A 144179-nucleotide genomic window follows, 5' to 3' on the forward strand; every position below is an offset into this window, starting at 1 on the left:
AGTGGTCTGGCCAAACGAGAACTTTGAGTTATTGGGTTGGCCCAGCTCCTTCCTGCCCAAGGTAGCTTTGTTGACCAAGAACTGGTCACCAGCAGGCACAAAGTTCACCCCTCAGCAACTGTCTTCACATCCTCCCTTCTAATTTCATTCCCTAACTCCTGGCCTCTCCATCCCTCAATAATGTGTGGATTGTCAAGCCTACTAGTGTATGATATTAGAGAGCTGGTAATACATTATTTATGCTGCTTTAAAAAAAAAAAAACTCTTTCCAAGCAAAGTGTGAATGAGAGATAACAGTTTTGCCTTTCTGGGGGCATATTTGCATTTTCACAGGAAATCAAAGCAAGGAAAAAAGTAGACAGCCTAAGATGCAAATGAAAGGCTCTGGATCAGTAGATGAAAGCTTGGCTGCACTTTAGAAGCACTTGAGGGAACATCATAAAATACTGATGCCTGGGCTCCTTCTGCTGAGATTCTGATTTAATCATCTGGGGTGAGGCCTCAGCACCTGGATTTTTCAAAGCTCCCCAAATAATTTTAATGTGCAATCAAAATTGGGAAGTATATTGTGGAGTAAGAGAGTAGAGTTCTGAAGCTAGAAGATGAGGGCTGATGGGCACCTGGGGGTAACTGGGAGGAAGGCACTTCAGACAGGATTTCTACATCAGTGGGGAGGCTGGTCTGGAGCAGCACTTCCCAAACTTTCATGTGCACACTCAACTCTTGGAATCTTGCTAAAATGAAGAATCTGATTCAGCAGCTCTGGGAGGCTCCTGAGATTCCACATTTCTAACAAGGTCCCAGGTGTTGCCTGGACTGCTGACCTGAAGGCCACATTTGAATGGCAAGGGTCTAGATGATCTCAGAGATCTCATCTCATATTCTGAGATGCTGTGATTCTCTCAATTGAGAGAAAACATATTGAACGTATTAACATATTGACTTCAAGCTAGTATGATTTTCTTTTATATGCACCTACCATATTTGTCTTTAAAGTTTTTGTTCACTATTCAGTAAATGGTGCTGGGAAAACTGGTTGACCACACGCAGAAGATTGAAACAGGACCCCTACCTATCACCATACACAAAAATTAACTCTAAATGGATCAAAGATCTAAACATAAAACCGCAAACTATAAGAATCTTAGAAAGCGCAGCAGGCACCCTTATGGAAATTAGAACTGAGAACCAATTCCTATTCAGAACCCTAAAGGCTAATACCTTAAGAAATCAAGCCGGGCTCGGTGGCTCAGCCTGTAATCCCGCGCCTTTGGGAGGCTGAGGTGAGTAGATTGCCTGTGCCCGCAGGTTCGAGACCCGCCTGGGCAGCGAGACCTCATCTCTACAGTGAATCAAAAAAAATCAGCCGGCTGTGGTAGCACATGCCTGTAGTTCCGGCTACTCGGAAGGCTAAGGTGGAAGGATCGCCAGAGCCCAGCAGGTCGAGGCTGCGGTGGCTGGAAGCGGCCACTGCACTCCAGTCTGGGTGACAGAGTGAGACTCCAACTCAAAAAAAAAAAAAAAGAAATCAGAAAGACAAGTGGGACTTCATCAAATTAATGAGCTTCTGCAAAGCAAAAGAAACCATCAAGAGAGCAGGGAGACAGCCCACAGAATGGGAAAAAATATTTGCCAACTGTATATCTGACAAAGGCCTAACATCTAGGATCTATAAGGAACTCAAATGCGCCAAAAGGAAAAAAACAAACAGCCCCTTTTTAAAAAGTGGACGAAAGGCATGAATAGACACTTCTCAAAAGAAGATATATGGGCAGCCAACAGACACATGAAAAAGTGCTCAGCCTCACTCATCATCAGAGAAATGCAAATCAAAACCACATTGAGATACCGCCTAACCCCTGTAAGAATGGCCATCATTAATAAAACAAACAACAACAGATGCTGGTGAGGATGCGGAGAAAAAGGAACACTTCTACACTGCCTGTGGGAATGCTGACTAGTACAACCTCTTTGGAAGACAGTGTGGAGATTTCTGAAAGAGCTAGAAATCGACCTTCCATATGACCCAGCAATTCCCTTATTGGGAATATACCCAGAGGAACTCAAATTATTCTACGAAAAAGATACCTGCACACGTATGTTTGTTGCAGCTCTATTCACAATAGCAAAAACATGGAACCAACCATGTTGCCCATCGAAGCTGGACTGGATAAAAAAAAATGTGGTACATATACACAATGGAATATTATGCAGCCATAAAGGACAAATATATGGACTTTGCAGCAAATTGGATGGATTTGGAGTCTATCATACTCAGTGATTTATCACAGAAACAAAGAACTGAGTTCCATATGTTCTCACTCATAAGGTGACCTTGAACAATTATAATACTATAAGAAAGTGATTGGCAGTAGTGGAAAACTGTCAGGGGAGAGGGGGTGGGATTGGCAGTTGAGAGAAACTGCTAGGGGAGGGAAGGGCATACCTCATTAACAAGGGTACCTGCATGATCAATGTTTGTATACCTAACCCTGAATTGTATGCCACATCTTTATAATAAATAAATAAATTTTTTAAAAAATAAAGTTTTTGTTCAAACATGGTTCTACAACTTTTAAAATATAAAATGTAAACTGTTAAACATCTTTTGACATATCTAAATATTATACATTCACTTTTCTTGCCTATTTTTTTAATACCTTACTCTTATGACTGAATTTCTAAGCATATGCCTGGTCTACTCAGGCGATGTGTTTTCAGAGAAGGAACCTGGAGGCTTGAATTTACACAGCGATATCTGCTGAGCCCTGAAATGACAACAAACAAGTTTGTCAAGGAGCATACAGCTCCTCATGTACAGTAGAAAGAATCAACTTATACAGACTCAGTGGAGAAGCAAATATTCTAAGGAAACATTTGGGATCTCAAAGGGAAGTTCAGATCAAGCAACCAATGAACCTACTAAATGTTTTCCTGAGTAGACCAGGCATAAACACAACAACTTTTAGATTACTCTAGAATTCTTAAGAGTGGTGGTTCTCAAAGTGTGGTATAGGTGAAGCCTCTAAGATCTTTTCAAGGAGTCTGTAGGGTGAAAACTGTTCTTACAATAATATTAAGATGTCATCCATCTTTTTGGCTAAACTTCCCTCCTAGGTATATAGTGAAGTTTTCCAGAGACTTCATGTCATGTCAGATCACAACAGACTGAATGAAGAAGCAGATATGAGACTGAACTTACCTTCTACTAAACCAGATGTTTAAGAAACGTGAAACAATGCCATTCTTCTCACGAGTTTTTTTTTAATTTGAAAAATGGTTGGGTGTGGTGGCTCAGCATGTAATCCCGGCACTTTGGGAGACTGAGGCGAGTAGATTGCCTGAGCCCACGTGTTCAAGACCGCCCTGGGCAGCTTGGCGAGACTTGTCTCTACAATAAATAAAAAATTAGCCAGGTGTGGTAGCACACGCCTGTAGTTCCAGCTACTTGGAAGGCTGAGGCAAGAGGTTTGCCAGAGCTCAGCAGCTCAACGCAGGGGTGGCTGTGAGCGTGCCACTGCACTCCAGTCTGGGTGACAAAGTGAGACGCTGACTCAAAAAAAAAAAAAGAAAAACATTTTTCATTAACTATGTTATTTATATTAACATGTAATGGGCTCAGTTAAGTATTTAAAATATTTTTATAATTTTTTTTGAGTCAAGGTCTCTGTTGCTCAGGCTGGAGTACAGTGATGCAATCACAGCTCACTGCAGCCTCAACCTCCTGGGCTTAGGTAATCCTTTGCCTCAGTCACTCGACTAGCTGGGACTATAGGCACAAGCTACCATGCTCAGCTAAAATTTTTATTTATTTACTTATTTTTTTTATTTTTTAATTGTATGTATGTATGTATGTATTCTGAGACAAGGTCTTGCTGGGTTGCCTAGGCTGGTCTCAAACTCCTCTACTCAAGCAATTCTCTTACCTCAGCCTCCCAAAGTGCTGGGATTACAAATGTGGGTTACTGCACCAGGCCTGTAATTTCTTAGTTTTAATTTTTGTTATGTAAATATTGGCAGATATAACCCATGTAAACAAAAGCTCTTTGGTGTCCTCAATAATAATAACTGAGTCCTCAGTAAATAATATTTAAGGGTGTAAAAGGTACTGAAATCAAAACAAACAACAACAACAAAAAAAAAACCCAGAACTTTGAACCACTAATCTGGGGCCTTGCTTCTCAAAGTGTGGTCCATAGACCAGCAGTATTGGCTGGAAGCTTGTTAGAAAGTCAGAATCTTAGCGCCACTTCAGAGCTACTGACTCAGAATCTGCATTTTTACAAGATCCTTAGGTGATTCATAGGCCCAATTAGGTTGAGAAGCCTTGGCCTATTTAGTTAATTATACTCCAGATACAGCATAATGATTAAAAACATGAATGCGGCCAGGCTCAGTGGCTCAACCTATAATCCCAGCACTTTGGAAGGCTGAGGCGAGTGGATTGCCTGAAACTGCGGGTTCGAGACCAGCCCGGGCAGCTTGGCAAGACCTCTTCTATACAATAAATCAAAAATTAGCTGGGTATGGTAGTGCACATCTTTAGTTCTGGTTACTTGGAAGGTTGAGGTGGAAAGATCACGGAGCCCAGCAGATCGACGCTTGGGTGGCCATTAGTGTGTCACTGCACTCCAGCCTGGGTGACAGAGTGAGACTCCAACTCAAACATAACAAAACAAAGCAAAACAAAACAAAACAAAAGCCATGAATGCTGGAGCTAGAGTCCTTAGGTTTGAATTTTATCATATCCACTTGCTAGCTGGGTGAATTAAGGCAAATTTCATAGAATTCTGTGGCTCAGTCTTCTCATCTGTAAAGTAGGAAAAATAATAGTATCAGCTTGAGTTATTATGGAGATAAAAAAACTAATATATGAAAAAGCATAGAATGATGCCTTGCTCGTAATAAGCAGTCAACAAGTACTTGTTGCATGTTAGATGCTATTCCCACTTCAGGGAGCTTATAGATTAGTGGAAAGACAGGGATTCCAGAAACTTCCATACAACAAAACCGCTAACTAGATTCCTTGTCTGTTCAAAAAGGCAGAGGGAGCCCAGACATTACCCAAGGAAGTCAAAGATTTGATTCTAAAATTCCAAGGATAACGGAAGATTCCAGATGGAAAGTAAGGAGAAGTCATGTTCATTCGCAGAAACAGCAAGTGCAAAGGCAGAGAAGCCTGGGAGAGTGTCATATAATGGAGGAAGGACAGTTTTCCTCACCAAAGCCTTTGAGCTTCACAAATGAGGAAACTGAGACAAAGAAGTTAAGGTCACAGAGCTAGAAAGAAGAGTGGCCATCATTCAAACAAAGGCAGGTGGGCTCCTAAGTCCAAGAACGTCTCCACTATGTGATGCAGCCTCTGTCTGTGATACCAACAATTTGATATTTGTTGAAATTTATTTTATAGCTAATTAGTGATGTATGTTTCAGAAGTTCCAGGTTCTTTACTTAGATACTGGGATCTATTTGCAGCAAATAAACCAAACTTATGAATGGTGGTGTTCAAATCTGGATGGGATCAGATGATGAAGGGCTTATTGGCAAGGCAATAAAGATCCAGATTTCACTGAGGAAAACTGTCCTTCCTCCATAGAGGAGCACTGGAGACTTGTAACAGAGAGTGACAATTGGATTTCAGGATTATAAAGGTCAGGACCTAGTGTGATGGTTTACACCCATAATCCCAGCATTTTGGGAGACCTAGGCAAGAGGATTACTTGAAGCCAAGAGTTCGAGACCAGCCTGGACAACATAGTGAAACTCAGTCTTTACAAAAAAATTTGAAAATTAGACAGACATGATGGTGTGTACCTGCAGTCCCAGCTACTTGGAAGGCTGAGGCAGGAGGATTCCTTGAATCCAGGAGTTTGAGGCTGCAGTAAGCTATGGTCGTACCATTGCACTCCAGCATGGGTGACAGAGTAAAAACTTGTCTGAAAAAAATGAGATATAGTGGTAAGTTATATTCATGCGAAATAATACCATAATGAAGAGGTGTCAAGGAGACAAGAAAAATGTACCTCAAAGAACATGCAGCACAAACTAGATCCTGCTAAAAGTGCCTTGGCCCTTAAGAAAAGCAGGCTTCACCTACAATGCACGACTTGAGCATGTAGAGGGATCTTTATTAAACACTACTGGGAGATCTAGAATTTAAATTGGTCCTTAGCTAATGAGACCTCTGACAAGCAAGTGTATATGTTTTAACCAACAGCAAAATTATAGAGTTCAAAACTCTGTATTATCCTGGGAAAAGGAGCCAAAATGGCAACCGAAGCACATTCTGCCCCAGTTCACATGGAGCTGTGAACTCCAAATGGAATAAAGCCACAGCAAATGCCAGCCGCTGCCCACTACACACCCTGGAACCTTGCATCCTTCATCCTCCAGAGCTAGGGGCTTTCCCTGAAGTAACTGAATAGTGGTCAGCCAGAGGAAGGAAGTTTCCCATCTACCTCTGGAGGGGTAGGTGTCTGTCCACACAGGAAATAGATAAATGCATGCATCTGGATAATTAAAGTAAGAGGGGAATCATATTAAAGGCAATACTATAGGGACAGAGAAAAGATCAGTGGTTACCTGGTACTGTGGGTTAGGGGAGGAGGTGACCACAAGGGGGCACAGTGGCTTTTTAGGGGGGTGATAGGACTGTTCTACATCTTGACTGTGGTTACCCAGTTAGATGTGTTTGTCAAAATGTATAGAACTGTGTACTGCATGTAAATTATACCTCAATAAACCTGACTTTCAAAATTCACATATTATGCCTTTTCTATTTGTGAATTAGTCCTCTCTTTATTTCCTTAGCATTCTTTTATACTTAATATTTCCAGCGTGCTTAGTATTTGTCCGGCACAATGCTAAATGTTTATTTAATATTATGTTGAGCCATTTCAAATTGCCATTTTTATAGGTCAAAAGATGATCAAATATCAGCCATTTCAGGTGACTCAACCTGATATTTACCATAATTCTTTGAGATAGATACTATTACCATCTTCATTTTGAGATAGTAGAATGAACTCAGGATGGTTATGTAATTTTCCTAAGAACACAGTGAGGAATGAAATCTAGATGCTAAAGAATATATGCCTGGCCAGACTCGGTGGCTCAGCCTGTAATCCCAGCACTTTGGCCCTCTACATGCCCAAGTCGTGCATTGAAGGTGAATGCCCCTCAGCCTGTAATCCCAGCACTTTGGGAGGCCGAGGTGAGTGGATTGCATGAGCCCGCAGGTTTGAGACCAGCCCGGGCAAAGCCCTCGCTTCTACAATAAATTTTTAAAAATTAGCCAGGCATGGTAGCATGCTCCTGTAGTTCTGGCTACTTGGAAGGCTGAGGTAGAAGGATCACTGGAGCCCAGCACATCGATGCTGGAGTGGCCGTGAGTGTGCCATTGCACTCCAGCCAGGGTGACAGAGTGAGACTCCAACACACGCGCACTCGCATGCACACACACACACACACACACACACACACACACACACACACACACGAATATGTGCTCAACAGAGAAAACTGATAAAACACAGAAAATTCCAAAGAAGAAAAAAGACCCAAGTACAACACCATCACCTAGTGATAACATTTTGGTGTGTGATCATCAGATATTTTTCTGAGCATTCAGTAAGCATTATTTTGATGCTGTTTTCCAATAATTGAAGAAGAGAGTTATAGATATTGAATAAATACTGTTCAGTGGGGCTACAAAGATTTTTATTTTATTTCAGCTTGCCAGACATTTCGATAATTGAACAACAGCATAATGCTATTTTATGCACTAAAAACTTTAATTTTTACAATTCATCTTCTTTTCTCCTTACTTCTGCCTCTTAATACTGGAGTCAACTTCAAATATTTAAAAGACTATTGATAATTATCATGAATTTCCAGTGCAACAGCAGAAAAAAAAATGTCCTCACTTCAAAATAGCCTAAAAATACAGGTGTCCATGTAACTAATTACCACATTAATTTATCTCAAGGGTCCTCTTATCTTTCCCCTCTTGTGAGTCATTGATAACTTGCCGGCTTCAGATGAATTCACTGTCTCAGAAATAGAGAAAGAGCATTGTAGAGTTAATTCCAGCTGCCAGAGAAGCTCAATAAGCCCCCAAGAAGCTTTTGAAAAATCAAAAAATCCTTAAAAAGGTCTTTAAAAGTAGTTTTTCATGTTTGGCCCAACAGAGTAATAATGCTTCTTTAAAGATAGTGGGAGTGTGAGCCAATCAATATGCTATTAAGACACTGACAGCACTGAGATAGGATTACACGGTGAAGAAATTGTGAAACCTTTAACTTTTTCATTTTCAGCAAGAAGAATTGAGGGAAGTGGCTTTTTAAAATTTATTTTTATCTGAATGGTCTTAGGTAATACAATTTTTTCATTTTAGGCCAGGAAGTTCACCCTCCGTCCACATACAACTAGGAGAGCAAGTTAACTTTTTATCTTTTTTGTTACTATGTTTTTGTGACTTTTCCCCCCAAGTCAGCCAGGCTGGCTGGTTTAAGGGGAAAAAAACACAACTACTTACCTGATGAAGGCTATTTCCAATTATTACTTTTATTTCATTATTGATAATATAAGTGTTTGACCAGATTAACTTACAAAGTAATTTGGCTGCATTTACACATTAACCTGAGCTCTGAAACATTTTTCTAAATAGAAGTCAGTGGTCTATGAAGATTTTTAAGGCTAAAAGGATCTGTAGAAGACATATGTGCCACTTAATCTTACAAATAATAAAATTGAGGCCCAGAGAGGTTAACTGACTTGTTTAAGACCACATAGATGAGAAGATAATATTGGAGTTGAAAAATCACCCTAAAACTCTGACCCTCAGAATAGACTACAACGTTCTGCTCTGAATGTACATTAGCATCACTCCAGAGAGCTTTAAAAAAACAATCCCAAAGCCTAAACTGTACCACAGACTAATTAAATTAGAATCCCAAGAGTAGGTATCTAGGCATCAGTGATTTTTAAACTTTCCAGGAGATTCCAATGGTCACTCTCCAAGTTCACAGAACTAATGGGTAGAGGCTTTTTGCTATTTTGAGTGTTCACTTTTAAAAAGTCAACTTACTGGGCAGGGCAACCCCCTCAGTTCCCCTGCCACTATGGAAGCTTTTCTGTCCTCTCAATAAATCCTGCTTTCTAAAAAAAAAAAAAAAAAAAGTTAACTTACCATCATTATCAGAAGCATAGGTCATGCCTGATTTTGAACATACACCAGATCGAATTTTGTCCATTCAAACTTAATGTTATGTGGAAGATTTTAGTCCTATTTTCCAAATATATCCAGCTGTCTGCCTTCCATTTACTTGTGACTGAGTGCAGGCACTTGACTGGGGTTGGTCAAATGAGTTGTGAACAAACAGCACTTTGGAGCTGGAGCCTTCGGTTGCTAGTTCCAGCCCTTCCAAAACTCTTGTTCTCTCTGCCACAGTGATCAACAATGTTCCAAAGAGTGGCACTTCGGCAGTCCTCCCAGAGTGAGGACAATATTCACAATTAATATGTAATATGAATTTTAAAAAAGTAGATTTGGGTTGTTTCAAGCCTATGAGATTTTGAGGCTGTGTGTTACTATAGGATAAACCAATCCATCCTAAATTACTCACTATATAATCCTAACATTGTATTGCTGTGAAAAGTGAATTATCTTTAAAAGAAGAATTTATCTCTCTCAAAATCCCATACTTGAGACTCCATTGATTTTTTTTACTCTTTTCTACTGAGGCTAGATCATAAATATTTAATCTCAATCTCAAACTTCTGAAAGCTTGTTTTGCTACCCAAATTAGTGTTATTTCCATGCCTCATAAAATGTCAACTAGAAGATTCACATGGAAGAATTCCAGATGTTCAGAAATGAGAAGGTATCTTTAACAGATTCAGGTCTTCTCAGTACATACAGTGGGACTTCTGCTAGCATGACAGTTGTTGTAAATAGCTACCACTGGATTTGAGAAAGGTGTTCATTTGTCAGGACTAGTTTTCTAGGATCAGCAAGGCTAATTTCTCAAGACAGGTGGCTGAGACAGTTTCTCCAAACAGGCGAATAGTCTGGTTTTCTGAGCTACCACATAGAAAAATAGGTTGTGGTTGAGAACCAGTTAGAGCCAGTCAGAACCAAGGCAACTAATTTGCGTGCTACCTGACCTCGGCCCTCATTATACATTCATTATACAACATTATCATGGTAAATAACACTCCCTCCAGTGCTGTGACAGTTCCAACTCTGCCCATTTATGGTAACAAACTGAATGGAACCACAGTTCTTAGAAATCTCCACCTTTTTCCCAGGAAATTCATGAATATTCCACCCCTTACTTAGCATATAATCAAGAGATAATGATAAAAATAAAACCCCAGCAATTTACAACTGCTATTCTTCCTGTAGACCAACCCAGGCTGCTCTGCCTATGAAGTCGCCTGCTCTCTGTCATTTCAATAAACTTGCTTTCATTTTTCAACTGAAACATCAGCAAGGTACAGGGGTTGCTCTGCCTACAGAGTAACTTTCTTTCTGTTCCTCTTTTCTTTTAATAAACTTACCTTCAAGCCGGGCTTGGTGGCTCAGCCCGTAATCCCGCGCCTTTGGGAGGCTGAGGAGAGTGGATTGCCTGAGCCTGCGGGTTCGAGACCCGCCTGGGCAACTTGGCGAGACCTCATCTCTACAATAAGTCAAAAAATTAGCTGGGCGTGTTAGTGCGCGCCTGTAGTTCCAGCAACTGGGAAGGCTGAGACGGAAAGATCGCCAGAGCCCAACAGGCAAGGCTGCCGTGGCCGGGAGCGGCCACTGCACTCCAGTCTGAGCGACAGAGTGAGACTCCAACTCAAAAAATAAAAAAAATAATAAATAAATAAACTTACCTTCACTTTACTTTGTTGGTGTGCTCTTGAAATCTTTCCTATACCCAGCCAGGAACCCACTTGACCTCTCAGGCTGGAGCCCAACTTTGAGGCTCCTCCTCCTATGTCAGACTCATACTTGAACTCATTTTTAAGTTGTTTCTTTATACTGTTGCCTTAAAATTGTTTCGAATTTTTTAAAGTCTCCAACAGTGGACATAATTATTATGGTTATTGTATTACTCTATGACTTGTGATCCAGTTCACTGAAAGGCAATAACTCTGGGGTCTGGAAAGATGACTTCCAACTTCTTTTCCAACATTTGTATCCTAACGTTCTTTTTTCTTGAATATAATGCCTTCCCCTTTCCTTTCTTTTCCAGAGCCCATTGGAGCCCCTGCCATAATGAAGGGACTGACTGTCTTGGAGGAAGAGCTCTCTCATCTCTGACTCAGCACCTGTGGGTAGAAGCAGCAAAATGCACCAGCCCCCCAATTGTGGGCTTAGATTTGGCCATGATAATATTATGGGATGGGGAAAAAATAGATTCTGGGAAGCTGAGAGTCAGAATCACTGGGAAAAGCGGCAGAGAAAAGGCTAAGGAGACACCACAAACTCCAATAACACTTGACCAATTCATAACAAATGAATTCCTCATGTGGTAAGAGACAGAGATGAAAGAACAACCCTGCATTGTAAGGATGAACTTGTTGACCTAATAATGAGCTTCTTCCTCTTCTACATGTATGATACTATGACTAGTGCTGGAGCATAATATTGTGCTCCAGTTAGAGACATCTAAGTCAGTTGGTCCTCTAAACACTCCTTTTAAACTGAGAGTCTCATTTTCTGTAGTTGATGAAATAATCCATTTTTTATTTTTATAGAGATGTGGGGTACAAGTGCCCCTAGTAGTACACTGTGATAGTTCACTTAGTATTATGGTCTTCCAGCTCTGTCCAATGTGCTGTGAAGTTCATGATTTTTTCTTCTTTGTGGCTGTGTAATACTCCATTATGTATATGTATCACATTTTCTTTATCCAGTCCGCTTTTGATGGGCAGTAAGGTTGGTTCTGTGTGAAACAACCCATTTTTAAGCATTTACCTTTGTTCCTTTTTTTTTCCTATGGGAAATTTCCCCACAACTCTAATAATCAATTCCACAACTTAGTGGTGACCCTACAAGTTCAAGAATAAAAAATTTGAGGATAGGAGGTAAAGTTAGTTTGCAAAATTGTAAAGAAAGCTGCAAGAATGCTATTTGTTTTCTGAAGAGAGAACATATTTCTATTGACTAAAGTTAAACTCGGCTAAGTTTTCTCAAAAAAACCTGATCAATGAGTCATTGTGACTAGAAGATTACCATGGTGTAGAAGAGAGACTCCAAGACCTGGAAAACGAGAAGCTTCAGTTTCAAGCATCATTCTATCATCTGCCAGTTCTGCAACTGTAAATATTAGGTACAATTTCAAGCATTCACTTTTTGTATCTTATAAAATAGGTAAAATAATAAATCTGCTCTATCTTGGAATCCAACTGGACATTTTATGCCTCAAATTCTGGGCTTGATATTGTTATCGATATGAGAGTATCTGAAAGTTTAATCCTAACTATTAGGGAATTTTTTTTCAGCATATGAAAAAATTTTTAAATAGATTTGGGGGTACAGGTGCAGTTTTGTACATGGTTGAGAAACAATAAAAGGAAGCATTGTAATGCCTCTAATTTACTCTTAAAATTTCAAGTTGACAATATTCTATAAATGTGTGTTCATTTTAAGAAATACTCCAGGGCTATTATTATCTTAGTAGTATATGCATATTTAGTGGTATCATCTGGTATTTAATCAGAAAACGACACTCTAGAGGCAGCTACTGTAAGCACTTCAGCTATTTTTATCTCTAATACACACCAGAGGTTTTTCTAATGAGCATAATTGATGTTAGAAATGGGTTTTCATTGGTGAAAATAATTGTGCTTAATATATGTGAATTGGTTAGTGCAGGAGTCAGCAAACTTTTTCTGTAAAAGACTAGATAGTATTTTTGGCTGTGTGGGCCATATACCCTCTGTCACAATGATTCACCTTTGTCACTATAGTCTTAAACCAGTCATAGATAATGTGTAAATAAACTGGCATGGCTGTGTTCCAGTAAAACTTTATTTACAAAAATGGATACAGCCTATATTTGGCCTGGGCACCGTAGTTGGCCTGGACTAGCACAGAAACACTGCCTGACTTCAAATGAATAAAGTTTAAGAATATACATCTCTTCATACATTAAGATGGCTCCCAAGGTGGGATTCCAAAGCAGTACTAAGTCTACTGGTTGGTGGATATTATTACACTTACGTCTACTGCCTTTAGGATATTATTGCACTTGTGCCAAATGCACCATTCAAACAGGAAGTGATTGGAGTATCTAAAAGGGCAAATACTTGAAACAATTGAGCTGCATACCTTTAAACCTCCTTGTCAATAAATGTATGGTAGCAGAGTTTGTCTGAATCTTGCTATTATTATTATTATTTTGAGTTGGAATCTCACTCCATTGCCTAGGCTGGACGGCAGTGGCATGCTCACAGCCATCTCAGTGTCGACCTACTGGCCTCAGGTGATCCTTTCACCTCAGCCTTCCAAGTAGCCAGAACCACAGGCACATGCCACCACACCTGACTAATTTTTGATTTATTGTAGAGATGAAGTCTCGTCAAGTTGCCCAGGCTGTTCTCAAACCTGTGGACTCAGGCAATCCCCTCACCTCAACTTCCCAAAGTGCTGGGATTACAGGCTTGAGCCACTGCTCCCAGCCAAGTCTTGCTATTATTACCTTTAGTGTGGCCATGGACTTGGAAAACTGTATTCCTCACCTACCACTGACTTATTAGTGTATACCTTATATTAACAAGAAGTACCTAGGAACTCTTAGGCCAGGCCACAATAGGAGAAAATAGAAAGGGAAAGAATGTCACCAATTAAGGAAATAAAAATGGATTCCAGAGGGGGAAAGTCAAGCAAAGAAGCCCTATTCCATGAAGTCATAACCACTCAGGCTTCTGTGTCATGCAGAACCTTTCCTTCAGAGTCAAAGATGACATTATCTCTGCATGTCTCTGTGGCTGAAAGACCACCCCTAGATTAATAGCCTTTTCAACTCAGTGGAAGACTGTTCTTTGATTTGGGGCAGCAGTTACTTTTACAAAGCCCGCTATTGTTGGCAACTTTGCTGCTTTGAATCATGGTATGTGCTTAGAGCGAGCTCCTCCTTTCCAACTGCTGGACACCAGACAGAATTTCCAACAATTCTTTTACAGGGACTGTAAAGATTAAATGAAACAGGTATGCAAATCCTCGCCATTAGTAAACACTCTGTAAATGTGAGGTGTTTATTGTAATCTCCCAAGTGTAACGTGGCTTCTGTCCCACAGGAATCCTGGGTTCTTTTTTAAAAAAATTAACTCCTGTTCTTCCCATTGTGCTTTTATTCACAAAATTCTGCAATTTTAGAGCAGAAGAGGGCATTCAAGATAATCTAACCCAATTGTCTCATTTAATTTTGAAAGCCTGATGCCTGATCAGTGAGAATGCTTGAGGAGGTATCTTCTTGCCCATTTCTATTTCCAGAGACAGAAACTACATTGACATTTAAAGCAGGCTTTAGAATCATGTAGCCAACAACAGACAACTAGAATGTTTTAATCTATGCTAACCAAAACACGGATAAAACAATCATTTAAAAGGACAGAAAAATAAGATATGCAATAACTTTTGTCAACAACTCATGTCGCTGTAATACAAATATGTCAAATAAAAATACTCTTTTCTTTCCCTCCTCTAGGGTTTGGGGAGCTCATCCACTTTATGAAATAATTTCTGAAAGCACTTTGAAGTACATTCACTCATTTGTTTATTCAAATACCTGCACTGTTAGGGTTACTCTAATAATGTTTAGTACTATGATTATAAACACATAATTCCCAAAACTATATCTACAGATTTAACCAGCCTCTTTCCTTACATTTCCATTTTTTCTCCTGCTTTTTTAGAGGTGACTCCAATTTCATTCATTCAATAAATATTCATTGGGCATCTATTCAGTGTCAGTCACAACTCTATGCACAGAGGATATAGCAGTGAACAAACCAGACACAATCCTAGCTCTCATGTAGTTGATGTTCTAGTGAACTATTAGTAGTAAACTATTAGTAGTGAGTATTCCTTTGTGCCTAAACATGTTGAAATCTAAATTTATTTACATTCTACATTATTAAGTTCATATTATTTACTTGACATTTTCACATGCATTGTCTCTTTATCCTTTATAATGACATTGTGAAGTAAGTGTTGCTCTCCTAATTCATCTAAGATCACACAGCTTTAGTGGGTGGTGGAGGCAGAATTCAAAGCTAGGTCATCTAACTTCAGGTCCTATGTTTTCTCTCTCTCGCCACAAGTGCACAATGACCTTTTCCAGGCAGTCCCCTTTCCCTAACTTGTGCATTTCCAAGCTAGTCTTAAATCTAAATGTCATTATCCCACTGCTTCCCATCCCTCTCTCACCTCCCCACCCCTAGTCCAAACACCTTTGTGTCTCACAAAAGTATTTTGTTCACCATCTTTAGGTCTAGGTTGTTGTATCTACTTAGCCCTTTGGCTAGTACCAGGGAGGCCAAGCAAGTTGCTGGGTCCTTGCATGACTAGAATTCTTGGGGGGGAGTTTCTCCTTAGTGGAGGAGTTAATGGTAGTCCTTGCAAAGACATTACTCTATAATCATACTCCTTTATGATATCTATCACATTAAAAATCCTCATGTTTTCTGCTTCTTGGTATTTAGTTACTAAATATGCATGCCCACTTGTGCAAAATGATGTTATTGGGCAAAGATACTAATTGAAATGCCATAATAGCAAGAGGTTGGAAGCAAACTAAATATCTATTAGTAAGGACTAGTTAAACAGAGAATGACACATCTATAAAATTAAATACTTTACAGAAAAGGGAGAAATTTCTTTATGTATTGATAAAGAAAGATCTTATAGATGTTATTTGGGTACTATATGCATTGCATTATCTACTTATACAATAAATTAAATTATTTTAAAAATTAAAAGAGATAATGACCAGATGTGGTGGCTCAACCTGTAATCCCTGCACTTTGGGAGGCCGAGGCTAGAGAATTGCCAGAGCCCATGGGTTTGAGACCAGCCCAGGCAACTTGGCGAGACTGCACTTCTATAGTAAATAAAAAAATTAGCCAGGCATGGTAGTGCCTGCTGTAGTTCCGGCTACTTGGAAGGCTGAGGTGGAAGGATTGTCGGAGCCCAGCAGTTCGACGCTGGAATGGCCATAAGTGTGCCACTGCACACTGGCCTGGGCGACAGAATGAGACTCCAACTCCAAAATAAAAAGAGATGATACCCTTAAGATATTCAGGTCACTCAAGAACAAACACATTTAAGAGTGTTAGATGATTCCTTGAAGCTTAAGTGTTAGGAACCTAGGAATGCTAGTTACGGTATTTTGTTTGCTCATATGCCTATGTAAAATGCTAAAAGTCCTCGATGCATTAGCTACTGACAGATACATTGATATTAAAACCAAATTGCATATGTTATGACTGTGATTTTGGTTTGAATTGTTGTAATCATCAACCCGATTAGGCTGACACACCAGTTGTATAATAATTTCCAAGCAAATACTTAGAAGATAATTAGGAGCCCATTAAAATAGAACAACAGGAAAATGTTCTGCTAAACAAATTAGGAAAAAGAAAAGGAAAGAGAAAGCAATTTCCAGCTAAACTTCTAACAAGAAGCATATGCTCAGTCACGGTAATCACACTCTCCTAACTTATTGAATTACCAAATTTGATCACCACACTGGAATATTTTTCCAGTTTTTAAGACCAATTTAAAACACAAATTGGTATTTTGATGTCATGGCTTCTGCGTTGAAACAATGATTTTTAAAAGAAAATGCTAGAATGCTATTTAGTGCTCTCTGGCAGAGCTGGTTAGCTGTCATTTTACACAACTGTGGTGTATGTGGGCAGATACTACTGCATGCCAGTTTTATGAACAATTAAACATCTTATCCTTGAACCACACCAGCTTGATTGTTTATGTCCCTTCACAAGCTGAACTTTGATATAGCTGTAGGAGTACTCCATCTAAGGCTGATGGGGAATAAGTTGCTTTCATTCTTCTGAACCATAAGGGAGTCCTCACTGAGGAAAAAAAGGTGAAAGTCCAGCAGTTAAATGATTGCCACTTGGAGTGAGAAAGTTGGTGTCAGGGCCAGTCGCAGTGTCTCACGCCTGCAATCCCAGCACTTTGGGAGGCCAAGGTGAAAGGATTGCTTGAGCCCAGGAGTTTGAGACCAGCCTGGGCAACATAGTGAGACTTTGTCTCCACCAAAAAATTAAAAATTAACTGGACATGAAGGTGTGCGCCTGCAGTGCCAGCTACCCAGGAGGATGAAATGGAGGGATTGCTTGAACCCAGGAGGTAAGTTGAATGTCAAAATGTTAACATCAACGTTCACAATGTTAACTTCCTCCCTACTTACCTCCTTATAGAATTGTGTCAGTCATTGCTGAAACAAGCCATCCCAACACTCTGTTTATTTCTCATTCAGTTTAGTGCAGGTTGGTGGGGGAGTGAAAGAAGAAGGAGAGGGAAGGAAAGGGGTCTGCTCCAAGCAGTCATTCAGAGATCCAAGATTTCTCCGTCTTGTGGATGCACCACCCCCAAGACAGGGCATCAAACTATTTTGTACTATGGACCTATTTGGCAGCCTGATGAAACTTAAGGACCCCCTCAGAATAATATATTTAAATGCATAAAATGAACTACTTGGCACTGCAAAATGAATAATACTGAAATATAGTTATCTAAATATTTAAGAAATTGTGATATCAGAGCTTGCCTATTAGATTAAAATCCAGAGGCAGGTGTAATAACTACCACAATGTCACAGTGAGATGACCACACAGCATCTTATGATCCCATCAACAAATGTAACATTATATGATGATGTTGTTTCTATTGGTGACAAAGTCACAGGTACTGTTAACTGTGCTATGGTTTGTTGTTTTAAGTTATAATGGAAGAAAACACTAAATTTCATTTTACCAGGGAGCATAAAGATGTACTTCTTTCCCCATTTAAGGTCTCAGATCCTCTGAATTCTAGCCATAGACTGAGGTCTATAGACCCAAGTTAAAGCCTGTACTCACCTCCCCAACAACTCCTGACTTCTCTATTTCCAGCCATCAACAAGGAAAAGAGGGAATCTGGAGGACTGCAAAAGAGGTTTTATGGGCCAGGCCTGGTGTTGGTGATAGTGGTGGTGGTGGCTTTGAACATCATTTCTGTCCACATTCCATTGACAAGAACTCAGGTTTATAGCTGCTCTTTCCTCCAAGACAGCCTGGGAAATGCCACCTAGCTGTGTGTCCAGGAGAAAAAGAGAAATGTTTTGGTAAGCAATTACCCAGTCTTTGTCCCTGGGAACTTCATGTTAAAGAAAGTAGTACAATAATACTTATTGTACATTCAGGAAGAAAACATTCTTCTATAAACAAGCCTCTTTCCTAGAGACTTTGATTTTATAGAAACAATTTTATAGGAATGAACTTCAAAAAAAGAAAAAATTTACCCCCAATGCAATAATTTAGATAGCAAGAAACTATTTTTAAAAATCTGAGCTCAGGACAAAGGTTATGCCTTTTGCTGCTTCGTCAGGGCTGTCCTTGATGCACTCATGCTGTCAAAGTCTTCCTTTGATGTTCTTGTCCCTGTCTTGCACTTTGGTAGAAACTGATGGTTTAAAAGAAATAATCTGTGATAGGTCACAGGACAGAGCAGGTCAGGGTGTTGAGCTGTTTTGAAGATGGAATCTGAAAGTTTTTCCTTCACAGTGAGAGAGAAAAAAAATGTATTCTTTTGGTCATTGACTCTTTTACCTTCTGAAAAGTGGTTCCCTATAGGCTGATTCATGGACAGAGCATGAGTTTGATCTCAGGAATATTTGTGGAGATGGCAAGGCTAATACCCTAAGAACAGGCTCTGCTCCAGACATTAGGCTTTCAGTTCCCAATTAGCCCTGCATCAAAATATCAGAGGCCTCGTTCCACAGCAAACACACTTGCTGTATTTCAAATAGCCAGACCCGGCTGGGTGCAGCGGCTCAAGCTGTAAGCCCCCAGCACTTTGGGTGGCCAAGGTGAGAGGATTTCCTGAGCCCATGGGTTCCAGAATAGCCTGGGCAACGGAACGAGACCTCATCTCTACAATAAATTAAAAAATTAGCCAGGGCGTGTGCTGCAGGTTGATGCTAGGTGGCTGTGAGTGTGCCACTGCACTCCAGCCTCGGCAATGGAGTGAGACTCCAACTCAAAAAACCAAAAAAACAAAAAATCAAATAGCCAAACCCTGTACCCTGCCCCATTCTTAGCCCCCTGGCAATCCTCCCTGCACTCCTGTTTGCCTGAAGACAGACAGACTTCAGTAAATTGATACAAACATTCATCTTGCTGTTTCCAGAGGTGGTGCCTCTCCAATAACCTGACAAATCATAAAAGGAAATAATTAACCAGGTGATGGTGCCCAGAAAGGGACGTGGGTTGAGTTCATTAGAAATCTTCAGCTTTCAGCCTCACACCAATATTTGGACCAATTCGGGTGCCCACTCTTAACCTTCACTCCTGGCTGAGAGTTGAATCTCACCTCCTTTGCAGTGAAGGTGACAGGGTGGCCTCTGGGAAAACCACCTCATTTCATTCCCCAACTAAGGAGAAAGGCCAAGGATTTGTAAATGTATGTGATGGCTGCTGACCCCATTTATTCCCATAAAGCATTTAATTCACCATTGCCACACTCTTTTCAAATGGTATCGGCATCTGTCCTATACTAATGAGCCCCTAGGCATGTGGTTTCTGATGGAGAGTAAAAGAAATTAGAGCCTTTATATCACAAGCATTGATTGATAGGATTAGTTATTCCACTGCAGTAGCATCCAGAACAATACAAAAATGAAAGCCCTTTTTATTATTATTATTATTTTATTAATTCTTATGGGAGTTCAAATGCAAGTTTATTTAGAACTCATAGGGGCAAAACAAGCTCCAGTAAAAATTAAGATTTCACTTAATAATGATAATATTGCTTGCTTCTAAACTCATAGCCTAAACATCATCCCACTGACACTTTTGCAGAAATTCTAGTGGAAATATTTTATTAATTCTGCTTCAAGTAAATGATGTTTGCAGACAGGTGGCCCCATTTTCCCTTCATTCATTAGAAAGTGTGACAGACCTATAACTTAAACATGTGTGAGGTTTACCCAATGAGTATATACACAGTATACTGCATTGAATGCAGAGCAGATTAGCCTGGACCTCGTGAAGCTTGGGTATTAAGAAGTCATGGTCAAACACCAGTACCTGTGTTTGGGGTCGGGCAAAGGAGCTGGGAGCACCATGCCAGCCTGTATGTCCATTCCACTGGCCCACTCACTGACAAGCATGAAACAATGCTGCAGAAACTGCGAACTCTCTCAATTATTCAGAGCCTGATTATCCAAAATCAGGTAGGTTTTTTTTCCTCCTCACTAATATTTTCCCCAAGAAGGTGATGATGAAATCTGCAATAACAAATTCATCATTATAACATGTGTTTCCATGTCTTTTTTCTTCTTCCCCTTCTCCTTTTCCTTCTCTCTCCCTCCTCTTCCTCCACTACCCTCTCCCCTTCCTCCTTTGTCTCTCCCCTCTTTGTCCTCCCCCCTTCGTCTCTCTCCCCCTCATCATCTCTGCCTCCCTCCCCTTCTGTCTCTCTCTTTCCTGGCCCACTTCTTCCAAAACCTAGAAGTACTTTCCAAAGCCAAGAAATTCCATGTCTCTTTCTTAGTTAAAAAGTATGAGTGCTCATATTTTCTGATTTGATCCTCACAAGAAGGTCAGAATTCCCTTACTTTACTAATAAGGAAGTTGAACATAAGAAAGGCTAAGGAACTTGCCCAATGCTACACAGATAATAAATGGAGATGAGAGCCAAACACTAGTGTTTCGACTCAGATGCTGTCCGCTGCTGTGCATCAGAGCTGCTGAAATATAATATTCTTGGTGCGAGTTGCTGGCTAACAGTAAGAGGCCACCTGCAGGTTTATGTTGAGTGGGCACACTCAGTCATAAAGGGAGTTTGACCTACACATTATTTTCATTATATAGCATTCACCATCAATGAAGTCTAGATACAATTCAAAGCTGTAGAACTGAGATCAAAAGGCAAACACAACTGGTGTGTTGCTTCATTTGGTTTGAGTGGAGAAGGGACACTTGTTGCAGAAATCAACATAGCACACGCACTCTGCACTTGGCCAATCCCATTGTTAAAGACCACAGACACTCGGCCTTTCTGAGTTTGAAGGGTCACATTATTTCCAACCTTCCAATATCTGCAACCTCTATGGATATTTATTTTATGAAATCATAGACACTTAAAAAAAATCTATAAGTGAAATGAGAATAATTATATAGGATAATGTTAATTAACTAACTCTGCTGGGCACACAGTAGGTGCTCAATATGATAGCTGTTACTATTGTCTTTATTTTTACTGCTATTACTGTTAGACTTATTCAGCTTTTCTCCCTATTATGAAATTGCCAAGTTATATTTTGCCTCTGATACAACACACATAAATGCTTTATCTGAAATTTTAAACCTTATTATTCAAGACAAGTGCAATAACTAATGGTGACAACCAAACCAACTCCATTCTGATCTAGAATACATTATAATTACAATGCTTGAACACTCCATCCAGAGTTGCCACTAAATATATAAATTGACGATTAGAGAAGTATTATGACATAGCCTGCTGGAATCAATAAATGATGTGAAAGAATACATTTTCTCTCTTCCCCTTTCCTCCTCCTTCCTCCCTCTGTCTCTTACACTGGTCACAGCACGTCAAAGCTAAATCCTTGAAAGAGAAAACAGAAGGCATCTGTGCATAGTAATCAGATTTGTGTACAGTGGATTGGTTGATGTTTTGTTTTCAAGCCTGTAAGTCTTTGATGATTGTTGTCCCTGCTACAATTTGAGTTTGGAAAGTCATCCCCCACAAATCTTCCCCCTGACTGAATTTTCTTCACTGAGGGTTTGTATTAAGAACTGTATTCTCTTTTTCCAGAACTCTCTTTAAAAAGGTAAATAGACCTGAGAAGGGTGACAATTAGCCTTTCCAGCTTGGAATAGCCTTTCCAGCTTGGATAAGCTTATCGAATGCTTTCTTTTTTTTTTTTTTTTTGACCTGAGTCATCAAAAGACTTTGAGAACATTAAACGAAGAGACCAGGAGGTAGAAGAAGAGTGTGGGGGAGATATTTCTAAAGATAAGCATTACGTACCAGCCATTTACTCAGAACCAGTCTTAGCTCTGAGTTTGTGAACTCTTCTCAATAAGGATACTTTCAAATAATGCCAAATTGAACTCCTGATTCTCCAAGGAGCAGGTGAGTTTTACAAACTCATAAGGTTTTCCATAAGGTTATAAAGACAAGCAAGAGGCTTTAGAGCAAGGGACTGAAGTCAAACTCTCTCATCTTTCGACATCAAATCTACCAATCTGCAGCCTCTGCACAGGTATGGTCTATCCTCTCCTCTGGTTATGAAGATAGTTTCCCTGCTCCTCTGAAAGACCAACCCTCCATTTGTGCCCTGACTCTCTCCTCTTTCACATTATTTTTTTAAATTTTTGATTTATTTTATTTTTGTAGATATGAGGTCTTGCTGTGTTGCCCAGTCTGGTCTTGAACTCTAGAGCTCAGGTACTTCTTTCGCCTTGGCCTCCAAAAGTGTTAGGATTGCAGGCGTGAGCCACCGTGCCTGGCTTTCACCTTCTGTGGTTCTTTCTTTCCACTCCTCCATTTCTTCTCCATATTCATTTATTGCCATCAGTGTACAAGCAGGCTAACTCTCCAAAATCTCCTGCATTAGTGGCATCTTTCTCAGCCTCCTTTGCTGGTGTTGGGACTCAGAACACACTACCTCAAAGTACTGTACTTTGGAAACTGAAAAAACAACAGAAGCAGAAAAATCACTTTCCAACTTTTCCCTGCCTTTCTGTGTAAGAGCTAGCCATAAAAGAATTCTCTAACCTACCACCCCTAAAAAATAGGTCACAAAACCCTCCTAGGACAAGTGTCTGTCATGTCCTATACCTGGAAGCCAAAGAAAAATCTGAACAGATGGGCCATGCCAACCCCATCCCCAGTTTATTACCATTAAGTCATTCCCCTTTTGTTCAATCATACTTCTACATGACTGTCTATTCACCATCAAACCTAAGCATAAAAATACATAATTTTCCCTGGGTTTTGAGGTTTTCATTTCTGAAGGCTCTCGTGTCATATAAAACTTTGGTTAAATAAATTTGTTATACTTATCTCTTGCTGATCTGTCTTTTGTTATAGGAGTACTAGTCAAGACCCTAGCAATGGGTAAGGAAAAGATATTACTCTTTCTCCTTTATGCTAGCTTCACTTTCTCCACTAATTCCCCAAACAGGGGTTGTCCAGGGCTTTGCTTCTTATTCACTTCACCTTCCTAACCACCATTCTCTCTGAGCTCATTTAATCCATGTCTTTAAATAGCATCAATATGCCAACAATGCTTGTATTTACGTATCTAGCCTTGACTTCTCTTCTCAACTCCAGATGTGTATATCCTTCTTTGGATTTGAATATCTGCTTGGATGGCCAGGTTAGAACTAATGACTCCTGTGTCTACCCAGACCAAAGTGACTCCTCCCTCTACCTTAGCCATCTCAGTAAATGCTTCTGTTTTCCAACCAGGTAATCAAGTCAAAAAGCTAAGAGAATTCTTTTGATCACCACCTCCCATAAAAAATTCCACTGGCAGCAGAAGTAGAAAGATCTTGTCAACTTTTACTCCAAAGCATCTCCCAAATTTATCCACTTATCTTTATCTCCAATATTACTAGTTTTGTCCAAAACATCACAAATTCTTTCCTAAAATAATTCCTGCAGGTCTCCCAGATTCCATGTTTGGCTATACAAGCCATTTCCATGAACTTGTCAAAGCTATCTTTTTAAAACCTAATGTCACACCTTTCCTCTTAAAGCCCCCCAACAGTGACCCACTGGAGCAGGAGGAAGTGGTAGTGGGACTGATGGAACCAGTATTCTTTCTATGCCCTAGCCTTGGAGGTCATAAAATGTCATTTCCACTATACTCTATAGATAACGGCAGTCACAAATTCCTCTTCAGAGTCAAGGGAAGGGAACATAGGTTTACCTTTCAATAAAAGGAGTGTCAGTCACAGTATAAGAAGGCTAGGGAGTGAGACATCTAAATGGGTATGGTTATCTTTGGGAAAGTCAGTCTGCCACTCATGTAGTCATGGCTGTGATGTTGCCTTGCGTGGCCAAACTTACTTTTGGTAAAATTGATCCTGATTCATATCCTGAAAATATAAATAGTTCTATATTCTATAGCATTCCACAAAGACTTCTTCTTTTTCTTTTTTTTTTTTTTTTTTGAGTTGGAGTCTCACTCCTTTGCCCAGACTGGAGTGCAGTGACCGCTCCCAGCCACTGCAGCCTTGACCTGCTGGGCTCCGGTGATCCTTCCACCTCAGCCTTCCGAGTAGCCGGAATTACAGGCACATACTACCACACCCGGCTGATTTTTTGATTTATTGTAGAGATGAGGTCTCGCTGCCCAGGCGGGTCTCGAACCCACGGGCTCAGGCAATCCACTCACCTCAGCCTCCCAAAGGCGCAGGATTACAGACTGAGCCACCGAGCCCGGCCACAAAGACTTCTAAGTGCTCTATCTCTCAAACAAATTTGAGAAACACTGATCTTGTTCATCTGCCTCATTTTGTAGTTGATGAACCGAAGAGCTAAAGAGGTGATTGAAACTTGCCTAAGAAAAGCTATTGCCAAGCTCTCTCTCACTTTTCCTGATCTGGAAGACATACTACAGCAGGGGGAATGAGAGACTGATTCTAAAAGATGAAAGAATTGGAGTTGGAGTCATTGGGCCTGTAGTTGGATGGGTGCTGTCAACATATACAATGGCCTTTGAGAAAGTTTGGGGCACTTGAGTTTCCCATGTGGACCTTGAAGAGTTCTGCCTGGCAATGGGAATCGAAGGGAGTGCAGGATGAGCAGAGGGAACAGTAATTAGAAGGGGATGAAGTCAGGTAGCATTTCTCAAAGTGTCACTGGTGGTCAACTGCATCAGAATCACCTACAGTGTTGGTCACAAGTGCAGGTTCCTGGGTCCCACATCTTCTGAATCACAATTTAACAGACTTTCAGTGAGTGCCTATGCATGTCAATTTTGAAAATTACCAAAAGAAACAGTGCAACTAACCCTGGTTTAGAAAGTTAGGCTTGGGTTAGAAATATAAAATCATAAGAAGGGTCATGAATATCTGCGAGTCACCTGCACAAGCTTCATCAAATACATTGGAAAGATACCCTAACAATGAGTTAAAAAATGAAGATCTGATTTCCCATCAAAGAAGAGCATCATTTGGGAGTGACTAATTAAATCTCAAAGACTTCAATTTTCACCATTGAAACACTATTCAGCAATATATTACAGCCTAAGGTCATTGTCATTTTCAATAAATGAATCTTACCAAATAAAAAGTCATAGTTTCACTTCAAAACATCCCTCCGTCTAGTACTTTATAGAACTCAATAGAAAAGTGAACACATCTCTTTCTGTGACATTCAACTGATTTGCACATGCGAGAGCCGGGAAGCATACATTTCTATAGAAGCCTAAAGATGAAAAGCCAGAACACTGTTTGTATTGGGGGCACTTGATCTGATTTCATTCTGCTTTGCCTCAAATCCATCCATGAATTCCATTAATATCTTCTCTGCCTCATCTCTGAAATTCTTCATCATCAATGGCTTATTGTTAAAAACTCTCTTCCTTAGCTTCAGGCCATTTTTACCAGACAGCTCCATATTCCCCTGCCCCCAACCAAGATTCTTTTTTTTTTTTTCCTGACTACCAAAGAATTAACCTCCTAATGATGAATGATTATTTTAAGGATGTTAAGACTCTGGGGCCACACCAATGAGAATCCTCGAGTCTCACTGGACTGGTAAGATGCTCTCACCTGTTTAATGGGCACTCCTCTATCATGGAGACTCCCAGAGAGCTTCTCTGTGGGCAGCTAATAGCAACAGTCACCATAGCAACAGTCATCCACCTACCTAACTTTTTCTACCTAACTTTTCTAGATAAGACAGTTTTCTCTCCCTGAGGAGTGCTGATGCTGGAGCCTGTATTATTAGATCACACTTATACCAAGTAGCCTTTTTAAAAAGGAGTTTTTCTTTAACTTTGCTTCTAAAGTCAAAATTGTTGCTTTTTATCTGGATGTCTATGCCCTCCACCGCCTCCCCTTTCCCTCTGGCCCCCCTTATTGGTGGGCTACTCAATGGCGGGCTATTAAACAACTTTAACACAGTTGCACTTTGTTTGCTCCATATCTATGTTTTTGGCTTTCTGAGAGGAGGTATTGTGCTACGCAGAACTATTTGATTGGATAATTATTTAGGCTATGGCAAGTAGAACAGTTAAATATGGTGTTTTATGGAGTTAAAACTTCAAGGGGAAAAAAGGAGACATCATTAATGTACAAAAAAGAAAAAAGTTGGCATGGATAGGAAACTTAGGTCATCATAAAACAAGAGTCAGTTCAGTTCTTCATCTCAACTTCACCAAATTGAAATTTTAACTTTGAAATGAAATCCAACTGGTGAACATTTCAGTTTCTGAAGAGTTAGAGTTGGAAAAATGAAAAATTTGCTTGGAAATGCTCATGAAAATGAATCAAAGTTTTCATGTCAGTGCTTTTTAAAATCCAATATCTTCATACTTTAATACTTGTTGGTCTTTTTTTTTTTATCATGTGGATTTAGCCAGAAAAATAGTGTTTCATTTTCAGGGGCTTTTTATACCACTTATCCTGATCAGAAGGAAGCCTATGTCTGTTAAGGTTTAGGTCAAGATGCCACCCAAATCCTGAGGCTACCATGAAGCACATGTTAGTAGAAAAGAGAGGTCATCTGAAATCAAACCCTGGCTGGAGATAGAGCAAGGCAATCTAGTCTACAGAAACAAATACTTGGCTGAGAACTAACAGACCAGGGTTCTAAGCTTGGCTCTTCCACTGCCTGGGTGATCTTCCACAAGCCTTTAGTTTGTCTAGATATCAATTTTTTCACCCATAAATAAGTTTAATAACATATAATTCAAGTTTCCTTCTAGGTCCAAATTTAGAAATTACTACCATTTTAGGTCTAATATTTCTTTTTGCATTTCTGATTATCTTGTAGAGGAAACTAAATGTGATTAGTTTATGGGTACTGTGGAAAATCACTTTTCAATTAGTAAAAAATGAGTTGTTCATTTTGTTTTTATTTGCTATTGATAACTCTGTGCTACTTATGCCCCAAATGCTTCACATTAGCTGTGTGCATGACACCTTTGTCTTATATGACATCTTTGCTATATGACATGCTTTAGCATGCCTTCAAGCATTTCACAGAACTTCTGTAAGTGACACAATCATGGAATCATAGAAACGTTGAAGAAAGAATGTTGAGGAACATACAAGGAAATAAAACATGAATGTGAATTGTTTTCACATTTTTTCATGTGTATACTGATATAAAAAAAACCCTGCCACCACCAGAAAATAACATACGCTAAAAAAAAAATCCCATCTTGCTCAGCCTGTAATCCAAGGCTAAGGCGAGTGGGTTGCCTGCACCCGCGGGTTCAAAACCAGCCCAGGCAACTTGGGGAGACCTCGTTTCTACAATAAATCACAAATTAGCCAGGTGTGGTAAGCAGGCGCCTGTAGTGCCTGTGCCACTGCACTCTAGCCTGGGTGACAGAGTGAGATCCCAACTCAAAAAAAAAAAAAAATCCTACCTGCCCAGGACTTCTAACATGATGGGATGTCTTCTCTTTGCTATTGGATGTATTATGAGTTCAAACAATTAAGTCAAAAACTGATTAATTTGAAAGTCCACATTTTCAAATGGGTATTCCAGAGATTTTAAGCTTAGAAAACTGGGTAGCATTTAGGTCTCTAAATCTCAAACCAGAACACATCAAAGTAATGCTGGTGGGCCAGGGAAATGAATTTCTGTAATAAAAACTTTGCCTCAAACCAGAGGTGTATTGGACATCAAAACATTCAATTCAGTCAGTAATTACTAAGGGATTGGATATACCAAGCACAGATGTGAAGATGGCACGCCAAACTCTTAAACACAAGAAGGCTGTGTGTCCTGATGGGCTGGATGCCAGCGATATCATCTACCCTTAGACACACGTCAGGAGAGAGATGATGATGCCCATGCTATGGCTGATGCTCAAAAATCCTTAGGACCATGAATAAGTAGCGTAAATAAATTATAATATAATTATATATGTATGATTATCATTATTGTAACATAATAGAGATCATTTATAGTATATTCATGATCTATTTTTATGTTGCCATCTCTTTTTTCTTTTTTTACATATATTTTATTTTAAAGATGTGGGGTACAATTCAGGATTAGGTATACAAGTGAACATCATACAGGTAAAGTTTGGGCCTCCCTTTGGTCCCCACTTTGCCTGGTTTGAGATCAGGTGCCTTTATTGATGTTGTGTTCCCCCTCCCCTCACCCTGGCAGAATCCTCCTGGCAAGACCTCATCTCCAAAATAAATCAAAAATTAGCTGGACATGGTAGTGTGCACCTGTAGTTCTCAGGAAGGCTGAGGCAGAAGGATTGCCAGAGATGAGGTCTCACTATATTGCTCAGGCTGGTCTTGAACCCTCAGGCTCAGGCAATCCTCTTGCCTTGGCCTCCCAAATTGCTGAGATTGCAGGTTTGAGCCACCACGCCCAGCCCTATGGTAATGTGTAATAGCATTCTGAACTAACACAGTGACTATAAAAGAAATATATGCTCAAAGTAAAAGAAAGTTGGGTTTTTTTAGAAAAAAGAAAGAAAGCACATTGGGAGAAATCTCATCATTTAACCCACAAAACCCTCTTATCTCTCTAAATTCCTGTGATGTGTCAACCATATGTCCTATTCCTTTGTGAACCTTAAAATATGTCACTCTAACCGTCGGGACTTTTCCCAGGAAGATTCTTTATTCATCTGACTCTGCAACAGGGGAAGGAGTGCTGACACTTTTCAAAGCCCCTCGTCCCGTTCTTGCCCCAAAGCCTTCTTTGTCTCCTACACATAATATGAGTTCAAAGTGCACTCTATCTCCCAACACTGGCTCAGCTTCTTGTGAACTCCCACTCGCTCCTGGCTTGACCTCAGAAGATTTAGCCTTGGAAACTCGGCCTATGCCTTGTAAAAATTCGTCCATCTCCATGGCCCTCGAGGTGAGGCGCTCCTAAGATGTTAGGGCCCACTTTGTACAACCCCCTGGAGCACACTTCTGCTGTACCCACATGAAGAGAGCCTCTGCAGCCTGTAGCAGAAGTGAATGTTATCTCAGAAGCTGTGCAGCATGGCGGCCTTGTGGCCGACAATCTCGAGGGAGGGTCGTGGACCTGGAGGAGAGGAGGCGCCTCACTCAGTGCAGGCTTGCTGTTGCTATTGGCCATAGGGGCAGCGCCTCACATAGTCACGTGGTTCATACACTTTTCAGGTGCCAGCCACTCTCCTGTGGCTGCCACTTGGCTTTGTCTTGCTGGTTACACAAAAGGCCTCTCACACCTTTCAATGACCTGTGGCTCATCTCAAAACAGACACTAGCTGCCCATTCTAGAACAATGCAAAATAGCTTCTGACTTGCAAAATAATTCCATACAATGCCTATATGTAGTAAAAGTTTTTCAATATGAGCAGGAGGACCACATTACACCTAAGATGTCCTGTACTATCAGTGGAAGCATGCAATCTGAAAGTTTTCTTATAAAAAAACTTGGAAAGGGAAAAAATGTAAATGACTTATGAAGACCATCCATCTTGTTTATTAGGCAAATGATTTCTATTGCCATCTGTTATTTGTGCCCAGTTAAATTTTTTCATTGAATGGACAAAAATGATGGTATGCCAAACTTTCTTTTACTTTTTAAATGTGAAAACCATGTCATTCTAGGTATAACTGACATTTAAATTATGTTTTAGGACATTAAATTACATTTATTGTCATATGTTAATCTGATGCAAAATTGACCAACATGTCTCTGTTCTCTCCTCCTCCTTATTCTCCTCTTTTCAGCCCCCTGCAACCCCAGGCACCTTGAACCCTGACGGCTTTGGGTTCTCCACTTCCAGGGAATGTCTGTGTATGAAACTTTTTCTCCACCTCTTTCCAGAATAGACCTCTCTTAGGCCCGTTCACTTATTTTCCAAATATACAACTTGATGCACTGAGTTTTGTTTTTTTGTTTAGCTTGATTGCTAGTAACTTTTTTTTTTTTTTAGTTGGCGTCTCACTCCATCACCCAGGCTGGAGTGCAATGGCACACTCACGGCCACTCCAGCATCGACCTGCTGGGCTCTGGCAATCCTTCTGCCTTAGACTTCCAAGTAGCCGGAACCACAGGCGTGAGCTACCATGCCAGGCTAATTTTTCGATTTATTGTAGAGATGAAGTCTCACCAAGTTGCCCAGGCTCTTCTCGAACCTGTGGATTCAGGCAATCCACTCACCTTGGCTGCCCAAAGAATTGCTAGTAAGTTAATGTTCTATCCTTCCTTAAGCCATGCATCTGTATGCATGTGCATGCACAGACATTTAAATAAGAGCCTTTAGAACCTTAGACCAAAGGAATAAACAGGAATAAGATTTTAAAGTGGCCACAAGAGCAGCTGTTTGGAAATAAGATTGCCTATACTATAACTGAAATAACAACAGGGCTAACTGAATTGTTACCATCTTCATTTGAAAAGAGCTTGTCCATTTCCTGTATCCTAACCAAATACCCTAGATATAGATAACACCTGTCACTTCCTCCTCTCTACATCACAGGTAATATCCTCCCATGGCAAAAACAAAGACTCTGCTCCTGAGAAGAAAAGGATTAAGGCTATGGAATTCTTAAACCTCTAGAATTGGACTGGATAGAAGTTCAGTGGATGTCTTATTAGTCAGGAGAGTCTAGCTGATGCTTCAATAACAAACAGCCACAAATCTCAGTGTCTTTTTTTTTTTTTTTTGAGTTGGAGTCTCACTCTGTCGCCCAGGCTGCAGTGCAGTGGGACACTCACAGCCATCCCGGCGTCGACCTGCTGGGCTTCAGTGATCCTTCTGCCTCAGCCTTCCAAGTAGCTGGAACTATACGAGCATGCTACCACATCGGGCTAATTTTTGATTTATTGTAGACACGAAGTCTTGCCAAGTTGCCTGGGCTGGTCTCAAACCCTCAGACTCAGGTAATCCACTCGCCTGGGCCTCCCAAGGATGCACACCACCACGCCCAGCTAATCTTTTTTTTAAAAAGATAATCTTTAGGCCGGGCTCAGCAGCTCAGCCTTTAGTCCCAGCACTTTGGGAGACAGAGGCCAGTGAATTGCCTGAGCCTGTGGGTTTGAGACCAGCCCAGACAACTTGACGAAACCTCGTCTCCACAATAAATAAAAAATTTACTGGGCATGGTAGCGTGCACCCGTGGCTCCACTTAGTTGGAAAGCTGAGTCAGAAGGATCACCAGTGCCCAGCAGGTTGATGGTGGGATGGCTGTGAGTGTCCCACTACACTCCAGGCTGGGCGACAGAGTGAGACTCCAACTCAAAAAAAAACTTAATGTTATGTTTATGAGGTTTCAACAAGGGGTTCTGTTCTAGCACAGTCCACATTTCAAGACTCAGCTGACAGGGCATCCACTTTCTGGAATATTTCTAGTTGCCATGGTAGAGGGGAAGACAAAGAGAATGGGGGGGTGCACAGGCTATCAGAACTTGGTCAGAAGTTCCATGTGTCACTTTCTCTAACACTTCATTCCCCAAAGCAAGTCCCATGGCCACGTTTACCTACAAGTGGATTTGAACACACAATTCTACCATGTGCCTGGAAGGACAGAGTCAGAATATTTATGAAAAGTCCAAGATATTAACTCAGAGTATCAAACTGTATCATTTTACAGTAAAATGCCAAGAACAGAGGCTGGTATTTAGCAAAAGCTCTTATTACTATTATCATTATTACATGTAGGGGCATGAAATGATTCCCTAGGATCACACTGCAATTAGGAACATAACAAAAGTGAGAACACATATTTACAGCATCCAAGATTAGAATTCTTTTCTCTCAATTTATCCTAATGCATAGAAAAGACCTAATCTCACCCACTGGATTAGAAAGACATAATCAAACCACCACCTTCAACTAGATGACCACAAAGAGTTTTGTTTTGTATTTCATTTTATTTTGTATTTTATTTTATTTTATTTTTTGAGTTGGAGTCTCACTCTGTCGCCCAGACTGGAGTGCAGTGGCCGCTCCCGGGCTCCGCAGCCTCGACCTGCTGGGCTCTGGCGATCCTTCCGGCCTCAGTCTTCCGGGTAGCCGGAATTACAGGCGCGCGCTACCACGCCCGGCTGATTTTTTGATTTATTGTAGAGATGAGGTCTCGCCAAGTTGCCCAGGTGGGTCTCAACCCCGTGGGCTCAGGCAATCCACTCACCTCAGCCTCCCAAAGGCGCGGGATTACAGGCTGAACCACCGAACCTGGCTTGTTGTATATTTTAAATTGGGTTACCTTCTAGATCAGGGATCAGCACACTTCTTTTGTAATGGGCCAGATTGTAAATTTTTTAGGCTTTTCAGACCTTATGATTCCTGCACAACTACTCAACACTGCTATTGTCCACAAATGCAGTTACAAATGTTATATGCAGCTATAAACAAATGGGCACAACTGTGTTGCACTAAGACTGTCTTTACAAAAACAGACAGCAGAACGGATTTGGCCAGTGAGCCGTAGTTTGCCACCCCCTGTTCTGGAACATCCTTTGGTGGAGAAACACTGGTTACAGGAAGTCTGAGAAGAAAGGAAACAAGGAAACCTTAAGCAAGTTACCTCTCCCTCTGTGCCTCGGTTTCCTCTTCATAAAAAAGCCTACCCTTCGGTGTGAGAGTGAGGCTTAAACAGGCTGATATTCATGCCACACTTGGAAGAGTGTCTGACACCCAGAAAGCCCTCTCTTCACAACCACAAACGGTTATTGCCCCTTACCAGACATCGGTCCCTGTCCTCGGTGCTGGAGGCTCAATCGCAAACAAAACAAAGCCCCTGCTCTCTTGAAACTGATACCCGGATCCAGCACGTCAGACAAAAAAAGAAATAAGCACGCATGAGGAAACGATAGGTGCTGAGAAGGAAAATGAAACATGGTTAAAGAGTGGGTCGGGGAGGAGAGTTTAGAAAGTTTTTTTGGAGAGTGTGTCAGGGTGAGAGGTTGAGCAGAAGTCTTTGTGAAGGGAAGGAGAAGGTCATGTGGACACCATGGAAGCATGTGGCTGTGCAAGCAACAGCAAGTGCGAAGTCCCTGAGGCCAGAGCCCACTCGCGGTGGTCACCGCAGTGAGATGGGTATGGCCATGGCAGTGGAAGGAGCGACTCCTGAGGGCTGATGGGAGATAAACCGAGAGTCTGGGGAATCTGAAGGCGCAGGCATGGACCTTGGCAAGAACTTTGGATTTAATTCTGGTTGAGATGAGGAGTATTGTTATTATTTATTTTAACAATTGCGATTATTCTGTGTGTTCCTTTTATCTTTTGTTCACCTTTATTCACTCCTTCTCTGTACCCCTTTCTCCCTATCCCTACCCTGTCTTTCCTCCTCTCTTTCCCCAACTATTCCTCTTTCTGTCTGCTCCTCCAGATTTGTTTTTACCCTGCTGTCATCCTTCTTTTGAGTGACATGTAGCTCTGTGCTGGTGGCACCTGAAACCAAGGAGGTCATCGTCCCTGGGAGTAACCGAAGTGGGCGAGCTTGGCCCAGCTCAGAGCTTTCTAGAAGGATTTAACCTAATTCCTCAGACGCTGGGCATCAGACAGAAAAGGCTTAGGGAGAACAAGATGAGAATTAAAGCCGAGACCATTCAGAATATTTGGTGGTTATTTTTAAAACAAGATCTCGAAGCATCTAAAGAAATATGCAAGTTGTATTGGAGGGTGTGAAAGTGGTGGGAGAGAGATGGATGCATAATCGATTCTTTTCATCCTTTTTGCAGTGAGTTTGTGAGTGGGTGTGTGTTTATCCCAGGATTCAGAATATAACCCATCTGAGATGACCAGGGCAAATGGATGTGACATAAATATTCCAAGTAGCTGAAAATCAAAAAGTGATTCTGCAGACGTTTTTGCAAGATAAGCGGTTGTGTTCTGCTTAAACAAATATTACGCATATATGTATATATACATTATGAATCTGTGGGTATCCATACCATAGAGAGGAGAATGGAAGGTGAACGAAAGAGAAGGGGAAAAGGAGGAGGGAGGGAGAAAAAGAGAGAGTGTGAGCAAGAGAGAGATTGTGCACAACAGGACCAGCAATAATCACGGCCCTGTGTAATATGCAGATTAAACCCCAGCACAAGAGTCCTTGGCCAGTAGTGCTAGCGGGGGCTGAAATCCTGCTGTGCTCAGAAGTTTGTGGCTGCATCTTTTTTTTTTTTTTCCCTGAGTTGCAGTTCCAGTCTGTCGCCCAGGCTGGAGTGCAGTGGCACACTCACGGCCACCCCAGCGTTGACCTGCTGGGCTCAGGCGATCCTTCCGCCTCAACCCTCCAAATAGCGAGAACTACAGGCACACGCTACCACGTCTGGCTAATTTTTGATTTATTGTAGAGACGAGGTCTCGACAAGTTGCTAGGACTGGTCTTGAACCGGCAGACTCGGGCAATCCACTCACCTCAGCCTCCCAAAGTGCTGGGATTACAGGCTGAGCCACCGAGCTCGGCCGAAAATCTTATTTTAAAGCAGATTCTGGGAATCTTGCTTTAAAGCTGTGGGTCAAGAGCAGATCCTGAAATTCTGCAGGTTTTGACCACAATAAATACTGTTCCATGGGCCCTGCTTGAGTCGCATAGTGAGATTTTTAAAATGTGATAATAAAAGTAAACGCTTTAGTTACAGTAAATATCAACGGTATTGTATTATGTAACAACTTTTATAAAAATATATCTTGACTGGGCTTGAGAGCTCAGTGTGTAATCCCAACACTTTGGGAGGCTGAGGCCAGTGGATTGCCTGAGCCCGCAGGTTCGAGACCAGCCCGGGCAACTTGACGAGACCACACCTTTACAATAAAAAATAAAAATAAAAATTAGCCGGGCGTGGTAGCGTGCGTCTGTAGTTCCGCTACTTGGGAGGCTGAGGTGGAAGGATCGCTGGAACCCAATAGGTTGACACTGGGGTGGCCGTGAGCATGCGTGCCACTGCACTCCTGCCTGGGCGACGGAGTGAGTCAGGCACTTCTGGGGTGGGAAAACTCTGGAATGTCTAAAAAGAAGAGAGTTTGTTCAATTTCCAAGTACATTTACTTGATTTGGAAAAATGATAAATCTATGAAAACATTCCAAATATCATACCAGTATTGGCCTAGGTGTCCAGATGCTTGGAGCCTAAAGGGACAGTGATCCATTCTGCCAGCTTGGGTCCCCCAGTCTGAGCAAGGTGAGACGAGTAGCGGGAACTACAGGCGCCGGCTACCACGCCCCGGCTATTTTTGCAAGTGTATCTGGTCAAATTGTGCTGCCTTTGAGCAGGGCAGATAGCTTGTTAGAGTTTGTTGGCCTTGGGCGCCACCTCGTGGCAAAAAGCAAGATTTTTTTGAAATCCAGAAACAATGAAATACAGTTCTCATCCATGGGTAATGTTGTTGTGTTAGGTATTCTAATTAAGAACAGTAAAAATGTTAAATGTATAAGCTGTTTTGACTCGAGTTTGCTATATATTTGTATTTCCATTTCTTTTCTAATTGTATAGCTGAGACCCTTGCTAAATTCAATACACCTTGCCTCAACAAACATCTGGTGTCTACTTTTGTTTGCTGTGTGACCATGGGCAGAGTGTCTGATGTTGCAAGACCTTGAGTTCCAAATCCATAAAATGAGGATCATTAACCTACCTCATGAGGTTGCTATGAAGGTTCAATCCATGGAAGATGTTTAGCCCTAGTGCCTAGTAAAAGCTCAATAGTAAGAAACAAAGCAAAATGTGTTGGCAATGATTAATAATAGTTATAGTATAACAATAGCAACAATGATCAGAAAAATACATGATATTTTATTATTTTCAATTTAAAAACAAGGAAAATGAGATCTATAAGTCAAGTGATTTAAACAAGGTCCAATGTCAGATCTAGAGGTCAAATGTAGGCTTTTCCACTCCAGATCATGGACCTTTTTAGTTACAAAGGTGCTGTCACTGAGTGTATTCATCTGAATTGCACTTGCACAATTTGTTGGATTTTTATCCTCTTTTTTTGAGAAGAAGATGCTCCAAGAATCCCACTAATCCAAGGATGGGGAGAGACTCATAGAACAAAACTAGAAGCAATCTGCAGCTTGGAGACTAGTCCAGTGTAGCCTGGATCAGCCACCCATTCTGTGAACAAAAATTAATGTTTATTTATACCAGTGAGTTTTGAAGTTATTTATCAAACAGTGTTTTATGGCAATAGCTTACAATTCAGGGGTATCCTTTCAAAACTCATTATGCTTGCTCTCTTGTCATTTAACTTTCTCCTAAAAATAGAGCACCACAAAATTTGCAGATAATTGAGGAACTCAGTTAATAGCTTCTACTTATCAAAGCTTTGCTATGGCACATCACGATTTCCAACTAAAGTATACACAAGCTTTTTAAGAAAGGAGAAAATGGCATACATATTAGAACTCTCTGGGGAAATGTTAGAAGGGAGAGATCGACCTTTAGCTGGAATTTTGGTTTGTCATCTTCATTTTGCATCATATCGTGGCTTCAAAAAAGGAATAAGACAATAAGAACAGAAAAGTGAGAATGTAAGGAGAGGGAGGGAACCTAAGGAGGAGAGAAGAGAGGAGATGGGGAGGTGAGTGGGTGATAGAGGCAGGGAAAATGGGAAGAGTAAAGGAAGGCCAGGCAGGCACAGAAGGAAGCAGAGATTTCTCATTAGAAAATCCAGAGAGTCAGAAGTAAGGAGGATAATCTGATAAGGGGTACAAGCCTCTCTTCATAGATCTCTCTCCCTCTCTCTCTCTCTCACACACACACACACACATTTATTTAGGCAAGCAAAATGCATGTCATAGCATAGCAACTAAATTTCTGAACTCTGTTTCATAATTTATGTGACTGATTTCATGAACTGTTGTGCAGAGACTTCATGGAAAATGGCATGAAAGATAAAAATTTTTAAAATAAACTTTATTTTACAACGTAAGTTCCATTAAGCTCAAGACACTTTGTATGCGATGATGCCAGCCATTTAGTCCATCCCAAAAGAACTGAGGGTGCTGGGTTTTAAACACATTCATGTAGTCTTTTTCACATTATTAACTGAAGAAAAATGGGTGCCCTTTAAAGATTTTTTAAGGGAAGGAAACAAAACGAAGTCAGAATGAACCAAATTAAAACTGTAAGGTGGATGCCTAGTGATTTCTCATAAAAGTTCTCACAAAATTGCCCTTGTTTGTTGAGTGGAATGAACAGGAACATTGTCATAATGGAGAAGGACCCTCTGGTGAAACTTTCTTGGGCATTGTTTTGCTAAGACTTTGGCTAACTTTCTCAAAACACTCTCATAATAAACAGATTGTATTGTTCTTTGACCCTCCAGAAAGTCAACAAGCAAAATGCCTTGAGCATCCACAAAGAACTGTTGCCATGACCTTTGCTTTTGGCTGGTCCACTTTTGCTTTGACTGGGACACTTCTTTCTCTTGGTAGCCATTGCTTTGGTTGTGCTTTGTCTTCAGAATCATACTGGTAAAGCCATGTTTCATTTCCTGTTAGAATTCTTTGAAGAAATGCTTCAGGATCTTAATGGCACTTGTTTAAAATTTTCATTGAAATCACTGCTCTTGTCTGCTGCTAATCTGGGTACAATGGTTTTGGCACCATTGACTAGAAAGTTTACTCAGCTTTACTTTTTCAGTCACAATTGCGTAAGCTGAAGCAATTGAGATGTCTATGGTGTTGATTATTGTTTGTGCTGTTAATCATCAGTCCTCTTCAATTACAGCACAAACAAGATGAATTTTTTTCCTTTTGAAGTGAGTTGAATGGCCTGTTGCTGCAGGCTTCATCTTCAACATTGTCTTGCTCCTTCTTAAAATTATCCATTTGTAAACTGCTAATTTCTTTATAGGGCATTGTCCCTAGACTCTTTTCATAAAGCATCAATGGGTTCACTATTTTTCTACCCAACTGCTGGTTGTTGTTTCGACTGTAGCAGAATCCATGTTGCTCTGAAAGGGGATCTTTTCAAACTGATGTTTTACCCTTCTTAGTGCCTCAAACTAGATCTTATTTTATTTTTATTTTTTTTTAATTTTGGAGTTATGGGGTACAAGGGAGGATTGATTACATAAGTTGCATGTGGGTGAAGTTTGGGCCTCTAGCTGGCCTTCTCTCCCCCTGGTGGTACCCAGGTACCCAGCATGTTGTCATGTGCTCCCCTTGCTCCTCTCTCCCCTCGCAGTGTCCAGTGTCTGCCGATCCCACCCTTGTGCTAGTGTGGCTAGTGATCAAACTAGATCTTCTTTAAGACATGTTACAACAAGTTATTGTGAGTTCATTTGGGGGCAAAAAAATTTGGAATTCATGCATAGTTTAAAAATAATACACATTTCCATGAACCTTTGAAGACTCCTTGTATTTCATGTTGTGGTACATTTTGGTCATAATTACCCACCTTGGGACATTTGGTTGGAACTTGACAGGTTATAATGTGGGGAGTGTGGGCTCCCGCTCACCGCTTCTCCACTACTAACACTGCTGATACTGGAAAGTGGTGACTGAAAAAAGTAGGGAGAAAAGAAAAGGTAGGATGGGAGTATAGAGAAAGAGGAAAACAGGAACTAGAAGGGCCAGGGCAGTCTCAAGAGAGATGGGAAGGGATGCTGCTCCAACAGTGCCTTGAGCTTGCTGGGCCAGGCTCAGCCCCCACCCAGAACAATGGTCGGACTGGATTCCCTTCCACAGGCCGAGTCTGGGAGCTCAGCACAACTTTGCAGAGAGCAGGCTACATGATATGACCACCATTTTCCTCACCATGTCTGAATTATGTTTGCAAGATTTCAGTTTCCTAGTCCTACCTCTGTCCTTTTCCTCATTCCTATTTTTCTCTCAAGAAGTCTCCCAACTCCCAAGATGGAGCCATAGGCATGACAGCACCCACAGGTATTCTGCAGAGGACATGGGAAGGTCAAGGTAAAAGGTTGTCTTGAAGCCCTCCCCAATGGCTTACCTTTGGAGATAGCCCATTTGGGACACCAGAATAATGCTCTCCAAAATTGTGTACTCCAGAGATGTTACTTAATTTCCAGAATGCTTTCTTGAGTGGAGGAGCAAAGGGGAGACGTACAGGTCAAGGCTAGGATTTGTGTACAAACAAACCTAAGCATACCCCATAGGAATCATCTACCATATAAATCTGATGTGAATAACAAAAGGTTGAGAACCGTATTTCTAATGTATCTTCTTCCTCCAGGTACACTATGTTCAGCTCTGCCAGGTATTATGTACCCCACTCTAAAAGTTCTTAGGAGAAAGAGGGTTCATGCTGTTCCTTGGTGGTACAGGTCTTTGAATTTTTTCTTTTGTCTAGACAAATTCGGTTGAATGTTTTTGAGGTGAGTCCTGTCTTCAAGGCTGCATTGTTTCATTTTGTTGAAATCATCCTTCTTCCTTCTCCCTTCGATTCCTCACTACTAGAGATGCTCAGTGTTGAATATTGGTTTTACCACTGTCTCTCTCTTTTGTGTTGCTTTACCTTTCTGCTTCCATTTCCTCATTCTTATTTATTTATTTATTTTTGAGTTGGAGTCTCACTCTGTCGCCCAGACTGGAGTGCAGTGGCTGCTCCCGGCCACCGCAGCCTTTACCTGCTGGGCTCCGGTGATCCTTTCGCCTCAGCCTTCCAAGTAGCTGGAATTACAGGCATGCGCTACCACGCTCAGCTGATTTTTTTATTTATTGTAGAGATGAGGTCTTGCTGCCCAGGCGGGTCTTGAACCCGCAGGCTCAGACAATCCACTCACTTCAACCTCCCAAAGGCGCAGGATTACAGGCTGAGCCACCACCGAACCCGGCTCATTTCCTCATTCTTAAAGTGAGGCAGATGATAGCACTTACTTCATAGGGAGGTTGCAATGATTAAATAGAAAACCAAAGTCCTAGAACAATCTCTGGCATAGCACATGCTTGACAAATATTAGTCATTATTATTAACTCAATTGGCCAGGAAAAAAATGATAATAAAGCCACACTACTAACTACCAATGATTAAGGACTTATTCTACACCAGGCTGCAGTGTAAGTACTTTGCCCCCCAGTTAAGAGGCAAAATAGTGGTTAAGGTTCTGGAGACAAAACTGATCAGAAACTTAGATTGGATAAGATCAGATGAGTAGAATCCATGTATTCAATTTCTCAGAAATATGTGATTTAATAACCAGATGGAAAGGAAAATATGACTTATTGTTGGTGGAATTTAGACATCAGCTGCACTCCAAGATAAGGGGCATGGTACAGGGAATGACATTTATGCCTGGACCTTTCCAGTACCCTTCAAATCACACTTCATATAGCTGGCTATGGAGCAATTCTTTTGTTAGCCAAACGTAAAAGACGAGCTTACTGGGGCTGTATTTTCAGGTGTTTGGGGTCCAATGCAGAAAAGTGATGGATTGAGACTCTCCTCCAAACCAGGGTACGCATGTTGCTGTTAATCTCCTAGCCTGGAACGGTGATCTGTTTCTCTAACATCAGCCCCTGAGACAAGAAGTGATACCAATGAAAAACCGAATAATAATCAGGTGGAGAAAAGTAATAACTTGAGCTTTGCCGGGGTTGGATTCAATTTATGCCTGGAGCATTTAGTTTGAAGTCACTAAACCTTGGTCAGAGTCTTGGGAGAACAAGACAGTACAATTCCGAAAAGCAATCAGAAAGTGACTGCCAAGTTATTGGGAGGCTCCACGGTGCGTTTCTAAACCAGCACTAATCTAATAAATGTCCATGCAATGAACTGTGAAATTGAGAACATGACTGTCCACATTCTCTAAGCCAAAGGAATAAAATGGTCGTTTTCCCTTTTATTTCATATGAAAAAGGAATCACAGATAATCTGTTAGTTTGTGCTTTTATACAAAACATGGAAGTCTGCATGTCTAATGGCATTTGTTAGCAATGAGAAAAGAATTAGAGAATCATAATTCTTGGCTGGCCAGAGCCCCAGCTTCAAGCAAAAGATAAAAAAGAAGGTTGGACTTTTGAGTTAGAAGGCCTTGGACCCAACTCTGCCATTTAATACTGTGTGGAGTGAGAGCATTCATTTTCTATTCTATCTCAGTATGAGGTTTAAGTGAGACAATGCTTGTGAAAATGCATTATTAAATTGGGAAGCACCATTTTAAGTGGATAAATGAGTGTGGGAAATGCATGTGCAAATATTTTCATTGAAGTTTTGGAAATCGCTGAACAAAATGTTTTTGTAATTCACTCACAGCTTTTTTTTAAACTTCAAATTTAATCATGAGAATTATTACAGCATAGCAACAGCAATAGAATTGTTGAAAACCTAAGATACTGCTAAGACCATAGTGTTGCCATTTGAAACATCGATTCAGATCAACCAACATTTTCTCAGAGTATCAGCTGAATTCATGGGATTGAACTAGTTGCGGTAGGAAACTCAACTGTGACTAAGATTCAGTGATCGTTTCCATTAGATGTGCTTACCATCTCATGGGAGTTGGACAGGATAAAATAAGCAAATTTCATAGAAAATGAAGCTGCAAATGCCAAATAATGTTTACAATTGTTAAATAGTTGCAAATATTTTTAAAATTACCCCTGGGTGGGAGATCAGCTAGGACTTTATGGAAGAAAGGGCATTAGGGATGTACTTCAAAGAATGAGCCATTCAGAGTCCAATCAGGAAAACAGATACCAAACTAAATACTTCTAATATGGAAGATTTAATTCATGGATTTAGTTACAATAATATTGAATGGGCTGAGAGAGAAAAATTAGAAGGGCCAGGCAACCCAGAGATGCAGAAACAAAGAGATCCCAGGAGCTCTTTCTGTGGTACTTCCAGGAATGCCACCCAGATATCTGGGATTACCAAAAAAGGGCTGCTACCTGGGACAGTCCTGGAACCATGGAGGAGGGGTCAGCACTGGGACATCCCTGGTGGGTGGCACTACATGATAGTACTGGCCTGCCCAAGGGGCACTGTGTGGTTAGTGTTGGGACCACTGAGAAGTCACTGAGCTTTGGTGCTAGGACCAAGAAAAAACCTTCATGCTGTGCCTACCAAAGTCCCAGAGCACAGAGTTGTCTATCAGTGTCTGCCAGGGAGATGCCTCCAGCACTTGGAATCAGTATGAATGCCCTTCCTGCCACACTTTCCAATATCTAATATCTGGTCAGTGCCTCCATTGAGAGATCCTGACCAGAAGTCAGCTGGCAAGGGAACCTAGGAATGGAGATTGGAGTCCGAGCTCCCTACCACATGTAGCAGAGTGGGAATGGGAGTTGGAAGAAAACAGGCAAGCATAACCAGCATGGGAAGGATGGTGAGAAGCAGAAAGGAAGAAGTACGTTTCAAGGCAAATGTTAAGCATGGGCACATGCTGGAAATGTGCAATCTTGATTGACGTACCAGACAGCCTCCTGATAGCTAACAAGAGAAACCAGTGCTTTTTGAAGAAGGACTTTGTGGAAAGGTTATGAGGTAGCTCATAGAATCAAAGAAAAGTCTGGACTACCAGGCTCAAAATAGTTGTGAATCAAGAGAGGATAGTCAGCCGAATATATACCCAAGATCTCACCACGCGAGCAGTATGGTTAGTGTGATACCGTTGGGGTCTTCATGAGAGACCATGGGCTTCCACTGCTGCTGGAGTCCAGATGGAGCTTCTCCCACTTTGAATGACATCAAACTATCCTTGCGACTTTGTGGTTTAAAATTCTTTAAGATTCAAAATCCTGGGCAGAAGTTTCTTATGAGCTGATCCGAGGATAAGTGTACTCCAGTTTCCAGTAAGTGGAGAAAAGAACCATCAGCCCCCACATTGGCTTCTGCGGTCAGAATCAAATCTCTGCCTCCACTAAGACACACACCATGGAAAATCCCCCCAGATCAGATGGCCTTTCCTCTGTCGTATAACTAAAGAAGACCAAAACAGAGTGTAGTCCTTTCTTCCCACAGTTTTCTTCTTTTTTTTTTTTTCTTGAGTTCGAGTCACCCAGACTGGAGTGCACCGCAGCCTCGACCTACTGGGCTCTGGCGATCCTTCCGCCTCAGCCTTCCAAGTAGCTGGAACTACAGGCGCGTGCTACCACACCCGGCTAATTTTTGATTTATTGTAGAGATGAGGTCTCGCCAAGTTGCCCAGGTGGGTCTCGAACCCGCGGGCTCAGGCAATCCACTCACCTCAGCCTCCCAAAGGCGCGGGATTACAGGCTGATCCACTGAGCCCGGCTTCCACAGTTTTCATACGTCCTCTTTCCTATGATTATGCTAATCTCCTCGCCCCTCAAATCTCCTATAGAATACCTAATTGATAAAACACCCCCCTCCAAAGGGACACAGTTTTTGTGAGTTACTACATGCATCTCCATGTCTAGGATATCTGGGTCATGTTCATTTCTAATCAACCTATTTTGTGGTCAAAATTCCACCTTGGTTCCAGTCATAATAGAATGAGACTCCAGTGGATGCTTCCGCCATAGCAAACAACGATCATATTTTCTTACATAATAGTAAGAAAAAAGCAGCCACCTGAAGACCGTGAACAGAAGCAGACAGACTCCTGTGGGGAGGAGACTGGGGAGCTGGGAGAAGGGAGCTGAGTGAAGGAAGTTCCGAGCTGTGTGTATCAGCCTGGAGCAAGGTGTGGTGGTGCATGAGGCATCCGTGGGAACATTGTCATCCTTCTGGACAGAATGAGAAAGCTGAAGCTTGGAAAATGGAAGCCACTGAAGAGATTCGGAGAGTCCTGGAAGGCAAGTGCCAGGAATGGAATCCCCAATTTTAACTACTTCCACTGTATATCGGCAAACCTATTTTTGGGGCAGCTGAGTCAATCATTGTAGCCAATTCTAACTCCTCTTTTGCCTGTTCACTCACTGGTTATGGAACTAAAATTATCCAGGCAACATATTTTTCTTCCAGTTCAGTGTGGCTGCTGTCGGCTTCCTGGAAAAAGTACTGTTCCCTTGCTTGTAAAAATTCTCTGAAGCCACAAAGGCTCGAGCTGCAGAAATGGGAAGCAAACTTGTGTGGTTAGGTTTTACCCCCTCACATTCCCTCCTCAGTTCTGTAATCATGTTGTGGGGGAAAGGGTATAATATACTCATGGCCATTGGTTTTGAGCATATTCTTCACCTGAAGGGCAGCATCCCACCTGGCACATATTGCCCGAGCCATCTTACTGTTCTCTAGAGCACACTGCTACTGGGTGATGGGGCACATGGTAAGGAGAAAGCATCAGTCTGCACAGGCTGAGTGAAGCTGCAGCAACAAGCAGCAAAACCTTCTTTTCACTCATTGTACATGGGACTGTTGCAGCTCTGCTTCACAGCATCTTTACTCTGGGACTAGGCGATGGAGCAGTCTCTTTCTGCAACCTTGTTGGTCTCATGATGGGAAGCCATATGCTGGCTCAAAAGCTCCTGTGTGAAAGTGGCACACCTTACTTGCACTCACACCCATATTTTATTGGCCAGAGCAAGTCACACGACCTTACATGGGCTTAGCAGGGTGTGTATGTGTCATTCTGAGGTAAAGAAGGACACTGACAATGGGTAGAGAGTCATCCAATCTACCACAACTAGGCACTCTCTTGAGCATCTGACATTATTCTTTCCACTGTTAAGTGAGTTGCTTTTGGTCAATAGCACTGTGCTGTGGGACATCATGAGTCATTCAGTATGTCCATTGATGGTGGCACTGACAGATGCAAGATTGTTTAGAAGCTACCAAGAAGAACACATGCAAGTTCAGAAAAGCATATATTCCAGTGACAATAAATCACTAGCTTCTCCATCTTAGAAAGGGTTTGGTGTAATCTACCTGGGCTGATCCCTTCATAGTATACATGTTCAGCCTCCATACCCACTGCTATGGTTACTAAGCTCAGGAGCTGGGCAGACAAGTGTAAAGTGGCAGTCGAAAAATCCACCTTGACAGGAGGTCCTTTTGGTGAGCATTGACATGAGAGACAAGATTGTTACCAATCTTCCAGTCTCGCACATTAAGAGTCTCAAAGCATCTGGACAAATTACTGATTGCTGCTGATAAGTTGGTTTAGCATCTGCTTATGTATTGGTTCCTCATCATAATTCAAGGTGTCTTTTCTTCCAGGCAGAATGAGCCTTAAGTTTTGCTTCCAGAAAGCGTTTCCCTTTTCTGTTGTCCTATTTTCTATCAGCACATCACATGAGGCTTTGAAGTCACAGCAATCCACATATAGCCAGGGCCCACACATCACGTGCACCAGCTGTAGACTAATCTGTTTCCCTTCAGTGACCTGGTGTTAGTGGACTCCCTGTGACATCAGAGTTGAGGGTGGTATAGATTCCAGCAAGCTAGAAGTGTGAACCACCTCTTTCTGCAACGTCCTTTTGTCTTCAGAACCTACGCAGGCTGAGTCCCAAGTCTATCCCCTGTGTCTGATGGTAGAACACTGCAGGGCACACCTGACTTTATGGTTAGTTGGATCAAATGACAGTTAGTTCATGATAGGCAGCCCAGTTGAACAGCCACCTGATGTTTCGTGGTCAGGAGTTCACTTTCTACCAAGGCTCTATAGCAGGTCCTCAAAAGAGAATAATCATTTGTTGAAAAAAGAGTATAGCTTTATCAAAGACTCTCGGGGCATTTGCTGTGATCTCCTATCAGGTATTGCCGTGGGCTCCTCACAGAAACTCAAGCTGCTAAGAATACTTCGAGACCCATTGATCTCCTGAATCAGAAAGTTGAGTGGTATTGCTAGACCAGATGGAGAACTCTCTCTTACTGGGTAGTCTTATACTCAATTAAATTAGCTGAAAAGTGATTCAGAGTAGCACAATGCAAACATAACTTACAACCCATTTAAAATCGAAGGAGGCTTGTAGACATAAGGTACACCTTGGAGGGGATATACTGACATGCCCCAGACCATCAAATCCCTGAGGGAATTGAGGTGGAAAGTCTTGCATTTGGGGAAGGTTATTTTTCATTCTCCTACCTGAGTCCCAAACTGCCTGTTAATTTCAACTCTCTAGGGACTGTGATCGTATCATTATCTGATTAAGCTTAAAATAACCAATAATTTCTGCAGATCAGTGTATCTTCTGCACGTCTCCCTGAAGGGTGAAAAAGGATTTATAATAATAATTGTGAAAATAGTAGCTAACATTTGTTAAGTGATTACCATTTGCAATGTGCATGTATTAACCCAATCATTGCAATATCTCTGTCAGGTAAGTATTACAATTCTCATTTTGCAGGATCATCACCCCTGCATCATCCGAGTAGCACTAATCTACTAACTTGTCTGAGTGCCTTCCTTTTTCTTTCCCCTTCCAGTAATGCTGTACTGCTTTTATTTATTTATTTTTTTTTTGGCATTGTGACGGAGTCCTCCAGGTTTTTTATTCGAATTCTTCCTGCCATTAATGATCTCACTCCACAGGTGGGGATACTTCTAGTTGTTAAATATGGATTTAAACTATATACCTAGGGATGGGTGAAATAACCGGGATGTGCTTGGGACCTCACTAGGTTGTATTTGAGGTGGATTCGGACAAAATACTCTCACCATGGTCTTCATATCCTTCTCCAATCTCGAAGAATGTGTTAGCTTAGCGTCAGTGTCAAAATAATCTTTCTCTGGCACTCAGCATGATAAATGTTCTTCACTTACCTTTGGAAAACTAGGAGGAAGAGCCATGTCTTGTCCTTGAGGTATTATGGTAGTCCCACCTCAGTGGCACCCGACTTGTCACTTTCTGCCATAGTGGCTTAGCTTGAGTCAGACATGTGGTCATATGATCAGGAAGTTATTTACTTATTTAATATCACATTGGATGAGCTTATGGACAATTTTCAAATTAGCCTCGGGGCCTGAGAGAGAAGTTTTCAATTTAGCTTATTGAAGTCCTTTAGTCTGTTGCTGAGATGGGAGATTTTGGTTTTACCACCAGGTTCTCAACAGGGCAGACTTTTCCATACTTGTCAGTGTGCTGGAATACTTAAACCCAGCACAGCATTTATTTCACTTCTCTGCTAACAGGAGGGTCATCTATCACAAACTGCCTTTGGATTCCTCTTTCATCAGCAGTGAAGAAGCTTAAGACTGTGTCCTCAGTTCTCCAGATATATCACCATAATTCTTTGAGATCTGATGGATAAAATCTGAAATCTGCCCAGGCCCAAGTCCTCTGTTGGTGAAGAGCACTACTCCATACAATTTGCACACAGGGGCAAATTGTAAACCAACAGGTCATGCTGTCACTTTAGTGTTTATAGGTCCAAATTCTCAATTCTGTCACTAAAATTGGTTATTTCAGTTAGACACACAAATGTGCAACTGAGAAAAAAAATGGTATTTCCACATTAATCAGTTCAATTGACCTCTTTAATATTCTATTTATTCTAGCTGTTCCTCCCCAATAATTTGCACATTTTGGCTTTGCTGAAACACAGGCAGTTTCAAGTATGGACACATGCTTCTCTGGTGTTTAATCGTCTGCCCATGGGCAAGTGACACTCCTTTTCAGAGTCCTCGCAACTCTAATTTCCTAATGGGAATCAGGGATTGAGAGGGCAGTAGGTGTTCCTCCTCCTTGGCCACGTGTTTGTACTCTACAGATGTTGGCACACCCACAGCCTTTTACCCTGAGTTATTTTTAGCTATACAAATCAAGCAGGTCCTTGATGAATTAGTCATATACTCATGGAACTTCAGAATCAATTAGCTCCTGCCAGAGATCCTGGCTAACTAAAAAAATTCCCAGGGCCAAGTCAACTCTGCTGCCTGTTTATCCCAGTAAACATATCCCCTTTGTCTTTGCTGGATAAGTGCTTCTCCTCTGCTCCCCTCCTCCTTCATAACCCTCACTGGTTCTCTCAACCCCACTGGAAACAGAGAACACATTTTGGCTGTGGCACCCTCCATTAGCATACCCAACACTAAACAGCCGTGAAAGCACTGTTCAAAGATGGCGGGTCTCCTTGCTAGTGTTATCCCCAAAGGCCTTGGTGAAGGCCCTTCTGGGCCTTCTCCAGAAACTCAGAGGATAGGTGATGGTCAAACAGACTAAATCCACTCCAGCATTCCCATCTCTCAAGGTCTTCTAATTTCTTTGTCTACCTCATGCTAAGAAATTTACCTCAGTCAATGTCATTTTGCGGCTTTAGTCAATTCACCAAGTCTGCAACTGGGACAACTTTTGGATACCTGAACTAAAGTCACCATTAGGTGTGCCTGTATTGATAAGTCCAGTCCAGGCTAAAATCATGTCCTTCCTTCTTTGGCCAGGCAGCCTGAGGATACATTCTTATGTGACTCCCTAGATTTTTGCAGATAAAACTAGAAAATACCATTTTTTTCCTTTTGTTTTGGTATATAAGTCTTTATCCACATTTGTTTTTACAGGTGAACTCCAAGGATATAACTAGTCATGGGACAAAGTGTCTTCACCTTACCTTGTTGATTTCCTTGACTCTGACCATATCTCTCTGTAAGCAGCCTCTTCATTAAGGGTCTCTTGAGTTACATACTTTGAGTGTTTTACTGGATACTGTGTCACTCTCCCAAAACTCAGAATCTTGAAGTTTTTTGATTGGCTGAGTCTGGATCATTTGACTACGTCCTCATATCCACAGGGTGAGGAGAAGGACTGTGTATACCTGCTTCTGTAGGAAGTGGGCTCTACCTCTCACCAAGTCCCATCACTCATGGAGATTTCTCCAAAACAGAAAGGACATTACAACGATCAGTCATTTTTAAGAAGACAAATGTCCACCATGTTGGGATTGACAAGTTGGGACAGAATGGGAGGTATGTGGAGAGGGGCGGAAATCAAGCTACTAAAGCAGACAGGGCCTTGTTAACTTAAAAGAACTCGAATGCCAACTGAAAGAATATATATCTCATGAGATGGGAAATCGGCTGCCATCGACAGTCTTGAGCAGAGAAATGACATACCAGCTGTGCTTAAGCAAAAGTCATCAGTCAGAAGAGTGGAAATAGGGCAACCCCCTTGAGTCCCCTCTCACTGTGGGAGCTTTTCCGTCTTCTCAAGAAATCCAACTTTCTCAACAACAACAACGAAAGAATGAAAATAAATCACCAGAAGGAGAGACTTTTACTTTCTCCACTGAATTGTACATTTCACAGGGGCACGTCCTTATAGACTTGTTTAATGTTTCTGTTTCTAGTGAATAGCTCAGTGTCTGGCAAATAGTGAGAATGCCAGCAACGCTGGTGATGGACAGCACAGAAGCAAAGCGGCTATTAAGTTAGCCCTGGTGACAAATAATGAGGCCTGAATGAGAGGAAAGAAAAATAACATCTATTGAACATACACATGTATCAGACATTTTCACCTCTATTATCTTTTTTTATACTTTTAAAAAAATTTTTTGCCACCTGTATTATCTTATTGATATCGTAATCGCCTTATGAGGTACATATTAACGTGTTATTTGTTTTGATTTTACAAAGGAGGCTTGAATACATTAAGGAAAAAGTCCACATTCATACATACAATCAATAATAAAGCTGGGATTTGAACCTATGTCTGACTCTGAAACTCATCCTGATCCTCTCCATCATGCCGTCTGGGAGTGAGGATGAGGACCGGTCAGGAGAGCACCGAGGGAGGAGACCCTGGCAGCTGGCCAGGTCCAGTGGGCGGGACAGAGCCTGAGGCAAAGTTGAAGAGTTTGAGGTTTGGGGGCGAGAATCACAAGGAGAAGGATGATGGCATGAAAAGAAATAGGGAGGCCAAGAGAAGGCACTTTCAGGAACGGGACTCATGGGTCAGCTCTGAACATGCTGGCTGGGGATCCTGTGGGGACTTCCAGATGGAGCAGTTGGAAATACCAGTGTGGACCCTGGGATGGGGAGACAGTGCGAAAGCAGCTCTATAAGTGGCCCATACTGAGGTGATGATTTGAAGCAGCGAGCATGGATGAGAAAAAGCTACCCAAGGACGGGAGGTACATGTACCTGGTCCAAGCATGATGTGCAGGATATCTGAATATATGCAGATCCTAAGGTCCATCCTGAAGGTAAGTCTGCCTCACTAAAGCTTCTGATCAGCAGTTGTCTGGTCATTTCCACATTTACTTAAGTAGGGTATATTGGCAGGAAGTGAAAAACACACAGGAGTTCTGGTCAAAGAAGGTCTTGCTGTTGGTGCAACTGGTGTCCTATACACACGTGACTTGCTCAAACTTGTCAGGGAGGGAAACTTTAAACACCCAAGTTTAAAACTGCAAATGCTGAGCACTGTGGCACATGCCTATAATCCTAGCCCTTTGGGAGGCCGAGGTGGGAGGATTGCTTGAGTCCAGGAGTTCGAGATCAGTCTGGGTGACACAGAGAGAACCTATCTCTAAAAAACTTTAAAAATTAGCTAGGCATGCTTGTAGTCCCAGCTACTTGGGAGGCTGAAGTGAGAGGATCACTTAAACCCAGGAGGTCGAGGCTATGGTGAGCTGTGATTGTGGCACTGCACTCCAGCCTGGGCAGCAGAGTGAGACCCCAACTCAAATACAAAACAAAACAAAACAAAACTGCAGATGCTGACAATTCTCTGTCTAGGAGCTGAAAACCCACCCCCCAGAGGCCATGACTCCTCAGGTCACCTGCCTGTTACAGAGGGCTTCAGCTGGGTAATCCCCAGGTACAGTTTCCAGAATTGGATTTTTGAGGCAGTGTTTCCTCTCCCTTCCACTCCCCCTCCTCGTAAAGACTTAAAAAACAAACTCAACCTTGCCCAAAGGGGTCCTCTTAGCTTGGGACTTTCACAGAAGCCGGGTTGTCTTCTCATGAGTAGTCACTACCCTGAGCCCAGAAACCTCAGGTCCCTGAAACCCTATGTCTCAGGCCAAACTGCCTTAGAGCCTAGCCAGAGACAGCCACCTTCGTCTTTCTACATCAAACCAATAAAAAACCCCAAAAAACCTCAGCCTGTCTGTTTGAATATAGATAACTCAAAACATCTGATCTTCAAAAATAGGAATCTTTTTGCATGCAATGTTCTATACTGGAAGAAAACCCTGATTAATTTAGGAAAACATTTTTACCCTAACTTAGTTATGAACAACAGAAAATGCGACCTTGCGTCTGTTCAGGATAACATTTCACGGGCATCTAGTCCTATGTAACAATCTCCGTGACAATAAACACATAGACTTGTTATTTGATAGTTGCATAATTGTGGTTTTCTCCTGCTTGTTGTCAGAGGTGGAGAGCTGCCTGTGTGTTTTTTGTTTCCTTCTCTTTTTTTTTCCAGGAGAAAAAAAAAATAAGCAAATAAACCAGAGGAAAAGAAATAGTCAATACGCCATTGCCACATATAAGCTGTACTTTTTTTTTCTTCTTCTTCTTTTGCCAGTTTACTCTCTTTGAATTATCTGTGAAGCGCTTTGCCGGTGGGTTGCGCTCAACGTACTTTGTGTGGCGATGCTCACATATGACCAGCAGAGGGCAGGCGCAGCCTCCGAATACACCGGCAAGGCTATTTTGCCACCATCCGCAAAACGAGCACCGGAGAGCAAAGGCTTCCACGCAGTCTGTGACTTCAACCTCCTCTCTCCACCACCGTGTAAATAATTGCCACGATGGAAACAGATTGTATGAGCTCTGCAGTCAGACGGTCTGGGTTAAATCTCAGCTCTGCCACTTACTAGCTGTGTGACTTCAGACAACTTACTTAATCTCTCTGGACCTGTTTCCTTCGCATTTCTAAAATGGGGCTCTTAATAATAACCCTTCATAGGCTTGATTTGAACATTTCATGTGTTAATATATGTAAAGCACTCAGAACAGAGCCCAGCACATGTTTACCTATATTTATCATTGTTACTTACAGTATTACAGTAAACCCTTTTTCTTTTCTCTCTCAGGGCCTCAACTGAAGTGTCCAAGAAGGGACACAACAACTCTGGAGGAAGGAAGGAAAAGACTTTGGTGGGCCTCACTCAGGCCATGCCAGGAATCTCTGGACAATGGAGAAGGGGACTTTAGAGATATCTGAGCTCTGGCAGAACAGAAAAAATGTTTCTGATCTAGGGTTGGAGATGCAAAACCCGACCTGAGCTTGCCTCTGTCTTCCCTTCCCTAAAAGCAGAATGGCAGAGCTGACCTTGGCCCATGGGAGGTCAGCAGGTGTCCTGTACCAGACAAAATGGGCTCCAGGCAATGGCAGAGCTGTTCTTCCCGGCTGCATTCAAGCATGGTGCAATTAGTGGCCGCCTGGAGGGTCGTCTTGAGCCCAGTCACCTGGGCACTTCCCCTTGATGTCTGGGTGAAGGACTAAGGAAAACCACCAGCTCTGAAAGAGAAGCCTGGGGGTTATTCCACAGCCAGTGTGGCAGAGGCCAAGGAAGCAGGTGGGTGTTCTAGCCACCATCAGCAAAGCATTCAAGGGACGGGAGTGAGTGCCTGGGGGTGGAGGAAGGGGCTGCAGGAGTCCACAGCAGAAAGAAGGGGGTGCAAGATGTTGCAGAAACCCTGGGCAGTGATCTTGTGTTGAGCTCTGGTAAGCTTCTGGAGGACAGGGATGTCTCACCCCTGCCGGGTAGGGTAGCAACCATGCTGGTTGTGGGACATGAACCCATATTCCAGCCCTCTCATCTTCTGACCCATGTAGAATGGCACTTCCCTGCCCACTTGACGTCATCATGGCCGTGTGACTCTCTCTCTGGCTAATGAACCACACACAGAAGCTTGAAGAGCCAATGTAGTCTTGTCTTCTTTCCCTGACCCCACAGCTGGCAGCTGTTCCATCAGCCCATGTCCCTGTGTGACCACAATGAGCACAGCGCCTCCTATGCGAGGCGCCCTTGAAATGTCAGGTTCTTTGTTATTTGTTACCGCAGCATACCCCAGCCTGTCCTGACTGAGACAACAGCCCACATCTGGATAGCCCTCTGTCAGATCCAGCATGACTTTTCCATATTGTGCCACCTCTTGTGATCCGACAGAAAGCACGTGTGGTGGGTTTGATATCCCAGTTTACCAAATGATACCAGGTCCCAGAAAGCTTACGAAGTCAAGGCTCCAGAACAAAGTGACAGAGCTGGGAATCCAACCCAAGCCCAGAATGCCAAATCCTGTGCTGCTGCTTGCCATCACCCCCATCTAGTGTGATGGCACCCAACAAACAGCTATTGACTTAAATGGCCAGCATAGGACAGTCATCAGCATCATGCCAGGTGCTCTCACGAAGGCGATGCTTTTTCTTGGTGCCATGAATATATATATGTATAGCATAGTGGGTTTCATGAAGAGCAAAGGTCAGACAGAAGTGATGCCTACGGTGTCTCCCAGGGAAGACAGACGCCAGACCACATTGCCTCGCGAAGGCTCTCCTGCTGTGATTAATGACCTCACATTTATTGTAGTACTTTTAAAACCAGCTTCTGTAATTAACATTCTCCGTGGCTCTAGCCCTCTTCTGATCCCACTCGCCTCCCCGCCAAGGCCCTAACCTCAGTCTGAGTTCTTACATTCTCTGTATCTAAACTCTCCCTGTCCTAGTGCCTAAATCACTCAGGGCCCCTTTTTTTCCTCCTGAAAAACTGGCAAACTATTCCAGTGAACTCATGTGAAGGCCGCATGGGTGTGTGGTTGCTCCGACCTGTCACGCTTGTGTTTTAACCTGGCTGTCTCTGGTCCAGGAGCAGGATTTCAGAGCAGCTCACCGGCTGATCAGGGCGGTATCTCAGCGCCGGCCGACTTCTGATTACACCTCAAATCACATCCTGTCGTTGGCAGCCAATTCGACTGGGCCTAAGACCGCTTTCTGCATCCATCTATCCTCCCCTGCTGACTTTGAAGGGATCAAAAGAGCCCTGTGTATTTTTCTAATCTCCCTAATCCTTGTAACTATTCCTGTGAGGATGCAGGTATCATCACTGCCATTTTTCAGATGAGACGAAGGCCCAGAAAGTTTTAGTGACAGACCCAAGGTCACCCCCGTGAGCCAGTGGCAGAGATGGGAATGGAACTCAGACCGGCTGGTCTCCCAGGTCATCAGTCTCCATTAGACCCTGCTGTCTCGCTGAATTCCCCCTGCAGTTTTAATTGAATATCATGTTCTTCTTCACTTCCTGCCCTAAACAGGGCAACAGCTGCCACTTACCCTCCCGAGCCGGCTGGCGGTACTTCAGTGGTGGGTGAAGTTATGCTAGGATATAAAGCGGGTGAAGCGCTTCAGGATAAAAGGGCCCCTCAAAACGGAAGATATTCATGAAGGTATAAAAGGGATGCCCTGACTTGACTGCTTTCCCTGACTTTCAAATGACATCGTGTCGGGGACCAGGCTTAGAGGGAAAACTGCCTGGGAGGGTGAGTATGGGAGTTGGAAGGAGGGGGCTCCATGGAGAAAAAGAGAGAGAGATGTGCGTGTAATTGGATGAAGACTTCTTGGCAAAAAAATAAAACCATGGAGCCTGTTCTTGGTGAGAGTCCTGATACGCGGCAATGTTGGACTTGTCCTGGGTTCGCGTTCTTCTCTTGGGTACGATGCGATCGTGTGTCAGGGGCATTAAAAGGCAAGGGACAAAGATTTCCTTCACCTCACTCCATCTACTACACAGTGTCTACAATAGTGGTTCTAAAGGTTGGGACATAGCAAGAGGACATGGGGCCCTTGGAATCGTATGGGTTTCTGATCCTTTCCAGGGAGACTGCGACCCAGGAGAATTTGACTGACATGTAGGGCACACTTAGGGGAAGGCAATCCATGGTTGTCCAGTTTCAAGATCTCGTGCCTTTGCCCCCACACAGACATTTTGGAAAGGTCTTTTCCTGTGTGAATTAGAGGAGAAGGCCTGCAGGGGAGTGGCTTGTGTCTCTGGCTGCTCCACAAATGTGAGGTTGGGGTGACAGCAGGACAGCCTTGTCCCCGCCACCACCATCAAAGCATTTATTTGCAGAGGCCCATCTGCAGATGGAGTGAGGCACCTAACTACACTCCAGGGCACAGAGGACCCAGGAAGAGAGGAGACTCTCGCCCTTGGAAATATGAGCGTTTTGGTCCAGGCCAGGAGGAAATTGAAAAACTTCCCAACCAAAACGTTTACTTTCCGAAGAAATAAAAAGAAGCTCAGGGTCATAAATCCGAGCCAACAACCCGGCCCCAGAGGTCAGGCTGAGGGGGGCAGATCCACACACATCCGAGGGCAAGGAATGCCGTGGGGAGTTCCTGGCCTTTCAGGACTCACAGCTTCCCACAAATGCTTGGGTCCAGGGACCAAACAGGCCCCGGCCACTTGCACGTGGCTAGGAAGAGGGGTCCTGGAGAAACCTTTAACCCCAGAATCCCTGTGCTAGCTCTCTGCCCACTCTGTGTTTTAGCAGAGTGGCATTTTTCCTGGAACCCAGCTCAGGCAAGTTCACTGAAAGGAAACGAATCATCAGGGAAGACGGGACAGAGAACTGGCAGCCTCTGTTTTCTGAACTCAGAACCTGAGCCGAACCGGGAGGTCACCTGAACAGGTGCCAGCTCCAAGACCCAGAGGGCAAATGGTTGCCTGAGGTGGCAGCCATAATTTCCCTCAGGAACTTATGAGGTGTTCAGGAAATCATGAATTGTGATGGCCACAGCAAGAACTGAATTATGACTCAGGACGCCTTTTGCTGTTAACTCCCATTTGCAGGGTCTTTTCAGCGTGCTGAAATTCCTCCTCTGGGTAGCATTTCCCTTGCTCCCACTCATCTCAAAGTCTTAGTAGCCTCAGAGTTATGAAAATATGCAGAAAGATATCCTTAGAACCAGAGAAATGCAATCCAAGTCAGACTGAGGCTAGCGGGGAAGAAGTCCTTTCCAAGAGCAAAAAATTGGGCCTGCCAGTATTACAACCTCTGTGCCTGCATTTTAACCACGTCCTACTGCTAGAGTATGAAGCAGATAATCGTCTTGTGATGTGAGGGAAGGGTGGAGAAGCTTTAAATAATTTGAACTTAAAATAAAACTTGCTCCCCTCAAAAATGGCATCGTCATGTTAGATAAGTCCTTTAAACTTTCTAGGCTTCAAACTTTTCTCTCCATAATATAGCTGCCATTTCATCCTGTAAGCAAGTCCTGAACTTTAACTACCTCAGAAGAACCTTGAGCTCTGTGTTGGAAAGACAACAAAAGCTGGGTACAGTATTAATGTATAATTACTTCCAATACGATCACAAACTCAATTTAAAAGCATGTTGAAGTGTAATGAGCAAACCACAAAGATATAGGTAAACATTTAAGGAGAGACATCTCTATTCAACAAAGAATCAATTCTCTTCAATCATTATTAAAAGTCATCTCATATTTCTCAAATGCCATTATGGATAAAACAAATTAGGACAAGAAAAGGTGGCAAAGGATAGGAAAAAGACCAATGACCTGGATTTTGGCCGGACCAGATTCTAATCCCAGCACCTGATCTCAGGCAAGTCATCCCATCAATCTGGCCCTTGCTTTGCATCATATTTTCTTATTGTTAGTTTTTCTTTTAAGTTATGATCAGAAAACACATAAATTTTACCCTTTTAGCAATTTTTCAGTGTACAGCATTGCTAACTATATACTATGCACATTGTTGTACAACAGAACTTTGGAATTTTTGTTACCAGGGAAGAGTTTTCTTTAAGCATGGGGTGGGAGGAGAAACCTTAACTCTTGTCTGGATTCTTGACTTTGCTGCAGGAAAGAATTCCAGAGCAAGTCACCACATTGGTGAGCAAAGTAAAGAGTTTATTAAGGCAAAGTTACACACTTAAGGAGAAGAAGAGTGGGGCTTAGGAAGTCTCAGGAGGAGAGTTGCCTCAAGCAAAGAGAGTATACACTCCAAAGGAGGGGAGTTCAGACAGTCGTAGAATGAGAACTGCCTTGAGGGGTCTGAGTGACTGGCTTTTATCTCCTCTGCCTTCAGGAATGTAGTTGGGAGGAGATGAAGGTCACGAGGGCCATGGATTTGTCTTCATTTGGGCATCTGGGCTGCGTGATGAGCTTGTGTTCCATTTATAACTGTCAGATGATCAAGGAGGTGAAGGACCTGCTTTGCTCTGCTGACTCCAACCATAAACAGCCCAGAGGTGTTTTCCCAATTTTTAGCAACTTGCTTCCTGCTTCTTGTAGGATGTAACAGGTCACATCTTCCTGCACTTGCTAGCCTGACTCATTTTCATCTTGTATGACTGAAACCCGACAACTAATGAACTCCCCATTTCCTGCTTTCCTGAACCCTTGGCAACTACCATTCAACTTCTGTTTCTATGAATTTGATTACTTTAGATACCGCATATAAGTGGAACCAGGCAATATTTATCTTTTTTTTGTCATTGTCTTATTTCACTTAACATAATGTCTTCAAGGTTAATCCATGTTGTAGCATATGCCAGGATTTTCCTCTTTGTGAAGAGTGAATAATATTCCAAGAATTTACCACATTTTATTTATCCATTCAGCCATCGATGACATTTAGGTTGCTTCTACATCTTGGCTTTAATAAATAATATGAGCCAGACTCGGTGGCTCAGCCTGTAATCCCAGTGCTTTGGGAGGCAGAGGTGAGTGGATTGCCTGAGCCGGTGGGTCCGAGACCCACCTGGGCAACTTGGCGAAACCTCATCTCTACAATAAATCAAAAAATTATTAGCTGGGCATGGTAGTGCGTGCCTGTAGTTCCAGCTACTTGGAAGGCTGAGGCAGAAGGATTGCCGGAGCCCAGCAAGTCGAGGCTGCGGTGGCCGGGAGCGGCCATTGCACTCACTCTGGGTGACAGAGTGAAACTCCAACTCAATAAATATATAAATAAATAAATAATATGGCAATAAATGTGGGTGTGCAAATATCTCTTTGAGATCCAGTTTTAAATTCTTCTGGATAAATACACAGAAGTGAGATTGCTGGGTCATACGGTAATTCTATTTTTAATTTTTTAGCAACTCTCTATACTCATCATGTGCTATCACTTTACAATCCCACCAACAGTGCTTTGTCTTCAGCATCATACTGGTAATGCCATGTTTCATCTCCTGTTACAAGTGGAACAAGAGTTCCAATTATTCCACCTCCTCATCAATATTTGTTTTCTTCTTCTTCTTCTTCTTTTCTTTCTTTCTTTTTTTTTTTTTTTTTTTTGAGAGAGGTCATCCTAACAGATATGAGATAATATCTCACTGTGGTTTTGAATTGCATTTTCCTGATGATTAGTGATTCGAGCAGTTTTTCATATGCTTCTTGACCATTTGTATATCTTATTTAGATAAATGTTTATTCAAACCTTTTGATTATTTTTAAGTTGGGTTATTTGGCTTTTTGTTATTGAATTTATATATTCCGGATATTAACTCCCTTATTTGATACATGGATTATAGATATTTTCTCCCATTCTGTAGATTGCTTTTTGCTTTTTCACTCTGTTGATTATTTCCTTTGCTGAACAGGAATTTTTAAGTTTGATATAGTCCCATTTGATTATTTTTGCTTTTGTTGCCCATGATTTTGGTATCATATCTAAGAAACCAATTGCTCATTCCAATTTTGTGAAGCTTTTTCCCTAAGTTTTTTTTTCTAGGAGTTTTATACTTTCAGGTCTCATGTTTAGGTTTTTTTTTTTTTTAATCTATTTTGAGTTAATTTTTGCATGTAGTATTGGATAGAGGTTCACTTTTCTTCTTTTGCATGTGCATATCCAGTTTTCACAACCCCATTAGTTGGAGAGACTATCCTTTCCCTTTTGTGTACTATTTGCACCTTTGTTGAAGAGCATTTGACCATACATATGAGAGTTTGTTTCTGACCTACCTTTTAAGCTCCATTTATCTCTATGTCTATTCTGATACTATGAGAGGACTTCAAAAAGTTCATGCAAAAAGATGAAATTATGAGATAAAAATATAAATTTTATTTCTCAACATAAACTCTATCAAGTTTAAGACACTTTTATAAGTGATAATACCAGTCATTTAGTCCAACCTCACAGAACTTAGGGTCCCAAGACTTTAGCCATATCAATGCAGTCTTTTTTTTTTTTTAACATTATTAACTAAAAAAAAAAATGGATGTCTTTTAAATATTCTTTAAGATTAGGGAGAAAAGAAGTCAAAAGGAGTCAAATCAGCAATGTAAGGTAAATGCTTAATGACTTTCTATGGAAACTCTTACAAAATTGTCCTTGTTTGATGAAAAGAATGAGAAGAACATTTTTGTAGTGAAGAAGGATTCTCTGGTGAAGCTTTCCCAAATGTTTTTCTGCCAAAGCTTTGGTTAACTTTCTCAAAACACTCTTATAATAAGCAGATGTTATTGTTCTTTGGTCCTCCAGAAAATCAACAAGCAAAATGTCTTGGGCATCCCAAAAACTGTTGCCATGAGCTTTGCTCTTGACTGCTCCAATTTTACTTTGACTGAATTACTTTGACCTCTTGGTAGCCATTGCTTTGACTGAGCTTTGTCTTCAGAATCATGCTGAAGACTAAAGCCACATTTCACCTCTTGTTTCAAGTCTTCAAAGAAATGCTTCAGAATCTTGATTAAAATTTCCTTTGAAAGCTCTGCTCTTGTCTGTATCTCATCTTCAACATTGTCTTGTCCTTTCTCAAAATGAGTTATCCACACATTTGGATAATTTCTTTAGGGCCTTATAGCCACAAACTTTTCCTAAAGCATCAGTGGTTTCACCATTCTTCCACTCAGATTTCACCATAAATGTGATGTTTGTTCTTGCTTCAATTTTAGCATAATTCATATGGCTCTGGTAGGGCCTCTTTGCAAACTGATGTCTTATCCTTCTTAGTGTCTCAAACTAAATCCTTTTTAGACAGGTTAAAACAAGTTAGTACAAGTTTATTTTGATACAAAAAAAATTTTGAGATCCATGCACAGTGTTTTCATAATATGCATTTTCCATGAACTTTTTAAAGATCCCTCATATACTGCTTTGATTACTGTAGCTTTGTAATATGTATTGAAAATCAGAAAGTATGAGGCCTCCATCTTTGCTCTTTTTCAAAACTGATTTGGTTATTTGAGGTCCTTTGTGATTGCACATGAATTTTAGGACGGTTTTTTTTCTATTTCTACCAAAAAAAAATGCCACTGGGATTTTGATAAGGATTGTATTGAATCAGTGAATTGCTTCAATTAATATGGTATTTTAACAATATTAAGTCTTTCAACCCATGAGCATGGAATGTCTTTATATATGTTTTTAAAAATGTCTTTCATCATCGTCTTAGAGTTTTTAGTATACAAATCTTTTGCTTCCTTGGTTAAGCTTATTCTTAAATATTTTATTCTTTTTTATGTTATTATAAATGGAATTGTTTCTTTAATTTTCTTTTGAGATTGCTCATTTTTAGTGTATAGAAATGTAACTAATTTGTCAGTATTTAATTCTTATCCTGCAACGTTGCTGAATTTATTAGTTCAAACAAGCGTGTGTGTGTGTTTGTGTGTGTTTGTGTGTGTGTGTGTAAAATTTTTAGGGTTTTCTACATATAAGATGATGTCATCTGTGAAAAGAGATAATTTTACTTATTTATTTCCAATTTGAATGTCTTTTGTTTCTTTTTCTTGCCTAATTTATCTCTGGAACTTTCAGTATTGCATTGAATAGAAGCAGCAAGTGAGAGAGTGGATGTCCTTGTTTCTGATCTTAGAGGAAAAACTTTCAGTTTTTCACCATTAAGTGTGATGTTAACTGTGAACTTTTCACACATGATTTTTTAATTATATTAAAGTGATTTCATTTTATTACTAGTTTATTGAATTTCTAAAATCATAAAATTGTGTTAACTTTTGTTAAATACTTCTTCTGGATCAATTGAGATAGTCATGCAATTTTTGTCCATTATTATGTTAATGTGGTGTATAATATTTACTCATTTTCTTATATTGAACTATCCTTGCATCCAAGAGATAAATCTCACTTGAGCAGGGTGTCTAATCCTTTGAATATGTTGTTGAATTCGGTGTTCTGGCATTTTGTTGAGGATTTTTGCAACATTTGCCAGACATATTGGCCTGTAGTTTTCTTTTTTATTATTGTATCCTTGTCTGACTTTGGTATGAGGGTAAAGCAGGCCTCATAAAATCAGTTTGGAAGTGTTCCCTTCTCTTTAATATTTTGGAAGAGTTTGAAAAGAATTGGCATTAAATCTTCTTTGAATGTTTGGTGGAATACTCTGGTAAAGACATCTGGTCATGGAATTTTCTTTTTGGGGAGATTTTTTTTCTTACTGATTCAATTACCTTATCAACTATAGGTCAGTTTAGATTTGCTGTTTCCTCGTGATTGAGTCTTGGTAGGTTAGATGATTCTAGGAATTTATCTATTTTTTTCTAAGTTACCCAATTTACTGGTATGTAATTGTTTATAGTAGTCTTTTATAATCTTTTGTGCTTCTGTGGTATCAGTTATAATATCTCCTCTTGTATTTCAGATGCTAGTTATTTGCCATAAAGTAACTAAAAGGAGGTTTGGGATTAGATGATTTCTAGGCCTATCTAGCTCTAAAATTATTTGACATCTCAAAAGAACATTTTAAAGTGTATTATAAAATATTTAAGACACACAAAATGATATAAAGAAGAATACAATGAATACCTGCCCAGCTTAAGAAATAAAAATTATCAGCACAATAGATAACCTTCTGTGTATCCTTTTCCAAGTATGTTCTCTACTCCAGAAGAACCTACCATTCTGATTTTTGTACTTTTTTATTTTCATACATTTCTTTATGCCTATTATTTTATATGTGTGTTATATATGTGTGTGTGTTATATAATTTATGTATATGGATCACTCTTAAATATATATTTTGTCTGCTTTTAAACTTTATACTAATAGTATCACATTGTATCTATTAGTCTGCAAGTAACTTTTTTCTGACATTTTGGGAGCTTCATCCTTGTTTATGCATGTAGCATGTGTTCATTTTTGCTCCTGTATAATACTTGATTATAAGAAGGTGCCACAATTTACACATGCATTGTCGACAGATATCAGGTTGCTTCTGGTGTTTTGTTTTAACAATCTTACTCCAAATATCCACTCACATATCTCCTTGTACACTTGTGTGTGACTAGCTCTAATAGAAAACTACTTAGAGCATAGGGAATACACATCTTCACCTTGACTAAAAACGTAAGATTTTTCTCTAAAGTGGTTTAACCAATGTGTACTCCCACCAGCAGGGCATAAGATTCCCTGTCATTCAACATATGCACATTGCCTGGTAGTATCAGACATTTAATGCTCGCTCACACATTTTGGAGTAAAGTGGCAGCATGCTGTAGTTTCCACTTTCATTTTCCACTATGATGGTTAGTTTGTGTTTCCTCCTCTGTGATTTGCTTCTTCAATAGTTTTTTTTCAGTCTCTGGTTTTTAACACAGGTGGACTGTATTTCCTCTCTATCCCAGGAAACGCATAGATTTCCTGACCAGATCTTACCATGGTGAATTGCAGAAATTATAGATCCCACTTGTGCCACAAGATTGTGTGGGTGTGGATCACCTTTCCTTAGCACATTCAGTGTATCCATGTTTTCTTTCTATCAGCCAGAGAATAATGTACTGTTTGAAAATGAGAGTCTCCCATCAGAGAATTGAAACTCAAGATCCTCACAGCAGTTGTTGCTAAGCTGATGCTGCTTCTATTCAGATGACGATGTGTACCACTTGATATGCAGGGGGCTAAGATTACACTGGAAAGAAGCTGTGCACACTAATTCTCCACATAAAGGGTCATAGAGTCACAGCTCATGTTCTAACACTTACAATTTTCTTGGTTTTATGGAGAAATGTACATTTCTGAAATTTTTCAAAGTTACAAGATGCTAATAACTGAAGCCAAAGGAAATATGCCTAAGGTTGAAGTTGAGATTTCTCTAACTGCAACTTGGAGCCACGTGTTCACCAGATAAGGTCAGCAATGATGAGGTGAAGAGCCTATTGTGTTGATTCTTGTTTATCTTTTTAAATTAAAAACTAAAGGGTTTGTCCACAAGGGGCTTGATTAAGCCAGGATACAAGAGATGGTGGGCATAGGATAAATGGACATAGTTTGGCAAATCTCTCTGGCTCTAATGTGTGTGAGTCATTGATGCTGTCACTGCAGATTGTTGTCCCAGCTACAGTCAGGTTGTGTTGGTTTACAGAGTGTAATGCTAGGGAAGAAGGGCACATCCAAAGTGGATGCATCTCCACTGGAGGAGACAAAACTCTCATCAGATCCCAAAGTAAAATGAAAATTGTGGCTTTGGAAATGAGTTACAGTTCATGGGATATCCAAGAGGCAGAAGGGAAAGGCATTTTCATTCAGCTCTCTAGTTCCCTCAAAAATATGTATGTATGTATATACACACACACACAAACAAACACACAGGCAGATTGGTTCAGAAAAGTGGGTCTACCTGTATAAGCCCTCATTCTGCTGATTTTAGTTTCTTGTATTTCTACTTTTAGGTAGCAGAAAAAGCCAAAAGTTAGGGGATTAAAATAAACACAGAGAAAAAAACTATCAGACCTGAAATTCACAAAAGAATGAACAAATATGTTTATCAGTAAATTGTGAACAAACCAACACTCCATCAATATGTGAGTCAATTAGTGCATTATTATTGCATGCAAGGTATTGTGTCTATTCTGGATTGAGAGGCTCCTCCTGCGAGGGCCTATAAGGACAGGTATATAGGAATCGCCCACATCTCTATGTCTGTTTCAGTTTTCAATGTGTCTTAGACACAGTCTGTAAAGGAAATATAGAGAAGACTAAACTAAACAGAATAAATAGAAGACTATGAATGTACCTGGGCAAAGGGAATCTTTGAAATAAATGAATCTTGACTCAAACAATCCACTTGCAAATATTTATGGAAGACCTAGTATATGCTATCAATGTCATTACCCTATGAGTAGTATACTAGTATGTTTCTCTCCGTAACTCAGTTTTCTCAACTGTAAACTGGGAATAATAATAGAACCTACTTTGAAAGATTATTGTATTAAGTGAAATAGCATATTTAAAGCATATCATATGCACATAATAAATATGCAACCAATATTCACGGAGAAAAACAATAAGCACATAGAAAATGAACAACAATAAAGACATCAATACAAGAGATGTCACAGGCAGTGCATTATTAATTGCCAAACAAATGCTTCTCATCCTTGAATGTCAAAGCCTAGGGCACAGAGCTAAGAGAGAGCCAAGAGTTTGGTTTCTCACACTTGCCAAGCACCTGCCTTTTGCACATATCTGAGAAGCTGCAAACTGGGTTTCTTCAAAAACACCATGGATCATGATGGGCTCTTGAGAAAGGACCCAGGACTGTCCCTTAGCATGAAGTGGTGCTGTGTAGTGCTGGAGAGTGCAGCTGTGGAGCCCGACAGCCCATATTCAAAGCCTAGTACTGGCACTTATTATTTGTAGGCTCCTGGACTTCTTACTTGACTCTCCTGAACCTCAGTTTTTTTGTCTGTAAAATAGGAATGATAATACTGTCTATTTCATAGGTTGGCATAAGGAGGAAATGAGATAGTGCACATGTGTTCATAATAGAGTACCTGACATACATAAATTAAATTCTTCATCTAAACTGGATTCTAAACCAGCTACTTCTTCCAGATCTCCAAGGAAAAAATTTCCACAATCTGCTCCAGTGTTCAACCTCATCTGGTGCTCAAAACTTCCTCCTGTTAGGAAATTTTTCCTTTTTAAAAGTTTATGTAATTTGAGAGGGTCCTTAGAGATTTTTATAAACTAACACACTGTACAGATGAGGAAGTTGAAGCTTGGAAAGTTTAACTGACTTGCCCAAAGTCATTTAGATAGTTAGTGGCAGAGCTAGGACTGGCTCCCAGTTCTCCTGACACCCACTTCTGACCTCTTTCTACAAAGGGTACAGGTATTCTTTCCTTTTGCAGTCCTCTCAGCCTGTGCTCATCATAGGGAAACCTTTTGCACCATATGAGTCTGAACTCCTGAGCAGAGCATTCTAAGCCCTCCATGTTCCAGCCCTGGTCTGCCTGGAGAGCACCCAACACATGAAGGTTCTGGAAAAAGAGCAAAATAAAACAAAGGGTGAAAACAGGGTCAGAACATCAACTGATAAGGGTAAAATTAGAGAACACAGCTTTGCATGAAAGCCAAATGGGCCTGCTATCTGACCCCTTAAATTAGGTGGGGTCATCCGCTGTCCTGGGCATGTGAACTGGGCCATAGAGGAGCACAGGCTTCTGTGTGGCAGACATTCCCAAGCCCCGAGACAGAAGGAGGGCAGGGCTGGGGCAGAACATGCCTAACTCTTCTTCCTCAAATCCACAATCAGAAAAGTCACTGCACCTCTCCACGTTTAAACAGATTAAAAGGGAAGGATGTCAGGAGTGTGAGCAGGAAAAATCTCCTCTTTGGAACTGATAGTGGGGAGCGGCTTTCTTTTCCAGTGTTACTTCTTTCTGACCACATCTTATTCATCCTGTTTTCAAAGCCTTGCACCAAACTTTTAACATGGTAGGTCTTCAGTAACTTTTTGTTGAATAAGTGATGTTGAACACTTTCCTAAACAAACGAGGGGGACCCCCCCCCAAAACAAACAAACTAGAATTGTCTTTTGGAGGTTGGGTACTTTGTAGGACACTCAGAATTAGTTTCTCCAGATCAACGGTCAATCAGAGTTTTTAATCTGTACGTTTTGAGAAAGTTGTGTCATGATTTGCAGAAGAAATATCCCAAGTTGTTGCAAACAGGTGACTGGTTCTTGCACCATGATAATACATCCCAACAGGCATTCATTGTTTAAAATTTGCCTATAGATGAGGCCCAAGGTTTTTCTGCTAAACTAACAGGGAAAAGTTAGAGGAAATTTAGAGGCTGAGAAAGGTAATTACCTGAGATGGAATGCTAGCTAACCAGATGCACTGAACAAACTGGAATTTGAAAGAGATGCAGATATAGGTGTATAATTTTATTGTCTTTATAGGTTCCTGCTATCTTAGCTCTGAAGTTTCAATTTTATTTTGAAATTCTTTATATTGGAAATGTCTCTTGAAGACTGAGTGGGATGGCGGTGGAAAGAGCAAATTCAAGCAGGAACTGAGTCATTTTCTGGCCAAAAAAAAAAAGGAATTATAACAAACAAGCCATGAGATGAAAATCATCCAGATCTCAGAGAGTTCTGTTTTTTCCCCTGTCTAAATAAGTGACTGCATTTAGTTTTAGATTTTACAGTCTTCTCTGCCTTTCTTGTTATGGTGCCTTTATATCGAAACACTTAAATGTAGATAGCATGATGCGTGTGTGATTGCAAGTTAAAATACTTCAGTGTAGATAACATGATGCAAGTGTGTGAGTGTAAGTTAACTGTAATCTACATTGATGAACACCAGAGCACCCCTACTCAGCACTATACTTCATAGAGGAAGAAATAGAAAATGCTTCAGTTCTTCCAATCTAAGAGTTGGTTAATTAGCATAAAGGATGGTACAACATTTTTTCATTAGTGAAATAAGTGATGTTCAAGATAAAGGATTGGCTAGAAAATTTGTAAAGACACATCTGCCCTTGCATGAAAGCAGTATAAGAATTTTATGAGCCCAGGAGCCCATGATCTTCAGAAAGGTGCTTCAGGCCTGGAACTTCACTTATTCTCTCTACCCCACACTTGGTGAAGAATGCACATGCTGATTCTGCTGTCAGAATGTTTGATGCATATGCTACAGGGTAAAGTTTTCATGCAACATACATTTCAGATTGCCTAAAATGACCAAGAGTGTAGACGTTCTGAGCTTATGGGACCAGCTTGTATGGCTGATTGAGAACCTGACATCTGTTCAATGTCAGAATGGGGTAGGATGAGATAGAATGGGGTAGAATTAAGTCTGAGATTTGATTTCATTTTTGCTTACCATCAAGTAGCCAGGTTGTGGAGGGAGTAGTTCAAAATAATCAAATTAAGCAAATCCATCTGGGTCTCAGGTGCTTCTTGACACCATATTGATCATCTCCATCATGTCTATGAACTGATACGCCATCATGATCTAATTATAGGTGAGGTTAGTTAGAGAGCAATTGGAGAGAGGAAAGAAGCTTCTCTACCCACACACCTAGCTTATCCACCCCTAATTTTGGGGAGCAACTGTTATTTATCACTAGATTCCCTCAACTGCTAATGGCCAAAGTATCTTCAGATACTTTCACAGCAGTCTTTAACAATTCCTTTCATTCTTAAACCAATCTCTCTGGTTTTTCATCTTCTTCCTTCCTTCTCATTGCCAGTTCTGGCAAATGCCACTGATCAAAAGAAAGCACACAAATGTTTACTGTATATGTAGTTTATGCCCATGTATGCATTGTTTCATTTACTCCTTATTTATAATAAGCTGGGTATCATTTAGTAAAAGTTGAATGTCAGAGGGGCTACAACAGCACCCTAACATCACACAGATTGTCAATAATAAAACTGAGATTCTAAGCATGAAATTAAGAGCTCACATAGTCTCTTTAGCAAACAACTCCATACACAATTTTGAAAGGGGCTAATAATTGTTGGCACTTTATGCTGTCATCCCAAATGACTTCACCTGGGATGTTTTGACAAGCTGAAAAACAATCATAATGATCTGTGATCACCTTTTACTTTCAAGCTCATCATTCTGCTATAAACGGAGAGAACTCTTGCACTATGTGAGTAGAGAAGCTTCCTTCCTCTCTCCAATTGCTTTCAAGGAACCTCACTTATAATTAGACCATGATAGAGAAGCAGTTAGTAGACATGATGGAGGTGATCAATACAGTGTCAAGAAGCACCTGAGGACCCAAATGGGTATACTTCATTTGATTATTTTGAACTACTCTCCCTCTAAAGCCAAAGCATGGGTGGCCTCCCTATTTCTACAGATTCCCCCAGACTGGCCTTTGATGACTTATTTTCCCCTTTGAGGCTTCTTTTTGCCTGGACTTTGACCTGATTTCACCTGGATCAAGAGGGAGTGCTTACCAGAGGATGTTTACTACAGCCTTTACTGACAGCCCAAGCCCTACACAATTCAGGCCTGTTCATTAAGCACCTCAAAAAAAACTTCTTTGGCATTTTCCTTTTATCCTCTTATAGATGCTTCTATTTTTAGAAAGTGTTTTTAGAAGTCCTGATTGCTCAGTGTATTCCGTCTCTAAAACTTACCTTCAGAGTACTCACTAGAGTACTACGCTGCATTCAGTTCTGAGCAACATGACAGCAGTCCTGCTAAGGACAGCTCAGGAGATCAGGCACATGAAGTCAGTTCAAGGACTACAGGAGAAAGTCAAGACAGAGTTAAGTTTCGATTTTGAGGCCCTTATTGTTCCAAAAACATAACCATAATAATTAAACCATAAACAGAAGGTTAAAGGAAAAGCTGTACTCCAAATTAAGACAGACATTTCTGTGTAGTAGAAATTTAAGTCTGGGCATGATGGCTCACACATGTACTTTGGGAGGCCAAGGCAGGAGACCTGCTTGAGCCCAGGAGTTCAAGACCAGTTTAGTTTAGCAACATAGCAAGACATCATCTTTACGAAAAATAAAAACACTTAGGTGTGGTGGTATGTGTCTGTTGTGCCAGCTACACAGGAGGCTGAGGCCAAAGGGTCCCTTGAGCCCAAATGGTCAAAGTTGTGCTGAGCCATGAACTGTGCCACTGCACTCCAGCCTGGATGTCAGAGTGAGACATTGACTCAAAACAAAAACAAATAAACAAAAATAAATTTAATAAAAATGTAAAGTAATCCATGACTATAAGCCAAATCCTGGAGCAGAAAGAGGTAAACTAGAGTTCAGCATCATGGAGTAATAAGGAATTAAAATATATAAAAAGAATTAAATAAAACAGTATTGGGTAAACACTATAGTGGTCATAGTCAAAGAGAGAGTTTGTGAATTGGAAGACAGTACCAATAAATTCATTAGAACACAACTCAGAGAAATAAAGAGATAAAGACAAAAGCACTACTAAGAGACATGAAAAGTAGATTGACACTTAAAGAGAAAATGATTAAGAATTTTTACTAACTGAAGAAGATCATGAGTCCTATGATTGAAAAGAAAGCATATGTAATGATCAGAGGATTAAAAAGCAACATAAAACAGAACAACAATAACAACAAAAACCCTAGATATTTTATGGCAAAGTTGAATAACACCAAAGATAAGGAGAAAATCTTAAATCTGAATGTGTTGGGGTTAGAGCAATTGGATAAGGATCTTCAGATATCTGAAAGGTTGTATCTTGGAAGAGGAGAGTGCCTCTGTGGACCTCAGAGAGTGGACCAGGACTTCGGAGTAGAAATCACAGAAGGCAGATTTTTAGTGACTTTAAGGAAGAACTTTCAAATAACAAGGGCTTCCCAGAATTTACAATAAGGAAGTGAGTTCTCTGTCACTAAAAATGTCCTTCCTATACAGAGTCTCCCATCCTAAAGACCACTGGAGGGAAGGCAGGCAGGCTTGGGAGGGATTAGATACCTGGGGCCAGAGTGGTTGTACTTAGGATATTTAGGCAGGTCAACCACTGTGGAAAATGGGCCCTGAGGGATGCAGAGAAATAACAAGAACAGTGCCCAAAAGAGAAATGTGATTTTACCTGTATGGTCTGTGTGGGTCTGTCCTCTAGCTTGTCAACTTTTAAATGAATTATATACCTTGTCTCAAATTCTACTCCACCACCTCCCCTAGAGTCAGAGTTTTCTACTTCATCGATCTGTTTCTTCTCCCGTCTGGATCTTTTCACTGAGCTATTCACCATCTTGAAACTGCCTGGCTCCATCACCTTTTCCATAAGAGATTAGACAGCTAACATCAAACTTACCAGCAATTTCCATATGTGAAGGAATCACAGGAGATGTCTATTTCTGAGTTTTTATCCTTAATTCCCCGATGTAGAAAATAGAGAGAATAGTTCACATAAAATCATGTCAACTCAGCTGGGCTCGGTGGCTCAGCCTGTAATCCCGCACCTTTGGGAGGCTGAGGTGAGTGGATTGCCTGAGCCCGCGGGTTCGAGACCCGCCTGGGCAGCAAGACCTCATCACTACAATAAATCAAAAAATCAGCCGGGCGTGGTAGCGCATGCCTGTAATTCCGGCTACTTGGAAGGCTGAGGCGGAAGGATCGCCGGAGCCCAGCAGGTCGAGGCTGTGGTGGCCGGAAGCGGACACTGCACTCCAGTCTGGGCAACCGAATGAGACTCCAACTCAAAAACAAACAAACAAAAAACAAACAAAAAAACCCCCCAAAAACAAAAAAACAAACAAACAAAAAAATCATGTCAACTCAGATCAGAAGTCTGTTTTATGTTTTACAAAGCTCTTTCATATACACTAACCTCATTTAATTTTCACACACCAAAAAAAAAAAAAAAAAAAAAGGTAAAACAGTCATTATCATCTCCAGGAAATCAAAAACTGGGAAGGTTATGCAACTTGTCCAAGGATAAAAAGATAACACTCAGTAACAAATCAAATGCCTCAGGCTCTAAATCAAGAGATAGTTCTAAAGTCTCCAATTGCCTATGGAGCATTGCATCTTATCTGCCTGTCCCCCACACTGCCCTGAGTGAGCTCTGTATGTCCCTAGCACTCCCTAGCTGACACACAGAAGGGATATTCCCATAGAACTATGGTTAAGGTAGTTAAAAGAATTCATACCAACGCGTAGCACTAAGCCCTGGCATAGAGTAGGCACTCAGGAAATGTTTATTATTGAATTAGAATTACCATTCAGACTTCTTATGGGCTAAGTAGACTACTGGTAGGCCGACGAAGGCAATCAACCAGCACTTTTCTCACTCTGTTGCTTTCTCTGCTCAAGCTACTCTGACCTTCTCACTGTTCTTGAACACACCAAGTTCACTCTTGCCTTGAGCCAGGAATGCTGCTCCTGCTCTCTCTCCCAACTTCAGGTCTCTTTCAAATAAGGTCTTCCCAGATCATCCTATTTACAATCCTGCCCCAATCCTAGCACTCTATTCCCCCCTCCTGTCATATACATATCATAAATTTTGCTTGCTTCTTTGTGGGTTGTCCATCTCCCCTGACCAGGATATATGCTACTTGAGGACAAGGGTTTTTAATATGCTTTCTTTGTTCCCTGCAGATTTCCCAACATCTAAAATAGTGCCTGCCTTGTAGCAGTGCTTAAGATACATCTGTTGAATGAAAGAAGGATCAAATTCATGCATAATGTTGTTTCTATGGTCTTCCGGATTCCAACAACTAAGATACGGGTTGTTTTTGGAACAAAGGTCAGTTCATAAACAGGGACCTGATGGACTTTTGTTAAAGTGCTAATAATGAAATATGGAAACTTTTTTGCGAAGTCATTTAAGCCTAGTCTCACCCAAGGTGGTAAGATGAGCCATCCATACCTTGAGATAGGTACAGGGAGATTCACAGAGCCATTACTCAGCTTAAAGGAGACAGACCAGTTTAAAACTTCCTTTACTTGGAAGTTGAGGCGGAGGCGGTGTAGGGTCGAAAAAGACATCCAGAGGGAGAAAGCCAGTCTATCAGCTGTGGATCTACTCGAAGTCTAGAACAACAGCTGGCCCTATGGGCCAGAAAGAGTCTCTAATATGATCCCAAGAAGCTAAAAATTAGGGATGTGGAGGCAATAGCAGGGGAGGAACACCAGACACCCACAAGAATGGAGAAGTACTAGATTGCAAATTACACTATGGGTTACAGAAGGAAGAGATCGGCCATCTGGAGCTTCAGGGAAGGCTCTTTGGAGGAGGTGGCCATGAGTCTTTAAAGGTGGGGGGGATTGCTAGTCCCAGGAGGGAAGGGGACATGGAGTTCGTATTTCAGTGTGGGCCAGTAGAACTGGTGTAGCAGAAACAGGGACCAGGGTACTGCAAACACAAGCCTCTGTGCTAGCAAATCTAAAAATACCCACCCTCTCTCTTTTTTTCTTTCCCTCTTGGTCTCTTACTTTTCTTATAACCCTCCTTCCTAGCTTCTTCCTTCTCTGATGATCCTTTCTGGCAACACTGGGACTCGTGTATTCACCTCTCTTCCCCCACCCAGGGAATCTCTGACCAGCTAGGGGGCCAAAATCTTGCAAGACACCCCGCTGTTGAGGTACAGGTTGGCAGCAACTCCCAAGGCCTCCACCCCCTCGACTCAGCTCTTTCAAATGCCAATTAACAGGTGTCAGAAGTGCTGGTCCTGACTGAGAGACCCACATCTGCATGACAACCCAACTGTTTTGGCTTCCCACCCGCGAGCATAAATATCGTGGTGTTTGAGCCCTTGGGGCCTGTGGAGTTTACAAGTATGCTGTCAAGAGCTCTTCATTGGGCTAGCGCTTGAAGTCCTGCCAGAAAGCCAGGGGACTCCTGTGCTTTTATGTGTTCCCAAGCACAGGCCGCCCTGGCTCCGGGAGGAGCCCTCTGGGGACCGAGTGTCGGTGTGAATCTCAAACAGCAAGCTGACATTCCGGTTGGGAGTGTGACAGTGCATGCCTGGGTGATGATGCCAGGGCGGCAGGTGACACGGGTCCACTGCAGAGGGGGAGCGTAACTGGAGTGGCTTCCAGTTACATGTCCTCAGAGCTCTGAAGGATGGCATCAGGGTCGGGGGAACGGTTATAAAACGATGTTACAAAATCCGGATGTCCCGATCCAATTGAGACCACCGAGATGGGGCATTCACAGCACAGCCGATACCGGTGTTCCCCAAAAAAGTGTCCAGTGTGGGCTAATCTAGGATTAATGACATTGCAAGCTAGAGATATGGACCACTGTCAACCGGTGAAAACACACATATGGGTGCACAAACACACATACAGAGTAGCATCATTGTGATGTGCCCTAGAAGCCGGAGGAACCCCTCTTTCGGAGTGCTCCCCTCCCCCAGGCCTCACCACAACCACTGAGGCTCGACCCTGGGTAAACATCTGAAAACAGAGTGGCTGCCAGGGAGGAGAAAAAAGAGGCAAGGGTGGAATGAGACGGGGCGGGGCATGGCGACAGGAAGAGCTCAAAAGCTTCTCAAGTTGGGCGACTACCAAGGTCAGCTTGTCCCAGAGGACAGTGGGGCCACGGCCTGGCGGGCGATGGGGGAGCAGGCGTCGTCTGGCTTCTGCCCTGGGGGGCAGCATTTCTCCACCTTTTATCACCATCCCTTAGGCCCTACTCAGGTTTCAGGTCTAGGAGAGATTGCTGGACCTTTTGTAAAATTGGTTCCACCCCAGTGTATGAACCATATCAAAGGGCTTAAACACATTTTGCCTCATTGGCTTTGGGATCTACCCAGCAAGTTGAAAAAAATCCACAGTCAGAGGCCTGACCAAGGGACTGCTGTGATGTTCCCTTCAGGATCAGCCTGGTTATGCGTTTGTGATCATTGTTCTAGAAACATCAGAGGAAAGCAGGAAAGCTCCCTGACTTTTCCTGGCTCTTTTCCCATTTATCATAGGAGTCCAGAATATTCTAGATTTTACATTTAGGGAGACCATAATGAGAGAGGCAGTGAAGTAAACGAGATCAGTACTTCATTGGTGGCAAAATGCAACCTCTTGGTCCCTAATACTCTTTCTGCTAAGTTACTCCTCGTTGTCTTGTTCATATCTAGTAAACTTATCGAGATGATAACTTAACATAAGTAGATGTGTCCTTGGCAGTATTTCCTCTCTCCTGAATTAGACTGTAAACTCTTTGAGCGCATGGATGGTCTTTATTACTTTGCTCCGTGGCTTGGTTTAACTTAATGAGTCTGTGCAGTGCCTACAACATGTGCTACTAGCCCTGCCAATTTGAGGGAAAAATAGAGTCCATACAGACTTGAGCTGTCCTGAGAAACACCTTGATGAGCCTAATGAGAATCCCAAAGAAGTAGCAGAGGCCTCCACCACAAATGTCAGGATTTGGAAGAAGTCACTTGCCTCTAAGCGAAAGCCAGATGCCTGTAGAGGTGAAATAGGAAGCTTTCAAAAGGATGAGATCAGATCTCTTGAAAAGAAATCTTGTTGGATGAAGATAGAAAACAAGTAATTTCCATCGACACAAGAAAACAATTTATTTTTCTGCTCCATTGTGACCAGAGACCACTGATCTGTAAAATCCGAAGGCAGTGTAGGTTTAGAAAGCTGTTGATAGGGTCATTTTTATTGTACAGTGCATGGCCCCAAGAAGGCCAAAAGAGAGTGTCAGAGCCTCAAATCTTTGCCCTTTTTAGGGAGGCCACTCTGGGCAGACATTTCGCTGATCATAATCACTTTTATATGTAACTGGACCTTAATTCATTTGGTAGTATGAGCTACGGAAGGGCGGCACAGATTAGAGAGCTATGTCTGTAACTGACGAAATCTGCGCCTGGCGGGCATTTGTGGGGAAATTAAAAATAAAATGAAGCTCATCTGAAAAATGCGTGGACTGGAATTAGCCGTCTCCTGACCGGTCACGCAGGGAACTTGTCGGAGATGACCAGGACAGAAAAGTGAGACCTGGGCAGCACATTGGGCTGTGCTGCCCGCCAGGCTCTGGGGAGCCTGTCATAATTTATAATGGATTATCTTAGGAAATAGACGAGGACAGCTTGTGTTCGGGAGCCAGGAAAGACTATGTTGGTTTAAAAAAAAAAGGCCAGAAAACACGTCTCAAAATTGCACGACCCATTGTTGTTTACTTCACAAGATGTTTAATGCCTTGACTTGGTTTGAATTAACTCATCAAATTCTCCACTATGAACATGACATTTGACGGGAGTTGACATTGCCAAGCCAGGTACATGGCACCTCTTGCTGTTGCTTGTAATTGAGGCTTACATGTGCAACCTCCACTGTAAGGTACATATCCACATGTCCTGGAACTTTTTATAGTTTATACTTTGGGTTTCAAAGACTGGGGATAACACACACACACACACACACACACACACACAGGAGGGTATTTTTCCTCTATGACTTCCCTTTTCTTCTAACACAGTTCTTTAATCTGATTTTATCAAATGTAATTGCTCTGGGTTAATATATTTTATTGCATAGAGAAGAAAGGGAAGTAGCATTTGTTGACTCTTCTCTGGTCAGTGTGATAGTGATAGTTACATTAATTCAGTGGTTTACCTTCATAGAAATCCTGCCGATTTCACTGATGAGGCCATTGGGACATAGAGAGATTACAGGCTTTGCCAAGGTCTACTGTCCAGTAAGTGGCCTAGCTAGGCTTTGAACCCAGATTACTGGGGCTTTAATCCTGACCCATGTACCCAGTCAAGGTAAAGTCAGAACCCTACTGTAACTGGGCAGGAACTACAGTGTCAGAAGAATCTTAATGCAGCACTAGGCTTTATCTCAATCTTTAGCTCACTCAACCTAGTTCCCAAACCCAAGCTTCCTTTTCTGAAATAACTATAAAATCCTGCACTTCAAACTTTAAAAGGTAATAGCAATTAAACAACTTTGTTTCCGTTGGCAGCCTGGTTTCTTTGCGTTAGTAGAAAGTCTAATAGGATGTTTTATAAGGATGGCAAAGACAGATAATGAAAGTCAAACCTGTGCACAAAGCTTCCTTGATAGCTTGATAATTAATAGCTTTGCATTGTTCTTTAATAACAGTTACCTTTTTTACTGCGTTAGGATAAAGCACGGGCTCTAAAATATATTTGTATTTCAGTCACACTCTGTGGGAGCACAGCCTCTAGTTTTTCATTTAGAGGAAATTCATTTCAGCCCCTGTAGATAGAAAGACCAAAAATCAGTTATTTCCCCCCCCCAAAAAAAATGTGGTATTCGAATATTTAGTGCACTGGAGATTAGATACCTTCACTCCTGCATTTTGGAGAAGGTTTCAGGCTTATAAAGAAGGACTGGCTGAAAAGAAGCCTGGATGGAAAATATAGTCATGACTCTTCTGCATGAAATGTCTATATTGTATGTATATGTGTGTGTGTGTTAACGTGATTTGCTGGGGGGAAAAGATCAACATGTTTCTCATCAATACCTGTGTAGTCTATGGAGTAGAGGAAGTAGGAGATCATGTGCCATTGAGAGATTTTTGAAACACTATGTCTCAAGGAAATTTGCTCCCGATGCATGAATTCTGCCTTTGAAGTGAAGGGAAAAGGAGGTATACATTCAACACGTACCTACTATGTGCCAGGCACTGTGCTAGGAACAGTCTCTAATCTTTTTAATCCTCATCACAACCCTCTGAAGTATTATTCTCTTTTTAGAGATGAGGAAATTGAATCTAAGAGAGGTTAGGTTACTTGCCAAGCATTACATAACCAGCAGGCAGTCTAAAATCCAAATCCAAATGTGTTGGACTCCCAAATTGAACTCTTTTGTCCCCTGTTAAAAATGTGACTGTCCCTGGGAAAAGTGGCACGTGAAACTTTGTCAGCCATTCACACTGTAGTGGAATGAATTTATTCTATCTTTTCTGAGAAAGTTTCTAAGAAAGTTTTCTGATTAAACAGCCTAAAAGTCTAGATTCCACAAAGGGAAAAAGAGTACAGGAGAGAGAGGAATGATGGACAAAAACACATATCAATCACTTGCCAATTTTGCCTAGCTCTAAATACCTCTGGCAGTTCTAACAGAGGAGGTCAAAGGGGGGAAAGAAGATGTGGAAAAAGTCTTCAACTCTCATTTCTGAAAAGATAGTTAAGAATGAAGATGCTGCTCTGTTCCAAGAGCGAGGATATTGAGAAGGGAGGATATTAATTTGCCAGGCCCAATTCAAGATGCAAGAGCAGCTGACCTTAGTTGGTCTGCAGCATGGACATGGGTCTGCAAAGCCGCTATGGCCTGAGCGGGTCTGGGAATGAGGTATTCCTCCTGGCCCCCTTCCCCAAACCAATCTGTTCAGCCCCACTCTTGACTCCTGGGATATAGCATCGTGGATAAGAGCAGATTACTGACACTGGTTGTCTCATTTTCTAGCTATGTGACTGGCGGCATACTGCTTACCCTCTCTGAGACTTCATCTATAAAATGACACTTATGATGCCTACCTCACAGGATCATTGTGAGAATTAAGTAGGATAATGTGCAGGCAGCTCTTAGTAAATGGCAAGTAATGCTACCACATAATTTGTAGGCAGGATACACAAGGAATTTGATGAGAAAGTTTTGGGTTCAAGTTGACCTTAGCCATTGACAGAGCTTTCAGTGGCTACACAATGTGAACTGAGGGGTGCTGGGAAGGACTTTCAGCTTCAAAGGATCTCTTTTATCTAAAAACCCTAGTATCTGAAATTTCACATTTGGGATATATTCCTTTGGCAAATGTCCCACACATCCTTTATTAATTCATTTGATGGGTAACACATTAAATTGGTGGCTACCAACCTTGGCTGCCCATTGGAATTGTCTGGGGCAGATTTTAAAGAATGCTGATGCCCAGGCCTCACCTCAGAACCAAGAAATTAGAACCTCTAGGAAGAGCACAGGCATTAACAAACAAACTTGCCAAGTGTTTCTATCTTGCAGCCAGGGTTGAGAACCTCTGCTTTAAACTACTTTATTCTACTAGAATGTAAGCACCAGGAGGCCAAGGAATACAGTGTGGTATCCTCAAGCTACCACAGAACTTGGCACAAGAAATAGTTAACCTACAAATGTGTGGTTGCTGTTGTTGTTGAATAAAAATAAAAGTGTTAGTGACTCTAAATTCCACTTTAGTAAGAGCCAAAGATGGAATGAAAGACAAGGGGCTGGAAGGCACAGAGGGGGAAATAAGCTCTAGGTTATTACAGAGGAGCAAGTCCCACTTCTTAGGAAACTCAGCTGCTCATTGCTTTCATGGTGTTTCTAACCAGAAAGGACACAACTCTTGGAATATGGCAGATGTGATACTAGAACTGGAAGAAAGACAAGCTTTTTCAACTTTCTAGAAGTAATTGAATACAAAGAGAGAAATCTTTCAGTTAAATATTTCAAAACATCTTTCTGGTAGTTGGAAGTAACAGAAAACCACATGCCCAGAAATCAGACAACTCTGGCTTCAAAAATCACACCTACTGTCTATTAACTTCATGACCTCACAGAAGGAGGGAGCTTGTTTCTGCACTTTTTAAAGCATCTCTGATCCTCTGTTTCTACATCTATAAAAAGGGTGAGTAATATTACCACTCTCCCAGGAGTGGTAAAGAATATTCAGTGAATTTGCCAGCACATAGTAGTAGGTGATTGGTGTCTATTAATTCCCTCCTTCTGTCTTCCCTCCGTTCCTCCCTTCCTTCCTGGCAAACGAGGTTATTTGGTACCCTAGAGAGAAATAATCCTTCACAAATGAGGTGTCAGGTTAGTGAGTCCCATATTTCTGAATGCTACTTATTGTGAGAATGTTAGGGACAGATGAGGTATGTACATGAATCCTCAGAGTAGCAAGAAAGAACAGGGCTACACAAGAAAGATTAGCTCCACTAAAACTCAGCCCTATAAGATTGGTGGCCGAACCCCGAAATCAACTGTGTGGAAACTGTGTTGACTTTACAGGGAGATTTGCTTCTTTTTCTGACATCTAGAAGAATGTAAATAACATTGCAATTGTCTCCTTTTTTATATGCTTTTTAGAAATCAACTGTTAAATCATTTTGCTCTGGTAACATTTTAATGGGAAATTTTAAACACTTTCCTAAACTCTCTACAGTGAACTTTCTATACAAGTTTTTGATCTAGTCTTAGGTTATTTTGAATATTTATATTTTTCTAGAATTCTATTTTAATTTCTCCATAGGCTTGTTTTTAGCTGTACCTCTTTGCATTATTATAGTTTTTTAATGGTTGCTCTAGGAATTAAGATGTATACTCTTAATATTTCAGTCTCCTTCATGTTAATATTGTACATTACAAGTGTGTAAGACAATTTTTCCCTACTCTGTACTTTATGCTATAGATATCATATGCATTTCATCTACATATGTTATATATCTCACACAACAATGTTTAAATGTTGTAATTTTGACTTTAAACAGTCATATGTCTTTTAAAGAAATTCAGATCAAACAACTTTTTATTTGTACTCTGACATTTACCCTTTCTGATGTTCCTTATTCATTCTTAAAGATTCGTGTTCACCTCTGGTATCATTTCTCTTCAGTCTAATGACCTTCCTTTTGTTCGTGTTTAGTATATCTGCTGATGACAAACTTCTTAGTTTTCTTTGATCAGAAATTATCTTTATTTTATTTTTATTCCCCAAGAATATTTTCACTGGATTTAAATTTCTGACTTGATAGGTCTTGGTTGTAGCTGGATTTTTTTTTTTCACACTAAAAATGTTGTTTCCTTGTGTTCTTAACCTCCATAGTTTTTTGAAGAGAGGGCAGAGACATTGTTCATTTGAAACATTATTCTCCTATATATAAAGTGTCATTTTCCTCAGACTGTCTCCAGGATATTCTCTTTATCTTTAGTTTCCAGAAGTTTGGTAGGCAATGGTCTCCAACCTTTTTGGCATCAGAACCAGTTTCGTGGAAGACAATTTTTCCACAGACTGGGGGTGGTAATGGGGAGGGAGGATGGTTCCGGCATGATTCAAGTGCACTATATTTATAATTCATTTAATTTCTGTTATTATTACATTGTAATATGTAATGAAATATAGCATCACTGCCTCAGCTCCACCTCAGATCAACAGGCATTAGATTCTTATAAGGAGTGCACAACCGAGATCCCTTGCATGAGCAGTTCACAATAGAGTCAGTGCCGGGCTCGGTGGTTCAACCTGTAATCCCACGCCTTTGGGAGGCTGAGGTGAGTGGATTGCCTGAGCCCGCGGGTTCGAGACCCGCCTGGGCAGCAAGACTTCATCTCTACAATAAATCAAAAATCAGCCGGGCTTGGTAGCACGCTCCTGTAATTCCAGCTACTTGGAAGGCTGAGGTGGAAGGATCGCCAGAGCCCAGTGGGTCGAGGCTGCGGTGGCCGGGAGCGGCCCACTGCACTCCCATCTGGCTACGGAGTGAAACTCCAACTAAAAAAAAAAAAAAAAAAAAAGAATATGGCCACTGATTTGACAGAAGGTGGAGTTCAGGCAGTAATGTGAGTGACGGGGTGTGGTTGTAAACACTGATGAAGCCAGTGAAGTCATTCACCTTCTGCAGCTCACCTCCTGCTGTGTGGCCTGCTTCCTAAAGGGTCAGTCTCTTGGCCTGGGGGTTGGGGACCTCTATGTCTAGGCATGCTTTTCTTTGTATTTATTCTACTTGAGGTTAGCTAAGTTTTTATGAATCTAGACATTTTCTACCTCTGTCAAAGTTGGGAACTCTTCAACCATTTTCTCTCTAGTCTCTTTCTGAGACTCCAATTACCCATATATTAAATCATTTTATATTGTCCCCAAAACTCTTGAGGCTCTTCAATTTCTTCTCTGTTTTTTCTCTTCTTTCTTCAGATTGGATAGTTTTTATTGATCTAACTTTAAATTCATTGATTCACTGTCATCTCCATTTGACTCTGAACCCCATTCAATAAGTATTTTTATATCAGATAGCATAGCTTTTTATCCTTTTTTTATAGTTTTATTTATCTGCTGAGATGTCGTATCTTTTCATTACTTTTGAACATGTTTTTTCTTCACATCTCTGAACATATTTGAAGTCACTGCTTTAAATTTTTGTCTGCTAATTTCAACATGTGAGCCATCTTAGGACCCCTTTTTCTCTTAAGAATAGGTTACATGTTCCTGTTTCTTTATATATCAAGTAATTTTGTTTGCATCTTGAACATTGTAGTGTTGTGGATATTCTGCATTCTGTTACATTCCCCCAAAGACTGTTAATATTTTTTTTTGGATTTGTTTAAATTCTAAATGCAAACTCTATTACTTGGGTATCACCATAAATCTCAGTTCCATTCTTTTTGTTTTTGAAGGGACTCTTAGAGTCTGTTCTGTGTATTTACAACTCAGAGGTCAGCCAGAAAACTGAGCAGAGTATATACACAGAATCTGTAGCTCTCTCTTTCTGGCTCTTTCCAAGGATCTTTGTATTTTCTTGAGGCTCTGGTTACCTTGAATCTTCCAGCTCTATAAAGTCACTAAGATTGAAGCTTTCTTTCAGTTTTTGACACCCTGTATGGCATAGATTGAAACCTGTAGAAAAAGAGAGGGAAGTCATCCCATGCTATTTCCTTCTTCTAAGTGTCATTCCAAAATCTGCTTTCAGGATGTATTTTCCCAGTGCTTTCAAGTTGTATGTTTATTTTGCCTATAGTTCATGGTTGGTCTAGTAAGATCTTACTTGTTCAAACTGTAAGCAAAACCATCTATATATTTGCTTTAGGTTTTCAGCCTTGTTACTATAGTGATATTATCTTATAATTACTTCAGCTTTATTGGCATCTATATTATGTCTCCATTCTCATTCCTACCTTTTGCTCTAACTTTTTACTTTACCTAGGTTTATGATATGTGTATGTGTTTTGTCTTTTTTTAATTATGAAAATAATTTCAGAGAACTGCTTTTAGAATTTATTTATACTTTTTTCTAATTGTTTTCTTATATTACAGCTTGCATTTTTATAATTCTGGGAGAAAAATATAAGAAATAATTATGTATTACTATTTGAACTGGAACAAGGAAACTTGAAAGGTAACTTTTTCATCATAATTCATCTATGACTATGGAAGTAGAAGGGTACTTAGGCATATAGAAAGGCAGTAGGAAAGAAAGAACCCTTCTATTTACTGCCAATCTCTTACTGATCATGGACTACGTTATTTGTATCTTAGAACAATGTCCTGTTTTTTTAAAGTCTGTACACATCTTGTTCTAAAAGGCCTACTTAAAGACCTTGTTTGAAACATTGATGACAAAAAACTGGAATAACACAGTTTAACTCTGACATCAAAGGGGAATGAGGATACAATCATGAGACTAGAAGAATGGAACAGTTTCTCCAAGATAACATAAATGGGCTGGAACTAAAACATTTCCAAATGGAACCATGCTCAAGGAATTGACATTGCAGTCACACATGTTGCAAAGATCTCTGCTTATGGTGGAGCCTTCCTCTAAGCTAATATAATACTGGTATTTTATGTGACCACTTACAAAATCTGGATATTGTTAGGTGGTAGCAATGAAATGTCAAAAACAAAACTTTGCTGTAGGCATTAGGACTGGCTAGTTCTTGAGTATTCCAACTCACCAAAGAAGTGAGGACAGTTGGAGAGGCCAATACCACAGGAGGAATAAGAGATCACAGGATAGAGGGCCAACTGTTTCTGATTACAACAAACATTTGGGTCTCCTACTCATCACGTTTTAAGAAAGATATGCTCCCTCAGCTCCAGTCAAACTAACTTACTCACTGTTCCTGGGACACGCCTGAGGGTTCAGGACGCACCATGAGCAAAGCCCAGAAAAGATGCCAAGACATGCTTGAGGCTCTGAGCAAAGCAATTTATTTGGAGGGCACAAGAAAGTCTAGTCTTTAAAGTAAATGATGAGCAAGTGAACAAATATTAATTATTTGTGTATGTTCATTGCGTCCAAGGCTTAAAGCTCTTTGGAATAAGGCTTGTGCTTTCTTCTTCTTCTTTTTTTTTTTTGCTGCCTATACAGCTTAACATAAAGCATATTTGATAAATATTTCTTGATTGATTTCCATCTTCCATATTTTTCATTTCTTTTCTTTTCTTTTCTTTTCTTTTTTGAGAAAGCAGGATTTATTAAGAGTACAGAAAAGCTCCCACAGTGGAGCCTGAGCAACTTGACGAGACCTCGTCTCTACACTATATCAAAAATTAGCCGGGCATGGTAGAGTGTGCCTGTAGTTCTGGCTATTTGGAAGGCTGAGGGGGAAGGATCACTGGAGCCCAGCAGGTCTAGGCTGAGGTAGCTGGGAGTGTGTCACTGCACTCCAGTCTGGGCGACAGAGTGAGACTCCAACTTAAAAAAAAAGAACAACACAACCACTGCTGATCTTAAGTATGGAAAGAGACCATGAGCCAAGAAATATAGGCAAAATCTAGAAGCTGAGAATGGAAGAAAACAGATTCTTCTCTAAAGTCCTAGAAAACAGCCTACCAGCATCTTGACTTAAACCCATTAGAACCCATTTAAGACTTCTGACCTCCAAAACTGTAAGAGAATAAATTTATGTTGTTTTAAAATGCAAACTTTGTGGTAATTTGTTACAGAAGCAAAGGGAAACTAATACTTCTATCTAGATGTTAGGTTTTTTTTTCTGAAAAATTTTGGAAGGTACTGAATTGTCAACTCTTGATGAGAGAATGTCTCACTAAGTCAAAGAAGCCTGTAGATATGCCAATTAGTTTTCAAAACTATGTAAATTTCCTCCTTGGTCTTTATATTAGTACCTAATAACCTGTAAAATCGCCAGTAGGCAAAGTATCTGAAACAAGATGCATCAGCTTAAAAGCATTTAAGTTAGAGGTATCAGGTATCCTAAGCAAGCTACTTTCTCTACTTTTATAATTATTTATATTTATAATTCAGCAATTTGAGCAAGGATAATAGTCCAACAACTTATTAACCGATATAATATGGACCACACCACCAGTAAAGAGAATGGATGCTGGCAAATATTCTCTACCAGTGCACACCAGATGAAAGTCAGACCTGATATTGATGTCCTAATAATTACAGATATTTCTTTTTACATATGGACAGGGATAAGGTCTGATGAACTCATCTTTGCTGATCAGGATAAGTACAGGCCGGCTAGGGTGGAACAATCCAATTTGATTGTGCAATTGTAAGAATATTGATCAAAATGAAAAAAGTTAATTTGTACTTTATTAATCCTATTTCTTTGGGTTCTTTGTGTTATTTAATAAATATGTTTTCTAATGGCTTCTTGGTGTAACTTTTCCCTGTAACTGTGAAATGCTATTTGGTAGATAGATAGATAGATAGATAGATAGATAGATAGATAGATAGATAGACAATTCAACTTAATAAAGTTGAGTCTATCTAGCAGGCTTTTGCAATATCATCCACTTTTCACTCTTCAATTAGAATCAATCATATACAGCATAGCTTTGTATAAGTCTCTGCTAAAACTTCTGTTTAAAAGTAGAAAATAGCTGGGGAAGTGAATTCCAGAACTCTGGACTTGATGCCAAGAATCTTTAAAGTACAAAATAAAGAACTAATTATTGTTAACAAGAATGTACATGTAGTTGCAGCTGCCATAATAGAAAACTACCTAGAGAAATAAAAACCCCCAAGGAAATTAGGTCTCATCTGTCACATTAGGGTTTCATAAATCAACTCCAACAACATATATAATGATCTGTTGAGTAATTTGGAAAGTGAAGAACACAGAGGACGTTTGGGCAAATGTCGGTGCCAGTTGAGGGAACTCCAATGTCAGCCATATCTCTATGGCATCACTGTCTATTTTGGTCTTTGCGTGTGTAGCTCACTTAAATTGATAGATAGTCAGGATGGAGGGCTGTTTGTGATGTACTCTTGCATCTTTCATGATACCTAGCATAGTGCCTTGCTCTGAGGTGATTAAAAACAGTTGCTGGGTTGGGAACCCAGTCCCTATGGATGAGAAAGCTTGTCAATGCTTGGGAGAAATCTCTGCATTGGACCAAGTGCTGAGCTTGACAAAAATTATTATAGGGCTTAATCCCAACCCCTGCACCCACCATGAACTTTTGGGGGGCCCTAGTGCCCTTATATTATCTCTTGGGTGTCCAATAAAGTAAAGTGAGTCGTGTAAACCTACACTTCTCTAACTATGCTACTTGTTCTGAAATATTTCATCTTTTCTTCTGTAAGTCATTGCAAATATCAAGATGTACAGTTATTATAGGATTGACTAGGTCCTGATAAATAATTAAGAGACACATAACTACCTTTACCATCACCAGGTCTATCAATTCCCCTTGTTCAATTTATTCCCCCATCATCAAAACTAGAATATTTCCCTAATAACAATTCTGATTAAGGGTCACTCTCTTCTTCCAGTACCTTGAAAGGATTGTCTCCATATTTGTAGTACATTCCAAACTCCTTAACTTGGCATCAAGTGCCTCCAGGAGTTTTTTCTCATCTTATCAACCATGGGATGCCATCATTTTGCTTCAGGTAAGGGGGTCTCCTTGTTTTCCCTGTCTGCTTTCTGTGCTTCCCCGCCTCTCCAGTGGAAGCCTGATGCCTCCAAATGTCCCTTCCTGTGTCTCCATTTTAGAGTCCTTCAGGGCCACTTTAATACACCTTCTCTACCATTCTCCATTCTTCCTCTATACCATTCAGAAGTTATGGTTCCTCCCTCTGAACACCAATGTCAACCATATCTTTGTGGCTTCATGTCTTACCATGGCCTTTGTGCACATAGCTCACTCATATGGTTAGATTGTCAGGATAGAAGGCTTTTTATGATGTTTTCTTGCATTTCCCATGAAACCTAGCATAGAACCTTGCTCTTAGGTGCTTAAAAAAGAGTCACTGAATAAAATATCCTAAGGTGTCTCTATGCTTTCCTGCTCTAAAATTATACATACATTTTACTTTCATTCTGGATAAGATAACTTAACCCAAAGAGATAAGGTTGGACTTTTCAAAAGATTCATTGATGAGTTATTTTAAGGAGGATGAGAATGTTCATCCATCAGTCATACATTATGGCCCCTGTATCTTCACTTAGAAGCACTAGCCACCTTACAAAAAGTCACCTCACACCCCCTCAACACATTTCTCACCATTGTAGAAGCAGCTGGTTCCTAGATAAGTAGCTGAAACAGACACAGATTTTTTTGGCCATCGGCCCTTCCTCCCTTCCTTCACTTTTTTTCAGGTCTTCACCCCTCCTTTACATGACTCAGGAGTAAATCTTGATGAATCTTGAGTAGCAATTGTAATGTCATTTCCCTTGTCAGAGATTGGTTTAGAAAGAAGCATGGATCCAAGTGTAGCCATTGATACATAAGGCAAGTCTGCTTGGGGGTTTCTGCTGAAAATACTCTTCACAGACTAAGAAATGCAGGAAAGGCAGCCTGTCTTCTGTTGAACATACTAAAAAGTCCTGTAAAGTCCAGATTGTCTATTATGTAGATGTCAACTACTATAAAATGCTCAATACTTAAAAAGTTAGAGTTTACTAATTTGGTAAGCAAGACAGTGGCTGAACTGAATCTCATCTTTGATTTAAAAGAATCTTGTAAAACCAATTCACAGTGTAAATAGCATTTTTGGAGGCATTATTGAAAAGAGCGATACTAAATAAGATGATGAGTAAATGGATAGATTGATGACATGATGAGCCCTTTTCATGTAATCAGCTGTGATTACAAAGTCCTATTAGTCATCTTGAGTAATTGTGAAGAATCACTAAGAACCAATTATGTCAAAATAACCTTGTTTATTTTAATATGCTTTCTCCTAGAATGGTGGATAAGGGCAAAGCTAAACATGATACATCTTAGTTTTATAAAGGTGTTTGATAGATCTTTTAGGATGGCATTTCTTTCAATAATACTTTCTGTAAAAAGTCTGTCATTCAGTTCTCATTAACTAATAAGAATAACGAGAATAATCATTATTCTCAATAAGTCAAATTCATGATATATAAACTTATTTATCTTATTGTATAAGTGTATTGTAAATAACTGGACAATGTGACAATGACTAATTCTTATTTCTTAAGGGACTATAAGGGGACAAAGGAGGTAAAATTCAACTGATCAATAAATATGAATGTTTCAGATGAATCCTCAAATTTGGTCCATATGTCACAGTAATTCCCTTCCTCATCCCAGAAATGCTCTTGGTATTAATTTTGGGACTTTATAAAGCAGTTGAACTTTGGAAAGTCTGTACATCATTAGTTTCAGTGGATGCACAATACAGTAATCATCACATGAGTGTGGCATATCACAGATTGGCACTGCTGAAAACATCAAAGAGAAGAAGGAAGAGAGTCACAGTGATGGTTTCATCCCTTGGATATCTTTCCTGATGGGCAACCAGTCAGTTTTAAAAATCTGGGCTCCACCAACTGGCATCGGTTGGTCAGAAGTGATTTCTTCCAATGCTGCTTCCATGACGCAAGCAAACAGACAGCACTTTTGTTACACTGCACCCCCACGCCCTGAAAAATCACAAATGCCTTCTTGATGGGCTGGCTCTGGGGAATTGTGCAGCCCCCACAGCTGATTTCCTTTCTGCCAAGCAGTTTCCTATAATAAACACCATTGGGGTGAGCAAGAGGATGTGTGGGTACAGAGCATTGACATTGGGCTGTGATTATGATTATGCTTTTGGTCATTGGTTATCATTGTCTCCAAATTGCATATTATGAACACAGATTGTGTTGGGAGCTGTTGGGAATGGAGAGGAAGGCTTTTTCTTTTTCTATTCGGGGAATAGTTATTAGAGTTCATCATCTCCAAATTTCTATTGTTTTATCCTGGGAATTGAGTGAAGAAAGGATGTGAACTAGAGTCTTCTGTGCCTGGAAAATAATAAGAAATTTAATCCTGGCTCAGCTGCATCATCACCCCTTCTTTTCTGATTTTCTTTTATAGACCTTATCCCAAATTGGAAGATAGGTATGGTTCCTTACCTTAGGACAGTTTTCTCAGATGCAGATTCTGAAATGATAGAGGTAGAGGATGATGGATGGTGGACAGGGAAGGAGTAAAAGCCAAGCAGGGCTGTGATTCAGGAAAATTTTCACAGAGTATTAAGGCCTGCTTCTTCAGGAGAACTCTGGAGTGTGAATTACACCTCTGAGTTTGATCACAAATTGAGGCAATGGATCTGGGCTTTCCTCTCCTTTGCCTATCATCATAGGCTAAGGGCTGTGCAGGGAGAAGTAAACCCTCAGGCACTTCTGACTCGCAGGCTTATAGGCAAAGGGGCAGTCTTTTGAGAGAGTCACAAGTGTGAGCTTAGAAACAAAATCACACAGAAGCCAGGGGAAAGGCACGCCAAGATGGCAAAATGGATCTGAGGGGATCTGAGTGGAGTTGAAGAGTATCCATTGTACTCCTGGTCAGAGATGCTGGTCCTTTAGCCAAAGGTTGTTCTAGAGCTGTCAATGCTTGTCTCAAGAACCTTTCAGAGTATGGTCACACTAAAACCCAAACTCAATAGAACCAATAGTGCAAATTATTGTCTGTACTTATAAACTGATCTAGTTAAAACATTTTAAGACATCTTGAGAACCACTGGAATTATTGGCACTTGATTTTGTCCTTTCTCTGCATCCCTGACCCACCAAGGTCAGTCTTCTTCACTTACTTTAGCTTGGCCAATCCTTTACATGCATAAACGATGTCCTCCAGAAAGGCTTCCCTGATACAGTCAGATGTTACTGAACACCTACCATTTAACGGACGCTCAGAATCTGCTCCAGGTTATTCACTTTTACATAAATCTTAAGTTTTCAAACAGACATCAAGATCCTTGAAGGCAGGTGTTTTGCCTCATCCTTTGTTTTATCCCTCTTCTCCCAGCATCCAGCAGAGTTCCTTACAGCCCATCCCAAGGTGTGAATAAACATTTATTGATTGGTGAATTGTCAAAATGAATGTCCATCTAGTAATTGTTAATAATCTTCGTTCATTTTCTTATGTTGCTTTTAACTGTTGAGTAGGTACTGATCACAAACAGATTTCATTAATAATAGACCATTTGCAAAAGATGTTACCCCTTCTGTTGAATTTCAGTGGCCTTGATGTTTCTCAAGTTTAGACAAGAAAGACCAACCTGTTTGAAGATAGATATAGATATGGATAGGATATGAATATGGATATAAATTATACACATACACACATCGGACAGGGCAGAGATACTGCAGTAGAAAGCACACTGGACTGGAATTTAGGAGATGCCAATTCTCATACCAGCACTGCTTCTACCTCCCCGTGAGATCTTCCTTAGGCATTTCATACCCTTGTGCTTCAGCTGAAGGAGATATACTAGATGACTTGTAAAACTCCTTCAACTCCAAAAATTCTATTCGTTGTGTTTTATTTCTCTATGACGAAGTGGAATCCAAGAAGACAAATATAATCGTGGCTTCAAGTCTTCCTTCCTCACTGTGCTCAATCAATGTGTATTCACACAGATGTTATCCCACATGTTCAACCTTAGAGTTGACTTATGCTCCATTCAGAGGGAGGAAGTATACAAAAGAATTATTAAGGGATAAGACAATGAGATAATAATAGAAGATATTGTGGAAGTTATCTATTTATTCATCAAGCATGTGCTTAGGACCTAGTACATGTAAGAAACCAGGCCGGCTACAGGAATTCTAGAAGAGGCACTGTCCTTGCTTTTATGGAACTCATAGAATGACTTTTTGAACATTCTGTCAGTTGGGGGAAAATAGTGGAGATGATTCGAGTTTTCATTGTGAAAGACCCTACCACAAATGTCTCATTATTACCAGTTCTTCTTCCACTCACATTGTAGGTGTCTGGCTTGCCTTCTTTCTAATACTCTGAAGCAGAGGTCCCAACCGCAGACTGGTCTGTGACCTGTTAGGCACCAAGTTGTACAGCAGGAGGTGAGTGGCAGCTGAGGGAGCAAAGCTTCATCTGTATTTATAGCCATTCCCCATCATCACCACCTGAGCTCTACCTCCTGTCAGATCAGCAATGTAAATTCTGCTTCCATTTCCAACATCCTATCTTTGCAAAGCAGGGCCTTCTGCAGTGACAACAACCAAAATGAGATTATGGAGTAGCCTGGACGTAGGCAACACATTTTGAGTGTCACTGTCTCCCATCACTATCTCCCAAATGGGACTGTCTAGTAGCAGGAAAACAAGCTCAGGACTCCTACTGATTCTGCATTATGTTGGGTTGTATAGCTATTTCATTATATATTGGAATGTAATAGTAATATAAATGAAGTGCACAATAAATGTAATATGCTTGAATCATCCTGAAACCATCTCCTCTCATCCCAGTCCACGGAAAAATTATCTTCCACAAAGCCTGTCCCTGATGCTAAAAAGATTGAGGAACACTGCTTTAAAGAGTACCAGACTCTGTCCAGCATACATGGCTTCGAGTTTCAGTTCAGTTGCAAGTGATCTTAGGCAACAAGGCCAACCTACAAAGCTTAATTACTGCCTCTGTTCAAAGAGTGCATAACACTTGTTCCACTTACATCAAGCAATTTTTATGCTAAAGATATTCAGCACAAAAAAGTATACAAGCACTATATGATGGTGGTTTTATTAACTAGTCAATGATAACACTTTTCACTCATTTGAAGTTGCTTTTTCTCCCTCAAAGAGAAACAACATGAATTGTTAATTGTATGGTAATTTGTTTTGCAAATTGCTTTTTTCCCTTTAGTATACAGGCTTGTTTTCTGCAGTTGGAAAAAATCAACCTAGTTGTTCATTAAAGTGCTGTTCAACTGTATGTACTATACTTTTCTTTTCCTTATTCCAACTCAGAAACTATGAAAATACATGTTTGTGGAATGAAAAGGGAGGATATGCTAAGTTTATATTTAAAAATGAATGAAAATTTACTCAAAATATTTCTCTTCCAGATCACAAAAGTATGATCACCTGCAGATAGCTGAATCTAAAAGACCCACTAGATAGCCAAAGAGCAGATGAAAATGTTTATAAAATCAATCCTTACTCCAAAAATCAGGAAAAGAAAGAAAACTTGAAGAAGTTCAGTTCTGACAATTCCGACACTTAGAAAATCAAGTCAACAAATAGAGCTCCTATCAAAGAAAGTGAACAAGGTCATTTACAATTTAACCATACCTACTTCAGCTCTTTATCCATTCACACACTCTTGCAACATTCATTGAGCATCTAGCATGTGCAAAATGCTGTGCTAGGTTCTGGGCAAACACCAGGTTATCACTGAATGCTCCCATCATTGGTGACCTGGTCTATTACTAAAATCACAGAATAATGGAACCCAGTAAAACAAGATAACACTGAACGGAACAAAGCCACCTTTGAACGGCAACCTTTTAATATCAGGCTGAACATCTCTTCCTATTTGTCCATCTGCTAACCTTTCAGAGATTCCTCTCATTGCTGATAAGGCCAGCTGCCCCATGAGCACTCTGTCTGCCCTCTGGAGTACACAAAAGGCATCTTTGTTTTCCTCCGAGTGAACTCAGAGGCAAACCCAGGGAACAGTGAAACACCCAGGATGGAAATGAGGTGTCTCCGTGACAGCATACTGCTTCTTTTGCCCCCATTTATCGAGATCAACATGACTGAGTCACCAGTAGATGAAACCAATGATTGTTTTACTCTGTCTTCCCCGGAGTCATCCACTGAGTCAGTGAGTAAACGGGGATAAGAACCCAGCCTTGTCCTATTGAGGCTGAGTGGTTCTACTATATTTATCCAGGGTCTCATGATTCTTAGTGCTTTTGCTCTGCCCTCTAATTTGCACTGTGCCTGCTATAATATCTAAACGGGAAGCTGCCAGCTAAAATGGTCATTATCCGAGAAATCTATTTAGGCATGTTTATAAGGTCAAATGAAGTGGGTGGTGGATAAGCTAGAAAGAAAACAACAAAAGCTGTGGCTCGGCATAGCCAGAGAGGGTAAAGCTAAAAAGAGAAGAGATTTAATGTCAAACTAGCACATGGTAGGAAAAGGCAACCTAAGCATAATTTTATCTAAATGCTGGAATGAGTCGTCAAAATATTAAACCAACTAAATGGTTTCTATTAAGAAGCTGGACAATGGATTTGACTTATTTTAACTCAATGGATTGACAGTTTGAGGCAGCATGCCAATAGAGTCCAAGACTAAACTTTGGAAATGCCCATAGTGCCTGCCAACCTGAGGGAAGAACTCAGATAATCAAGAAGGATGCTCAGAACCAGCCAAAAATGAACTGTGGTGGATTTAACAATCGAATAGTGAGTATTGTTGAACTGGGGAAAATAAGGAAGTTGAGGGAAAAGTTGAGGAAAAACTTAACATCTTTTTTTTTTTTTTAGTCTTAAATATGCAGGGTACAACCTAACGTCTTTTACAGTCTAAGCTGGGATTCCCGTAATTCAAGACATTGAAGAACAGCTCTCAGTCCCAATGAAATCCATATCTCAGAGTTTTGAGTCAACTACTTCATTATGTGACCCCCAGACTCTGCAGAACCATTCTTAAACATCAAAGAGGAAGAACAAGGAATAGGGAAGAAATTATAGTCATGTGTCACTTAACAAAGGGAAGATGTTATGAGATATGCATTGTTAGGCAATATGTCATTGGGTGAACAGTATAGAGCGCACCCACACAAATCTAGCTGGTATAGCCTACTACATAACTAGACCACATGGCAGCATTCCCCAACCTTTTTGGTATCAGGAACTGGAAGACAATTTATCCATGGACCGAGGGGTGGGCGGATGTTTTGGGGTGATTCAAGTGCATTATATTTATTGTGCACTTTATTTCTATTATTATTACATTGTAATATATAATGAAATAGCTATACAAACCACCATAATTCAGAATCAGTGGGAGCCCTGAGTTTGTTTTCCTGCAATTAGACGATCCCATCAGGGACTGATGGGAGACACTGACACCTAAAGTGTGTTGCTTATGTCAAGTCTACTCTGTAATCTCATTTCTGTTGCTGTCACTGCAGAAAACCCTGCTTCACAAAGATAGGACGTTGGAAATAGAAGCAGCCTTTTCGGTGTGATCTGACAGGAGGCAGAGCTCAGGTGGTAATACAAGCGATGGGGAGTGGCTGTAAATACAGATGAAGATTTACTTGCTCATCCTCCACTCACCCTCTGCTGTACAGCCTGGGTCCTAACAGGCCAAGAACCAGTACAAGACCATGGCCTAGGGTTTGGGGATCCCTGCTCTATGGTATAGCCTATTGTTCCAAGGCTACATACCTGTACAGCATGTTATTCTACCGAATATTGTAGGTCATTTTAACACAATGGTATTCATATGAACAGCCAATAGATGCATGAAAAAAATGCTCAGCCTCACTAATCATCAAAGAAATGCAAATCAAAACCACACTGAGATACCACCTAACTCCAGTCAGGATAACCATCACTAATAGCTCAAAAACCAACAGATAATGGAGAGGATGCAGAGAAAAGGGAAGCCTTCTACACTGTTAGTTGGGGTGTAGACTAGTACAACCTCTGTGGAAAACAGTGTGGCAATTTTTAAAAGAGCCAAAAATATCTAAACATATCTAAATACAGAAAATATACAGTAATAATATGATATAGAAGATAAAAAATGATACACCTGTATGGAACATTCACCATGAATGGGGCTTGCAAGTTGCTCTGGGTGAGTCAGTGAGTTGAGTGGTGAGTAAATACGAAGGCCTAGGACGTCACTTTATAACCACTATATACTCAGGCTACATTAAATTTATTTAAAAATTTTTTTCTTTCTTCAGTAATAAATTAACCTTAGTTTATTGTAATGTTTTTACTTCATAAACATTTTAGTTTTTTTAACTTTTTGATTTTTTTGTAATAACACATAGTTTAAAACACATATTGTATAGCAATGCTAAAATAATGTCTTATTTCTTTCCTTATTCCATATACTTTATTTATGTTTATTTTTTTCTCTTCTTCTTACTTTTAAAATTTTTTGTTAAAACTAATAGCCAGGCAGGGTGGTGTGCATTTGTAGTTCTAGCTACTCGGAAGGCTGAGGCCGAAGGATCACCTAAGCCCAGTAGGTCGAGGCTGCAGTGGCCATGAGTGTGCCACGGCACTCTAGCCTGGGTGACAAGAGTGAGACTCCAACTCAAAAAATAAAAATAAAAACTAAGACACAAACACACACATTAACCTAAGCCTACACAGGGTCAATAATCACTGTCTTCTACCTCCATGTCTCGTCCCACTGGAAGGTCTTCAGGGGCAATAACAGGCATGGAGCTGCCACCTCCTATGATAACAATGCCTTCTTCTGGAATACCTCCTAAAGCTGGCTTACAGTTAACTTTTTTGCATAAGTGAAAGGATCACACTAAAATAATGATGAAAAAGCATGCATATACCAGTAACCTAGTCATTCATTATCATCAACAAGCATAGAACCATATGTGCTAGACTTTTATAGGACTAGCAGTGCAGTAGGTTTACATCAGCATCACTACAAATGCTAGTGATGTGTTGTGCTACAACATTATGATCCCTACTATATCACTAGGCAATAAGAACTTTTCAGTTACATTGTAATCTTTTTTTTTTTTTTTTTTTTTGGAGTCTTACTCCGTTGCCCACTCTGGAGTGCCGTGGCCGCTCCCGGCCATCGCAGCCTTGACCTGCTGGGCTCCGGTGATCCTTCTGCCTCAGCCTTCCAAGTAGCTGGAACTACAGGTGCGTGCTACCACGCCCAGCTAATTTTTTGATTTATTGTAGAGATGAGGTCTTGCCAAGTTGCCCAGGCAGGTCTCGAACCCACGGGCTCAGGCAATTCACTCACCTCAACCTCCCAAAGCACGGGATTACAGGCTGAGCCACCGAGCCCAGCTCGCATTGTAATCTTTTATGGGACTACTACCATAGACACAATCCATCATTGACCAAAATGTCATTATGTGATGCATGAATATATTTCCTCTTTCCTGTTCTCTGACAAACAGGAATATAAGTCTGTGAGGCTTTAGGTAGCAAAGAGTAGTGTAGCATCTGAGAATGCTTCCCACGTGTTCTGCATGAGCTTGGATGCCAGTTTTTAAAGATTGAGCAGTTACATAGATTCTATGCCACTAAAAGAAATCTGGTATGGTTACTGTTGGAAAATTTGATACATGTGGGCATGGAGTCATTAAATCATAGAGAAGAGTTAGTATTTTTTAATTATGAGTGAAATTAATTTAATGAGCTTCTTTCTAAACCAGATTCTCTTAGAGATGTAATTTCTTCCTGGAACTTGATTTGGTGTGGTTTGCATTACAATTGCATAACATTTGCCCCTGTATCTCTATTCTCTCACAAAATTAAGTCTTCTCTGCCCCTTTCTTCCTGGTCTTGGCCATCACTGATGTAAGAAAGAAAAGGAGAGAGAAAAAGAATGGAGAGTACTGGAAAAGAGTTGGGGAGATGAGAAAAAGTAGAAGGAAGGAAAGGAGAGACTCCAGAATGATCAGAGAGGCATGGGGGAAGACAGATGAAAGTAGCTGTGGTATTTTGAAGCAGTGAATCTTCCTAGAGCTGTACTGACCAATACAGCTGCCACAAGCCACATGCGACTAGTAAGCATATGAAATGTAGCTGGTCTGAACTGCAATGTGCTGTAGGTAAAAAATGCAGAGCAGATTCTGAAGATTTTATACAAAAAATTTTTTCAAAGTATCTCAATATTTTTACATTGGTTATATGTTGGAATGGTAATATTTTGGATATATAGAGTTAGATAAACTACATTATTAACATTAATGTCACCTATATCTTTTTGCTTTCTTAATATGGCTACTAGAAAAATGAAGACGACCGTGACTCACATTCTGTTTCTATGGCAAAGTGCTGTTCTAAAGACTCATGGGAAGTGGTAGAATTGCACCCCATTCCCTCACTTGTTTCTTCCACACACAACCCCAAAACTGCCAGCCCAAAATTCAAGTCTTGACATAATCATAAATGCTGCAACAGCAACGGTAATCCCAAAGCTTCTTTTTTGAGGTATGTAACATATATAACAGTTTTTAGTGCTTGGCATCCAGGAGGACATGTATAGACCATAAGGAAGGGCAGTCCTCAGAGCCTGCCTTGGGCATTTCTGATTGAGCGGATGCCCAGCTGTCCCTTTCATCTCTTCCACCCTAGCCCCAGGGGCTCCTGGTACCATGAGAGATTTTCTTCCCCACAGCCCCTTGTCACAGCCTTCTTCCCTCCAGTTATCTTTGCAAGAATTGAACTTTTTATTTTTTCAATCATAAGTACTTTTAGCCTAATCTTGGGAAAACTATAGAAATATTTTATAATTCAGAGGACACTCTACAGTACATCAGAGGAAACATGGGCCTGGCCTAGAATATGTTTAAGAAACTATGAATTAAGAAATTAGGACTTTAGAGCAAAGCTCAGAGTAAGGAAAAGTTACAGGTAGAAAAAAAAAAGAGACAGAGAGAAGAAGAATGGGTAGAACAGGTACAACCCAAAGACTTTTGGAAGGAGGTAAGCAATTTTCAATTAATTATTCAGATTTATTCAGTGTGCCCTCACTCTGTAAAGTCACTAGATGCCACAGACAGCTGGGGACCATCCCTGGTGGTGCTGCTTCCACAAGTTCAGCTTCTCTGTTTCCAGGAACCACAGCAGAGCCCAAATAGATTTTGGAATGTGAATATCAATATGAATATTGGAGTAGAAATTCTTCACCATGAATGAATTCCAAGCACAATATACATCTCACCCAGGATGGAGCAGTGCATCAGTCAGAATGCTTATCTTTGCAGTAAGCACCTTCTACGCATATGGTGTCTCCCATGCTGGAACAGTATAGGCTTGGTGTGAAAAAACACATCTCCTCATCCCAAAGCACTGCCAACACAACCAAGAGCTCAGATGAGCCAACGGTTTATGTTGCAAGTCGACACAATCATTTACATTGCAGTACAAATAATTCCATATCTGAGCTAAATGTTAGCAAGCCTATATTGCCTCCTGGTTGAGCCAATGAGAGAAGGGATGGCTCTGGATTGCTTAGCTCATATATCAAAGACTTGCTTCCTGTTGAGTCCTTTGCTATCTCTAAAAATTTGCTAGCCCAGAGATGGGCAGTCTCTCCCCAGCCAGAAAGGGTTTCTAAGATGTCAAAACATCAAAATATATACAGAAAATAATATATGTGTGTGTGTGTTTATACACCCACACAGAGTACACTAGTGCATCATGGGGGCTTGAGCTTGATCTGCCACTGTCTTGAATACACATATGTTCAAGGAGGAATGATGGGTAGGGAAAGGACGGAGTCTCTCCAAGTATTAATAATTCCCATGCTGCTCATTGGGAGTGGCGGCCACCAAATTGGTGACGTTTAGCAACTGACTGTCAACCGTACTCTTCCCTATCTTCTGTGGAAAAGGTTAAGTTGGAAACAATCACTGTTGAGTTAGTTTCCTTCTAACATTGTTGACTGCTCCCTCAAAAACATAAGTTGGTTGAAAATATAAATAGATTCAAGCAGATTTCAGGTATATTCAGACTGATATATCCGTAGCGAGGTATTCATTTCCAAAAATGTTGAGGACACTGCCCTTATCTTTATTTTGTTATGATATTGGGGCAGTCCTGCTAGTCACCTGCCCCTCTTTCTAAAACACCTGACTTTTTTGGGAGGTGCAATGTGATGTGCCCCACTCTAAAAGTTTACACTTGCCAGCAACTCCGCAGAGTTCTGGCCCATGAGGTATGAGCAGAAGTCTTGTGGGTGTACTTACAGGAAGGCAGACCTAGTGGACCTCCATAATTATCTTCTTTGTTCACCCCAGATCTTCCCAGATACCTTGGCCTTGGTGTCATTAAACCGTTTCACCAAATTAATTACCCACTGACCTCTGGACTTGTTGAAAGGTGAGAAAAATAAAATCCTAATTTGTGCAAGCCACTGTTTGGGGCTTTTGCTACTTGTATCTAAACATATTTCCTAATGCATATACGTAATTTCCTAATACAGATCAGGGAGAATGTCCATGCTTTCCCGTAAACTACTTTGAGACCATGACTAGTGACAAAATGCAGACCTATTTCCCTAGAAATTTGCTGAGCCAAATGAGGATTTGACCCTGTATGTTAGATAAAAAGCAAAATAAACTGTCTTTGTCTGTCATTTTCCTTTACGTCTGTAAAGTAACTCATTATAGCCGGGTACGGTGGCTCACACCTGTAACTTTAGCACTTTGGGAGGCTGAAGTGAGAGGATTGCCTGAGTCCAGGGAATCGAGACCAGTGTGAGCATCTTGGCGAGAACTCATCTCTCCAATTAAAAAAAAAAATCAGCTGGTGCATGCCTGTAGTTCCAACTACTTGGAAGGCTGAGGTGGAAGGATCATCTGAACCCAGCAGGTGGAGGCTGCAGTGGTCATGAGTGTCCTACTGCACTCCAGCCTGAGCGACAGAGTGAGACTCCTACTCATAAAAAAAAAAATAAAGTAACTCATTATACTTTCATTATTATTTAAATTGTATTTTATTTCATAGAACAACATTACAAATAAAAATCACACAATTTCTTACATAAATCTGGGTATTAGAAAACCTTCAAATGGCCTATGGCTTTAGAAAATATATAGCACCTGTTCTTACAAAATTATAGAATATAAATTATTTCATTGTCAATTTGGGGCCCAAAATGGGGGCCAATAGCATGTTCACATACAATTTCAAGGTAATTCTGAAAACGATGTCATGCAATTTAGAGAAACATTAAACTCATCTCCCCAGACACTTAACAGGTCTAACTCCAATATGAAAGAAAAGAAGTTTAACCTTATATCTGGGTATTTACAGAGCATCTCAGTAATGGAAATGAATACATTTTCCACTAAATTTCTCACATGTAGAAAATTCAACCACTGGTTCTTTCTATAAACTATGTTTTCAAAGAACCAGCACCATTTTTCCTCTCCTAATTGCTATTATGAGGCAATAAATCTCTTATATGGAAATAATACAAGTATAACTGCATGGCATATGTAGGCCATGTGTTCTAGCAAATCCGTAAAAAAAGTTTCATTTATGTTTTGATGAAAGGCGCAACAATCTTCCAAGACAATCATTAATTTTGGAAATGTAGGATTAATATGTGACTTTGCTCAATACTGGAATAGTTACTAAATATCCATCAAAGAAACATTCATTCATTCAACAGCTATTTAGTGAACAGCTGCAATTCTGGAATTTAAGTATCGTGCCTTCCCTGGCTAGAGTGGTATTTGTATGTAATAATGTGAATGATATTTAAATGACATTTTAAAATAAATGTGCTATAGCTTAAGATTTTCTAAAACAAAATACTCAAGAAAAATTATTCTCCAGTCAAGAAGGATATTTTATAATAAAAGATAACCATCCAATCTTTTCTCATCTACAGATATCCTTGAGATTTTTGTTAAGGCTTGCTAAGTTGCAAAATAACAAAAACCCACTGAAACTGGCTAAAGCAAATTCATGTGTCTCAGGACAGAAAGAAGAGGTGGGTTTCACAAAGAATTAGACCAGAAACTGTAAGGCTGTCAGAACCAGTCAGTTTCTCCATCTCTCTTGGCCACATGGTTTCTAGTTTCTGCTTTTGCCTGCATATCTGAATCATTCTGTTTTTCCCTTTCTGAAGACCAGCCTTCTCTATGCATACAACTGCCCAAGGCCCAACTTTACATCACAGCCTGGCTCAAAAGTTTAGCACTATCAGGCTAGCATTTTAGAATCCTAATTCTGAATTCTGGGAAAGGGAGGTTTGATTGGTTCTGCCTGGATTGAATGTCTACCAGTGGTCCAACCAGCTTTGACGATGCAGGAGAGATTATGCAATAAAGATATGCCACATGAGCCCACCCTAAGGATGGGGAAAGGAGGAAGCTCTTAGAGAGCATGGGTTGCGAAGACACCTCTGAGTTTTTCTTCATTTGAACTGAACAAAACATTTTCAGTTGTGAGCTTTCGTATAAAGGTAACAGTCTAGTTCTAAACGTTACTCATCTTTGCAGAAAATATATCAGAACAAATACATTTATCTGTCTTAGCTAGAAGAAAAGTTGCAGTTTATTTTGAGCCCTGCTTAGCTCTCTAAGGCAAACTAGTGTCACTGAGCATGACAGAAACATGACGTATTAGAGTACATTCCCATGCAGTCTTTGCTGTATTTAATTTACTTCCACGTACTTTCCAACTGGATGTTTCTTTGTGTATTTCTATAGTTCTTCAACCTTATTTCTCTTGTAAGCCACATTATCCCACATGGTTATGGGTGCCTTTGACACAATTTAGACTGTTGCATTACCTTGAAATCTGTCATTGCTACCATAATATCACACAATCCTTAGAAACATTCTCACAATTCAAGTCAAAACCAAGAACGTCTAAATTGTCCCATCCTTCCATATTTACTTCAATTTACATCTATTTCCAGTTTTCCCATATCATTTTCTGAAACCAGTTATTTGCCTTATCTCAATCCCTGTCCTGTGCCTGATTCAAGGTGACTTGCGCCCTTGTGAGATGGTGACACAGTTTCACTTGAAGCTTTCTCCCTGTATAGGCAATCACCTCAAACCTTTATCATCATCACTTCAATTCTTACAAATGAATCTCGTTAAAAAATTATAAAGCTTATTAATATTTAAAATATATGTGGAACCATAGTTTATTAAATATAGCTTACCTTATAGACATGAAAAATTGATTTAACTCTTCTGATCAGATAATGTTTTTCAGAATAAGGCAGTATATACCCACTCTAAGGATGTAACTTTACTTAGGGTCTTAGAGTTTCTCAGTGGAGATAATAATCGTCTTGAAATAAAAGTTTGTATGTGTTTATTAAAAATACGATTTATCCAGAAAGTGTTTTCAAAACACATCTAGAGAGATGTTCTTACAACAATTCTATAAATGAAGCAATAATATCAATAATGAGAGGAAAATATTATGCCTCTCAATTTATAGATGAACAAACCAAGGTCTAAAGTAACGTTGTGACTTGGTCACAATCTTCCAGAGAAGACTCACCCTCATCTGCAGAATGAAGACATTGAACCATGTTTCCTGAGATCACGTTCAGCACTGAAATCTCATTTTTAATTAATCAAGTTAAGTTAATTACTTAAATTTTCTCTCCAGAAGGCAAAGTTTAGCAATAGGCCTGAGGCTAAAAGTTCAGACTCTTATTCCAGGTTCTTTGACAAGGAGTAGGGAAATATCCTGAGATCGAACAAAAATAGGACGTTATAACTCAAGAGTTTAAAGGTGCTGAATTAGAGTTCCGTTTCTAAGGTTATGACAATACCCAGAGTGCAATATAGAAGACAGTGTAAATAATTCTAAAGGTGAAGCTCAACTTTCATTGGCAGAATCTTAGCAACAAGTGGAATATTTGAAACAGAACAAAAAAAGTTTATCTTACAAACTGTAAAATGGTCATGTTGAAAAATTCCATCCATTTTGCAGCCAAGTGACCCAAATAAAGTTACAAATGCAGGTGGACCTGGAACCATTTTTCAAAATGGAAAAGTTTTTATACAAGAAATGTAGTTTTCACAAAGATCCTCTGGATCATGGCTGGTTGCCTGTGCCAGATTTAGCTAACATGTCAGAGGCAAAACACTCTAATCTCGGCATGAGACTGTTGGAATTCCAACCTAAAGTGTATGCTTGAGCAGCAGGGGGTACTTACCACGCGGACACTGGGGTCCAAGTATTTAGGGACAGTGAACCTCAGTCCAGGAAGCCTGTCACCAGATAACTTACTCTCCTAGACCAGCTGTGAACTTGGCATTGCTTGGCAGGATCTTTAACCACCATTAAATAAAAACCTTGGACCAAGCTACACAGACTGCCCCTGGGAGCAGCTCTACCTCAAATTAATGCTCGCAACTTAAAGGATCTGTCCTTGCCATTTAAAAAATTATAGCCTGAAGACTGAGATGACTATTTTTTTCTATCCTTGGTGTCTTTTTTAAAAAATTAGCTTTATTGAGTTATAATTTATACATTATAAAGTTCACCCATTCAAAGTGTAAAATTCAGTTGTTTTCTAGTATATTCAGAGTTGTGTAACCACCACCATACTCTAATGTTAGAACACCCCAAAAAGCAACTTCCTATCCATTGACAATCACTCTCCATCCTCAATGATCCCAGCCATAAGCAACCACTAATCTATTTCTTACCTCTATAGATTTGCTTATTCTGGGCTTTTCATATAAATGGAATTATACGTTATAAGATCTTTTGTGACTGGCTTTTAAAATTAGCGTATTGTTTTCAAGTTTTATCCACATTGTAGCATGTATCAGTACTTTCCTCCTTTTTTTTTTTCCCCTAAGAAACAGTATCTTGTTTCATTGCCCAGGCTGGGCTCGAACTCCTGGTCTGAAGGAATCAATCCACCGCCTCAACCTCCAGAGTAGCTGGGACTAGAGTCGTGCACCACTATACCGGGCAGTACTTCACATCTTTTTATTGCTGAATAATATTCCATGGAATGAGTATACCACATTTTGAGTATCCATTCATCACTTGATGGACATTGGGCCGTTTCTGCTTTGGTTATTATGAATAACGCTGCTATGAACGTTCATAAACAAAGCTTTGTGTAAACCTTTTTTTTTTTTTTTGAGTTGGAGTCTCACTCCATCACCTAGGCTGAAGTGCAGTGGCACACCCGCAGCCACTCCAGTGTCAACCTTCTGGGCTCCAGCAATCCTTCTGCCTCAATCTTCCAAGTAGCCGGAATGACAGGCATGCTCCACCACACTCAGCTAATTTTTTATTTTAAGTCTCACCAAGTTGCCCAGGCTGGTCTTGAACCCATGGGCTTAGGCAATCCACTCACCTCAGCCTCCCAAAGTGCTGGGATTACAGAACATATATTTTTATTTACTTTGGGTAGGTATCCCTGAGCGGGATTCCTGGGTTATATGGTAACTCTCTGATTATTACTTTGAGGACTTGCCAAACTCTTTTCCACAGCACCTACCCCATATTACATTCCCATCAGTGATATATAAAGGCTCCACATCCTCACACACACTTGTCATTGTCTGTATTACCCACGGCGTGTTAATACAAATGGCATGTCTCTTCCAGTTGGCTCCTCACTGTAGTTTCAGTGGATCCAAAACCTGACTATCCCTTGATGACAACCTTTGGTCACCTCAGTCAGACCACCCCAAACATAGCCAGAAAAATATTCTCAGTCATTTTCACATGATGTGATAATATTTTATCTCACCCACGTAGCCAGATTTCAACCATTTAATACCTTCTTGGTCTCCTTCTGTATATGGTTCTAGGATTCATAGGCTCAAGAGGAGAGAAGACAGTGAATTATTCTGCCAAAAGAAGTTTCAGACTTTCTAAAATGGCAATTAACACAGAAACTTAGGATACAAACACTACTTATAATTTTGATAATAATACTATCTGGTATTTATTTATTTTTAATAAGGATGTAATCCAAAGACTGCAAAGCATCATCTTTCAAAATGACGTCTATGAGTCACCTGCATTGGAATTTGCTTTGCTAATTATCCATATGCCCTGCCTACTTCAAATCTACCAAATTGGAACATCAAGGAACAGAATATGCATTTACAAAGAGGGAAAAGTGAATGTGGTGTACGCTAACATTTAAGAATCTCTGCCTTGTGCATATGTCTGTGTCTGGTCACCCTCTGGGGAAAAGAGCAAGAGTGCTCAAAGTCATATGTTCCAGAGGTTGTTTGCATATATACCCCAGCTAGGATGGTGAGGGAGGCTGCCTGGGGAAACTGAGCCTAGCAAGAGAAAAGCAATAATTTTTTTTTTTTTGAGTTGGAGTCTCACTCTGTAACCCAGACTGGAGTGCAGTGACCGCTCCCGGTCACCGCAGCCTCAACCTGCTGGGCTCCGGCCATCCTTCTGCCTCAGCCTTCCGAATAGCCGGAATTACAGGCACACACTACCACACCCGGCTAATTTTTTGATTTTATTGTAGAGATGAGGTCTCGCCTGCCCGGGCGGGTCTCGAACTCGAGGGCTCAGGCAATCCACTCACCTCAGCCTCCCAAAGGCGTGGGATTACAGGCTGAGCCACTGAGCCCGGTTGAAAAGCAATAATTTTGTAGAGCATAGGCAGCAGCTCTTTTACTCTCTTAGAGACAAGACTCCTTAACTTACTTGAAGTGGGTCAGTATATACATACCAGATCTTGTATAAGGTTTGGGACTACTGTGTTTATCACATTGAGCCAAGCCCCTTCAGGAGGATTTGAACAGTTCAAATCCTGTGGCTCTCTGCATGAGTGGAGATGAAAGACCCACCATGTGAGACTGGGACCTGGGAGAAGGCGCCAAGAGATCCTAGATGCTGGCTGATTCTACCTGGTAGGGTCTGAAAGAACTGTTAGTGTACTCCCATCAATTCAGCAACTCTGAGGCCATGGAGGTACAGGTAGGTAGAGCAGCAGACAACCAGTGATGTGGTGGACCCTACGGAGCAGTATTTGAGTATCTTTCAGGGATTCATCTTCCACTCCCAACAGAGAGGAGATTTCAAGTGTGGCAGTGGCCAAGAAGGATATCACACCCAGTGGGCTGCTGCCACCAGCCCAAAGTATACTTCCCTACTGATGGCAGACCTGGGTGACCATTAGGTAGCTCCTCCTGGTGGAGTGAACTCTGGGAAGGGCCAATGCTGGGGGCAGAAGGCAGCTGGGCAGCTGTTACCAGGAGAACAAAGTCTCCAGAGCCTATAGCCACTCATGGTGGCAGAAGCGATAAAAAGAGGATGACCAGCTTCCTGGGCATCTGTTTTCAGGACTATGAGACCAATGAACGAATAAATAAAAGAGGATGGCTATTTCTCATGCTGAAAAAAGAGCAGACTTCCTTTCTCTGAACCCCACACAAGTGGCCAAAATCCCATCCCAGCGGCTGTAATCAAGGGTGGGTTTTGAGTCCCCAAAGGGCTGCTCTAAGACAGGAAGAGCCAGTGAGGTGAATCTGAGCTAAAATCCCACAGAGGGACCCCACTGAAGCTTAGGAGATCAAGTCCTCAAAGGGGAGGTGTGGGGTCCTAAGTGGACAGAATTCAGAGTCGAAAGCCAGGATTAAAAGAAATCCTGGGTGGTGACTGTGATACCTAAAGGGTGTATGCACTGTCGTCCATTGACAGAAGAGGGCACAGAACAAGGGATATAAGTACGGCCTGGGTTGGGGAGACTATGTCCTACAGTGCTTCCTGGGGCTGGTCCCCAGTAAGGGCTTGCTTGGAAGAGAGACACTCCTGACAGAGTTTTTCCCAGGCCTGGCATATTCTGCCTAATGAGTAAGCTTGAGCCTTTCTGGTTTTCTCTGAAAAGAGCTGGAAAGGACTGGAAAGGAGTTCTTAAAATATTGATTGTTAGATTTATGGGTTAGAACAGAAGCCCAGAGTTATGTGACTGACTGACTTTCGAATTCTCCACTAGGGTTGTGGGTGTAAATCTAGCGAGTTTTTAGTGTTTGCAAGATTCTCAAATGCTCTCAGTACACCCTGAACACACAAACACACTCAGACACCCACCTACAAACACACACATCGATAATCAGATACCACAAACCACACAGAGTACCAAAGCTCCTCTAGAGAAAAGAACTGATATTGATCCCATTGAATCAGACCTGAGAGGATTAGTTTTCAGCAAGAGACAAAGGGGGAAGGCAGCATTGTCCTCAGCACGGCTGGTGAGGGTTCAGATACCAAAACTATCTGGGCTAGAAACCTCAAGAGATCAGGTTCCCTGACCAGACTCGAAGTATTTCCTGGTCTGAGCTGGCCCTAAAATGCCAGAAGAGCCCTAGAGCTCCTGGCATTTTGGTATTTCCAGCAATTAGTGGTGTTGAAAAATCCTTGGAGGGGGGCGAGTAAAAAACCTAGGCAGTGATTTCACAAAGCAAAACAAATGCCTAAGCAGGGTTGGGAAGGTGAGCCAGATTTTTGCTTTAATTTCAGGAAAAAGTTCAATTTTAGGTTTTCTCTGCTAGGGATTACTCGCTGGTACACTGTGAGAATGATGGGAAGGCCGGTGTCCCTTGGGTCAAGCTATGGATCTAAACTTTATCCTTTGTCAATATGTCATTTCAAGTTTTCAGACAGACTTAAAAATCATTAGTTGGGAATCTTAATGGGAGCAGAGGCTTTCAAAGAGGCCTCTCCCTGGTGCTGCCGAGAAGGCTGAGTGGGGACACACTTGAGTGGTGACCAAGTGCTGATAACTGGAGAGGGGTGAATTTATGAAGTGAGCAGCTCATCAAAAACACAAGTCGCTCAGAATTCACCGAAGCAGGTGCGAAATGACCAGGTTTCAACAGCTGAGGTAGGATGATACTTTGTAATAAGAGAAGCTGTTTCTGGGACAGGATTGAGTGAGACCAAGACTAATCAGGACAGGCAGTGCCGAGGCCAGCGCTCCGGAGCTGGGTTAACCCACGCGGAGATGACAAGCCTGCGGCTCAGCAAGGGAATGCAGGCCGCGGGTGGGTGGCAGAGGGGAGCTGCTTGGGAGGCTTATGCGGACCCCAGGGGCCTGAGGAGTGGCTGAAACAGAGCCACACCCCAACATCAGGAGGCAACCAGTGCAATGTATCGCACACTGCAGGCTTTTATCTTATTCCATGAAAATATTTAAAGTGCAATTTTAAATACTTTGCAAACCAAAAATACCAGCAGATATGGGGAGTATTTTATTAATGATTTTCTTCCTCTTTCTTTCGAAAGATTGGAAAAGTCAATAGTGATCGTGTGTGTCTTCTGTTTTAAATTATCAGTGTCCTTAAAAATCATTCAGAATGAAATGCAAACTTTTCTTCTCTTTCTTTCTTTTTTTTTTAAGTGCACCAACCCAACAATGCAGGTGAATTTTGTTGATAGCACTTGTCCCAGGGCAAAGTCCTAGGGCCAAGAGCTTGGAGGTCAGCATAGCCTTTGGCAGGGTCTGTCAACACCAGAGCAGCTCAGAAATGTCTGCATCTTTGAGAGAAGGGACACAGACGTGCCACAGCAGCCCCACTAAAAAAAGTCCCCCTGCAGAGCCACACTCTAGAGAGATGACATCCTTGAGTTAAATAAAAGTCAATGCCAGCCTCCTGCACTGCTGAGGCTATTTACTCTGTGTTTTATTGTTGTTGTTGTTGTTGTTTTTGCGTTAGAGTCTCACTCTGTCATCCAGACTGGAGTGCAGTGGCACGCTCCCGGCCACCACAGCCTCGACCTGCTGGGCTCTGGCGACCCTTCCGCCTCAGCCTTCCAAGTAGCTGGAACTACTGGCGTGCGCTACCACGTCCGGCTAATTTTTTTGATTTATTGTAGAGATGAGGTCTTGCCAAGTTACCCAGGCGGGTTTCAAACCTGCGGGCTCAGGCAATTCACTCACCTCGGCCTCCCAAAGTGCGGGATTACAGGCTGAGCCACTGAGCCTGACCTACTATGTGTTTTTAATAAACAGGAATAGTGTGCAATAGTATGGAGGAAAGAAAATGCTGCAGATAAAACTCCACTTGGGTGGTTTTGCAGAACAGACACTTGAAGCAGTGGAAAACTAAGGTATTGCTTTTTCTTTTTGTTTTTCTCTGACTCTGCTTTTGGGAGCTCAGAATTTCATTAATTATTGCAACATTAATTTCATTAATTAATGCAACATTAGCTACATAATTTGTAGATCCCAGTGAAAAATGAAAATGCCAGGCTTCTTGTTCAAAAAGTATTAAGACTTGTAATAGGGCGACAGTAGAGCATCCGCCAAGCATGGCACTCTTCAGAGCATGCATCCCGCTCCAGGGAGAACTTTAACCCTCAGACACAAGGCCTGAGGGAAGGCAGACCTCTGCTTCTTCCCCAGACAAGTTAATGCTGCTGGAAGTAACTTCAATTCTTCCATCTTGCTGATGGTTTCTCTCTTTAGCCCCAGGAGGCCAGTCAAGGAAACTGTGAGGCCTCAGCTACAAAACCAAGAACAGGGCAGCTTGGAATACACCAGGTTTTTTAGATTTCATTTATAAAAATAGCACATGAAGTAAAGAAATGAAAAAAAAAAAGCATAAAGAAAAGAAAATCACCAGTCATCCAATCACCTGGATATAGCCATTGGTTACTTATTGTTATGTATCCTATCTTTTCTACATACATTTTACATATATGTGTGTGTCTATATAAATATAAATTTTTCAAAATGGAATCATACAATATAATGCTGTTTCATAACCCCTTTCATTTAATACTTTAATCTCTCTTTGTCATCTTTAATTATTCCATTTTTAGGAGTTGTACAGTAGTTATACATATATAGAGAATAAATATTTCACGATGTATTTAACACATGTATGTGTAATATTTACATTCATATATACACATATATGTGTATACACAGACAAAATATATTTAATGTAGATTGTATGCATTTGGTCATTATTCACCAAAACACTACTATGCCTGGCCACACTGGTCAGGCTGAAAATAAAATTCCCTTTCCTTATTTGCTTGCTTTGCAGCATTTAAAAAAGAGGAGTTGAATCTATTTTCTCCAGTCATAAACGGAAAAGAAAATCAGGGCATCCCTAGCCTCTAAAACAATGTTATCTCTGCAGGATTGGCACATTTTGTCCAATAATTGGTTCGCTAAGTGCAATCCCTGTTGGATCTAAGAGGCAAATGGTATTTCTTGATCTTCGCAGGAGGTGATTCACTTGAAATCAACAAATGTTCTCAGAGGAGATAAGCAGTGAGAGTCCTGCTCACTCAATTGGAGCACTTCCTCATTCCATCATGCAGGCAGGAACGGCCAAGAGCCTCCAGATTAGAAAGAATAATTCTAATAACACACCAACATGTTTCAAAGCATGAAGGAGTGTTTCAGAAGTGGCTTTTCATTTCAACATTCTTTCAACAGTTCAGTCAACGTCTCATAAAATTGATAGTAAATACTTTTTTAAGGGGTGTGTGTGTCTTGGCACTTTGGTGCGATTTGTTTTGTGTTATTGAAATATGCTTCCCTGGAAAATGCTCAGCTATAAATGCCAATCTTTATAAACATGAGCTGGGTTGCCGAGGCATGGCTTTGCCTTTGTCTTTGCACCGCAGTTTTGCAGCTTTCTACTGCCTTCTTGCCACAGAGCAAGTGTCTGGGAATGAGAACTAGAGAGGCAAAGGTTGTGAAGTCATGGTGGAAACAGCATCTCTCCCTGCAGGCAGGACTGACTGACATGGACCAGCAGTTCTCTTGTGCCAGGGACAGTGCTAGGTGCTGTCATGCAACATTTCTCATTAACCCTCCAGTACTTAATTTTTTTTTTTAAGAAACAGAGTTTTGCTCTGTTACCCAGGCTGGAGTGCCGTGGCATGTGTGACTATAGCTCACTGCAGCCTCCAACTCCTGGGCTCAAGTGATCCTCCTGCCCCAGTCTGTGAGTAGCTAGGACTATAGGCACTATGCCTGGCTATTTTTAAAAAAATGTTTTGGTTTTTTTTTTTTGAGTTGGAGTCTCACTCTGTCACCTAGACTGGAGTGCAGTGGCCACTCCCGGCCACTGTAGCCTCAACCTGCTGCCTCAGCCTTCCAAGTAGCTGGAACTACAGGCGCGCGCTACCACGCCCGGCTCATTTTTGATTTATTATAGAGATGAGGTCTCACCAAGTTGCCCAGGTGGGTCTCAAACCCGCGGACTCAGGCAATCCACTCACTTCAGCCTCCCAAAGGCGCGGGATTACAGGCTGAGCCACCGAGCCTGGCTAAAAAAAATGTTTTGTAGAAATGAGGTCTTGCTATGTTGCACTGGCTGCCCTCAAACTCCTGGCTTCATGTGATCCTTCTGTCTCAGCCTCCTAAAGCATGAAGACTACAGGTGTGAGTCACCACATCCAGCCCCAGCAGTCTTTTTAAATATTACCAGCCCAATTATTATGAATAGGAAATGCAGAATCAGACAGCTCAAGTATCTTGCCTAAAGACACAGAGCCATTAAGTGGCAAAACTAAAATAAGAGCTTCTCCCGAAAACACTGCTTTTCCAACTCATCTGCCCTACCATCTTGGAGAGACAGGAACAGGGACCCACCCTGTTTCATTTCTTTGAAGTATTCAGAGGCTGTTTCTGGCACCTGGTGGTACCTGGTAACTTTCAGGATCATTTTTCAAAGTTTCCGCACTTGACAGCATTAGCGAGTGACCATCTCGTGTGTGTTCCTCTAAAGATAATGTGGGTTAGACACCCCAGAGGAACAAGCCAGCATTTTCCTGGTGATCTTAACAGTGACCTAAACGTTTGTCCCTTTCCTAAGAGTAGAAAAAGAAAAAAATGTGTGTGTGTAGCGGGGTACACAATGAACATGAAACTATGGGGGAGTAGGAGCTGGGAGAGAGAAGGAGCGAAGACCTCTGGGACATCGCTTGGTGACATAATAAAGCTGAAGAGTGCCCACACAGTGCCATAGACCCTATCTTACTTATCTCCACATATATCCATAGCCATCCCACATCATCTGTTCCCCATATATACACCTCTGCAAAAATATGATTTTCTGCAGGGCCATTGTGGCTACTCTAAGGGGTCAGATTATTCCCTGCTTCAGTGAGGCCAAAAGAGGCTGCTAAGACAGGTAGGGTCAAAGTGTAGCAGGGACTATGTCAGCAACTCCCATGCCACCACAATGTATTCACACCCAAATAAATACACACACAAGATTTTACTCCTTGCATCCAGGTACATCCTTTACTCAAAGAGGAAGCCACTGGGAATTTATAAAACAAGTTGGACCAAGGAACTCCTCATCTCACCTGGTCCCACTGCACGGCTAGTGAGGAAAACACCTGGAAAATGCACTAAACCCTTGTCATGGACTGTCATGGACTATGAAGGAAGCTTATATTCTTTTAATTATTATGGGCCTCTCCCCCACCCCACCGAGCCTAACACTATCTAACTCTCAGTGTTTCATAGAAATATTTGTTCAATAAATAAGTGCTTCACCTTGTGGGACACATCTCCTGAGAGCATGTTGGAAATGCAAACTATCAGGTCCCACCCCAGACTGCTGAATCTGTACCTGAACAAACCCGGGGTGGTTCATATGAACATAGAAGCTCAACTCTAAACTCTAGAAGAGTTGTTAACTCTGGTTGCCCAACAGAATCACTTACAGAAATTCTTAACTGAACCAATAGATGGGGCCTACCACCAGGTTGTGAGGTGTGGTCCAGCAGAGGTTCCCCAGGTAGGGTTGCCAAATTTAACCAGTGAGAATACAGAATGCTCAATTACATGTGAACTTCAGATAAGCAACAAATAATGTTTACTCTACATATAAATACTGCATATTCTATGCAATATTGGGGACATACCTTAAGAAGTCATTTGTTTTTCTGATACTTACATTTAATTGGGCATCCTGTATTTTATTTGGCAACACAATCTCCAGGGGATGCTAATGTACATCCAAAGTTCAGAACCGTTGTTCCAAATAAAGTCTATTGTCATGCAAACATTTGTCTCGGAATGTCCTAAATGATCCTTATTTTATTTTATCTTATCTTATTATTTTTGAGTTGGAATCTCACTCCGTCATCCAGGCTGGGGTACAGTGGCACGCTCACAGCCACCCCAACGTTGACCTGCTGGGCTCAGGCAATCCTTCCGACTCAGCCTTCCAAGTAGCCAGAACTACAGGAGCATGCTACCACTCCCGGGTAATTTTTTATTTTTTATTGTAGAGAGGAGGTCTCACCAAGTTGCCTGGGCTGGTCTTGAACCTGCAGGCTCAGGCAATCCTCTCGCCTGGGCTTCCCAAAGTACTGGGATTAGGCTATGCTACCAGATCCGGTCAATGATCCTGGTTTTAAATAGTCTCTCCCAAGGTGGTCCTGGATCAGCTTCCTTTTGGAAGAAAGGCCTTTCTTCATCATGATCCTGAACAGCCATTAGGCTGGTACAAGTTCAATAATGCCAAGGGTTGGAGAAAATTGAGTTAGTTACCAGGTGACCTGTAAATATAGCATATGGCCTGTATTTAATAATTTTGTCCTATGTTGTGCTCACTTTGTCAGGACTCCCTAAATGCCCTGCATTCTGCTATTTTTGAAACAAAGTATTTAAAATGTGGTGTTAAAGATGTTTCTCAAATTTAATTAGGTGTCCTATGTTTTTATTTGCTAAGTCTGGCAACTCTAAGGAGAACCCATTCTGCTAAAATCCTAGGGAATTTACGCTGAGAAATTTGTCCTCCCAGATTCAGTACTTGTCTCAACCTCTGCTAAAGTTTTTTACTCCAGACCTCTGAACTTCAGCAGGTCAAGTCTGCTGGAAAATTTGGTCACTCTGCTAGCCAAGAATTTCAGTTCTTTCTTTGCTGTTCCTGTTATTTAGGTTGAATTTAAAAGTTTGGCATTTATCTCACTCATATATCACACATGGGATAAATTAATATTGACAGACATTTGTTGCTAATAAAATGATCCCACACTTCTTGGTATTTTCCTTCTTGTATTATTGTGAAAAGCATAAAATTAAGGCAAGCAGTGGCTATAAAAACAGGGAACTGGGACCCAGAGATAAGCCAAATTGAACATGAAATGATTGTTCATGAACTGCTGGTTCCCACATGGAACCCAGCATTGTAGAATCTACAGAAAAGATGGGGAGGTTAATGGGTCTCAAGTGTGGTCAGCCAAATAGCACAAACATTGTGAGAAACCCTCATTGAGAGCCTTGACTGGGACCCAGGTGGCTGAGGGGAGGTGGAGTGAGAAGATGACCTTATGCTGGAGAGAGGGGTGGGAATACAACTGAAGCCCAGGCCAGCCTCCAAGAGAGAATGTCCCTTTGTCATTTTCTCTCCTGCACATTCCCTGGCCTGATTCCTACTTTGGGCCAGGAAACGGAAAAGTCTCTGCATGTGAATGGAGACTGAACGGATACACATCCTGAATTTGCAAGCTGGATGTTCAGGTTAAAGAATTATTCTAGTAAGCATCAAGAAAGGAAGAAGAGAACCTGGGAGTGGTGGTATGCACCTGTAGTCCCAGCTACTCAGGAGACAGAGGCAGGGGGATCGCTTGAGTTCAGGAGTTCAACATTGTGGTGATCTCTGATCACACTATTGCACTGCAGCCTGGGTAAGACAGAGAGACCCTGTCTCAATCAATCAATCAACCAAATTTTAAAAGGGAAAGAGAGGAAAACAATGAGAGAAGAGTTCAGCGATATTGATGATAGATACAGCAGTGTCAATATACCTTAACAGGATTCGAGAAGGAAAAATGAGGGTAAATGAAGGGAAGAAAATAGTAGGTCAAGCAGACAACAAACAAGTGCATATGAAGATTGGAATAACATGATTAGTGATTGCCAAGTATCTACTGATATCAGAGCTATTTTACACAATAAAGTATATGTATATATCCCTTCATTCCCAAAAGAAATTCATATTCTTTTCAAGCTCATATGAAACTTAACAAAAATTGGACATGTTCCTGGTTGCAAAATATATATATATATATTTTTTCAAGACATTTTTAAGGTGCCAATGTCATTCATACTAAGGTCTCTGTCCACAGTGCAATAAAAGTAGAAATCTATAAAATGATAGCTTAAAAAAAGTTATATGTATAGAAACCAGAAAAAAAGGATAGAACCAAACAACATTTGGGTTCAAGAGAAACTTAGATAGAGAAGTTTTTAAAAATATAGAGCTTTGTGGCAAGGAAAGTGCTGCATTTCAAAGATCAATGGGAAGCAGGTAGAGCAGTACTTAGAGAGCAAAGAGAGCTTTAAATATGGAGCACAAACTCCAAACAACGTGGAAAAGGAGCTAACTGTTCAACTCAAGAAAGGTAAAGAGTACTCAAGCCTACATAAAGAAACAAGAAGGAATTAAATAAGGATGTACACATGGAGAGACAAAGAGAAAGGAAATAATGAATATGAAGAATGAAAGCCATAGGACTCGTTAAAGATAGGTGGTGGGAATTGCAAATAAATAAAAGATTTAGAAAAAGGAGAAAAGAATTATAGAAATACTAGAGTTTTAAAAATTAATAAAATATAATTAAAAAACTAAAGGCTAACAAATTTGAATGGTGTGTATAAAATATGCATATAACTATATATAAAACACATATTTAATATAAATACAAATATAGTATAAAATATATATGCATGTAACCATATATAAGTAATTTGTATATGGCACTGGTTTTCAAGATCCTGGGACCAGTATCACCTGGGAACTTCCGGAAAATGCAAGCTCTCAGAAGCCTCTCATCCCCTCCCACCAGACCCACTGAATCAAAAACCGGGATCAGGGCCAGGAATCTGGGTTTTTCACATGCTTCTCCATGACCCCAAGTGATCCTGATACCTGCTAGAAATTGAGAACCAACTTTTGGTCTAGGTGATAAGCATTATGGAGAAAAATCAGGGAAGTGGGAACATTGTCAAAGAGAAGAATGTTTGTTATTTCAAACAGAATAATTAGGAAAGACTTCACTGGGTAGGTGACTTTTGAGCAGAGCACCTAAAAGAGATAAGAAAGAGGATGAAGCAGATACATGAGTGAAAATTGTTCCAGACAGATGGAATGGCAAGTGCAAAGACACTGAAGCGGGATCATGCTTAATGTGTCCAGGGAACAGTGGACCAGGGAGAGAGTACTAGAAAATGAAGTCAGAAAGGTGAGGAGAGGTGGATACAGGGGCAGATCCTGTTGAACCTATTCCTGATTTCCTCACTAAACAGGAGCATTTCCCTTTACCCAGGGTACATTTAGGTAGGTCAGCTGATCTCATTCCTTTAGGACTCCTGAAGTCATCTGTCACAGGGAGAATTTTATATAGGGCAGTGGTCCCCAAACTTTTTGGCATCAGGGACCAGTTTCATGGAAGAAAATTTTTTCACAGACCAGGGGTAAGGGGGATGGTTTTGAGATGATTCAAGTGCATTGCATTTATTGTGCACTGTATTTCTATAATTATTACACCATAATGTATGATGAACTATATTAAAATATACATATATAATAAATGTAAATATATATTATATAATGTAAATAAATATATATTATATAATGTAAACACATTATAAATGTATAATGAAACAATTATACAATATAAATAATTATATATTATAAATAATTTTACAGTGATCATGCCACCAGATGCAGGTGGACAAATGAAGTACTTGAACTCACTTGCCACTCACTGATAGGGTTTTGATCTGAGTCTGCAAGCAATTGATTTATTATGGTCTCTAATCAGTCAAACCTTACTGTGAATGTTAATCTATATTTGCAGCTCCTCCCCAGCACTAGCATCACTGCCTCAGCTCCACCTCAGATCATCAGGCATGAGATCTTATAAGGAGCATACAACCTAGATCCCTCATATGTGCAGTTCACAATAGAATTCACACTCCTATGAGAATCTAATGCCACCACTGATCTGACAGAAGGCAGAGCTCAAGCAGCAATGCAAATGATGTGGAGTAGTTGTAAATAGAGATGAAGCTTCACTGGTTCACCCCCCACTCACTTCCTACTGTGTGACTCAGTTCTTAACAGACCACAGACCAGTACTGATTACAAAGGGGTGGAGTCAAGAAGAAGTTAAGCATATGACTCGAACCCCATATGGGACACCCTAGAACTCTACCAAATCTTCTACTTCCACAGCCTTGTCCCAGCCATGCAAGCTGCCTGTGGGTCTCCCTAGGGCAGTTCTTGCTCACCCTGTTGTCTACATGAACTTCTTGCCCCTTGCCTCTAAGGAACAGCAAGAATTCTCAACATGATTACTCATTCTTGCTTTATTTTGGAGAGAAAGCAAAATTACTAAAAGCAATTTTGCAAGTTGACCCGGATGACAGAAAGTTCTTCATATTTCCCTTTTCTAGGCACTCCCTCTTGCTTTTCCTTACCCCTTTCCTTCCATCTTCTTCATGACACTTCGGTTGGAAGTGACACACACACTTCCATGACACTCTAGGGCCACAGTCAGCCACATGAGAAATAGTAGCAGCAGATCAGACATCCTTTCTGTTGTCTCATAGAACTTTTAACCTTGGCTTTCATAGTGGAAGCACTAACTATGAAACTATGGGGGAGAGAGATGTACCTCAGTGCCAACTCTGACTCTGCCAGCAACAAGCTTGGATAAGCCAGTTGACTGAGCCTCATTCTCCCTGTCTTTAATACTGTTCAGTCAGAGTGACTTCACTGGGCCTTTTCGTGAGTTTAAACTAGACAACATGCAAGAAGCCTACCTGTATGCCTCTTGCTTATACTCTGTAATTGTATTTCTGTTGTCATTACTGAATTTATTATTCGTAACAGTACACCCTAAATCAGACTCCCGTATTCCAGTGATAGTGGGTCCTCCTTTCTCTGTGTACAATTCCTGGGTCTATACGGTCTTAGATCCATTCTGTATGTTCCTCTGTTCTGCTCTCCATCACTGGCGAGGAGGATGCAGATGGAATGGGGAGATTGCTCAGGGCAAGATTGGGTGAATAGGGAGATTGGGACATGGGGGGTCATGCTGTTTTTGATTTTTCAAAAACCTGCAGAACACTCAGTGTGGTGTAGGCAGGTGCATTCATAAATCACCCATCGTGAAATGGGCAAACATGTTGAAAGAATCTCAAAAAAAAAAAAAAAATTCACTGAAGCTGAATGCAGTATCTCACAACAATGCTAACTGGTACACTAATGCCAAAGGGTTCCTAGAACAATTACCTAGTGGGGAAAGTCTATGCTACAAGGGGCCTGCCCTCTAAAAGATAATTCCATTTTAGGGGGGGGTTCCCCTTCGTATTCTTGGTTAGAAGTTGACAGATACTCATGTCCTCTCATTAACATTTGCTTCCTTCTTGGGGTTTACTCTGAATCCCCCATTCCTGAAAGTTCTGTGAGAAAACAGAAAGGAAGTTTGACCTTGTCTGGGAAAACAACAAAAAGGCCTAGCTCCTATAGAAAGATCTCAGAGCATTTATTTCAGGCTTTTGTTAGTCCCACCCCTGCCAAGACTTAAAATTGAAAAGTTTTCCCTGCTACAACTGCAGCCTAAACTAGAGGTAATCTTGAAACAGGGAGAGAGATCTGCAGTTTTGCAGGGATATTTGTACTTGAAGCAAGAAAATTTTCTAAGAAGTAGAAAAGGCATGATTCTTCAAAATGGAGAAGGATTTTGCATTTAAAAGTCTGCAGATTATCTATTTTTAAATGCACTACAAAGCTACAGTCATCAAAACAGTATGGTACCAACATAAAAAAAGACATATAGACTAATGGAATAGAATCAAAAGTTCAGAAATAAACCCTCATATCTATGGACAATTAATTTTCCACAAAAGTGTCAATACCATTTAATGAGGGGGAAAAGACAGCCTTTCCAACAAATGATGCTAGGAAAATGGAATATTCATATGCAAAAAAAAAAAGTCATGTTGAACTTTTACATCATACCTTATGCAAAAATTAACTCAAAATGGATCAAATATCTGAACTTAAGAGCTAAAACTGCAGCACTCTTATACAAAACATAGAAAATCTTCATGGCTTGGGATTTGGCAATGTTTTCTTAAATATGATACCTAAAAAAGCATGGGCAAAAAAAGAAAAAAATTAGATAAATTGGACTTCATTAAAATGTAAACCTTGTGTACATCAAAGGACAGTATTAAGAATGAAAAGGCAATCCACAGAATAGAAGAAAATATTTGCAAATTACATATCTGATAAGGGATTAATATCCAGAATACACAAAAAGCTACAATTCAACAACAAAAAGATAAGCAGCCCAATTAAAAAATGTATAAAGGACTTGAAGAAACATCTTTCAAAAAAGATATGTAAATAGCAGATTTTTTAAAAGCACATAAAAATGCTTAACATTATTAGTCATTAAGGAAATGTAAACCCAAACCACAATGGGATACCACTTCATACCCACAAGGGTGACTTTAAAAAAGAAGAAAGACAAAAACTGAAAATAACAAGTGTTGGTGAGGATGTGGCTAAATTGAAACCCTTATACATTGCTAGTGGGGTTGTGAAATAGTGCTCATGGAGGAAAACAGCCCAAGGTTTCCTCAAAAAGTTAAACACAGAATTGCCATATGATCCAGCAATTCCACTCCTAAATATATATACCCAAAAATAACTGAAAAGACAAATTCAGTCAGATATGTATACACCAATGTTCATAGCAGCATTATTCACAATTGTCAAAAGATAGAAGCAAAAATGTCTATCAATAAATGAATGGATAAACAAAATGTGGAATGTTCATACAATAGAATACTATTCATCCATAAAAAGATACAAAGCTCTAATACATGCTGCAATATGGATGAACTTTGAAAACATTATGCTAAGTGAAAGAAGTCATCCATAAAAAGACAAATAATGTAGGATTCTACTTACACAAGATATCTAGAATATGCAAATTCAGAGAGACAGAAATGATCCCCAAAGCTGGAGCAAGAGAGAAGTGAGGAGTTACTGCTTAGTGGGTACAGAGTTTCTGTTTGGGGTGATGTTCTGGAACTAGACCATGGTGACACAGTATGACTTATAATTAGCGTCACTGAATTGTACACTTGAGATGATCAAAATGGAAAATTTTAATTATGTATATTTTACATATTTTTTTTAAAAGTTTATGTTTGTAGGTTGCTGGGCTGATATGAACAGGTATCAAAATGGTGGCGATGTGAGTTTCACAATCACCCATCCCAACCTTACCCCCTGCAGTCTTCTCATCGGGGGCAGCTCCCAACTTTTATTTCTTGGGTAGATTGTTTTAGTCCAATGTATTCTCAAGGGTCTTTGTATACAGAAAGAGGGTGTACTCTTCTGGGAAAGTTGTGACGTGTCTGAGGAAAGAGTGATAGGGGAGGGCAACAGGCTAGAAGCATACTGTTATGGGGATAGAGAGAAAGAGGCTTCAGCAGCTACTGTGGGAGGGAACTCCAGGATAAGGGCAAGATGTCTAAAAGGTTATCAGGCACCTTTTAAGAAAATCTATAATAAAGATCGATGCCATCCTTCAAGGAAGGCCGGAGTAGGATTAATATTTCTCTGAATGCAGCACTGTGTAAGACTAGAGCCACAAGGAATGTCTGATTTTGTGCAAGTTACATGTGCAATGGACAAATGGTCATTTGTTCCCAAAAGGAGGCAGCCCAATCCCACCCCTCCATTAAGTACTCTTTTCCACCAATGAACTGAAGGATCCCTCTCTGTAGGCATTTCAGGCAAGACTGTGCTGCCAAAAACAACACAAATGTTCCTCCAGGAAAATTCATAAAACTCACTTAGACACCATTTTGCTCTCAGAGGTACACTTCTGACCATTAACATTCCACAAACTCTAGCAGCAGCTCTCTAAATCTGCACCACACTCAGGTTTCCTCACTGATGTCCCCTCCCACCCCCAAACGCACGTTTGTTCTTGTGTCGGCCTTTGCACATGGCCTTCCCTGGGATCTGCAATGTTTCTTCCACTTGAAATGTCCTCTCTAATCCTCTCTGTTCACCTAGATCCCACCTGGACAGAAACCCACCTCTTCCTCAGAGCCCTCTCCAGACCCCAGTTTTCAATAATGTCTCCCCACCCTGATCTCCATTAGTCATCATTTTCTCCCCCTCTCATTTGACCCTTAGTAATGCTCTGACTCCTTTTGTTCTCTTGTTGATACCAGGCTTCTCACCCCTGCCCACAGACTGTAGTTTCCTTGCAGATAAAGCCCACATCACACCTTCAACAGTAGCCTAGCACTACATCAGGCACATTGAACAAGTACTTAGGAGTGCAAATTAGCACAACCTTTATGGAAATGGGTGTAGAGACTTCTCAGAGAACTAAAAGGAGATCTACCATTCAGATCCAGCAATCTCACTACTTGGCATCTACCCAAAGGAACAGAAAAAAAGACACTTGTATTCAGATGTTTATCGCAGCACAGTTCACAATTGCAAAGATGTGGAATTAACCTAAATGCCTATCAACCAATCAGTGGGTAATGAAAATGTGGCATAGATATACCATGGAATATTATTCAGCAATAAAAAAATATAAAATACAATAAAGTTTCTGCAACAACTCGGATGGAATTGGAGAACATCATCCTAAGTAAACCAATGTAGGAGAAAACCAAACACTGCATGTCCTCACTTATAAGCAGAAACTAAACTGAGGATCTGCAGAAGTATATAAAATGCTATAATGGGCACTGGAGACTTAGAAGGGGGAGGGTAAGAAGGGACAGAGGTATGAAATATCACCTATTGGAAGGCATAGGTGGGGGTGGTGGGTACACTTAAAGCCCAGACTTCTTGGCCACTATACGATTCATTCATTTTATTTTCCAATTTTTTGTTGCTAGAATAGAAGTACAACTGATTTTTATATATTGTCATTGTATCCCATGACCTTGCTAAATTTGCTCTGTAGTCCTAGTAATCCTATTTATTTTTATTTTTGAGTTGGAGTCTCACTCTGTCGCTCAGACTGGAGTGCAGTGGCATGCTCCCAGCCACCGCAGCCTCGATCTGCTGGGCTCCGGCAATCCTTCTGCCTCAGCCTTCCAAGTAGCCAGAACTACAGGTATGCGCTACCACGCCTGGATATTTTTTATTTTATTGTAGTGACGAGGTCTCGCCAAGTTGCCCGGGCTGGTCTCGAACCCGCCGGCTCAGGCCGAGGAGAGTGGATACACTCAGCCTGTAATCCCGAAAGTACTGGGATTACAGGCTGAGCCACCGAACCTGGCCAATCTTCTCTTTTCTTAATCTCTCCACCCACCACCACGACATACATGTTTTATTTTTTATTCCTCTCCTCGTTTTTAATTATACAACATGAAGTCGTGCTACATACTGGAGTTACATTGTAAAGTGAGTTACTAATGGAAGGTGTCATTATTCTATGCCAGGATAGTTCCCAGAGGTTGCCTTCACAATCTTCTCTCCTTCCGCTCCCCTCCCACCTCCAGCCTGTGAAACTGGAAGAGCCCAACTTGGAATAGGACAGGCGTAAAGTCAAACAGAGTCTATATCTATGATGCTCTAGAGCAGGTCAGCTATTTTACAAGCTCATCGTGATTCTAAGAACTTGTTAAATCACTGGGAATGTTTTGAGACCTCAGACTCAACAAACTTGAGTCCTTTTCTGGACTTATCAAACCTGATACATAAAGGACTTTTGTGATAAGCACTATGAATGAGAACCATCTGGTCATAGGAAACGTTGGTATGAGTATAGGAGAAAATGGAATGAGTGTCTAAATGAAGGATTTATTGGTCTTGTTTTCATTTGATGCTTAATGCCTTCTTTCGCTTACATAATCATAATGAAATAATAATTAATGGTAATGTGTTTTTTATTTGTGTGTGTGTGTTTTTTTTTTACAGATTTATTTTCCTAATTAAAGTGATGATCTCTCAAGGATCCAAGAACTGCTTAGTCAAACAATTTTTCTTTAGAGACATAAAACTGAGACCTTCCTTACTTGGCACATCAAGAGTTATTTAGCGATAATTAAAAACCCCATAATTCTGATATCTTCCTTGACCTGCCCATAAACGGCCCAGACTATGTACTTTGATAGCTGGTCTTTGATAGGTTTATTCCTTCATCCACATGAGGGAAGTGTTTTTCTTCTCCAAGTACTAATCAACCAGCAGCTAGTAAAAGACAGTGTCCCCCACTCCCACACAAGTCAAAGGTGTTTTTTTTTTAATACTTTACAATTCAAAACCCTTTAAATTATGTTATTAATGGGAAATTTTAAGGTTTTTGTATGAAGTTTTGGGGGCTTTTTAAACATCTTTTGGAATAAGATTCAAATCTTTGGCACAGTGAGGAGGTATATGAAGTATAAACTGAAACCATTTGTATTATTCAATGAAGCAAATGCTTTTACTTAACTGCATGGCTATTGCAGAACCTAGTGAGGAGTTTTGGCATGAGAGTAGAGAAGGATGCTGCTGAATAATCCACGTAGCCAAGAACTTTATCTATAAATGAGTGATAAAAACCGAGATTCAGTTCACAGAAGAGCAAATGCAAACATAGGGTCACTATTATAGAATGTTCAGACATTCTTATAATATAAAATAAAGTAAATTAAAATGACAAAATGAGAATTTTGAAGGAATTATATATATGCGTGATTATGTGTATATGTGTGTGTATATATTTGTATATATCTATGTGTATATATATATATATATAGTCTTGTACTGCATTTCGGTCAATGACTAATAGACCACATGTACTTTGGTGATCCCTTAAGATTATAATACTGTATTTTTACTGTACCCTTTCTATGTTTAGATATATTGAGATACCAAAATACTTAATTGTGCTACAATTGCCTGCAGTATTTAGTACAGTAACATGCTGTCTGCTTTGTAGCCTAGGTGCAACAGGTCGTACCATATAGCCTAAGTGTATACAAGGCGACATCATCTAGGTTTGTGTAAGTTCACCCCATGATGTTCACACAACAATGAAATTGCTTAATGGTGCATTTTTCAGAACATGTCCCCATTATTAAGCAACACACACACACACATATCACTAAATAATCAATGCCAGATATAGGATTGTGATATATAGACCTTCTGGAAATCTAAATTGGTACATTTCTGGCAAGAAATTTGGCCATTTATATAAAGAACCATTAAAGGATTGATACTTTTTTGACCCAGAAATTCCATTTTGAGAAACCTTCTGTAGTAGACCTAAGTAAAAGTGGATGCTGTGCTCAAAATGTCTCCCCAGTGGCCCTGTGTGTGAGAACCTTAAATGCTGATTCATCCAGGTTCTGACTTCAGCTGAGCAGATTCTTTCCTGGCAGTGGGAAGACAGAGAAGCTAATCTCCTGGAGAGCCACCTGGGTCCCATGTTCTGATGCTTTGTTATCTACCATGTTCTTCTACTTAAAGAGCTACTCCTACCCTCTTCCAATAATCTCCATTTTTACATAACTATCCAGAGCGGTGAAAATACCTTTAAAATGTTCATACCTCTTAACTCAGTGTTTCCACTTTAGGAATCTTGCCTACAGAATTAATCTTGAAATTCAGACACAAAGAATACCAGGATCATTTATAATAATATAAAAAGTCAAAAGGTCCAAGTTCTCAGAGATTAGGAAATGATTAAGTAAATTATGTTGCCGGGCTCGGTGGCTCAGCCTGTAATCCCACGCCTTTGGGAGGCTGAGGTGAGTGGATTGCCTGAGCCCGCGGGTTTGAGACCCGCCTGGGCAGCGAGACCTCATCTCTATAATAAATCAAAAAATCAGCCGGGCGTGGTAGCGCATGCCTGTAATTCTGGCTACTTGGAAGGCTGAGGCGGAAGGATCGCCGGAGCCCAGCAGGTCGAGGCTGTGGTGGCCGGAAGCGGCCACTGCACTGCAATCTGGGCGACCGAGTGAGACTCCAACTCAAAAAAAAAAGTAAATTATGTTTCAGTCATACAAATTAAAAATTATAAGGCCATTTACAATTATGTGTAAACATAATTGACATTTTAATGACATGGAAAAATGGTTATGCTATAATGTCAAATGAGAAATACGATTATATAAAAATTTAAATATAGCATGATATCCAACACATATGCATGCACTTAAAAATGGAGACAAATCATTCATAAGTGGGTACTAAGCACTGGGTTCACATGGGCACAAAAATGGGAAAAACAGACACTAAGCATAGCTAAAGGGAGTGGGTGGGGGGAAACAAGGGATGCAAAACCATGCCTCGGGTACCTTTCTTACCACTGTGGGAGGAGGGCAGGCTCACCCAAAGCACAAGTGTCACCATCAAGGCTGTATGCCGATGTAACAAACCTTCACATATACTCCCTGATTCTAAAATAAAATAATTTTTTTTTCCCTCTGAGTTGGCGTCTCACTCTATTGCCCAGACTGGAGTGCAGTGGCATGCTCACAGATACTGCAGCCTCCACCTGCTGGGCTCAGGCGAGCCTTTCGCTTCAGTCTTCTAAGTAGCTGGAACTACTAGGTGTGTGCCACCATGCCCAGCTAATGCTTTGACTTATTGTAGAGACAAGGTCTTGCCAAGTTGCCCGGGCTGGTCTCGAAGCCCTGGGCTCAGGCAATCCTCTCACCTCTGTCTCCCAAAATGCTGGGATTATAGGTGTGAGCCACCATGCCTAGCTAAAATACAATAATTTATTTAAAATAAAACAAATATGTTAAAAATGGAGAGAAATACAATAAAATATTTACGGTGGTAAGGTTTTGAGTATTTTTATTTTCTTTATATCTTTTTTCAATTTTCAAATTTTCAACATTTATTACTTTTATAGTAAAAAAACACTGATCTTGTTTTAAATAATTAGAATTCGGTGTGGGACTCTTGTTTTATTTGCATTCGCCCGTAGTGAACGAAATGCAGTTCAATCAGATAGTTGGAGGTAGTTGCCTCTACCTGGTTTCAAATGAAAGTCACATGGAGCACTTTTATCTACATATCTACTTATTGCTTTTACCTTGTTGCTGCCTTTACTTTTCTGTAGTGGAAGATGAGCTAAGTTCACCATGTGCTCATTAAAAAGCATTAATGTTTCAACGGGTTCCTGGCGTCTTGATCCTGTCTCCTCTCACAGGTGCCTTACTTGCTGGCAGCTCAGTTCCACTTCTGTCCTGGGGCCAGTCCTGGCTTCAGAAGAAAGGATCGAAATAATCTCCATTCAACGTTTTTAGGGTCTGAGCATTAATCCTCAATATTGTTCATCACAAAGTTCCAGTACTCTCCTTTGCCCTGCCTAATCAAACATCCGACTCTTTCTTTTGCCCCAGGCAAGGTAATGGACACAATATCACAGCCTCTCTAGGACTGGGGCTTGGCATGCCTCTTACATTTTCTTTCCTCTTTCTGGACCGCAAAGTTTATGGCCTACTGATACATTTTCCAGGTGCTGTTTACCTGTCAGACTGCCCATGAGGATACCTGAAGCTTTAAAATTGTACCCACGCCCAGATGATTCTAATTTAACTCATGGGTGGGGAGAGGGAATCCTGGAATCAGCATTCTAAAGACTCCCCAGGGAATTTTAACGTTCAGTTAGGGTCCCAAACCACTGGTCTAGGGTTTCTGTGGATTAAATCTCTATGATCAAAGCCAGCTGAGTATGATGGGCTCTAACTCAATGATTTAAACTGATGAAAATGGCTTTCCTGTCTGTGCCGAAGAGTAAGCCATTTCAGGCATGTGGGCCCAGCCTTCATGTGTCTTCAGTTTCTCTACCCCCCAAATTAAAACCATTTCTAACTTCTGAGTTCCAGGCTGTATGATTAGAAGCCTATTGGCCCCCTACAAGTTTACAGATCTCTCCTCTCTACGTGTTCTAGACTGGCCCGAGTGCTGTCTTCTCAGTCTCTTCCTGGCATGTCACATCATTGATGTCACTACTTAGATGCTACATCCAAGCTAAACATCTCTCAAAAGTCAGGCTTGAGAGGGAAATGAAGGAAGGGTCTGGGTATGACCTTGGAGAAACACAGAATGCATCCCCATCAAAATGCATTTGAAAGCTCAATTCTTAAAGCACTGCAGGGCAAACTACACAGGTCAATGCACTAGTTTATATCCCTTGCCCAGAGTCTCCTTTTTTATTTATCTTTCAACTCCGCCCCTTCTCCCTCAGTCTCTCTGCACTGACCTAATCAGACCCTTGTTCTTATCTGAGTCATGGGGACAGTCTCTGTCTGCCATTTGTTCTCTGCAGTCATGTCAAGTCATCACTAACCGTTTTTTTTTTTTGTTTCGAGTTGGACTCTCACTCTTTTGCTCAGGCTGGAGTGCCGTGGTACGCCCACGGCCACCCCAGCATTGACCTGTTGGACTCCAGCGATCCTTCTGCCTCAGCCTTCCTGGTAGCCGGAACTACAGGTGCATGCTACCACACCCAGCTAATTTTTTATTAATTATAGAGACGAGGTTTCACCAAGTTGCCCAGACTAGTCTCGAACCCGCAGCCTCAGGCAGTTCACTCGCCTTGGCCTCCCAAAATGCTGGGATTACAGGCTAAGTCATTGAGACCAGCCCACACTACTACTCTTTTGAGCACCTGGGAGTACTCAGATCTCAGGGCCAACCTGCCTGGGTTTGACTTCCACCTCCACCATTTTCTAGCTGAATGGTCTTGGATAAATAACCTAACCTCTTTGTGCTTTGATTCCTCATCTATAGCATGAGAAGAATAATGATGGTGCTTATTCTATCAGGTTGTTGTAAACATTGAATTAGTGACAATATAAAAACTCCTTAGACCAGTTTTTGGTACATTATATATTTGACATTATTATTTGTATTAATACAATTATGATATTTATATATATTATATATAGTACCATATAATAATAGCACCATATATATTTGCTATTTTATTTACTTTGACACTATTCAATTATTAACTAGCGTGCAACTGACTTAAAAGTTTGTCCAGGGCTGCCATACTCCGGCTCCTTCCTGCTTTCCAGCCTAACCCTTTACTACTTCACTCCCACACACCAGCATTTGCCACACCAGATTATTCATCTGTAATTTCCTGCCTCCTGCTCTTTGCTTACCCTTTGTTGCCTGGGATGCCCTTATCCTCATTTCTGGCTATGGAAATTCTGTGAATTCTTCAAGTCCAGCTCATAGGCAAACTTATTCTTGACTCATTTACTGATATCCCAACTTGGAATTAGTCTCTCCCTCCTAAGCAATGCATTTCCCCTTCACATTTACATATAACCATTGTGCCTTATATGATAGGAGGCATTTGTGGCCTTCTCATTCTCCTACCTCCCCTGCAACCCCAGATGGCCCAGGAAACTATTAAATTCCTAAAGGATGGGTTCTTGTCTTGTCATATTTTAAACCATTTTAATTTTTTCCATTTATATTTTATGGTCTTGCTCTTAACTAAATGCCTGGTGTAAAGGAAGTTCTGCTAAAGTTTGTTGGAGAGAATTGTTAAAAGTGTATAGATACTCTCATGCCTATTCCAAGCTGAAACAGACACTTGGTAATTATCTTATGACTATAAATAGGGTGTGAAATTGGACACTCAGAACAAAATAGTCTCTCCAAGATCCAAGTGGTCTGATCTGGGTGTCCACATTGATGAGCCTAGTGCTACAAATCTAAAATATTCATTGCTCTGTGTATGTCTATTCAGAACTTTTTGGTTGCAAGTAATATAAAACCTCATTCAAACAGATTTAAACAATGGAGGAAATCTGGTGCTACCTGGCAATGAAGTAGAAAGGTTCAGCAAGGTCTGTTCCAGTAGTTCCACAATGTCACCAAACACCCAGCTCCATCCTGTATTCCCTCTCTGTCATCCACATGTACTGAACCCTACGGCTGGCTTCCCTTATGGCCATACAATAGCTACCAGTAGCTTCTTGGGAATACATGCTTCCTCACGCATGTCCAAAGCAGGGGCACTATATTGCATGAACCCAGGGTACACCATTAATTTAACTGAATTAAACATAATGCAAATGGCACCCCTTAGATTTGTGCAAAGTAATGTCTCTATTTACCAGAAAGAGAGAATCTCTCCAAGTGGCATCCTTGGGAGAGATAGAAAACTTCTTCACCAGTAGCCCTCAAGAAACAGCTTGTGATATGCAGATCTCACCCTTTCTTCCAATCAGAGCCATAGAATGGGGCCAATTGAACTGATCATATCAGGCTCTATATTTGGGAGACACTGAGTTACTGTGAAAACCAAAATAAGCCGGGATCGGTGGCTCAACCTGTAATCCCACGCCTTTGGGAGGCTGAGGTGAGTGGATTGCCTGAGTCCGTGGGTTTGAGACCCACCTGGGCAGCGAGACCTCATCTCTACAATAAATCAAAAAATCAGCCGGGCATGGTCGCGCATGCCTGTAATTCTGGCTACTTGGAAGGCTGAGGTGGAAGGATCGCCGGAGCCCAGCAGGTCGAGGCTGCGGTGGCCGGGAGCGGCCACTGCACTCCAGTCTGGGTGACAGAGTGAGACTCCAACTCAAAAAAAAAAAATTAAAAAAAAGAAAACCAAAATAACAGACAGAGTAACTCAGATAACAGAGAGCATAGAAGATAGAGTTTGCTCCATCAACTGATGGTGCACACACACGTACACATGCATGCATGTATATTTGATATATGCACACATATATAATAAGATTGTTGTTTTCATTTACTCAACAAATATTTGCCTGCTATGTGCCCAATATAACAAACATTATTCGGTGAGTTAATAATTTATACCTTCAAAGAGCTAACAGTCCTTTCACTTTTCTTCCTTTCCTTTATCACCAAGCTGAAGAGGCTGAAACCTTCTTGGATCCTTTGACACAACCGCTTCAGAATCTGCTTCCACTATGCACCTGTGTTTCTCCTTTAACGTGGCTCACTGGATCACATTTAAACCATCAACATGAGTTTAGAGATTGAGGTACTGGCAAGAAAGCTATACCTGTGGCCCTGTGAGCATCTCACAGATAAGCCAGTCATAGAAAAGGGATGACTCAGGCTGGCCAGAGGCTCTGTTAAGCACTCTGAGTGGCTCTGAGGGACAGGCAGATATCCACAACTAAATGCTCCCAGAGCTATTCCAGTCATCCTATCCACATTGCTACCCATCAGGAAGACATATTTGGCCTCTTTTTTTTTTTTTTAATGATGTATTTATATTGGATCCCAGACATTTAGAGGCAGAATGAAAAAAAAAATTTTTTCCCATGTGTATATTTTTGACCTCCCAGCAAAGTCTATATTTCCAGTTTTACTGGAGTTAAATCTTTCAGATGAGACAGAGGAGACCAGAAGTCTGGGCTCTGTCGTTTATTAGTTATTTTACTCTGAAGAAGTCACTTCACCTCTTTAGAGCTCAACTTTATTACTCAACAACAGGATGCAGAAAATACTTATTGAGTGTCTGTTAAGGGCCACATTATGTTCTAGAGCTCAGGATAAGACCATAAAGGTGATTTCTTCATTTGCAAAATGAATGGGAGGCCCAGCTTATGCCAACCTTCCTCTTAGCTATGCAGACTTTATGCTTCGGAGATGGAGACAGCAATTATACGTCCTCAAGCCCCTGCAGCAGTTACTCATCAGCAACAGGTCATGATGAGCACAGAGCCTGTCCCCACCTGTCATAAGCATCTCTGTCCTCTTTCCATCGCTGGGAATACATGCTCAGGGTGTAAACTGCATTCTGCCAGGACCTGCAGACCTCCAACTTTTGGTAATTCATCATTTAGTTTATAGATCAGTGGGTTATAAATATCCTATTCAAAATAAGTCATATATTCTCCTTTCCTTAAAGTATATTCCCAGAAGAACAGGTGTGCTTTATCTCCTTTCATATAAACATCAGAGTCTGACCCTGTAAGTTCATTAGAAAAAAGAATCCATTGGTGGGTGGTAAAATTCCTTTTGGACTCTCTGGCTGTTCATGGAGTTGTTCTCAGAGTGATCAGTGATCATCTAGACAGCAGGGGGAAATTAATCACATTGGAGGTTTGTCTGCTGCTATAAACCAACCAAAGATAATGGTGCCTGTGGCTGTGAGGCACATGGGAAGGAGGAATGAAGTTGGAGCTGGAGAAGCTGAGTTTGTCTGAGTCTCAGCTCAGCCAGTTTACGATACCAGAGAGACCTTGGATATATACTGAACCCCTCTGGGTGTCTATTTTCGTATCTACAAAATAGGTATACCTACTTCTCAGAGTTGTTATAAAGATTACAAGACATAATGCATGTGAAATGTACTCTGTAAATGTTATCATTCTCTATATTTCAGGATTTTAAAGCATTTAAGCACCATATGTGTGTTGGGGAAACTCCTCTTACGTGTCTTTCTTTTTCTATGACAGAGCAAATATTTCCCAGAGATCCCCAGAAGGTCTACTCTTAGGTCCAGTAGTGAGAACTGAGTTACATGCTCACCACAAAGCCAACTGCCAACCAAAAAATATTTATTAAGGATTATCATTCTATGATTAAATGTTAAGTGATTTTTGCCCTGGGACCTCTTTCCCTGGGCATGTTGCTGACCCATGACTAAATAAGATCAGAGTTTCTATTACTAAGGAAAAAGTAGGAGTAGCCATTGGGTAATCAGCTAACAGGCTCTACCATACCTGGTATTGGTTGTTGGTGCACTGGATAGCTGGTGGCTCTTGTCACATAAAAAAATTGACTCCATAATATTCATGTATCCATATATAGTTTCTTCTATATAAAGGCTAATTTTGTCAAAGTTTGTGGCCTTTTGCAATATACAAAAATATTTCAGCCTATTCATTTCCCAAATATAAGAAAATGCTAGATGAAACTCTGATAAATTAATTTCTAAATAAGAAAGTTAATTTAATTATTTATTCATTCATTTTTTAAATGTTTGAGTTACTGTTATGCACAGAAACTATTCTTGGTATGATTTATATATGGTACTGAGATAAACGTTCAACTATTTGGAAAAGTAAAGTACATAAATGCCTGATCTATAAGAGAGTTAGATATCTTAAAAGCAATATTTATGTAAACTTGAGGTTAGTAAAGCCCATCATACAAGAAAGGAAAAAATCAAAAGGAAAACTTTAAATTACAAAAGCTTTTAAATTTCTGTACAGCCAAAAACAATATATATCAAGTGATGTTGAATATATTGAAAGATACATTAAAAAGCAAAGCACAGACTAGGAAAAATATTTGCAATAAGTTTGCGATTATTTGATTTTCTAATATGTAAAGAGCTTTATAAATCAATAAGAAAAAGAGAAAAACCCCAAAAATGTAGTCAGAGAATATGAGCATATGTCATAAGATGAAAAACATAAATGGTCAATAAATAAATTTTAAATGTTCAGCCTATTAGTAAAGTGCATAAAATTGTGTATTTAAACAATAGGATACCATTTTAACTTATTAAACTGGCAAGTGATATTAACAAATATTGGTAAGAGCATGTGGGAACTGAGAATTCTCATATACTGCTAGTGGGAATATGAGCTGGGTCATATTTGAGGGAATAGAATCGGATGATATCCAATAAAACCTTAATAAGGGGCATATCTTTTGAGCCAACAATTCTACTTCTGCTTATTTATCAAAAAGAAATAAAGTATATGTAAAGATGTGTTGAATCAATATGTCCACTGTTATAACTTATAACTCTGTGAACTCGATGGATATTAAGCACAGACACCAAATTTAATTGTAAATTGAGTTTGACTTCATTCTGGAGCCTATCAGAAGCTTATAGGCTGTGTAGCATAAAGATCTGGAAAAAAAAAAGCCAGGCATTTGAATTGTGTAGGTCCTGTTTAGTTTTGCTTTAAAGTGAAAGTCTCTTAAATAATCTCTACAATCCTTGTGTGGGCAAGTATAATTAAAAAAATTAAGAAAACATCCTTCACCTTCAAACTTAAAAAAAAAATAATGTTTTAAATGGGACCATCTAGGGAAAATTAATTTTTAAAAGTGACACTAAAAAATGTTTAAAGATGAACTTATAGGTGCTATAAATTTAGAGAGGCAGAGAATAGACTTTTAAACTAAAGTTATGAAAGGGTTTAAATGAGGGGAAGAGCAAGATTAGGTCAGATAGCTAGGACTTTGTTTCGTAATTTTCAATTGCCTGAACATTTAAATTACTTAACATTTAGTTGTTTAATATTTAATTCTTATTAAAATTCTTAAATTCTAGATTGCCCATATTTAGAGTTGTGGCTTATATGTTACTTAAGAACTAACTAGCTAATGAAGATAATTTTTAAAATAATTCAAATTTTGTTAAGAGTTTGAAAGACATCCTGAGAGTATAAGTGCCCCAAAAGAGTAGACCTAATAGTAGCTAACATTTATTGAGTGCTTACTATGTGCCAGGAATTGCTTTAAATTCTCTGCATACAATAACTCATCCAATCCTCAGGGCACCCCATGAGGCAGCGCGCCTATTATTCCCATTTTACAGAGGAGGAAATGGAGGCTGAGACAGATAAATAACCTCCCCAGTTACACACTATTAGTACTATTAGTACATGGCAGAACAGGTTTGGCCCTAGACATTCTTGCTCCAGAGTCCCAGCTTGCAATCATCAGGACTAGCTGCCTTATCTAAACAGGATTGAATCCCTGCTATGGAAAATAAAGATAGCTCCATAGAATGGAAGGTGTACACAGTGAGTCCAAACCAGTTCACCAGATTCCAGATCAGAATCTCCTAAGATAGTCACCAGGGAACATAACGTAGCATGGGATACAAGCTCATTATTTGTCAGTATGCATTATGTGCCAAGCACTGAACTAACTGCTCACATACCTTACCTTACTGAATCCTCAAACGAATTCCACGTGGTGGATACTCTTTATACCCTTCCCATTTTAGAGATGAGAAAATAGAGGCTGAAGGAGGCCAGGGAATGTGACCAAATTTGCATTGCCAGTGAGCTGTCAGATCAGTACTTGAACCCAGGTCATTTTGCCTCCAAGCCTTGACCTCTTAGGGGTTGGTGATACTGTGTAAGAGCAGGGCCTTGGAAAGAAAGTACTGCTTGCTGGCTGCACCAAAGAGCCTTCCCCGGTGCTAGAAACTATAGTGCCTATCTCCCAGGCCTTAAAGGCTTCTTCAGATTGAGAACCAGTGAGAAGGTCTGGACTAGGGGACCTAGTATCAATCAAATCAGGGCCCTGAGTCCAAAGCCCACAAAGCACACAAGCTCTAAGTGAGGGCTGTGGTGTAGGGAAGGGGGTGGCCAACTTGCACCAAGTAAGTCCCTGTCAGAGCAGAACCTCTCCCAAAAACATCCCTGAAATTGGGAACCTTCTCACTTAGGACCTGATAAGAATAATGGATGCTCTAAGCTGCACTGTTCCCTCATCACTCATGAAACTAAAACTAAAACTAAAACTAGACAATAAATTAAAGGAAGCCCACAAACGAGCTAATCATCATGACTTTGATGTTATTTTAAAATATCAAATACCAATTTCTTTTCAGCTGCCCTAAACTTTGTCAACACTAGGGGCACCAGCATTTAATCACTGCTACGACTTCACCATCAATTAAAGTTTCTCTTAAATTATGGCCAATGTGTTTATGTGGGAAGAGGGAAATTTCCTACCTCAATTTAGACTGAGGTGTCAATATGATACATATCAGAATAACAAGGCAGATCCTTCTCCATCACACACACACACAGAGAGAGAGAGAGAGAGAGAGAGAGAGAGAGAGAGAGAGAGAGAGAGAGAGAAAGAACCTGGAACATAAAACAGGGATCAGAGAACAGAGCAAAGAGAATCTTGTGAGGAAATCTGTGAAAAACTGTGCTCTCAGCTCTCCTTTCTTTCTAAGACCTATGGGGGGGTTCCTCGTTTGGGACCTTTCCTGGACGTCCTTTCTAGAGCCATGTAGGTCCCTGTAGTGGGAGGGTCTGTGGGCCATGGGGAGAGGGAGCCTATGGAGAGACAGGAGGAGAGACATGAGGAGGCAGGGAGGCTTCGCATAAAGGAGGCTGGAGCCGAACCGCCAGCTGCCCTGGAGCTGTGAAGGCAGCACAAGCCCAGTGAGAGTAGAGATGGCGCCACCTGAGTCCAGGAAGCTGAGGGAGAGAGGCACCCCGCAGGGAACCAGGATCCCACAGACACACCCATGAAGGAAAATCTTAGCTATCTGCCAGGCCCCAAGAATTTGATTTGGACCTTTGTGCCCGTATCTCTTTCCCCCACCTGACTCTATCTCCATCACCTGGGGGGCGGGAGTGAGGGGAGAACAAGTCACTGGTGAGTGGAAAAGAGAGAGCTGAGGCCAGAGTGACCACAGGACCACCAGGGAGCATCGAGGATGGAGGAGAGATCTGCTGCTAGATCAAGTGTAGAATATTTGCTATTGCCAGTGCAGGCATTCTGTCTTCTGTTCAAGACCATGTGACTTAAAGGGACTCAAGGCTGTCACATTTCTGGGAATAAGCATTGGTAGGTCAGACCCGCCGGCATGGGGGTTATGTGTGATCTGGTGCCGCATGAAAGATACAAAGAATTGCACAGAAGTTATATTAGAAAATATAGTTTATTTCGAAAGTAAACCAGAGAGAGGGAGACAAAGAGAAGAGATTCACCTTCCCAAAGTAGGGGAGGAGACCAAAGCTTAGGAAAATATGGCGACCATGGCTCAAGGAGCCACACAGTCAGACCATAGCTTAGCAAAGCAATGTTGAATCCTTTTTAAACTTCCCCTTTGATGGGGGAAGGTCGTTAAGGTGATTGGGTGGTGGTCTGCTCCACACCATCACAAAGGGCAGTTAAATACAGGTACTGACCTCAGGTAATAGACAGCAGGCAGATGGGTGGGTTAGGGGACCTAGCATCAATCAAGTCAGGGCCCACGTTGATGGGATCTGTGTCATGAAGGTCATGAAGAACTGATTAATTTAACCTGTTTACGAAACAAGTTGGGGAGGGGGTTGTAAAGCAATTCTTAATAACTACCTCTAAGAAACACGTTCTGTCCTTGGCTAGTGATAAGAGGGTAAAGTGAACTCCTAGAAAAATATGACAAAGCAAGCAATGTCGTTTTTACAGACAAGGAAACAGGCTCAGAGAGGGTAAGTGATTCGCTGAACTGAAATTTATGGAACCCAGCTCTGTTCGACTCTACAACAAATCTCTTTGCTTCTATACCACAAGGCCCAGGGGTGGCAATGCCTATAGACTCCGAAGAGAGAATTCTCCTGTGGAAGCTTAGGCCAGTGGGTAGGTTTATTTGTTCTGTTCTGGAATTGCAGAGATAAGGGTTACCACAGTGCCCTGGAGATACCTCTGGGAGGTCATTTGATTTAAATTGCATTTCGGGCAATTTGGGTAGACAATCTTAGAACCACTCACACTCGTCCACAGCCTGCACTGATATGCTGGCACAGAACCACATCCTCCGCCTCCCGTGGTGGTGGATAGAGCAAGTTAATAGGTATCAAGCTTGGCTCCAGGGACACCACTGCTGGAATAGAATGCACAGACCATGAGCATCCAGAAGGACAAAATACACAAGATGCAGGGTGTCTAAATCAGCACACAGACAAGATAAAGGGAGAGATAGGTTAGAATTTTATAAAAGGATGTTTAAAACAACCTTGAAACATATGCTGTGATATCAATAGGGTCCTTCAGTCATCAGGGTCAATATTTGAAACAGAAAAGCCTGTTTTCATCAATCTTTAACCTAATGTGTCGGGAAACTGGATAGGTGACTTTTTTTTTTTTAACTTTTCATTAAGTCTCAATAAATCAGGTTCAAACTGACTTGTAAATTTCCAGGCAATTCACATATTACTCCCCACTCCCGCCCCTGTACCCTGTCCCATCCACCTCCGGAAACCACATAAACATATCAATAGAAGCAGGTTCCTCTCAAGGACAGGCTTCTGCATTCTTCAGATTACTAAACCTTCATGAAAAGCCACCATTGTCCTGGCAAAGCATTCGTGCCACCCAGATTGACCTAGTCTCCAACAGAGTCGCCCATTTCAGACCAGAGGGGGCTCCAGCCTTCCACGGGGAGGTAATTGCAGCAGTACATGGGGGTTGGGGTGGGGTGGGGGGCAGGTCACTAATTTATCTTAGTGGGGTGCTAACTTTGAAGCACACTGAAGACTACTTAAATGTTAACATTTCGGAGGGAAAGCACAAACACCCAGCTTTCAAGCCATCAAATTTTTCTTTTAAGAGATAACCACTTCTGACTCAGAAGACAAATATTAAAAATAAAAAATACCCAATCCAAACAAAAACCAGACCAGCTCTCCACCATCCATACGATCTTGGTGGTCTCCAGGTGAAAGAAATGTTGTGTGCATAAGTACAGCCAGTACAGGTTTTCTTCTTTTAAAAAAAAAGAAAAAGTTTCTTTTCCCCCACCTTTCAAAGGTTAACTAAGATATACAAATTCATCTGACCAAAGCAAATCCCATTTTTAAGTGATGAAACATGGTCTTATGAAAGATAAATAGAGAGATAACTCATTAGTGTGAAGCACCAAAAAAATGAATCCACATAGCCAAGGATTCAGTGACGGGAAAATTGTCCAAGAATTTAAACAATGAGGTCTAAGTCATGACACTATTGCATTTTTTAGAAGTCGTTTGTTAGTTCCTCTGTGCATTGTAGGCTTCCCATTAAAAACTGCAGGAGGATATTCAAAGAAAGAATAAAATTGATGCTCTTTATTTGCATTCAGAATTAAGAGTTTAGTTGTTAAAGCCAGAGTGTAGGTTTAAACCAGGAAGTTCCAAGGCCCAGATTTTGACTGTTTGCTCCTGCCAAAGACTCTTCATAACCACTTCTAGCACCTATTAATTTGCCTCTTGACTTTCAGGCAGTGACTCCCTGCAGAGATGAGAGTTACATCCAGCCCAGCACTCTGGCAATAATGCTTTCACCACCCCCCAAGAGCTCTTTTCATGTCAATTGTAAAAAATCAGCTTCACCCTTCTGGTTCTACCAGGGCAAAGCTTAGTGAAAAGACAGTAAGACCAAACTGTTATTCTGATTTCCTTTCGACAATGAAATCTTCCCAGATAATTTAGACTGGCATAGGGCTTAAAAGTTGAACAAGATAGGGCGATGTTTATTTTAAATAAGTGGGTTTATTAGCCTAATTTTCCTTTCTGGGGTCTTGCCCACTGCTAACTGGGAAACTTACAAAGAGGAAGGGATCACTATTACAGATCTGATACTGTCTCTAAAGAGATTTTGAGGAAGAGAGTGCTTTATTTTTTCTACATAGGCAGAACACTCAAACGTGGACATTAGAAAAGGTTCTAGTTCAACCTCACTGAGTGTAGAACTACAGCATTGTAGACTCAAAGGAAAACATAAAGTTAGTCTTCATTTTTCCTTTTTTCCTCTTAATTCACATTCTTGCACAGACAGAATTCTGCCTTTATTGAGAGCAAAAAAATTTTAAAATTCCAACTGTTAAATTGAATTAAACTTGGCCTAAAACTACCTCTGTGCATATTTCAGTTCAGACTAAAAGTTTCTCTGAATAGAGAAAACTACAACCTAACTTAGTCTGTAAACTGACTGAAAACCAATTTTAGGAGTACACTTTTGTAAATGAAAGCTGAGTCTCAGCCAATCGTGGGCGGCCAACTATTCAAACTGTATTCAAGTAAGACAGATTCTGGAGCTCTAACCACTGGTAACCAATCAAGCTGTCTCTGTACCTTACTTCAGTTTTCTGAATGTCACTTCCTTTTCTCTGGCCATAAATACGGTTTGCACATGTGATGGGGAACAGCAGTCTGAACCATTTTTGGTCCAAACTGCAGCCCAATTCCAGGATCACAATCAAAGCCAATTAAGATCTGCAAAACTAAATTTATGAAAAACAAAAAACAAACTAGAATTATCTTTTGGAAGGCAGGTCCCTTGTAGTACAGACTTCCCCTAAAGGTTAGTGCTCTAGGAACCCGTCGGCATCAGCACACCGGTTTTGAGAAGGTTGTATCGTGATTTGTGGAAGATGCGTCCTGAGTTGTGGCAAATAGGTAACTTGTTATTCCACCATGACAATGTACCTACCCACACCACACTGAGTGTTCAGCAGTTTTTGACCAAAAACAGCATGACCCCTGTGCCCTACCCTCCCTATTCACCCGATGTCACCCCAAGCGACTTTTATTTTGTTTCCCTGGATGAAAAAAGATCTCAAAGGGAAATATTTTGCAAATGCGGAAGAGGTGAAACAAAAAACAACAGAAACACTAAAAGGCATCAAAGTTGACAAGTTCTAAAGCTGTTTTTCGTAGTGGAAAAAGCATTTCCATAGGTTTACATCAAACAGAGAGTATTTTGAAGGTGACTGAAGTTTTAACATGTAAGAATACACAATTTTTCATAAATAAATTCCGAGGTTTTTGGGGGTCTCCTTTGTATTGCAATTTTGTCTTTTAACACAACCAACCAAACATAAACCAACCATCCCTGAACTTGATATAATTTCCAAATGCTGAAGTCAGAATAACAACGTCCACCATGGTTTAGAATGTCTGCTGCCTTCTCCCTGATTTCCTCCTCTGTGAAGTCTCTCTTACTTGTCTTCCTTGTCCTTCTTTGCTATTTCAGCCAGAGGAATGAACTTTGTATTGGAAATTTGGGGCCAGGTGTGAGGTATTTAGATTAACCTTAGAAAGATAGCAAAGATTAATTTAAGAAAAATATAAGTTGGCAGAACACATTGCAGTAGATCTTTCCCCAGAAACAGGATTAACAATGAAAAATAAAAGAAAAAAACATGAGAAAACACATGGGTTGTATAAAATAAACATAAGCTCCAAGTTGGTCCAATTCATAAAGAATTAAGGAGGCGGCAATAAAAATGTGAGATGCATAAATACAGAGTTCTCTTTCCAACACACAATACACATACACACTCACAACACAATCTTCATACGTGCCTTCCACAAACTTTCTAATATTCTGGGGGAAAATATTTATTTTCAACTCACCATTAATAGTCTCACAGGTCCTTGACTCCTACAGCTCCAGTCTTTGCATAGACCAATACTGTCGAATCCCACACTAGTTCTTTTCTCTCTTTTTCTCTTCATTCCTTCCTCCCTCCTTCCCTCCATTTATTTATTTATTTATTTATTTATTTATTTATTTGTTCTGAGACAATATCTCACTCTATCACCTAGGCTGGAGTACAGTGGCATGATCAGCCTCACTGCAACCTCAAACTCTGGGGCTCAAGGGACCCTCCTGCCTCAACCTCCTAAGTAGCTGGGGCTAGAGAAACACGCCATCATGCCTGGCTAATTTTTGAATTTTTTTGTAGAGACGAGGTCTCCCTATGTTGTCCAGGCTGGTCTTGAACTCCTCGGCTCAAGCAATCCTCCTGCCTTGGCTTCCCAAAGTGTTGGGATCACAAGTGTGGGCCACGGCACCTGGTCCACACTAGCTCTTTTTATAGGTCAAAACATCTCCATTGCCATGACTTTCAACCCTGGAGTTCTCCTCACAGATCACCATCTTTTTATCTTCCATCCTTCTCCCTCCTTGATTCTCACATTGAGCCTGACTCCCCCCACCTAGGCCTTTCCTTACTCTACTATTCTTTTCCTTTAGCCCCTCGATTCCATTTCTTTCCCTATCCAGTGTCAATTACTCCAAGTCAATTATTTCAACAATGTCCTACCTACCTCTCCAGACTCTTTTACAGTCTTGTTCTACTCCTAACTCTGGGGACCTGTTCAGACTCCCCACTCTCCATTTCCCTTCAAGAGTCACTGAGTTCCACTGGAGAAAGCCAAATCGATACAACTGCCTAGTATTCACTTCTTTCCCTGGCATCTGCCTTGTGCTCAGAAACCCTCTTCTTGCAGCATTTTCCAAGGGCATTCACAACTCGCCATTATAATCCTTCTATGTGGGACTGTTCTCTTGCAATCCTTAATGCCTCATTCACATCTTTTTCCACCTGTTCCTCTAACTCAGGTGACACATCCTGTTGATGTTGATTTGTTCTCCACAATAATCTTTTAAAAATTCCCTTCCTTTTAAGTTGAATTTCCATTTCCATTGCCCCAGGTCACTCCCTTATGGTCTCTGCTTAGACTCCATTCTGCTTATCCAGGTCCCAGCTTCCCCCTTCCCATCATAAAATCTTGCAATCGTTTCAATCCTTGGATGAAGCCTTCAGTAGCCTGTTGGTGGCTGAAACGCACACTCCATAGCCCAGCATGAACCCATCTTCAAGGGCCCAACCTGCTTTTTCAGCCCATTTCTTGCCTTGCCACTATTCTCTGGTCAAACTGGAATGACATGTTGTTTTTACACTTCTGCACTTTGATCAACTCCCACCCATCTATTTATCTCTCCAGAGTCTGCCATCTTTCCTGGCTTTTCTCAAACACTTTCTTTTCCATGAAGTGTCACTGGCTAGTGATCTTTCTTTCTTTTAGGATCCACAGGAAGTTGTTTTGGTCACTGGGAATGAATTCATCTCACTCTGCCTTGTCTTCTTTCGGAGGCTTCCTGAAGAGCCTCATTTTTAGCTTTGTAATTCTGTAGGAACAGTAAAGTGCCTACCATAATATAGGAACTGAATAAATATTAGTGGAGAGAAAGGAAGAAAGAAAGAAAGAGAGGGAGAAAAGGGAGAGAAAGGAAGGAAGGAAAGAAGGGAGGGAAAGAAGGAAGGGAATCAGAACAAAATGAAGAAAGAAAAGAGTAAAACAACTAGATAGACCTAATTGATTATCACCTATTTATATATGATAACGTAATTTTCCTCTCTGCTCCTAACTGGTAAGGTGGCCCAATAGGTCCCTTCAACACTCCAGGTCTTATTCTCTTAATTGAAAAAGGAGAGATTTAAACTCAAACACAATATAATTTGTCCTGCTAGTTATATAAATTTTGAAAAATACTGACAAGCTTGGTTGGCCACTTCCATAAGAAAAATCTCCTCCAAATAGGTAGTGCCAGTAACTGCCAATCATAGCGTTGTCACCATCAGGGCTGACCACATATAATTGTATTTAATAGGGAAAGGTCTGGGGGGCGAGGTTGTGATCCCAGTGCCGTCTGACACATCCTGACCCCCCATCCACCCCCAACATTTTTATGTGCAGATATTTAAATTGCATATTGTTTCGCCAAGATTTAAAATGAATTCCACAGAGTCCTCCTTTCAAAGTCTTATTGGTTCTGGTGAGAAATGATGACAGGATCAGGGTCTGCCATCATTTACTTTTTAATTGAATTTCCTGATTCAGTCTCACCTCTCCCCACTTGTTTGGTTCAAGGGCAAATAGGTGACAACTATTCTGAAGGTGGCTTTTTATTTATTTATTCATTTATTTATTTTGGTAGCTCCTACCACAAAAGACCACACCAAAGCTCTGCCATTTTGCAACCTAGAGCAAATATGGTTGTGCTTTGTCCTTTTGTAAACTACATGTAAACCTATACAGTAAAGGGCATTTTTGATGCCTGAAAATAGTACTGAATATTATGGTATCTGTAAGTGTGTAGAATGAATTATACTGAAATAAATATTTGTATTATATATTGTATTTATTAATATATATCAACACTAAAACATTCACTAGGTTCACAGGAAGGAACTAGAAAAGGCAAGATTCTCTGGGAAAGTCACTTGAGCCCCATGGCCCTTGGTGACAAGCCTTCTTAGCTGGGCAGCACTGGCACTGACTTATATTGCAAAGTACTTTACTTTCTATCAAATGTGTCCGCACATGATCTCATTCAATCATCATGATATCCTGATGAAACAAGCAAGACAGGTGTCATCCTCCTCCTTCTTGGGTATCACTATCCCCGTTCAACACATGACAGGACTGAGTCCCAGCCTACTTGTCAACTGGCACACAGGGGAGAGTCAGAGCTGCCAGCCATGAGTCTTGGGTCCTGGTCCCATCATCTTGCCATCATATTGTGCCATCTCTGAGGGGTACCCAGGGAGCATTCATTCCAAACTCATCTTTAAGAAGTGAGGAAAAAAAAGGCCCAGGCTGTTCCAAGCTCCCTCAGCTAGTTGGGACAAAGTGTGGGTGAAAACCAGGCCCTTTGGTTTCTCCACCAGTAGACTGCCTCTGCTCATGAGAAAGAAATGATCCAAAAACAAAACTTACTCTGAGGAAGCATTAGTCATACAAGATCAAAAGCATTATATTGTGTAACAGTCCATACGTGTGTTTAAACTGTGAGAAAATAACCATGGTGCCCAAGTAGGCAGTAATGCTGCCTGGACAATTAAAATAAATAATACTGACCTGCAAGTACAGTGCTTATTGCTGCATTTCAATCAAACTTACAATAAAGTTAATTTGACACATGTAGTGATAATCTGTGTGTAAATATACATAATATATAATGATATATTACATATTATCAAATTAAATAATCATATATGAATATATAATTATATATGCAATCAACAAATCTAGTGATTATATAATCATTACATTTGGTGATGTGATATTTATCCTCTGTTATATACACATTCACATATATTGTTGAATAGCAGAAAAAATTAGAAAGAAAAAGAAAGTAGGTCACTGGCATGACTTTAATTAACTCTCTACAGTCAACCCAAATGTGTCATTTTTCTCCTCTTTGTTGGTCTTTGAGCATCTGTTTTCAGCATCAGTGGCATCCGTTTATTCTGGTGTTCTGCCCTCTTTTATACTGAGCTCTCACAACGATTACCACTGAGTGCTGTGGTTCCACTATTGTACTATCTTCTGCCCCATCCCAACACATACATCCATATGCATGTACATACACTCACACACATACACATGCATGCACACAAACACCCATACACATGTATGCACATGCACTCAGACACACACACACGCATGCACACACCCATACACATGCATGCATATGCATGCAAACACATATACATGCATGCACATATACGTGCATGCACATACACTCACGCACGTACACATGAATGCGCACAAACTACCCATACACACGGATGCACATGCACTCAGACACATATATTCACATGCACACACAAACACATGCAAGCACACCCATATACACACATGTGCATAACTCAGACACATACATGCAGGCACACACACCTGTACACATGCATGCATATTCAATATACATGCATGCACACACACCCATACACATGCATGCACATGCACTCAGATATATACACATGCATGCACATGCACATTCACATTCACCATAGGATTTGATGCTTCTGTGTATTTGCTCTTGCTAGTTCTAGTTAGAATACCCTTTCTATCTCTGTTTGCTTGAGTCAGTGTGACTTATCCCGTAAGATTCAAGCTTTATGTTCGGAGGTTCTTCCTGAACTCCCAGTTCTAATATTGCCCTTCCTGAATCCTGTGAAGTCCTCTATTCTAATGTTTCATTCATGTTACTTGTTTACATTCTCTGTCTGATGAACCAAATGCAGTTGGTTAAAGATTTCCCTTGTCCTTAGTGACAAAGATTTGGTGATTAATGTCGAATCATGAGAATATGGACTGTCATTTGTCATAAGCAGCACCCTTGTAGAAAACTAAGCTTGGCTAATTGATGGATGTCTTTAAGAATTCTATTCAATAATCCTCATCTTTGGCTGGGCATGGTGGTTCACACTTGTAATCCCAGCACTTTGGGAGGTGGAGGCAGGAGGAGTACTTGAGTCTAAGATTTCAAAACCCACCTTTGCAACATAGAGAGACCTCATCTCTACAAAAAATTTTTTAAAAGGGGAGGGGCATGGTGACATGCACTTGTGGTCTTAGCTACTCAGGAGGCTGAGGTAGAAGAATCTTTTAAACCCAGGCAGTCAAGGTTGAGGTGAATCATAATCATCACACTCCAGTCTAGGTGACAAAATGAGACTCCAACTAAATAAATAAATTAATATTTTTTAAAAATCTTCCTCTTTGCCATTTCTCCATCTTTGTAATGTTTCTGCCCCTTGTTTTCACTTTTCCTTCATTTCCCTTCTATTTGCCTCATAAAAGATGCATCCCCTAGTGGGATGTTCTCTGACTCATATAACAATAGAAACATTTTTTAAATTTAAAACTTGTCTTTTTATTTAAAAGACATAAAGTAAGATGTCTTAACAGAGAGTTGGTGAACAAAATCTGTTTTTACTTATGATGAAATTGAGAGTCAAATATTGATTTGTCAGACACAATTAATATTTATCTTGAAGATAGACAAGCGGGACCTCATTAAACTGGAAACCTTCTGCAAAGTAAAAGAAACTATCAAGAGAGTGGGGAGACAACCCATAGAATGGGAAAAAATATTTTCCAGCTATATTTCTGACAAAGGTCTAACATCCAGGATCTACAAGGAACAGAAAGGTGCCAAAAGGAAAAAACAGCCCCATTTCAAAGTAGACAAAAGACATGAATAGGTGCTTCTCAAAATATGATATATGGGCAGCCAACAGACACATGAAAAAGTGCTCAGTCTCACTAATCATCAGAGAAATGCAAATCAAAACCACATTGAGATACCACCTAACCCCGTAAGAATGGCCAGTATTAATAAAACAAACAACAGGTGGGGCTTGGTGGCTCAGTCTGTAATCCCATCATTTTGGGAGGCCAAGGTGAGTGGATTGTCTGAGTCCGCAAGTTTGAGACCAGCCCGGGCAACTT

This window comes from Carlito syrichta, unplaced genomic scaffold, assembly GCF_000164805.1.
Source record: "Carlito syrichta isolate Samal-C Ts95f unplaced genomic scaffold, Tarsius_syrichta-2.0.1 Scaffold313120, whole genome shotgun sequence".
Lineage (NCBI taxonomy): Eukaryota > Metazoa > Chordata > Mammalia > Primates > Tarsiidae > Carlito > Carlito syrichta.